The sequence below is a fragment of the Mauremys reevesii genome, linkage group 6 (genome assembly GCF_016161935.1).
Source record: "Mauremys reevesii isolate NIE-2019 linkage group 6, ASM1616193v1, whole genome shotgun sequence".
Classification (NCBI taxonomy): domain Eukaryota; kingdom Metazoa; phylum Chordata; order Testudines; family Geoemydidae; genus Mauremys; species Mauremys reevesii.
Genome location: NC_052628.1, coordinates 41067048 through 41211226, shown reverse-complemented (window position 1 = coordinate 41211226; position 144179 = coordinate 41067048). Strand labels below are relative to the sequence as shown.

The 144179-nt window shown below is 41.1% G+C and overlaps 1 protein-coding gene across 7 annotated transcripts; it reads right to left on the bottom strand.

The window, feature by feature from the left end:
• Window positions 1–44047: 44047 nt before the first annotated feature.
• Window positions 44048–120151, bottom strand: PIK3R1 (phosphoinositide-3-kinase regulatory subunit 1). Of its 7 annotated transcripts, none has more exons than XM_039544049.1 (16): window positions 120046–120151; window positions 114395–115287; window positions 72342–72434; window positions 70231–70305; window positions 66999–67130; window positions 65940–66141; window positions 65688–65767; window positions 54544–54646; window positions 53767–53865; window positions 53462–53642; window positions 52858–52983; window positions 51758–51900; window positions 51337–51513; window positions 51170–51238; window positions 48146–48316; window positions 44048–47632 (listed from the first exon to the last, which is right to left on the bottom strand). In XM_039544049.1, exons 2-16 carry the CDS (start codon window positions 114726–114728, stop codon window positions 47443–47445), a joined length of 2175 nt encoding a protein of 724 aa, XP_039399983.1. In that variant the 5' UTR covers window positions 114729–115287; window positions 120046–120151; the 3' UTR covers window positions 44048–47442. The 7 variants fall into 7 exon arrangements, with proteins under 7 accessions (XP_039399983.1, XP_039399984.1, XP_039399985.1 ...); XM_039544050.1 differs by lacking the exon at window positions 120046–120151 and adding an exon at window positions 115397–115475; XM_039544051.1 differs by lacking the exon at window positions 72342–72434.
• Window positions 120152–144179: the final 24028 nt, after the last annotated feature.

Genomic DNA, 144179 nt, shown 5'->3' with positions numbered 1-144179 from the left:
GTGACTCTAAGCCTTTTAAAAAGATAGTATTCTCCTATCTTTATCTTATTTTTGCTGAGCAGTAAGACAAATACTTTGCATTTCTATAGCTCCTTCCATAGGCAGATCTCAAAGTGCTTTACCAACCTGAATGAATTTAGCTTCAGAACATTCTTGTGAAGTAGGGTAAATATTTATTCCCATTTTACAGATGGGGAAATTAAGAGAGCAAAGTGACTGTCTTCATCCTAGAGCAAATCTATAGATCCCTTCAGGATGGGGATTGTCTCTGTTCTATGTTTGTACAGACATCAGCACAGCTCAATTCTAACTGGGGCCTTTGGGTGCTACCATAGTATAAATATTTAATAGTAGTATTAGAAACAGAATGTAAATCTCAACTCCTAATTGCCTCTCTTGACCAGAAGACCATCCCTCTTTCTGGGTGCAATATCTGTTTCCAGCTTTCCGTGGAACAGAAGCAGAATGAACACTACTATCTGAATTTAGAAAAAAAAATCAACTTCTGACTTCCATTTCTCACTTTCACTTTCCTGGAATGCATATCAGATGAGGAAAATAAATAAAGGCTTAAAATAATTACCTTTTAAAAATAATTACCCTTGCTATATATTTGCCCTTCTCACTCCCATTTCCATGGAAATAGATGGAGGGGAGGGAACTTACAGTAAGACGAGAGAGTGGGCAGCTGCAAATATGATGTACAATTCTCACTAGTAGAGTTCGCTTCAGGTTGTGTGGATTTTAAAAACCTCTTATTGAGATCAGGAGCAAAACCAAAAAGCTTAGGGAAAACAGGATAACTATATTTTCCCTACTATTTGTTCCTTTGGATGTGTACAATGAATTTCTAGAGGGCAGGCAAACTAACTAGCTAGTACTGACCTGTATGTTTACACCAGATAGCTACCCAATCAGAACCTTCACAGCCAATCAGATCCCTCATTTTATAATGTCCATATTATAATAAAACTTTATTGAACTGACAGGCTTGTATAAGTATGTCCTTGGTGAAACCAAAATGGATCCAATTTTCTTGTCATCCTACATAACAAATACAGTGGAGCAAGTATATATGATCACCAAGGGCTCAGACAAATATAAAATCCAATGGCAAGATTAATATATATCTCCACAAAAATATCTGTGGAATTCTATCTTTTCAGTGGGTGAAATTTGATTAGCAAGCAGCTAGTTTTATGTGGTAGGGGAAATACCATGTTCTTTGTTTTTTCCATTGTACCACTGGCTTAATAAAAAAAAAGTGGCGCTCATTACTGGAGAAGCACCACAATGTTTTTCTACAGGCATTTGCTTTAGCCAGGTTCATGTCCTTGTTTGCTTTCAAATACAACCAAGTCTTATTCACACGAATGCTTGATGGAAGCGAATGCTGACATCACATGTTTTAAATTTATATATATATCAACATTCACACTCAAAATGGTATATCTCATCAGTGGTGCAACATTGGTTCACGTAGCAGAGAGGCAGGGCTCCCAACTTCTTTGCCCCTTCAGAACTTTAGCAAAGAAGTGATTAACTGAGCCAGCCAATGTTATGACCCTTTGCAGTGAGGGCTGTGCATGCACACCCATTTGTTTGTAGCCATGAGCATAGGCTCCAACTTTCCAGTGTGCTAGGGGGTACTTGACCCCTTCCTCCAAGGCCCCCTCCTGCCCTGCTCCATCCTCATCCTGCCTCCCTCCCCAGTGTGCCACACCCTCACTCTTCCCCCTCCCTCCCAAAGCCTCCTGCATACCACAAAACAGCTGATCATGGTGGGCAGGAGGCGTGGGGAGAGAGGGAGAGGTGCTGATCAGCAGGGTTGCTGATGGGTGACAAACACTGTGGGACGGGGGGAGCTGATAGGGGGGCTGCCGGTGGATGCTCAGCATGCACTGTTTTTCCTCTGTGGGTGCTCCAGCCCCAGAGCACCCATGGAATCAGTGCCTATGTCCATGACTGTGGTAATGACAGAAAATTACCAGTCAGTGAATAATTGGCAATTTGAATATTTTTATATGGGATGGGATTGTCTTTGGCACAGAAACAATTAAGGCCCTGATCCTGCATCCGTGGGGAACCTTACTGCAGCCAGTGGAGATCTGCAGGGATAAATGTGCATTATTTTGCAGGATTGGGGCCTTCATGAAACCATGAAGAATCTTCTCACTGCACCCTTTGCAGTTAGGACTGTAGTTCACAGGCAAGTTCTTTGGTGTACAGAGAATGAGAGAAAATTACATTTAAACTCTTCACACAGTGAAGGGGGAAGGGATAGCTCAGTGGTTTGAGCATTGGCCTGCTAAGCCCAGGGTTGTGAGTTCAATCCTTGAGGGGGCCACTTAGGGATCTAGGGCAAAAATTGGTCCTGCTAGTGAAGACAGGGGGCTGGACTCAATGACCTTTCAAGGTCCCTTCCAGTTCTAGGAGATTGGTATATCTCCAATTATTACCTAGCTAATAGATATCACTACATCTTAACTGTCCTTGGAATGAATCCTTAGCTGAGGGGGACTTTGTGGCCCACAAGGAAAAAAATGTCAAATTTCATAATCCTTTTTATCTACTACTGTTCCCTCCTTCCTGAGAAAGTCAAAGCTTCTATCAAACTCCCTCCTGATGATGATAATTATGGATTATGCTCATCCAATCAGGGAACAGAAATAGTAGCACACCACCAATTGCAACTAACCAGCATAGATCACATTTTGAATATCCAATGGAAGCACAGGCAAGGAGGCTGAGGGGTGGCAACGAATAAGATTATGTCCCTGAGAATGGGGGCGGGGGACTGTGAGGAGGTACATGGAGGGTGAAAGGGGAACAGACAAAGGGAGTGCTGTTCAGTGGGGAAGTGAGTCATAGAGGAAAATCAGACTTGCAAAATACTTGTTCAGTAAATTCAAATAAAGAATAAATGAGAGGGAATCATGGTCCACGTATGGGTATTCTGTAAACAGATGAATAGGCTAAATTAATTGGGTAAATTATTCACTGTGCATTATTCACTCAGCCCTAGGAATTAGCAGCATGGTTTATTCTGTTAGTCTATTTTGTATTTCTTTACAGAGCTGTCAGGTAGATGCAGGATATTGTGTTAGTTAGGTAAGCCTTTTCCATAAAAGCACGAGGTGAACTAGTCAGTTTGCTTACAATGGCTCCCTGCCCAAGGGCACTTTACAGAGATTACATTACACAAAGACACAATTCAGATATGGCTCTGCAACAACAGCATGGTTTAGAACTCAGCCTTTGCTACTTAGTATCCTTGTTAATTGTTTACCCATGTAAATAAAAAGCATGCATTTCATTTTGGCATGAAGAAAGCTGATGTATTCTCCTTGAACTGTTTGCAGAAGGCACAGCGTTTAAAACAAGTAAAAAAGTAACACCTGCATAGCCACAAAGTTTTGCCATTGTCTGTTTGAGTTGCAGTCACACATGCAGTGGCACTTTTATTGTACTGTCACTCTGGAGATGGACGGCATCTCCAGAGTGACATCTCCAGTGCCTCTCTCACTGGCTAAAAATATTTCATAAAGATATGGTGAGGAAAGAAAAGTGATGCTTCTGGACATCATTACAAATTGTGCAGTGCCTCTTTGGTGCTGGCCCTGACCTGGATTAAGGATAGGAATAACCCAGGCAAACTGGTTCAGGAAAAACAAGAACCAAAATTCAGTTTGAATCTCAAACTAAAATCCCAATTTGTTCTAGCTTTGAAAAGTTTAGAATTGTCACCTCTTTTCTTTCTGACCTTGTGTAGCCTCTTACCAACCCACCACTGAAAGCCAGCTTGGGGTCACAGTAAGGCTTCTCGTCTGGCTGTTCTCTTGTGTGGGAGCAATGCATTCTAGGCCCCCAGACCCAGGGAATTTAAGTAAATTAGCCAGCCACAGCCAGCAGAGAGAGTGCTAGATCTGACCTCTCACTCAACACACATGGAGACATATCCACAAAGAGAGGGAGCCATTTGGGGCATGGAAAGAGAGTTCAGTGAAGTGGGAGAGCCTGCTGGGGAAAGGGGAAAAGGGAATCATGATCAGGGAGAAGCTACAGGGTGATGGTGATGGGGTGCAATATCATGCAGAGGTAGCTGAGTCTCAGAAGAATCACTGAAAGCAGAAGCTGTGGGAGAAGGAAAGCTTGTTAGGAGTCAGGATGAAAGAGTTTAGGTGATTAGATAAAGAATAAACGAAGAAGAAAGAAAGATCTGGCTGGGCTGAGAGAAACGGGAGGAAAGGCAAACAGAGGCATCAGGAGGATCCGAAAAGCATCCCAATATTTTAAGTGTTTACCTGAAGCAAACCTCTTACATTTCATCAGTGTGTAGTTGATGAGCAACCTGTGCACTCCCACCTCCTCCTGAGACTTTCACTGGCATCTGACATGTGTTACATCAAATTCTAACTCCTCCTCCTTACAATGAAGGCTCTACACAGCTCAGCCCATTTACATTTCATCCCTCATCTTCTACCCTACAGCTGGCCAACTTCCTTCATGCTTCTTCTGTATCCTCCCACAAACGCCTTTGTCGATTTCTCCCATGCTGTCGTCTGCTCCTATGCATGGCAAGACCTCACTGATCCTGCATGCAATACAACATACTTCTTCTCCTTCAAATCCCTCCTTAAAACTCACTTCTTCTGACCATGTTCTCAATATTGATCCAAACTCCTGGTCCAGCTTGATGAAAGAAATGCACAAAACCAGGCCTACCCTCAAGTAAGGACACTGTACTCTTTTGCTATAGAATAAATTTCATAAGGTCTAATTCTTTCCCTAGAGAATCATCACTTCAGCTACTATTTCTTATTTCTAACTAACCTTTGAAGTCTTTGGAGGAAAGGATTTTTCTGAAAATTGGCAAGGAATTTGCACTCCCCTTCCAGATTACTGTACAGCCAGATTCCTTCTGGAATTGTGTGTTTCTTCCTATGCTGAAGGTACTTTAGGCAATACCTCACACACAAACTGTTGTCCAGCAGTCCAGGACTATCAGTGCTCATTCCCATCCTGGGCATTTCTCATTTGTCCTCCCTCCACCATAACAACTACTATTGGTTAGTATACTAGTCTTATTTTCCTGGTCCCCAGTCACATTTCTTCAGTTCCCTGGCTTTTTTGGCATGTATCAGTCTCAGTCCCAGTAAGATCTCTTATCTGGTTATCAAACTATTTAGCACCATACCAAAGGTACATGACATATGAAGGATGAAGATGACTGCCAATAACGTCTCTATTCTCTAAACTCCTGCCTCCTTGCTTCTCTATCTTTGTTTCCATTATACTTACATCCCTGGTTCTTTATGATCGTTATTATTTATTACCATGGCACCCAGAGTCCCACCCATCAGGATCAGGGCCCTGTTGTGCTAGGTACCGTATGAAAAAAGAGGTAGACATAGTCTTTGCCCTGAAGACCTCTTGAATCCCTTTCTTACTCACAGGTGAAATATTTTCCTTCAGACTTGAACTCTGGTGACTATTCTGATTTAGTATTACTGGAATGTGAGGGGTTTGCTACATACTACTCAGAAGCGACAGAAAGGCTTAAACTCTGAAGGGGGGTTTCCAGTGAGACTCCTGTTCCTAAGAATGAAGCTGGTACTTTCCCATGAAGTCAGACTGTAGTTATGCTTTACATACACTCTTGGAATCTAGAAAGACGCAGAACCCTTTACTAGTGGAGTCTCTACCCTAAAGCTCCGGCTTTCTTTCATGGCCTGTAACTAATATATTTAAGCTCATTGTTGGTAAAGAAGTGGCACTAAGCAATGATGTACTGTAGATCAGGAAGACAGTTTTTTTTCCCATGCATAGTTTGTTGGAATCAGTTTGATTTTTGGGACAATGAATTAGAAAGATTCCTTTCATGTGCCATACCAGGACACTGAATAAACCAAAGCTAAAAAAATTCTGAAGCTTCAAGAAATCCTTCCCACATTTCACAGAAGACCTAGTGCATGCTGGGACCAGACTTCAGGAACTGTAGTTACTGTTGTATATGTGAACCCAAATGGGTTCTAGTCATGGACCAGTCTCTAGTCATGGACCAGGACCATTGTGTTTGGTGCTGTACAAAAACAGAACAAAAAAAGACGATCCAAATTTACTTCCTCTCATTTACAGAATTAGTAACTTAATCCAAGGTTCCCAGAAATCTGAAACATACAATCCTGCAGCTCTAATTCTCCTTGGCTTACAAGGAAGCAGTTGTATATTGTGCCATTAAATATTTGGGGCATTGCAGTACAGGGAATTAGGTGCTACAGGTGGCAGGCACCAGTTGGCACAATGGAGTTTCTAGACAAAAACTGAGTTTTGGGCATGCCCTCAAGCTCTAAATCAAATTGTTGCTATTAGAGGTTTAAGAGTTTATGGGTGTGGAGCTGTCTGTCATCTTAAAACAAAATTACTACCAACTTATTGCACTGACTTTCCTACTGATGATTGTTAAGAACGTAGCCTTGAAAACAAATTAACTTTCTGTAAATGTCACTTTTTGCTCCCAAACATTCTTTAACCATCTTATCAGCAACACTGAATTATTTTTGCATTGAACTAAGACACAGAAGCTTATCTGAAAAGGGTGTTTAGATGGTTGTGGTGGGTCAGATGCCTGAGACTCAGAAGATCAGGTCAGTTTCCAGATCTGTTACAGACTTCTTGGGTGACTGTGAGCAAGTCCCTCAGAAAAATCTGCAGCACCAAGTCTCGGAGCCTAACTGGGTTTTGGAGCCTGGGCTCCAACTCAAGTGGGAACATCTACACTTCTATTTTTAGCCCTGCAAGACCAAATAAATTGATTTGGGCTCTGAGACTTATCACCAAGGGTTTTCCTTTGCAGTACAGACATACCCCAGTCTCTTTGTGTCCCATTTCCCCATCTGTAAAATATGAAACAAGGCTGTTGTGAGGATAAATTAATTCATATTTAAGTTGCTCAGATACAATGGTGATGGGAGTCATATGTATCTGAAGGTGGAAGGGAGCCTGTGGAAAACTCTGACCAGGTCTGCACACCTGTAGACTAATTAGTAGAGCTGTTAATTAATTGCAGTTAACTCACAGGATTAACTCAAAAAATTAATGGCAATTAAAAAAATTAATTGCCATTAATCACACTTTTAATTGCACTGTTAAACAATTGAAATTTATTAATTTTTTATGTTTTTCTACATTTTCAAATATATTGATTTCGATTACAACAGAATACAAAGTGCACAGTGCTCACTTTATATTTTTATTACAAATATTTGCACTGCAAAAATAAGCAAAAGAAATAGTATTTTTCAATTCACTTCATACAAATATTGTAGTTCAATCTTTTTATCATGAAAGTGCAACTTACAAATGTAGATTTTTTGTTTGTTACATAAATCTACTAAAAAACAAAACGATGTAAAACTGTAGAGCCTACATGTCCACTCAGTCCTACTTCAGCCAATCGCTCAGACAAACAAGTTTGTTTACATTTACGGGAGATAATACTGCACGCTTCTTATTTACACTATCACCTGAAAGTGAGAACATGCATTTGCATGCCACTTTTTTAGCTGACACTGCAAGGTATTTACATGCCAAGTATGCTAAACATTCGTATGTCCCTTCATGCTTCAGCTACCATTCCAGAGGACATGCTTCCATGCTGATGATACTTTTAAAAAAAAAAAAAATAATTAAATTTGTGACCAAATTCCTCGGGGGAGAATTGCATGTCTCCTGCTCTGTTTTACCCGCATTCTGCCATATATTTCATGTTATAGCAGTCTCGGATGATGACCCAGCACATGTTGTTCATTTTAAGAACATTTCCACTGCAGATTTGACAAAACACAAAGAAGGTACCAATGTGAGATTTCTAAACAGAGCTACAGGACTTGACCCAGGGTTTAAGAAACTGAAGTGCCTTCCAAAATCTGAGAGGGATGAGGTGTGGAACATGCTTTCCGAAGAGTTAAAAGAGCAACACTCCAATGCAGAAACTACAGAACCCAAACCACCAAAAAAGAAAATCAACCTTCTGCTGGTGGCATCTGATTCAGATAATGAAAATGAATGTACATCAGTCCATCCCACTTTGGATCATTATCGAGCAGAACCCATCATCAGCATGGATGCATGTCCTCTGGAATGAAGGTTGAAGCCTGAAGGGACATACGAACGTTTAGCATACCTGGCATATAAATACCTTGCAATGCCAGCTACAAAAGTGCCACGTGAATGCCTGTTCTTACTTTCAGATGACATTGTAAACAAGAAGCAGGCAGTATTATCTCCTGAAAATATAAACAAACTTGTTTGTCTGAGTGATTGGCTGAACAAGAAGTAGGACTGAGTGGACTTGTAGCCTCTACAGTTTTAGGTTTTATTTTTGAGTGCAGGTTTGTTTTGGACATAATTCTACATTTGTAAGTTCAGCTTTCATGATAAAGAGATTGCATTACAGTACTTGTATTAGGTACATTGAAAAATACTATTTATTTTGGTGTTTTACAGTGTAAATATTAGTAAAAAAAATAATATAAAGTGTGCAGTGTAGACATTGTATTCTGTGTTGTAATTGAAATTATATAGTTGAAAATGTAGAAAATATCCAAAAATATTAACATACATTGTATTATATTATTAACAGTGCGATTTATCACGATTAATTTTTTTAATCACTTGACAGCCCTACTAATTAGAAACATGTTGGTATTTCCTCGACAAATGGGGTGGGGGAGGGGAGGTTTAGTGTCTCTGGAAACATTTTGGCATTTATCAGTCCAGAACCCTTTTAACACTCATTTTGTTATTAATTTACGCAATATCTATATCTATCTACCTACCTAACACATATATGTAAACTTTTGTCAGGTGGTTAAAAAGCAGCAATAAGAACTAATAAGGGCTCAATAGGTCTAAAGTCCCTCTTGAAAACAAACAAAACCATCTTAATGCCCACCCAGAATTCTGGGAAGCATAAATCAATCCTTCTCTGTTTGCCCTTAGCAGGCAGGCTGCCCATTGTCACACCCCCATCTCCCCAAACACACCCAAATAGAGGGAATCTGTATTTTGAGAAACAGAGACATAGAAGCTGGGAAAACTCAGTGTGACAGATTTTCAGCTGCCTTGTCATAATTGATTGATACTGTATGTTGATTTGGATGTTGGGATTGTTTACTGTATGAATATATTGCTTTAGTTCAATGCAAGCTGTCTGAAAAAACAGGCAGGAAGGAAAAGAATGGCTCAAGATAGCCATCTCTCAGCAAACACTTGAGAGATGTTAAGGGACAATTCCAGAACTATTAGCTTTGATGGTTTTGCCTGTATCTTCAGTTAACCTACAAAACTGGTTTCAACCAGGCAAGGGACACAGTAGAATAAAATAATTCTGGTACGATTCTGAAGGAACCTTCTCTCAAGAGACAGGCAGTAGTTCTTCAGGGGAACCACACTAAGACACAGGGACCTATTGCAGTAGTTAGAGTAACTAGGCCTGTCTACGTTACCATAATGGGGCTTTAGATAAGACAGGCATGTTTTATTTGTTTGTTTTTTTTAAATACTTTCCCCCTAAATGCTTTGTTCCTACTGTTAAACAAACAACACTGTGGTTTTAAGAAGGTTGTGTGACAGACTCCTGAAGGGAAGAACCACAGGTGCATGAACTCAGTTGGACCAGCAGCATAAGAATGGTTGTTACACGGGGTACTGTAGCCCAGGGACTAAGAGTGGGAGAATTGTTATATGCTGCCCTGTGAAAGGTAAAGACATGAGGCCTAAGACCTGAAGAGGTGCGCTCAGAGAGACCAGCGGTATAGGTAGCCCTGTAACTTGTGACACTCCAAAATATCAGATTCAAGGAAAGATTAGAACAGTCAGTCAGTCTGCAGCGGTCCATGCACTTTCCTTCCAACCAGCCTCTGAATCCCTAGCAGGGACCATTCCTCAGCTACTTCACACCATCCACTACAAAGCCCACTGACAGTGCAGGTCAGTATGTTCTAGTGTTCTGGGCACCTAAAAGCAGTGCTCTCTGCAGACCTGCCTTTGTTGAAGCTGGGTACCTCACCTTGAGGTGCCACCACCTGAACCAGCTTCGTGATTCAGCTCAGTTTCAGTGTGGGGTAGTAGGGTCCTCACTGAAATCTCAGATTTGTTACTGCCCTGCTGGTCTCCTCTCCCTCAATAAAGGGAAGCCAAATACATTTAGGACCCTGGAGCAGAGTCCTTGCTACTTAGAGATGAGCTTCTCACCATAAGAAGAGAGTCCTTTGCCCTTTTTTCACAGAATTCAAACTTCATCTCCCTACCAGATTCTAAGTATGGGTCAGTTAGGGAGATTTCCAAGTGTAACTGGAATTGTGGGTATGTAACATATGTAAATGAGGCTCTCTACAGCTGTTCTTTTACATTTCCACCAACAGCGTGAGCAGAGAGCTCCTCCTACTCTGGGATCTTCTGACTATAGGCCTACTTCCAACATTAACAAGCTCAGTCTATTGTGTTAATGTGTCCTGTTATACAAGCAATGACAAGCGGGGAAATTGTGAGAGGCTCCCTCTTCCCCAAGCTCTGCACTCATATAGTTATTTCATTCTCTAGGAATGTCTGTTGGACCCAATCACCATGGTATCTAATGACATTTAAATGAAATCTATAGTCCTAATGCCTCCTATCCTTCAGGCAACAGCCAATTCCATAATAATACAAAAATAAACATAAGAACGTCCATACTGGGTCAGACAAAAAGTCCATCTAGCCCAGTGTCCTGTCTTCCGACAGCGGCCAGTGCCAGGTATTTCAGAGGGAATGAACAGAACAGGTAATCATCATGTGATCCATCCCCTATTGCCCATTCCCAGCTTCTGGCAAACAGAGGCTAGGGACACTCAGAGCATGGTTTTGCATCTTTGCCCATCCTGGCTAATAGCCATTTATGGACCTATCCTCCATAAACTTATCTAGTTCTTTTTTGAACCCTGTTATAGTCTTGCCCTTCACAACATCCTTTGGCAAGGAGTTCCACAGGTTGACTGTGCATTGTGTGAGGAAATACTTCCTTTTGTTTGTTTTTAAACCTGCTGCCTATTAATTTCATTTGGTGGCCCCTATTTCTTTCTTATTTACTTTCTCCACACCAGTTATGATTTTATAGACCTCTATCATATCCCCCCTTAGTCATCTCTTTTCCAAGCTGAAACTCCTGTCTTATTAATTTCTCCTCATATGGAAGTTGTTCCATACCCCTAATCATTTTTGTTGCCCTTTTCTGTACCTTTTCCACTTCTAATATATCTTTCTTGAGATGGGGCGACCAAATCTGCATGCAGTATTCAAAATATGGATATACCATGGATTTATATAGAAGTAATGAGATAATAAGACAGAAAATATCTATCACTTTCTTAATGATTCCCAACATTCTGTTAGCATTTTTGATGGCCGCTGCACATCCACAATGACTCCAAGATCTCTTTCTTGAGCGGTAACAGCTAATTTAGACCCCATCATTTTATATGTATAGTTGGGATTATGTTTTCCAATGTGCATTACTTTGCATTAATCAACATTAAATTTAATCTGCCATTTTGTTGCCCAGTCCCTCAGTTTTGTGAGATCCCTTTGTAACTCTTTGCAGTCTGCCTGGGACTTAACTATCTTGAGTAGTTTTGTATCATCTGCAAATTTTGCCACCTCACTTTTACCCCTTTTTCCAGATCATCTATGAACATGTTGAATAGTAGTGGTCTCAGTACAGATCCTTGGGGGCAGGGGCGGCTCTACAAAGTAGGCTGCCCCAAGCAGCGCGGAGCGCTGCGCCGCCCTTCCCCAGTCCCGCGGCGGGTCCCCTCTTCCCGCGGCTCCGGCTTCCTGGGGAGGGCGGCATTTGGCTCCGGTGGAGCTCCCGCCGGCATGCCTGCGGCAGGTCCACCGGAGCCCGGGACGAGCGGACCTGCCGCAGTCATGCCTGCGGGAGCTCAACCGGAGCCGCGGGAAGACGGGACCCGCCGCAGGCATGACTGCGGCAAGTCCGCTCGTCCCGGGCTCCGGTGGACCTGCCGCAGGCATGCCGGCGGGAGCTCCACCGGAGCCAAATGCCGCCCTCCCCAGGAGGCCGCCCCAAGCGGGCGCTTGGGCCGCTGGTGCCTAGAGCCGCCCCTGCTTGGGGGACATGCCCATTCACTTCTTTCAGTTCTGAAAACTGACCACTTATTCCTACCCTTTGTTTCCTATCTTTTAACCAGTTACTGATTCATGAGAGGACCTTCCCTTTCTCCCATGAAAGCCTTTGGTGAGGGACCTTGTCACAGGCTTTCCAAAATCTAGGTATAGTATATCCACTGGATCCCCTTGTTCACGTGTTTGTTGACCCCCTCCCCACACAAAGAATTCTAGTAGATTGGTGAGGCATGATTTCCTTTTACAAAACCATGTTGGCTCTTCCTCCAACAAATTGTGTTCATCTATGTATCTGATAATTTTGTTCTTTACTATAGTTTCAACCAATTTACCTGATACTGAGTTAGGCTTACTGGCCTGTAATTGACAGGATTGCCTCTGGAGCATTTTTTAAAAATTGGCATCGCATTAGTTATCCTCATATCATCTGGTACAGAAGCTGATTTAAATGATAGGTTATATACCACGATTAGTAGTTTTGCAATTTCACATTTGAGTTCCTTCAGAACTCTTGGGTGAATACCACCTGGTTCTGGTGACTTATTACTGTTTAATTTATCAATTTGTTCCAAAACCTTGTCTTTTGACACCTCAATCTGGGACAGCTTTTCAGATTTGTCACCTAAAAAGAATGGCTCAGGTTTGGGAATCTCCCTCACATCCTCAACCATGAAGACTGATACAAAGAATTCACTTAGTTTCTCCACAATGGCCTTATCATCCTTGAGTGCTCCTTTAGCATCTCCATCGTCTAGTGGCCCTACTGGTTGCTTAGCGGGATTCCTGCTTCTGATGTACTTAATTGTTTTGCTGTTCCTTTTTGAGTCTTTGGTTAGTTGTTCTTCAAACTCTTTTTTGGCCTTCCTAATTATATTTTTACACTTCACTTGCAGAGTTTATGTTCCTTTCTATTTTCCTCACTAGGATTGAACTTCCACTTTTTAAAGGGTGCCTTTTTGCAACTAACTGCTTCTTTTACTTTGTTTATCCACAGTGACACTTTTTTGGGTCCTCTTACTATGTTTTTTAATTTGGGGTATACATTTAAATTGAGTCTTTATTATGATGTCTTTAAAAAGTTTCCATGCAGCATGCAGGGATTTCACTTTTGGCCCTGTACCTTTTAATTTCTGTTTAAATAACTTTCTCATTTTTGTGTAGTTCCCCTTTCTGAAATTAAATGCTACCATGGTGGGCTGTTTTGATGTCATCCTCCCTCCATTGGGATGTTAAATTTTATTATGTTATGGTCAGTATTACCAAGCGGTTCAGCTATATTCACCTCTTGGACAAGATCCTGTGCTTCACTTAGGACTAAGTTAATAATTGTCTTTCCTCTTGTGGGTTACAGGGCTGACTGTTCCAAGAAGCAGTCATTTAAGGTGTCAAGAAACTTTATCTCTGCATCCTGTCCTGAGGTGACATGTATAAAGTCAATATGGTGATAGTTGAAACCCCCATTATTACTGAGTTTTTTATTTTTATAACCTCCCTAATATCCCTTCACAGTCACTATCACCTTCCTGGTCAGATGGTTGGTAGTATATCCCTACTGCTACATTCTTATTATTCAAGCATGAATATCTATAGAGATTCTATTGTACAGTTTGGTTCCTTTAAGATTTTTACTTCATTTGACTCTGCGCTTTCTTTCAGAAGTGTTATAAGAACATTCCCAAATACCCACTGATACATTGCACTATTTACTGAAATGGACTGCAGTGCAATGGATTGTTAAATGAGCTTTTTCTTGCAGGCAACACCATTCAAGATCAGAGTACAATAAAAGTCAAACCTGGAGTTTTTTAAGAAATTGCCTCCACTCCCCTTTTATTTATGCCACTTTAATAAATATTCATTTTTTTCAGCCACCCTCATCAGGCCATTATTGATCGGTTTATTTGCTGTTCTACTGGCTAATATGTACTAATTTCCCCAGATTATTTACTGTGTTTTTAAGACTCACATCCCATTTGCTGCACCATTTTTTTCAATACCTGTTGGCAACATTTTGTACAAGAGCTGTGCAGGATATCACAGTCCCAAAGCCAGGGTACTGATGTCTGTGATCAATTTTTCCTTACTTTCATCTTGGTGCTCAGTGAATGCTTTAAGTGATGCTGCACTTGCTGCATAAGGCTAAGGTCAGGTGACCTGGAATGGGGAGTGCAAATTGATAGTTGAGTGATGAGTGGGGATGGAGGGAGGGCGAGAGGTTGTTTTGTTACTAACTCCAAATAAACACTTTCTCAGCCTGTACACTGAGACAGCCCTGTATTTGAACTTTTCCTTAACAAACTTTCCCTTCCATCCATCTTCCCAGACCTACAGCTGTTGTGGGGAAAGATTATTATGCTGAAAACTTCAAATACTGCCGTAGCTTTCCCCAGATGCTCGCTATTGAACTGAGAGTTCACAGATTGATCAAGGTAAATTAGAGAGGTTAGAAACATTAAGGGTAAGGAAGAGAGACTAGAAACACAGAAAGAGAGAGAGAAAGGGAAACCTATCAAGCTGCTTTTACTTCCACTAATTCTGCAGAGGCTTTGGAACATTATGTACCTCCCTTCTCAATAAACACAGTGGCTGGAGTGTTCTTTGAATTATCATCTACATGTAAATGGAGGGAGTAGGGGCTAAGGGTGCACATTCCTAAAAAAAGAACTACGGAACATATTGCTAGGCATCACAGAATATAAAGTATTAAAATATATTGAAGGTAGATGTAGAGGGCATTGGCCTACAGGGGATGATTTTAATGTACATTATAGTGTCTTTGAAAATAGGTTTGAACAGGTGCACAAGAAGTACAGCAGTTGCCTTAATTATTTCCCCCTCAGAAGTCCTGCTTCATAATCCCTGAAAAATAAGTGAAAAAAAGTTTTCCCAAATGCTTCCAATCACACACCAGAAGAAACTCTTGTCCAGGCATCCTCAGCAGTGGCAATTGAGTTGAAAGGACATCCAAGCAACACTGTTACTAGCAATAATTCCAGCAGCATTGATTCTCCATCCATAGGTAAAGCAGATCCTATGGTCAGGGCTTTGACATGTGGCCAGTAACCCAGTGTCACACTCCTAGAATCCTAAAAGATTTCAGGTGTCAAGATCATAGAATCATAGAATCATAGAATTCAAGATCAGAAGGGACCATTATGATCATCTAGTCTGACCTCCTGCAAGATGCAGGCCACATAAGCCGATCCACCCACTCCTTAGCAAGCGACCCCTGCCCCATGCTTCGGAGGAAGGCGAAAAACCTCCAGGGCCATTGCCAATCTTCCCTGGAGGAAAATTCCTTCCCGACCCCAAATATGGCGGTCAGCTGAACCCCGAGCATGCGGGCAAGACTCTCCAGCCAAACCCTCTGGAAAAGATTATATCATACCATTGACCCATTGTACTATTTACCAGTGTGGCACTTAATTGACCTATTGACTAAGCCCGTTATCCTATCATACCATCTCCTCCATAAACTTATCTAGCTTAATCTTAAAGTCATGGAGGTCCTTCGCCTCCACTGTTTCCCTCGGTAGGCTGTTCCAGTATTGCACTCCCCTGATGGTTAGAAACCCTGAGCACAATCCTTCGATGGACTGTGCACCTCCTGTATGTTTCTCGGTGCCCTGGCTTTGAGTGAAATGGCTGAGAGCCAAAGGCAATCTTCATATAATAGGAAATGGCCTTAAGAAAGCCCTCATTACTAATGATATCTACAACCTATTGGCAAGACAAGTTAATTTGGATTGCATCTGTGGGATTAAAGGCTGTCCTCTAAATGTCATGCTAAAGATAATGCATTGAGTGGAGCAAAGAGTGATAAACCTAGCCAACACAGCCTGTCAAATTGTTGTGAAGTAAAAATATTTCATTGAAAAAATGGCCTATTATAAAGATGAAAATGGTCATTTAAATTCACCAGTTTTGGACAACATTAGTTGTTGATTGGGATTTGGTAGTATTCATTGCCATTTCCAATAGATTATCTTAGTCACATGGTGGAAATTCCCTGACCTTGGGGGCTCCCTACCAAAAGTACTATGGACGCAAGGATAAGGTACTTTCAGCCTCCTGCACCATTCACAGTAGAATTTGTCCAGGGCACTTGCCCAGCAGCATCTGATCTCACCAGCAGGAGCAGCTGGCAGGAGTCTTCACAGCCTTCTAACATCATGATTCACTAAACTCTGGACCTTGGACTCTGGATGTTCTTTTTTTTTAGTTGCTCTGCAGCCATTAGTTGTTGGTTCTGCCTATCTTTTACTGCAGATGCCCATCTTAGAATCCCTGCCAAAATGTGCTCCCTGCCCTGCTTATTTCCCTCCTGCCTGCTCTCCTTTCTACCTTCCTCTTCCTTCCACTATCTCATTTCTATTCCAGTGAGTGCCCCTTGAAACATTCTTAAAATATAAATATACCCAGTGTATAGATACACAAAGAGCACATCTTATCATAGAACTAACATGATGTGTTCACTGGAAACCCTAACTGCTTATTTTATATATATATATACACACACACTGTCATAGGTTTATTCCCCACTTTGAACTTTAGCGTTCACAAGATGGGGACCTGCATGGACTCCTCTAAACTAAAATCCTAGTTTAGATCTGGTTCTCGCTGCCACCAGTCAAGTTTTAAGTGTCTGACACACTCCCTGTTCCCCCAAAAACTTCCCCTGGGGAACACAGATCCAAACACCTTGAATCTCAACACAAAGGGAAATAATCCATTTCCCTCCTCCCCTCTCCTAGTACTTAGGAGAGATACCTGGATTCAAATTCCTTGAATCAAACAAAGAGGGATTCACTTTTCCCCCTCCCCTTCTTCCTCTGAAAATCCAAACAAGGGAAGAAATCAATCAAGTTCTAAAAAAGAAAAGATTTTATTAAAGAAAGAAAGTACACTATCTCTGTAATACCAGGATGGAAAATATCACAGGGTCTGACTTATAAACCTGGAGAGACTTCCCCCTCCCTCCTCCTCAAAATAATCAAAGTAACAGCAAACAGGAATAAAGAATTTATCCAGCAAACACACAATTGCAAATACAGAAAGTAACTCAAAAGACTAATCCGCCTTTTTAACTAATACTCACTATATTAAATAGAAGAGGCTATTTTAGGAAACTTGGAGAACTTGAAGGATATGACTGGCCTCTCAAATCCAAAAAGAGACTAACTCCAAACAAAGAAACACAGACAAAGGCTTCCCTCCACAGAGATTTGAAATTATCCTGTCCCTTGATTGGTCCTCTGGTCAGGTGTTCATCAGGTTACTGAGCTTGTTAACCCTTTACAGGTAAAAGAGACTTTAACCCTTAACTATCTGTTTATGACATACACACACACACATACACCATTCCTCTGCCCTCCGCCCTTGTCTTTTTAGCCAGAACTGTATGTCCTTTTAGGTTTGCACAGTGTCTAATAGACTGTTGGCACTACTGTAAGAATAGTAATAATGAACAGTAATGATAATGACCGTGGTTTTGGATCTAACATGTCACAAGAAAATCAAGTCACGCTGCCATGAACAAAACAAACTGTCATGATTTTGGAACTCTCTGGTAGTTTTGTATCCAAGTCGTTAGTTGATTACAACAACTACAATGACTGAATTATCACAGTCTGTATGCTTTTCAGTGCCTCAGCTGTGGTCATTTCAATGGAGCAAATCAATTTTTGCCAGAAGTAGTATAAGTACATAAATGACCTGCCAGGCTTGGTTGGCACACAAATGTCTAGTGACTGTTTGAGAACATGCCTATTGCCCACTGCCACTAATGCAAGCCCCGAAAACACATGTTCCCGTGTTCATAAGAGAAGAAGAGAACAAGAATATTTTTGTATCCCCTTTATGAAATATTGTGATGTGCTTTCTCTAAAATCCAATGTCCCCTGTACAGCATTAAGGATGCCAGCTATTCAGTTTGTGCTTATGATCAGTAATAAAAATAAAAATTAGAAAAAAAAGCTCTTGAGATTTGATTCTGGCCCATTTTACCTCTCTCTTCTCATAGGAATCATTAGCTTTTACATTCTAACAATGAGGTAGGAAACATGGCCTTCTTGCCTCTAAATAGGAAGACTAAGAGGTGAAGGTGCAGGGGACCATCAGGAAAATTACCTTTGAAAGTCAGGTTGCTATCAAGTAGATTTAGGTCCAATAAGTAGGTTTTATAAAATCAAGAGATGAGATTAGACTGCTAGATATAGTATGGAGAAGGGTTGGTAACCATGTTAACAGTGTGAGACACCTTGAAAGATTTCAATCGCTGGGGGGAATATCATCAGTGTGCTCAGCGTGGTTTTGAAGGTTATTTTTTCAGTACAATCTTAACCTAAATATACTCTCCCTGCTGTTGTAATCTGTATTTGTTGGCCACAGATTCTTCAGTGAAAGAAGATGGAACACTGTTCTCACCTGCATTTCACATTTATTAAAATATTTCATCTTCTCCTGTGTAATGTTTGCATCACAACACAAATCATCAGCTTGCTTTGACCCTGACACCATTTTATAGGCTTAATAATAATAAATCTATGTCCTGAAATAGTTTCTGCAGATTACAGCAATCAATCAAAATTCAGGGAGCCTTAAACCATTAATGTCATCGGCAATGATCCAGCACCCTGGGAATCCATCTAAATCAGCCATTATTACTGAAAATGCTCCTTAAGATAAAGATAGTATTTGGGAGCATAAATTGCAGTTCTGTATTTATCAGCCATTAAGGGATGATTTTCACAGTTATTTTTTTGTATCTGTTTAGAACAAGATGTTGCTGAAACAATACCTTTTCTTGCTACATGCTGCTATTAATATTGTAAGAGAAAACCACCTTGACTATATGTTGATGCTTGGAATACTTATACTAAAATGAGATTAAGTATTTTGTATCTAGAATAGTCTGTAGAACTGTTGAAGGAAATGGGTAAGGGCCATGAATCCAAGTCCCCCAACTCCAGATCTGATATACAACAATAACATTTTGAGTTCAAGGCCATGCTCCAAGGAGCTGCTGTGCTACTGATGTTTACAGTTTAGAACAGTTTCATGGTTAGGAGGTGTGGATTTGGACAATCATCATACAGGTACAGGGCCTAGAGTAAATAAAACTTTCACAACTTTTTGCTGAGTGACAAGTTTATAGGGGACCATATCCAACATTTCTCTAATCCATAGAGGTCTCTATCTATTTTAAAGGTTTATACTGCCACTCATTACGAGCGTATCTGAGTGCCTTCCAGATTAAAAAAAAGAGTCAATACAAATAGCACAGTCCCCTATGGATGTAAAGTCTCTTGCATGTCTCCCGCAAGCAAAGCTTAACCCTGAAAAGGGAGGATTTGTTGATTTGATTTTTTTTTTTAGGTTTTATTAATTTACTTTGGTTGGGTTTTGGTTGATTTGTTTCAGGGGATTTCTGGTTAGTTGTGTCTTTTCGGACAGAACAGGTGTAAGAGTTGTGAGTGTTGTTTGTATGGTGGAAAGTCCTTTTTCAAAGAGAGGATTTGGAGTTTCCTAAAGATGCTCAGACTGAATTCACCTGATCTCCTCTGGAAGATTGTTGCATGGCTCCTTGATGGAGAGTGCTTTGAACCTAGCTGTCACATGCATTGTCTCAGAGGAGCACATCTGTCATGGTGGTTCAAAGTGCTATCTTTAATGTAACTAGGGCTTGATCCAGTAATTGCTTTGAAGATTAGAACCAAATACTTAAATGGCTTTGGAAGCTGTCTGAGAGCAGGTGGAAGTATTTGAGAAAGGGCTGAGGTGCTCGAGACAGCACAAACCATGGAGAAGACAGACAGCTGCATTCTGTACTAGCTGGAGCCTGTACATCACCATCAGGTATAGTGAATTACAGTAATCCAGGCTGGAGGTGACCAATGCATGCTAGCAAGCTGGAGGTGACATAAGGCAATTTTAGATACCGATGCCACCATGATCCTGATGTCCAGTAGGAAATGTAAACAATTTAATTAATCTGTGCACTTCTAATGCATTCACCATTGCATGGAAATTAGCAAAGAAGTTCAACATGAAAAATTGCATTGCTTATCCACAGATGCAATTACAGTTTGCTATTTCTGGTCATGTGTTTTCATAGACAGAGCAAACTTAATTACTGTCTGGATAAGTTGTGTCAGATGAAAGGAATCAAAGAAAAGAATACATGCAAAGCTTGCATGAGAGAGCACTGCATGTGAGAACCCTTGCATAGCAGCAGCTGTCTTGAACTAACTCACTGGCAGACAGGCTATTTTACAAATGAGGGTGGACTACATCGGAAAAGAACCGTATGATTCCATAGTAGCATTCTTGTCTTACCTGGTGTTACTATATTTTTGAAGTTATGAAAAGTCTGGCTGGTGTTCTCTGAGCATTTTTACAAGTAAGGCTTGCATAAAAATTGTCTCTTGCTTTGTGCTGTGAAGATGACCAGGTTCAGGGTAGCTGTACACTGCAAAAAGGTGCTTTATTACTTGGGCTAAGTAAAATAGCAGTGAAGAGACAGCAACTTGGCCTTTACCAAAGGTAAACTGCTCAAGTTCAAACCCAGGTTCCCCTATAGGTTTTAACTAGAGCTACTAATGCAAAGAATTTCCACAGCTGAGTACCCCCAGAGCTTAGGGCTTTCTCACTGCTTCCAGAAGTTTCTTCCTGGGTTCTATCCACATTGATTCATATGTTCACCACCTGAAGATCAGTTTATTGAAACTCACTTAGCATGGGAATGACTGTGAAGACCATACAGAAACTGCATCTGATATAGCATGCAGCATCTCACCTCTTGGACAAGGAAGACCCAAGACAAGTCACCATTCTTTGATTAAATGAAAAAGCAATACCATTTATGGCTGAGAAATGAGCAGGTGCCCCTTTTCTCATTAGTAATGTGAATTAATACCAGGATAACATATGTAAAATCATAATCAAAGAAACATGCATCTAAATCATTACCGCTTCTCCTCCCCCTCCTGTCTGGCCATTTTCTAAACTGGCACACCTGACCCTTCCTGCCTTTTATATTTGACAGCTAGATTGATATCTTTCAAAAAGAGACACGGAGTTGTGACCTCGGCAATGTCAAATCCTTTTATATACCATGAGAAGCACTGTCCTACTACTTCTCTAGCTGAACAATGTGGCTGTTAATGGGGTCTACCGCTGTGATCGGTAGTGCAATAAGCTGTAAATGTACTCTTTTATTTGAGTTTTTACTACGTAAGTAAAACCAGTTACTGTAAAAGCTTAGAGCTGTTTGAGAAAATGGGTGACAAAACCATCTGTGAATGATGTGGGCCTTATTGTGGCTGCAATCTTGCTATCAAAATGACATTTAAAGAATTGCTCAGTTAAGGGGGGTGGAGGGGAAAGCAAACCCAGTACTTAGGAGCTTGGTATGGATAACTAGCTCATGTACCGTATGGAGTGGAACGGCAAGGACTAGCAGCAACATTTCTATTAAGCTGTCTTTGTGGAAAGTCTTCCAGACTTGCTGAAGGTGAATTGAATTGAAGAGAGAGTGCACACAAGCAAGGGACTCTCTTGCCATCCACATCTGGTCTGGTTTCATTCTCAAATAACAACAACAGTATTTTCATTTGGGGAGGTAGCATGGTCCAGTGGGTAGGGCACTGGACCAGGAGACCTGGATTCTGTTCTGGCCTCTGCTGCTGATGTGCTGTGTGACCTTGAGCAAGTCACCTGGCCTCTCTGCTTCTTAAACAACACAAAACAATCCTCAGCTTATTCCTGGCTGTGTGTAGAGATTTTCCCTGCAGCACCCCTCTGTCCCTGACCCTCGTTACCTCTGACTCAGAGGCCCTGTCTTAACAGACAAAGGGGGTGTGTTTCAGTAATGTTAGCTCAAGTGAATTAGCTTAGCATGACTGAAAAGCCCCCAATCAAGATGCAGGCAAGCTAACATGTTCAAAGGGGTGTTAGCTGGCTGGCTGTATTTTCACCTAGTGAGGAGTCTAGGTTTCAGCACCACCAGCTAACACTCCTTGAAAAGTCTTTGCTCTCTACACAACGTTAACATATGAGGAAACCACACAGATGTAGCTGGGGTCCAAAGAAGCATGTTCACAAGCTATATATAAATATACAAGGCCTAGCTCAATATAGACGTGGCTGCTCTAGCAGGGTCTGGTGCCTTCTGAAGACTAGGAAGCCCACTAGAGGTCTCAGCTCTTCTATCACAAGATGCAAGGTGCTAAGTACTGGTCCAGATCTACTTCAGATTTTCAGTGGATAGGGTCCACATATAGAAACTTTCTAATTCAGATCCAGGCTTCCTTGAAGTACAAGTGTACTGTATTTAGATATTGATTGTGATGCCGGTCCATTTTTATTCCCTTTGACAGTCTCTCAGGCAGGGGAGAGGATTCCGTGCTCTCCCCCTCCCCCTGGCTTGTGGTTCAATTTCCATCTGCAGCAAACTGCAATGTACATCAGTGACAATGGGGCTTTTACATTAATTCAAATAATGTCTTATGGAAACAGGAGAGATCCCAGTTCCACTCAGTGATGTCCCCTTTCCAGCTAGAGATGTTACCATTTGTTGACACTCACTGCTTCCTACTTTTGAGCCTGTTGTCTGTCCCTACCTATTATACCCCTGTACCATGTGTTGCTACCACTGGCAATGAAGAATCTTAGCAAATGCTGTATGAAAATTTAGCTACTAATCATCCTCTACACTCCCCATTTCTCACATAGCACTAATTTTTTAAAAAAGCCAAACAATTTATTTCAAGCCAGTCCATCTCATAATTCCAGGTCTTAATCAAATTATGCTTCTGCTGGCTTTCTTTCAGTAATCCTTACAAAACTGTTTCTTAGCTAAGCTGATTTGTAACAAATTCTCCTCCATGGGATCAGTTCTGAGCCCAGAGCTCTCAGTCCCTCCCTTCCAGTTCTGAGCTTTTGAGGGTCTCAACCGTACCTCTTAACAGGGCAGGGGATTGCTTCGACTCAAATTAGATAGGCATAAGTTGTGCTATATTGCTAAGTGATTCCACATGTGAAACCTGCTTCACATAGCTTCATTGTCAGCTTTACAACAGTACTTGGTTTTCATTTGATTCCAGAGCTCATCAGTAAGGTAACTACTGAGGGAAAGGCAGGCATCCCCTGTCTTGGACTGATTGTGTTGTTGCCACATATTCTCAGTTCACAGTAGCCCAGGAAATGAGGGACTGGGACTAGGATTCAAACCCAGGTCTCCACATGGTACTACAGTACACTATCATTAGGCCATGGGGATAGTCTTTGCTCTATGTCTTTTAATGTCAAGACAAAGCAAGGGATCATCATCCCTGGTTGCGATGGGGTTTGGTAGTATCATGGGTTTGCTGAGCTTTGCAGCAAGTGCTGCAGTGCTTGGCATGCCCCTCCTGACACCGGGGACCCCTCTAGCTGTAGCTGATATTTTAGAAGCACCAGAGTCGGTGGGAGCTGCTCCTATTAACTCTCATTTGTAATTTCCCATTATGTACAGACTGAGCATTTCCCTCCTCAAATCAGCCTGTGGCAGTGAGCTGAGGAGATAAGACTTTGCTGAGACAGCGAAAAAGAAGGCATGTGACCAATTGCAGTGACAAGCTTGCATTGGGTAACTTATCAAGTAGTCAGCTGAATTCCCTGCCCACAGCACTAGTCAGCTATTGCAGCCAGATGCCGTACTTGAACCCACAGAAAAATTCCAGGGACAGAAAAACCTTTTAATATTTTGAAGTTTTCACACAACAAACAAAACTAGGCCAAACTCGCCACTCCTGTAAGCAGGGATAACTGCATTCTTCAACTGAATTGCGTCCAATTATGCCAGTAGTGAATCTGTTCCAAGATTTGTGCCGATGCGAGTTATAGGTACTAGGTCCCTTTTTACCAGTCTGGGAGTGACTATTCTAATGATTATATTAAACACCTGAGCATGCCCAATGTAAACAGTGTTTTCTAGAAATACATGAAGAGTGTTCTGATCTCAGTTCTCACATAGTTAACAAAACGGCTGTGCCTTCTCATTAATAATCGCCCTTTAGTCATTACAAAACATTACCTCTACTGTTTTCTCTCTCTTTCACACACGCACACAGAGCAAAATGGTTTGAGGCTGTCAAATAAAATTCAGGTAACAGAGCGGAACCCAGGGCCACCCGGGGGGAGAGGGAGAGCAAGTGGGGCAATTTGCCCCAGGCCCTGCCGGGGCCCCCACGAGAATATAGTATTCTATAGTATTGCAACTTTTTTTATGGAAGGGGCGCCCGAAATTGCTTTGCCCCAGGCCCCCTGAATCCTCTGGGTGGTCCTGGTGGAACCTGGAGCGTATCAAATGAAATTAAGTTGAAACACTCCCCTTTGTGATAGATCCTCAATGAGTAGCTTGAATTAGTTGCCAGGGCTCTCCCCATTCACCATTAAGTGGGCACTGAAATATTTGACTTAGGCCTTGTCCACACACATATTTAATTGGCAGCCACCCTGCTTTGAAATGGGACTAGATCAAAGCAAACTAACAAACTATTAATGATGTCAGCAGGGTGCATCTGGACAGATGGCCCATAGCAGGCTAGTGCAAGGTAGAGTCACACCTCAGCTTGTAGCCTAGCCCATAGAAACGACCCAGAACAGTTTTGATTGGATCTGAATCTGATCTTTCTCTCAAAGTCTCATATTCAGTTCATGCCCAACTCGAGTCTGAAATAAATGGCCAGGCCCCAAAGAGCTTAAAATCTAAACAGACAAGATAGAAGAAGGATGGTAGAAAATAAGCTCCTATAGTTTGCAGATGAGGAAATGAGGTACAGGGAGATTAAGCAATTTGTCCCCTAAACTCAGACAGAAAATTTGTGACAGAACTGAGCTCTGTCTGCATCCAGTGTTCTAGCCACAAGATTAAACTTCCTTCAATGCTAGTCATTTTGCAAGAGGAACACCACCCTCTCTTCTGTCCCCTCCAGATAGTAATTTGGGCTCTTTCTGAAATTAAGGGAAAAATCCTCTTGAAGTCACTGGAGTTTTAAGGACTGCAGGCTCAGGCCCATAATAATTTTAATAGAGAATGTTATTTCCTGTCAGTTTGAGCCTTGCATACATGGGTAGGCAATTACTCATCTATTATAGGCTTCCACAGACTGGATGACAGCTACTGAACTCTTGGCTTCAGATTGTTTAGATAAAGCAATACCTTAATTCTTCTCCCCCATTCTGTTAATGGGAAGAACAGCAGCTGGGAGGAACATTTGCTGTGGGTGGTGTGTAGGCTGCAGTAGGGATCAAGCATTTAAGCACACCATTTCAACATTTATGCAGAACCCATTTAGATTTCAGCTGTGAACATGTTTAATCTTGTTTAAAACCAAGCCTCTTAGAATGTAGCTGCAAAAGCTGAGAAATACTAGAAATTAAGCTTGCATTTACCTTTGAAGCAAAAGGTCACTGCAACTCAGTAAAAACACACCCATATCTGTTTGTGTTGACAAATAGTGCAGTCCTAGCACTTGTAGCTATGGTTGAGCTAGTACTTTTATTGTCTGCCCTTGCAGTCAAAAACTTGTATCTTTCAGGAAAAAGTTATGTATGAGATTGAAATTCCTGATGAGCCAAAGATGGAATTTTGCCAAATAGAAAAAAAGTGTGTAATTTTATTTATTTACTTACTTGTTTAGCGATGAGTTTGAATCAAAATCCTAAAAAAAACCCAGAACTATAAACTTCGGAGGATTCAAAGTCTAAACAAGGATGTGGATCTGAATTTTGCAGTTGTCCCTAGATGCACAATAGACTGAACCAAAATCCCCTGGACTCAGGAGAAGTTCAGAATCCAGATGTGAATTTAGTAGCTTAGACTCATCTCTAGTTTGCCAGAAGCTAGAAGTAGACAGTAGGGGATGGATCACTCAATTTCCTGTTTATTCCCTCTGAAGCACTTGGCATTGGCCACTGTTGGAAGACAGGATACTGGAGTAGATGGATCAATGGTCCGACCCAATATGGCCATTCTTATGTTCTTTTTTGTCACCAGTTTTATTTTAAAATTTTTAAATTAGCCATGGAGTTAGTTCTTAATGAGCACAAGTACCTTAGCTATATTTGAAGATGTTTGAAACACCTGGAAAATCTTCAATTTCTGAACCAATGTGTGTAGTACCTATATGCACACAATCTGGGGCTTCCCACAAGGTTTATGTACCATAAGACGACACACTCGTCTGAAGCTCCAGAACCAGTGGGCCTGCTTTACAGGTCCTTGAACACTGTGAAGCAGTGTGTGCACAATTTTTAGATATTTCCATGTACAAAATAGGTGTGCAGCTGCATGAATTTCAGTTATGTATTGAATTATAAAATACACCTTATCTACATGTAAGAATCTACAATTTGTTCCTTTTTACTAGAGGAAATGGGAGACCTCCCTCTGCCTCAACCATCAACAAACCACTTCCTCCACCCACCAAGCTCTGCAAGCAGACTCTTGAGAAAGAGAGAACCTTCAGCTGTAAGAAATGTCAACCAACCTTGACTCAGTTGGGGAAAATGTAATTTGGTCACATGGTACTAAGGCACATAAGTTAAAAACATATGTTACACTAATACAGAATTGTGCATGTGAGCAAGAAGCACTAGTAACATTTGAATGAGACCCATAACTTAGGTTTCCTTACTTTCATTCATGTAAAACTTCAAACATATAGTATCAATACATTAACCAGAGCTAGCTGAAGTACAGAAACACTTGAAAGCTTGTCTCTCTCACCAACAGAAGTTGGTCCAATAAAAGATATTACCTCACCCACCTTGGCTCTATAATACAGAAAACATGTCAGTAGAATTAATATTATTGTTACTTGGGAAATACTCTGTTGGTTGAATAGTGTTTGAACAGCTGTTGTTCAAATATACCAAAAAGAGTATTAATTGAATAAAGTATTAATCAAAAAATTAATCCATCAAGCACTTTATCCAATGAATACTCTTCAAAACAATTCTACCACCAACATAGGTTTCTGCATTTAGAGCTCCCATTCAAACAAATGGGAGTCAGATTGAGCCTTTAACACATTGCATATTTCTTTAAGCCTAGAAGAAAAATCAGTGGTTTCTGTTACTTAACAATTAAAAATTGCAAATGCCAAGCAAAAAACCAGAAACTGTAAATATATTTACCCAGCAAGTAGACAGGTAGATAAATCACTTTAATTTAACAATAATAAAAAACCTTTCGAAACCTGGCTGACATCCAGCCCTGACTATAGGGACTGAAAATAATTCTTATTAGATTGTAGTACAGGGATTTAGGTGGATGCAGTAATCCCAGAGAAATTCCTGGCTCTCTCTCTCTCAGCCCCCCCCCCCCCTTATAATGCATATTAATCCATTTCCAGAGCATGTGTTCATACCAGAGCATATATGATAGGACCATAGGAGTCTGGCATTTTGAGTACTGTATTCCAACTAACATCATTAAGGACCTTTGTTTTCAGATCTGGCATCTTTAAATCAGTTTACCAAAACCAGTGTTCCACACCACAAAATCCACAATTCCTGGAGCCACTGAGAAAGGCAGGATGGTCCAGAGCCTGGGACTTGTGAAGCCTAGGTTCAGCTGCCTGCTTTTGTACAAATTTTCCATGTGACCTAGGGCAAGTCTCTTAAGCATTCTGTGCTTCAGTTCCCCATTTGTACAATGAGATAATAGCACTGCCCTATCTCACAGGGTTGTTTGGAGGATAAATTCATTAAGGGTTGTGAGTTGCTCAGGTAGTAGAGAGAGAAGGGCCATATAAGAGGACCATGCATTCAGTGGCATGTTTGTTACCGCTGAATTCACCTGCTTTTTATTTCTGATCCAAGAGCTCTAGATATTCAGCTGCTACTTTTTGGTAAATATAAGCCAAACCCAGAACCTTGAATTTTGGTTGGGTCAAGATTCAAAGCCCCAAGTATAAGTACTCCCTTCTAGTTTTGGGTTCTGAGTTCGATTCCAGTCTGGAAGGGCTTATTTTCCTGTTCTGGGTTGGATGCAGCTGAATTCTCCTGTGAAATCTCATGATTTCTGCCATCTTATGTCAATCTCATGAGAGAAACTCACAAGGTTATGGTACTTTAGAATTCAAACCTGAACTCAAAACTGAGCCCTAATTAAATTAGATTCAGAGATGCCAGAGCCAGAAGGGACCATTGCAATAATCTAGTCTGATCTCCTGTATAAAACAGGCCACAGAAGTTCCCCCAAATAATTCCTTTGAACTAGACCATATCATTTAGAAAGACATCCAGTTTTGATTTAAACATTTCCAATGATGGAGAATCCCACACAACTCTTGATAAATTGTTCCAATGATTAATTAAACTCACTGTTAAAAAATTACACCTTATTTCAAGTCTGTTTGTCCAGCTTCAACTTCTAGCCATTGGATCATGTTATATGTTTGCCTACTAGACTGAAGAGCCCATTATCAAATATTTGTTCACCATGTAGGTGCTGTAGACTGAACAAGTCACCCCTTAACCTTCTTTGTGTTGAACTAGATAGATTGAGCTCCTGGAGTCTATCACTATAAGGCATGTTTTCTAATCCTTTAATCATTCTCGTGGCTCTTCCCTGAACCCTCTCTAATTTAACAACATCCTTGTTGAATTGAAGAGTTGCAACACTTTTATTAGATGCATAAACATACATCTCAGACTGTCTCCTTAGGTTTTGCAATCAGTAGGCCCACCCAGGGCACACTGGGTAACAGAGGTACTAGCATTGTCACCCCCAGATTAATAATAGGTAAGGCTAAAATTTTGTCACGGGTATTTTTAGTAAAAGGCACAGACAGGTCATGGGCAATAAACAATAAATCATGGATGCATGAACCTGGGGCTGACAGCCTGAATCCAGCCGCCTGGACCTGATGTTGTGGAAGTCACATAAAATCACGGAATCCATGACCTCCGTGACCAACTCATAGCCTTAGTAATAGGATATGTAACTTTACATAATTTCTGTTTATCTCATCTCTGTTATCCAGTGCCCATGATTAGAGCTGAAGTGTATTACTACAAAAGCAACCACAAGTCACTGATTATGCCAAATATCTGACTACAGGAATGTCTAATGTACAGATTCACCTATAACTGTAAACTGATTAAAGATGCTAGTTTGTAAAACGGATTCTTAACAGAGTGTGTGTAATGCCTGAGATAACTAAAAAAAATCCAAACTTAGTCGTTGTAAGACGATGTGAGCAGAAAAGTAGCAGCCTGGCCTGTGGAGTTTCCATTCTTTGTACCTCATTCAAGCAGCTCTCACAGTACTTTGAGGTGTAGAAACAGGAGACTTGAACAAAAATTGAAAGTGGAGTGCATTCCAACTGCTCATATTTCAGTGGGGGAGAACCTTCTCAAGACTTTAGAACCTAGAAAGGTGGCAGCTGGTGGAAAGCTGGTAGGGTTGAAAAATCTATAAGGTACTTACAATCTTTCCTCTGCTGGGGAGCCTACAAATGGCCAGTTTAGTCGCAAAAGTAGATGGCCAAGGGATATGCTGATTCAGCAACTTCCAGTGACCAGCGATTAGGGCTGGAATTTTCAGAGGAGCCTGGGGAAGCTAGGTGCTCAACTCCCAATGAAATTCAATGGGCGTTGGTGCCTAGCTCCCTTAGCATTCTTTGAAAACTCAGCCTGAATCTGCCCATCACTGGTGGAAAGATGATGTGGTTGGATAGGGGGAACAGAGGGCACAATGTGGCCTGCAGAACATTACTGATGATGAGGCATGAGTCAAAGAGAATAGTTTGACTTTTAGATCCCAGACTGAATTTGTGTGGCTGGCAGTAAACTGAGAAGAATCTGAAGTGGAAGTCATACGCATGCCATACACACCGAATCCAGACATGCTGTTTCAGACTGGAACTGTACTTTAAAGTCACTCCAACTAAAATGGCCACAAGTGCATAGATGCACTGTGCTGCTGAACAGGCCTGCGATTGCCTATTTTGCACATGTAGCTTAATCACTCCTTTGTTTACGTGCCCTGCATTTCTTAGGATTAGAAGGCTCTGGGGTCATCAGTTGTCTTCATTAATGTTCAGCCACTTAAAGAGATAAAGTAATTTAAAAAGAAGTGGTGGAAGAAATTTAAAACTTGTTATGGGGCATATTCATCTGGGGAACATAATGCCAGGTCTACCTTTGTGTGCCCAGACCCAAGCTCCTGATTCAGGCAACACTCCCCTTCACTTCAAATGCAATGTTTCCAGCTTAGAAAGTGCTGGATCATTCCTAAAGTTGCACTCCTGAAATGAGCTCAGCATGAGCATCAATGCCAATGTGGTTCTTCAGAGTTACAGGAGTCGTCCACTTATAATGGAGCCCACTACAAGAAGCAGAACCTACATTTGTTCTTTACTCTGGGGTATACAGTGTGAATGTGATCATGCTGGAGAATAATCAACTCTCAAGCCAACCTGAAAAGTGCAAGGGACATCTGGAATACACTTGTACTATCTCTTGACCCTATTAGTTTTGACAAGATGGGTCTTCTTTCTTCTTGTATATAACATCTGATATTGATACCTGGCTTATAAAGGGAAATTGTTTTTGAAGTCACGAAGTTGTGGGAGGTCCAAAGGAGTGAAGAATAAATTATAGGCAAATTTGTTATTTGCAAACTTCACCTGGAAAATTGTCCTCTATAGCTATCAGAGATTTTAGATCATAAGTATTTTAATATTATTTGCTCTTATACAAACGCTCTTATGAGTTTTCCCCACAGGACAGGACAAGAAGTAATGAGCTTAAATTGCAGAAAGGGAAATTTAGGGTAGGCATTAGGAAAAATCTTCTTAATGGTAGGGTTAGTTAAGCACTGGAACAAATTAACTAGGGAGGTTGTGGAAGCTCTGTCGATGGAGGTTTTAGGACTAGGTTGGACAAAAAAAATGTCAGTGATGGTCTAAATAATACTTAGTCCTGCCTCAGTTCAAGAGACTAGAGTAGATGACTTACTGCCGTCCCTTCCAGTCCTACATTTCTATGATTCTATGAAAATAGAAAGTACCAGACAAGCAGTGGAAAGTAAACTAGATTGTTAAAGTATTTTCAGTTTTAATAACTTAAGGTGTTATTAATAACGTAGCTCTGGACATTTAAAACACCGACACAATATAGCATTCCACTTATTAAGCCAATCTGGATTCCTTTTCTGTTTACCCTGGCTTCCTCTAACACTTCCCCCTCCATGACCTGCCCCCGCAAAGAGTTTTTTGGGTTATCCACCTGTTGTGTTATAATATAGAGAGAGTGTAAACTTCTAGCACAACAGACTGGTAGCTCTAGGCATTACTGTAATACAAATAATAAAACCTGACTTTTAACATCAATTTTTAAAAAAAGCCATTCCCCTTTTAATTTTTTTTTGAAAACCATAGTCAATTCTTTTTTCAAAGTTCAAGTATGAGAAGCCCACTCGCTTTAGGGATTGTTTTTATTTCAAAATTTACATGTTGCCTAGCACAAAACAATGGCAAACAACACATTCCAAGGATCTTCCACCAATAATTAAAGGACTCCTGGGACTCAAAGGTTATTAGATTTCAAGGAGCTTCAGAAAGTTCAAATTTTTCCTGTGTACACTATCCCTTATCAGTATAAGCAACAGCTGCTTGCAAAATAGCTTTGGCCTGTTTGTCTCAAGCCCTCCTAAGGATTGCCATAGATTTTTCACAGTTACTACCCCAATCCTGCAATTCACTCTACCTGCACAGCACCCTGTTGAAGTCAATGGGGTTCTAAATGGGCACAACAGTTAATTTCAGGACTAGGAACTTGGCTTTCATTTTACTAGCGGTGTCTTGCAAAGTGACACTCTTGCCTAATGCAATTTAAAGAGTTTCCTCTACTACAAAGTAGAGTCCTGCAGCAGGACTGGGATCCCGGGGGCACTGCAGGACCCACTGCCATAATAGCAGGAGCGGGATTAACAAAATAGTTCCGCGCAGGGCTCTACTACAAAGTTCACTGTAATTGTAGGATGTGTGTAGTACTATATTAAGAAAATGCTACAGGACCTGCTGTTTTCTTGCATTATCTGGGTAATGGGTGCATGGGGAATCTTACACTGCCAGGCTGCCTAAGGTAGAGAACAGTCAGGCTGATAGGGGGTTTGACTGCAGAGATTTTCAACGTAGTTTTATCTTCATTATTTCCCCACCCTCTATGCCTGGCCATGGACCCTCTTGACAACAAAGAAAAGCTGGAAAAGAAAGCACCTTAAGTTCCTTTTGGCAAAGGAGGGAAACAGATATGGTGAGTAGCAAACTGATCTCACTAGAGAAACTCAGCAGTGTGTCTTCTCATTCAGTCATCTTTCCTCAGCTGACCAGGATCACATGATTTGGCAAGAGGCTGTATTATTACTTACAGATAGGCTTGGAAGGGTTAGCTTTTTAATTAGTAAATGTTGGTTAAAAGTTGATTTCATTGCACACACACACACAAACACACAACATATTTCCACTGATAATCATTGAAATTTACAGATACGCAAAGCAAGAAAGATGTTGCTTGAGAACGTAGAGTTTGATTTAAGGCTACTTCCTCTGGATATTTTGACATGTGATGTTGACAATTTGTGTTTTAGCAGTTATAAATCTTTAACTTTTTGAATCTCAGGGTCTACTGTTATAAATAATTGTTGAACTCCCCACATTATCTCATCCCACCATAATATCCCACAACTATGAAAATTTAAAACAATAAAAATAAAAAATGCTTAAAAATAAACAGATGTTATCTGTCAGTTATAAAAATACAATTGAATTCTGCCAGGCCTACTTATAGAGCACCACAGATGTGCATGTACATTACACAACAGACAATGATAGAATCCCTGCCCCTAAAAATGTACAGTCCAAAGCCCTGATCAGACATGCCCATGATCATTCCATGGCTTGTTTTGGAATCAAGAATAGAAACAGAGCAGCAAATTCTCCCCTTACATTATTTATCTCCATTAACTTTAATGGAATCACAGTGATATAACTATGAGGAAAATATGGTCCTGAAAGTTTCAAACAAACTCCTTCATCAGTGAAAAATGAACTACAAGAAACACTATGACATGAAACGGGTTGACCTTCATGTCACAAACTAATCATGTCTTATGCTATATTCTTCATTATGATGATATCACACAACATTTGACAGGGTTAAAGAGAAGTTAGTTTCCTATCCACCGCCACATGTCCCTGAAGTTATCCAAATGTACTGTCTTATCGAAACGAGAGGAGGAGAAATTTGTAGAAGATCAAATGAACAGGATTGGATTAAATTCAGACCTTATGTAAGCAGGTGCAACTCCATTTGGCATTAAGAAGAAACCATTACTAAACTATCTTACTTTGCATTTCCAGAATATCTTTCCTCTGAGGATCTACAAGTTCTTTACAATCATTAAGTCTCACAACATGCTAGTGAAGTATGTGAGTGTTGCTATAGGCGTTCTCTAGCTGGATAATAGCTAGGCCTTATCCACCTCTGATAAGTGACATGTCCAAGATCACACAGCAACTCAGTATTAGTCAGGCACAGACTCTCAGAAGGCCTGATTTCTCATCCCCTACTTTGACTGCTAAATGACACTCTGTTCAGGCATGTCACTGAAACATATGATACTTAGATGATTGAACTGCACTATTTCCATGTGACCACATCTGCAAAAGATATTGGGGGACTTGTAATGCAAAACTATCTTGATAGATGTGATGAACACAAAGTTTACTGTTGTCAGGATCATGACAAGGGTCGTCAAGACTAAGGGTCAGAGCAGGGTCAAACATGAGGCTAAGCGTAGCAGAGGATTTCACAGTCAAGCTCCAGGCTAGGGTTGATACCAAGGATCCGGGGCCAGAATAGGAGATGAGGTCCAAATTAAGGCAAGGTCAAAGCCAGGCATTCAAGAGCAGAAATGAATATGGCAGCTACAGAAGATCCGTACTGCTGACTAGACACTTCCTGGATCACCCTTTGGATTTATAAAGGGCAGGGAGCCAATCAGAAGCCATGAGGCTGCTGCCTGGCAAACCCCTTGAGGAGGGACATTCTGTGATTTGTGTTTGCAGCAGGTCATGGAAAGTGGAGCAAAAGCTAATTACAGCTACCCTTGGGTAGCAGCACTCAGCTGTTTGCTGCCTAGTTGCTCTACAGGCCCATGTTTGAGACCCCCTGGCCCTTATGATTACTCTCCTTCCCTGAGCACCAGTTGCTGGCCTGGGCTGTCATGAGGTCAAGGCCATAGACTTGGAACTGTGGCTCCCAGTATCACTGTCCTGGCCCACAGCCCTCCTCACCTACAAGGTACCAGAGGGAGCTACATTTGATTTTTGAGTCCAGCATCTTGTGGACCTCATAATTGTCATGTCCTTGGACCCACATTGGAGGGGCAGTGGTTGGGCCCAGTGAGTGAAAGGTTTCTCAATGTAGGGTTTTAACAAGGATATGTGGAACACTAGGTGGATTTTGAGGGATCTGGGTCATTGAAGTCTCATGGTCAGTGTGTGGATTACTTGGCTGATGGAATATGGCCTGAGATATTGGTAATCCAGTTTACAACACAGCCAGTTGATGCAGAGGTGTTTGTCTGAGAGCCCCACTTTGCCCGATGGTGAATGCCAGGCCTTCCCAGCATCGGCAGTCAATGTGCTGCTTGTAATCTTCCTTGGTCTGTCCAGATGTGCCTTGAGTTCTTCTTGGATCTCGTGGATCAGGAGCACCCAGTCGGAGGCTGCAGGATTGGTGGAGTTCACAGGTACAGCCAGCTGGAGATGGGGGTGGATGTCACAGTTTGCATAGAACAGACTCTGCTTGGTGGAGACATTGTAATAAGCAAACTTTGCATGGGGTAGGAGGCTTGACCAGTTGTCCTGATGGAAATTCATGAAGCAGTGCAAATATTTTCTAACATTCAATTCGCTCATTTGGATTGACAATCAGTTTGTGGGTAAGCATGGACCCTGAGCAATCATAGGGTTTCACACCAACACTGCGACACAAACTGCAGACCCCAATCAGTTGTGACTAGCTTCCGGAGTCCATGGAAACAAATGAGATGAGTCACCAGGGGCTGAGCCATTTCTTCTGAGGAAGGTAGGTGCACACTGTGGACAAAGTGGGCCATTTTTGTCAACTGGTTCACCACAGTGAAGGCTACAGTGTACCTATTAGACACATGGAGCTTTACTATGAAGTCCTGGGTAATGGTTGCCCAGGGGTTCAGAGGGGCTCTCGGAAGGCATTAGGGTGCTGAGGGGTTTTTATTGCAGCATATTGGTGCAGGCACATATCTCACAGGAATCAACATACAAGTGGATTGTTGTGCTCATTCAGGGCCACCAGCAGGAGCAGGTGGTCACACAGAGGGTCTTGAGGTGACCCAGGTGTCCTACTAATGGCGAGGCACAACAGAGCCATGGTACCGCTAACTGCGAGATTCCTGGCAGAACATACAAGCAGCCCTGGACATAAAGAAAACCATCTTGGATCTGGTGTTGCCCTTGGCTTGCTGCCTCAAGTTCCTTGGGAAGCTGCTCCTTCCCTGCAGCTGAGCAGATCAGTGACACAAGGTCTTGGGTAATCGTGGCATCCAGGAAGTTCCTGGGCTTAAGAATGCCTGGGGACTCAGCATGTATTGGCTGGTGAGGTATTCCCCTTTTCAGGACAAGGCACTGGTAGTCTTGTTCTGGGACCCTGCAGGGTATGTGATGGTGAAATTGAAGCCTGTGAAGAACAGGGCCAAGCATAGCTGCCTCTGGTTCAGTGCCTTGGCTCAGTGGAGGCATTACATTTTTAGGATCCATGTAAAACTGTATTGGGTACCAAGCACCCTGTAAATAGTTGTACCAGTGGTGCCACTCTTTGAAGGCTACTTGGATAGCTAGAATGTGAGGCATTGAAGGGGTGTTATCTTCAGTCCAGACTATTGCCAATTTTGGTAGGACATATTCCTGGAGGTTTTATCACATGACATAATCTTTAATTAAAAATGAATTTTTAATTCCTGGAGACTCCAGGACAATCCTGGAGGGTTGGCAACCCTATCAGGCCAACCCCCTCTACCAGTCTTGAGTTTGTTTTTTCCTGAATTGAGTCATGCTGGAGCTCATGATGGGCAGTTGGTGAGAGTGTGGCCAGATCCGCCACAATAGAAACACAGTCTGTGGCAACAACATTGCTCTTTTCCCCCGGGGTCACATGGCAATGGGTAGTATCCAGGTGCATCAGTTCAAGGTCCAGGTCAGAGATGGGAACCAAGGGGCACCAATTGGGGATGGCCTGGACCCACTCCTCTCCTCACGTCACTCATGGAGCCTATTGTCAATGTATAGGACAAGGTCAACCAAGGCATCTAGGTTGGTCAGAGCCTCCATGTGAGTTAGCTCATCCTTAATCTCCTTGTGTAGTCCCCACCAGAACTTGTTGAGTAGGGCTGCTTCATTCTAATCAGTGTCAGAGACTAGTTGCTGAAAGTGGGCAGCTTAGAGGGAGGATGGTCCCTGCCTGGCTAGAATTTGCTCAGGGACGTCTCTGCTGAATGGGCACAGGGGAGGAAATCATCAAACATGGCACGAAAATGCCTGGAGAAAGCCATCCCAGTCAGACAGAGCCAGGCTCGCTCATTCAAGCAGGGACAAGACTCAGTCCAATACATAGCCTATTAGGAGGCTAACACTGAGTACTACTTTTGCTTGGTCAGTGGGGTAGGACCAGCAGGAGGCATTGGTTGTTAACTCCCCCTGAATTTTTGGCAGTCCCTGTTAAAGCCTTCTTGGAGGTGGTCTGGGGGCCTGGATCCAGATAGGCAGCAGCAGTGTGTGCCCATATGCAGTGTTCTCATCCTGCCGAGGGGCCGCCTGCTCTCTCAGCATCAGGTTATCTACCACATGCTGTGCTAGTCGGGCCTGCAGTCCCACATTTTCATCATGGATTGCCAGGGAAGCGCCTGGTTCTTTGTTGTGAGTTGCAATAATTGGGTTTGAAGCGTGGGGAAATCTTCCTGGGAGTGGTCAGTCCATTCACTTAGCTCCAGTACCCTCTGGGGTTTGCTGGGCAGGGAGTGGCCCACTGCCTGCCTGGTGCCCCAACTGTCAGGATCCCGCCAAGGGCAGTCAGGACCAAAGAGCAGAGTCAAACAGAGGCTGAGAAGTTCATAGTCAGGTTCCAGGCTGGAGCTGATACCCTAGATTAGGGTTTAAAGCAGGTTTCAGATCAGGATGCAAAGTCCAAGTGAGGGGTTTAAGTACAAGAATAGTCACAGCAGGGATAGGAGAGCCACAGTATTGCCTGGACACTTAGAAATCATAGAATAGCAGGCTTGGAAGGGACCTCAGGAAGTCATTCTAGTCCAACCCCCAGACAGATTTTTGCCCCAGATCCCTAAATGGCCCCCTCAGGGATTGAATTCACAACCCTGGGTTGAGGTAGCTAATGCTCAAACCACTGAGCTACCCCTCCCCCTAAACACCCTTTAGATTCATATAGGATGAGAAGCCATAAGGCTGCTGCCTGTCAGACCCCTTGAGATGGGCCTTCCTGTGGTCTGTGTGTGCAGTAGGTCAGTGAGTAGTAGAGAGGGAGCTGGTTAGAGTTGCCAGAGAGAGAGTAGTGTGCAGGTGTTTACTGCCTGCTTGCTTTGTAAACCTGGGTTTGAGACCCACTGGGTCTTGGAACTGCCCCCCGAAGTAGCCGCTGAGCTAGAGCATAGCTTTTATAGTGAGAACAGAGTGATGAGGAAAAGGAAAGTGTCTGGATAAAACAGGGTGATCACCAGGCTAGTATCTGACCATCCTGGACAGTTTTTTTTAATGGATTTGCCAGTTGCCAGAAAAATAATTTAATCCGCCGGGTTTTTTTTTATGTGGGTCTAAAATTTTTCATTATTATCACAATACACTGGGATATCTATTGTGAAAAGTTTCTGTGTTCAGTGAAAGATGCTGCAGTGTTCCCGCGTCCACAGTTTAAGTGATAACAGATCAAAATAGTTGAAAATACAGCAGCTGTCTGCCCACCAACACCCAAGTGCACCGGGCATGTGTGTGTAAGAGAGTTTGTCATGTGAGAGTGAGGAGTTCTTTGATGTTACCAATCTTATCTGTACGTGTTATCTCACTAGATATGATAAGTGGCTGTTGAAGTGGGGGAGTTGCAGAGTTGCCTTGTGGTTGGGGGTTGGGGTTATGGCAGGTTTGCCTTGTGTGGGGCGGGGATGCCAGTGTTTTTGCATTTCAAAGGATAAAACAATAAGCATTTTGCCAGTCGTGAACATATTACCTGTTTTTTCCATGATCCTGCAGCTTCAGCCTAAAATTAATGATTAGGATAAGATACATATTCTAATTAAACCTATCATTTTAATTAGCTGAATTTATGTCCAGTATTATTGTCACTGGCCAGTTACTATGTGTTCAAATGGCGACGGGTGGGAGGTTTTAGTGTGCTGCTGTGCGTTAGCCATCACGTCTTTCTTCTGTAACTATTTGCATGTGCTTAAATTAGTGGCCTAAATTCCATCTTTAATAATAGGACAAATGTCATCTCTCCGAAATATAAGGAATGAGTGGTAAGAAGTGGAAGGTTCTCATAATATTGTTCTGGCAATAGACATGGCTGGGCATGCGCATGTTTAATAATCCTAATTTTTCTAGGAAACCTCAGTTCCTTTCTGATCAGCGGGTTGACGACATCAGTATCCAGTAGGAGGTTAAAGTGCTAGTCTCCACAAAGGTCATCCAAAGTTTGAATAGTGGCTGATCAATCAGTACAGCTGTTTACATACTGTAAGAAGTGCCTTTGCACAGCTTCTATTTTTGGCAGTCCATGTATCTAAGGGCTTAGGTCCTTTGAACAATCAAGATTCAGGACTGTTCTGTACAAGAATTTTGTCCTCATCAGGACTCAATTAATGAACATTTTTTGTTATGTCAATATCATTAATACAGACCTTCTGTTGCTGGTGTGATTAAAGTCTGATTGGGGCCATGGTTAAGTCCACTCTCCTTGACCAGAGAGAAGGGACGAATATTTATTATCCTACTTTTAGCCAGACAGCACCTTCCTGTATTTACTGATTTCCTTTTCTAGTATCTTAGCTTCTATATAAGCCTCATATTTGGATGGGCTGGTGGCTACAACACAGCACTGAGAGTCAGGCCATGGGGTTCTAGTCCTGGCTGTGACACTGACATCCCCTCTGGCATTGGGCAAGGCATCCAGCCGCAGAGACTTCAGAGACTTTAATTCCCTCTGTTCAGTAAAGCCGTCGGAGGGCTCTAAATGTAAAGTTTTGGAGTAGGATGTACTTGCGTACTGTACTATACTATCATAATGGTCCCTTCTAGCCAGAACATCTATGAATCCTTTAAAAGGAACCTCTGCAGTACTCCAAAAGCATCCCTCATCCTCACAAGGTAGAGGATCCAGGGCAGAAGAGCAAAAGTAAAGCAGTGCCTCCAGCTGAGGCACCTATCAGACGGCTGCAGTTGTATGGTAGGGCCCACAAGTAGGAGCTGTAGTAGAGCTTCCTCAGGGTTGGACAGCTTAGAATCAGGCAGCTCAGGCTGTGGGCCCCCAAACAGGTTTAATTTACCAGCCATGACTCGAAGAACCAAACAATCAGGGAGCTAGAAGGAAGGGTGCAGATTGGCCACAAAGAGAATGAAGCTGCTGCTGGACTTGGAGGAGAGGAATCTTCTAACGGGCAAGGAGGATGCTGGGATGGAGGCCTCATTCCACCTCATTTTAGTGAACTGTGGCTTGACAAGTGTTTAAAACCGCTCAAAAAGTAGAGCAATAGCATGAAACACAAGCTGCCACTGCTGCTATCTTTTATTGCTTCCTAGCCATTGATTTCACAACACCAATTGGCAGCAGCATGAGGATGAGTCATATGTACTTTCAGTCCAGTGGCTGGCTGACTGCACGTCAAAGGTCAGATTGACTAGCGATTACTGTACTTGAAATGTGTTTGGGGAAAAGGAAAGGTGGTTAAGGTCTAACTTTGCTATTGTGAGCATGCAGTATACCCCTCCCCCCATACTTTCTCACATAGTCTCTACCTGTTCTTTAGTCATTTGGCTCCTATTGTTTAGTATGGAATGTTGCTGTTTATCTGCTCCTTGCCTAGTTGGCATAAATTGCGCTATGCTTACCAGTGGCATTGCTGCTTAATGCCCAGTTGATTAATGTTGGCACTTGAGTTGCTGGGTCTCTGATTTATTGATTTAGAGCAATGCACTGTAGTCCCCTGGTTTTATGAACATCGATCTTATGACGACTAGTTACATGAGCCATTTTCCTGCCACCAAAATCATCTTTCTTCCCCTGAATGTGACTTCAATCCTTCAGCCAATGTTCAAGCAGTTGTACAGGTTTGAAAAGAGAGCTTTGATAGCAAAGAAAAGATGCAGTTCTCTCAAAGAAAAATCAGGCAGACTGTAGACCTTTGTTACCATTCTTTATGTACACTTCCACTGAACAATAAATTAATGGATGCATCGATCTACTGTAATTTTGAGCTGTTCAATTTTATCAACTTTTTGATTTTATGAAGTCCTCAATCCCCAAGTAGTTCCTATATAGGGGTTCTACTGTATAGGAAAGAAAATTCACTTAATTGCATCAGTGTTTGAACCAGGGGCATACGCAGGTTAGCTTTAGGGAAGGAAAAATGGCCAGGAAGAAGGGGGGACTAGTCCCACAGTATCATCCTTCAGGGTGCTTTATTGAGCATGTGCAACTTCCAGAAATCACACTATGTATAATCTTTTAATCTGAAGGCGGCAACAAATGAAGGGTTTACCATTTCTTCCTTTTCTGGGTTCATAAACTCAGGCAAAGGGACTAGTGTGAAGGGCTCGCTCATGTACCTTATTTTGCACAAATTAGACTTATTTTGTAGGGGAGGGGAGGTTGGCATTCCGCAAGAGAGAGAGATCAAAATGGAACAGCAACATTTTTGCAAATTTCCATTTGTCTGCCAAGGACCACATCTACACTGTCCAGAAATATGCTTAGCCAAAATCATTCCAATAGCTGACAATAAAATAGTCCGTGGTTCAGAATAACACCATATAAGTTTACATCCTGAAGTTGGATCTTGTGGGAGTTTATTGTTTAGAAGAGAAGCTTGTGTTAACGTGTTCTGGTAGAAGAAATGAGAGAAGTTTGCTATGCTTTCAGTTTTAGCAGAAGGGAACTGCAGTGTGTGTGATCAGTTTAAAAACCCAACCAGACTTGATATTGAGAGGAATAAAAATTTAACAGTAGCCCATAGTAAATATTTTAAATAATAATCTCCAATACATGTTTGCGATGATTTGGGGAATCTATCTATATACAGCCTCTGAATTCTGGTTGACTATGATATTGCTGCATCACTGACTACTTCAAAGAAAATCCCCGAATGGGAATAAAAGGAAAGAGGTGACAAAGCAGAGGTTTAAAAAGAATAAGGAGGCTTGGGGCAAGGGAGACTAATAGAGGAGCATGCTTTTGTCCTTTTTGATGGTAAGATCAGCTGAGGAAGAAGGAAGTAGGACAATGAGAGACTCCCTGATTCAGAGGAGAAACAATGTGCAGGATGTGGGATCTGAATACTCTATAGGACTCTGATCAAATCCCAAACAACCTTCAAAAGTGGGGAGATAATTGGGTCAGGGAACGACATACAGGTGCTTTTATCTAGATCTGTATATTGATTGTGCTAACGTAGTGTGTGTTAGAAACCCTTTACAAAGCCTGTTATGTGCTTCAACTATCACGTGTCTCTGGCGAGAGAAGCTGCAAACCAGAGTGCCCACAAGGTTGGAGTTCTGCTTAAGCTACTGGAGTGTTTTGGGGGATCACCACAAGTCACCTACGTGCCATGGGCAACCGGATTGCGAGGTATGACTTTTGCAGAGGAATAAGAGTCAGTGTTTATGCCCAGGCAGTAGTCCAGAGAGGCCCAAGAGATTATTTGGATAGGCTCCAGGATTAAGGGAAGGTTATGAGTACATGGGTCCAGCATCATGGGACCCTGGTGAGTGTCCAGTAATGGGAGCTCTACTAGGGCTGTGAAAACATTAATAACTATTATTATTTGCATGCTGTGATTTCTGGAGGCCCCAGTATGCAATTATAATTTGAACTATTTGTGCAACTTCTAGAATGGAACATTTGCTATGGATAGAACTGTCACCTGACCTCCCCAGATAAGGTTATAAGCCTTCAGATGTCTGGATTTTTTGTTGTTAGGGGAGATGGAAAGGGAAATCTTGATTGTTTTTCCCAAGTCCACCCTCTTTTACAACGTGGAGACAATTAGACATTTCCCACTAGCAAAGTCTGGAAGAAAACAACATTGAGTGACATTTTTCTTCTGTTTTTTTTGTAGATGATTGTGTTCATGCTGCTAGGTTAAATTTGGATACAGGGGATGAAATACTGGCCTCACTGAAGTCAATGGCAAAACCCTCATTGACGTCAGTGGAGCCAGGATTACCCCTAGAGTCTGAAGGTATAGGGAACAGGCGCATTAACCTTACATTGATTTTGCAGTGTCACTGATCTAAGATAAGTACAATTTTTGGTGTCATTATATGCACGAGACTACTTCAGAGCTCTTCAGTGGCTATTGTCACTTCACTAAGTTAGAAGAACTAAGAATGAGTATAAATCATAAGCTAATTAGCTCCCTTCACCAATATGCACCTTCAATTCTCCTCTATAAAGTGGGGAACAAGCACACCGTAGGAGTCAGTGATGTAACTTGTTGAACTAACTTCTCAAAAAGTCCTTAGTGAGGTCTCAACAAGTAAAATGCATTTTCAAAACAATCTTTATTCTGTTTGAAGACCTAGTACAATTTTTAAAGCAACTTAAAAACAAGACACAGCTCCATCAAATCTATAGCTTGAACAAAATTTCAAGGAGGCACATTTTTATTATTGCCTTGTAAAGGCAATTTACAACCCATCCTACCTTCCATCTCCTCCAAGACCATTTTTTTTTAAACAAAGTCATTTTAATGTTTTAAAGACATTTAACAGAACAGAGCTTTATTTTTTTAAAACAAGAATACAAAAAATAGCAGCATCATGGGCAGCTAATGCAGTCTCATAGGGACAAGTGCAATGTAACTATCAACTCACACACCAGTCCAGTTTGGCCTTCGATGATAGTAATAGTTCATTTTTTTTTTTTTTTTTTGTACAGAATGTTGCATTTTGGAACCTTGTCCCATGGGAGGCATTGTGCGTTGAGCTGCCCATTTGTAAAGTGACCCCGAAGAAAAATAATATCAGGATTCACTTTCCCAACTGAATACCATGCATAGCAAAAGCACTGTGTTATAACCGGCAGAAGTTTTCCCAATTAGAAGCATCAGAAGGATTTCCCAAGCATTATAGTTCATTGCCAATTACAAGACAAAGCCACTCCTTTTCTACAGAACAGCTGGCGTTAAACAGAAGATTTGGCTTTACAGATTTTTTGTTAGATAAGTGAACCATCCAGATGAGTTGTTTTTAAAAACAGAACTACACAATCTTCTCACTTTATTTGGAAACAACTTTCACCTAAAAAGGTTTGTGTGTGTGTATTTATTTTTAAACAAAGAAATGAGTGACAGCATGTGCTTGATTGAGCAAAATGACACTGTTTGGTGAAAGGTGCACCTAGCTTATGATCCATTCACACCCACACACAAAATCCAAGCTTCAGTTTAAAGAAACAATAATTTGCTTTCTCTCACTTTTCTTGTGGTCACATGTACATCTACCTTTCAGCAGCCTTGTAAAAAGTAGTGCGGCAACTCAGAGACTTAAGTATTCAAAAACTTTAATCATATTAGATGGAAAAAATTCCGCTAAATTACATTAAAAGCACCATGTTTCTTCAGTTACATCAACATATCTTTGTTTCATGTTCATATGAAGTTTGAGTTTCCAGGTATATTAAAGCTGGTTTAGTTCAACCAAAGTGAGTGGATCATACAATATATTAAAGACATAAACCTCAGCAATCAAAAAGGGTGTTTGGCAAAGCTGCAGTACTATACAACTCACTTTGCAGAGTCCACACATGGACTAGGCACCGCATCAGACCAACTAAAGCCCTATTTTGAGGGTTTAAATGATCCTTAAGTAGTGCATAGACCTTGTGCAGGCTAAATTTCACCTTAAGATGCCTTAATGAAAAAATCTTCTTAGCTTTGTGCTTGTTTGTCCTTGTTTGTGCAAGAGAAGACAGGGGCCTGATTCTCACATATACTAGTTTTTCTCCACCATAAGCACAGATCCTCAGGTAGTGTAAATCAGCCTAGCACCACTGAAGGCAATGGAGCAACCCAATGGATCCCAGCTGAGAACTAGGCCCACTGACTTCTGTGGACATGAGAGGAAAGTCAGGTCCCAAATGTCTAATCCAGGGGTTCTCAAACTGGGGGTCGCAAGCTGTCAGCCTCCACCCCAAGCCCCACTTTGCCTCCAGCATTTATAATGGTGTTAAATATATAAAAAAGTGTTTTTAATGTATAAGGGGGGGTCGCACTCAGAGGCTTGCTGTGTGAAAGGGGTCACCACTAAAAATGTCTGAGAACCCCTGGTCTAACCACTACATCCTTTCCTGAAAAGTGTTTTAAGTGATACATCAATCCAGGCTATATACATTTTGCCTAAAGAAAATAATTGTAATACTTTTCCTCCAACATGTTTAACATTTTTAATTTTTGTTTATCCTTACAAGGATATTTTGACATAGTATGAAGGTTGCTTAACTGCTGTGTACTGGATGGATTTGAATTTCGAGCTCTGTTGAATGACATTTAAAGCAGAATTATTGGTGAAGTAAAGGAAAGGCATTACAAAAAACAAATTTAGATTGTTTCACTCTGAGAAGTCTGCCTGGGAAGGAGAGATGAACTTGTAGGCTTGTATAACTGGAAAAAAGTTCAGCATGATTTTGAAATTGTAATTGTCCTGAGACATTAATGATGGTTGAGCTTTGCTCCCTGATATGTGAAAGATTAGGTTCTGGTAAGATAAAATACATTCCACAGAAAAGCAAAGTCAACAGGCTAAAAAACCAAAAACAAAATAAAAACAAACCTCACAGCATCAGAAATGAAGAGGTAATGTAGAAATAAACCACAGGTGACAAACTAATTGCCTAACAGTATTTCTAAAAGGTAAAGATTTCTAAATAAGTACTTAATACTTCATTTTAAGAGATGTACATTTTTTTAAAGAGGGGCAATAGTCGGAGAACTCAATGGGATTTATTCCTGCCATTGTGCATGCAACTAGCTCCCTTTAACAATAAAGGCTGTTCCACTTGTAGTTCAAGGAAAAACCAATTCATATCTCACCTGGACTAAAAAATCTTTAAGATTCCTCTTAGACATCATTGCCCTATTAATCCGCAAAACGTGAAGTAGCAGCATGAATTTATCCAATGTTGTGAGTGGATAACCATGTCAGAAACCCACAGTGAATAATCCTTTACAATTTTGGTAAATGGGACACTGACATCCTTTGTTTCTTTAACTAATAGAAATCCTGTAACTCTTTGGTACCTGGAATTTTAAATTTGTTCTTTTAGATGACATTACCTTTCAGTAAATAAGTTTGTGAAAATAACAAAAGTGTGTTATGGAAATTGTAATGTTAAAAAAGCAAGGTTTTCCCATCTGAATTTACTCTATCTTGTACTCTATTGTTCAGAACAAACTTGGGGGTCTTTTTCTAGTAATACAAAAACCAAACATTTTAGAGAATCTTCCTTCATATGAAATGAAAGGTATCTTGACGTGCTGACAAAAAGTCTACCATGGTAGGTCAAGATGCTGGATTTACTTTTTACGACGGATTTACTATGTGGATTGAACTTGAAATCCAAACTGACTACTATAGTATCCAGTTTTTCATTTGTTCTTCCACAGTAACATTCAGAAGAGGATGCACATTTTTTTTTCCTTCCAAATACAAAGACAATCGGGACAGAAGTTCAAAAGGCTTTAAGAAGCAAATATAGCGTGGTACCATATTCTAAAGATATCCTTGAAACAATATTGTTAGACTCAGTGATACTTTGTAATGCTCATATATTTTTATTGAATAAAGCAGCTTTGAAGCTTATCAGGCACTGCCCAACAAAATATTTAGTAAAAAAAAAAAACCAAAAAAACCCACAAAAACTTTTTAAACCTTCTATACAAGGAAAACTGTAAAATATTCATAGTTTTAATTCTGAAGCCAACTTTTACTGGCATCCTGTACATTTCTTAAAAAAACAAAAAACAAAACAAAAAACTCCGAACAACAAAATGAATATTAACAAAAAATAATACTCAGGAAAAACATTTTCAGGCAACAAAAAACAGAAAAAAGCTTATCCTGTAGGTATACTTGAAAAAGAAATACAACCAAAAGAAAATTCAGTATTGCATAGCACTGTCTAAGGATTCAGCTTTCAGCAAACAGAAAAGAGAAAATAGAAGCAGTTTGGTATTGATAGTTTCCATTGATGATCGTTAGTCATCCACTATGTACATTTTTATATACCGTATGCCATTGAAAGTCCCATTCTCTTCAGTCTTAAATATGTTCTTAACACGGGATTTTAAACGTCTAAACAAAACACTTCCTGGCACTTTGCTACTACATCATTTCCTCTGAACAACATACTGTAACCGAAGTCTTTTTAAAGTGTCCCTTATAAGTGAAAGTGCCATTCTGCTACATATCATTCACCAGGAAACGAAAATCCACAATGCTCTGTGCCTGGATCCACTGAGTACAGCAACACCAAATCTGAACCTCGCCATGACTGAGAAATTCCATTAACAGAATTACACAGACCTGTTGCCCCTTGGGTCTGCAGAATCCCACATTCTAGCTGGTAAAGCTTCAAAGAGATCGTAAACAAGCACCATGGTTAAAGGCCTCTATGTTCCTGCAGGGAGATAGGTATAGCATTTCCCTCTCTTGTTGTGTTTTTCTTTTCTCAATAAAAAGCACTTTAGATTAGAAACATACATTCACAGCTTAATACTGTGATCTCTCCCACTGCAATTGTCAAGAAAGCTCTAGTCCCATCTGAAGACAGACAGCTTTGATACTGCAGCTGAAATTCACAAATCAGGCTGAAAGGAACCTTCTCTCTCCAGAGGCCTCAGTGTTGTTGATTTTTTTGTTTTAAAACAGAGTATTAAGGTCTTCATCGCCTCTGCTGTGCATATACTGGGTAGGCTAGTGTGACATTGAGAGAGTCATTGTGCTGCACGAGTGATGTGTGTTGGTAATGTAGCACCAGTTCTTTAAGAGAGCTGTACAAGTTATATGGCTCTGCAAATCCATACCCAGTAGGAGTTTTGTTTATGACACAGTGCTTTACTTCTCCATCCACCCTAAAAGGAAAAAAATAGAAAGGTTTTTAATTTGTCAAGAAAGCAAAGTTTACATGTTAAAAAGCAGGCTAGAGAATAGTGAATTGACAGTGAACAAATAAATGTTGGTAAATATATAAAATGACAGCATTCTACATTGGAATAATTCCATTCATCTTAAATCTAACCAGAATTCTCAGTGTGTCATGCTGTACACACTGTTTTTGGTAGGCAGAAGGTACAAAGAACTTAGTGGATTGACAGCCAGTAGTTCTATGCTGTCATTCTCCCCCTTCGCTATAAGGTCCATCTGTGGGAACTTCCCAGGGCTGAACTTTGCAGGAGGGAGAGGAGCAGCAATGAGGGTAGATGATCCTATGCCTGACAGCCCAGACCCAAGCTGCTGAAGTCAATGGGATCAGGCCCTAACAGGATATCTGCTCATCACCCAGGTAAACTTACTAGCAACAATTTTTTTTAACCTCATTGTCATCCCTATGCTTTACAAACAATGCAAAAAATCAAGATACATACACAACAGAGCAGGCATAGCAGCCCGGTTTGCTGCTCTCCCGAACAAGGAACGTTCCATCCCGTTTTCCCCGCAGCAGATTTTCAGCTTGGCTTCTGTTGATATTTCCCACATTCCATGTTCGCTCGTCATGATGGGGCAAATCCTCATCATCTTCCACCATAGAGTATTGGCTGTACAAATATGAAAAGGATAATCAGAGAAATGTAGTGCTCATTGGGACCTCGAGAATTCGAGTCCAGCCCTCAAACACAGCCTTTGCAAGGGCTTGTCCAAGATTTTTTGAACCCAGGATCTCTCACACCCAAAGCAAGAATCATTTGCCTACACCAGCAAGCCACATTCAGTAGTGCTACAGTGTTACATCCCAGCCACATGGGATGGAATTTCATAGTTATTCAGACTACTGTAGCTAGATGAAGCCTCCAACCAGGGTCAAAAGACCTTGACAGAAAACAAGCAGCAGGAGACTGTGGAGAAATGAAATAGCGCTCCCCCTGCACACCACGGTATGGCTGCCAGCCTGCACTGGTAGGACCCTCCAAATTTGTCCATCAGTATACTTTTGGCTAGTAGATTTAGACCTCTGGCTAGTAGGTATCTGGTCAGTTTTTCAAGCACTGATTAAATACAGCTTCTCATTCATCCCCGATTCCTTGATTCTAGTTAGCCTCAATCTGTGCTACAAACACCCAATGTCTACTGTTGGAATTCAGTTTCTTTGGAAGATTCTGGTTTCTCTCACTAATGAACACCATCTACCTTCCTTATCCTGCCACACCCCATTTTCCTTATTTGTATTTCTACCACTCTAACTCCAGCCATCTCCTAGACAGGGATCCCAGTTGTCTGTTTATGCTCATTTTCAGTGTTTATGTTGGCTATATTATAACTTCAGAAAACAATCTGAATGGTGTCAGCATAAATTTGAGCAGAAATCAGATGGCTCATTAGCAAGGAAAGACACAAAATAAAAAAAAGCTATTTTTTCAACGTTTCATTTCATATTTGGATCCTATGTTCCCAAACTGTGGCCTTGTCTGTGCTAGCTTTATTTTGGAGAAATCTCCAATTAGTTCTAGCATTAAGAATAAAATAATAGAACCAAAGGATTAGAAGGGACTGCAAGGGTCATCTCATCTAACCCCCCTGTCGAGATGCAGGACTAGTTGTGTCTAAATCATCTAAGACAGATAGCTATCCAGCCTGTCCTTGAAAACCAGTGATGGAGCTTCCACGACTTCCCTAGGCAGCTTGTTCCATTGTCCTGCTCTTCTTATAGTTAAGAAGTATTTACTGAGATTTAATCTAAATCTGCTATGCTGTAGTTTGAGCCCATTGCCTCTTGTCCTCCCCTCTGTGGCAAGAGAGCAAAATTTTCTCAAATTTTTTTTATGGCAGCCTTTCAAGTATTTGAAGACCTCTAATATGTCCCCCACTTAATCTCCTCTTTTCCAAACTGAACATAACCAGTTCCTTCAGCCTTTGCTCATATGGCTTGCATTCCATCCCTTTGATCATCTTTGTTGCTTGCCTCTGGATCCTTTCCAGTTTCGCTACATTCCTTCTATACAGCAGTGACCAAAATTGGACAAGGTACTCCAACTGAGCCTAACCAGCGCTAAGTAGAGTGGTACTATCGCCTCCAGTGATTTGTAGCACCTTATTGGCTTTGTTGAATTTCATTTTGCTCTCTATTCCTCCATCCAGGTCATTAATAAAGATGTTAACTAACACCCAGAACAGATCCCTGTGGAAACCCACTTGAGATCTCCTTTCAATCTGACATCATTCCATTCATAGTTAAAATTCTTTGTTTGTGGTTATGTATCTGCACTTTGGTGCAGAATTCTTGTCATAACAATGATGGGAGGGCTAATGGGGACTGGCTGCCTACATTTTTACCACCTTATCTTCTACCTGTGCTCTGAAAGGTTAAACAACATGATTGTAAAAATGCCTGTGCCCTGTTCGTCCAATACTTCCATGATTGCCAATCCTAGTGGAGCTGCACCAGTTCTATAGCAATAGAAGACAACTAAGAAAAGACAAACCACTATTTTGGACAAAGCTAGAGTGGAACCATAGAAAAACACACCTCTGACCATGCTGCTGCTACCTTTGACCAAGAAAGGCCGTGTAGAAGGCAAGGACAGGAAGCAACACAAGGTGATAATGTTAACAGGATATGTATTCCACTGACATCCCTTCTCACATTCAGGTTTTATTTTTTTTAAACTATTGATTCATGAAGTTACTCTTTGCATTCTTCTGTTGGTTAGATTTGGTTTTAAAGGGAAACTAAAATCCATCACTATAGCCACTTCACATAGCCTGTAATATTCAACAGTTTCATGATCAGCACTTTTCACCCATGAGCTATGTGTGGTGATGATCCAGTGGCCAAAGCAAGTTAAAAACCTGTACCCAACTCATTTGCTTTAATGACAGAACAATACCTGCCTCCACTCAGAAAAGTCGTAAACTGGAATATAAAGGCAGAGCAGATCCATGCTCTGGATGAGCTATTCCATTCTGTCCATTTCTGGTGATGGTTGATACTATACCACCACCAATACTTTGCACTTGTAAAGAGTCTGTCATCAGAATTTCTCATAGTGTTTTATAAATATTAATTCAGCTACATGATACCCCTCTGAGGTATTTATATCATATGATCCCCTTTTTACCGACAGGAGCAGCAAGGTTAGAGTTTAAGTTCAAGTCTCTTAAGAGGTCAGTGATGGAGTCAAGAGCCAAACCCAGAATCCTAGATTCCAATTCCTCATTATAGTCACCTGACCATACACCTCTCTTAGGTATCTATAGAAGAGCAAAGGATAAGACTGGTGCCCTAGCTCATATTCTCAGTAAAACAGATTCAGGTCCAAACCAGTATCAGATATGCTCAGATACACTGTGCTGTGCCCGAGAGTCTTCCTACAGTCATTGAACTAAACATGCTTAAACTCATTACTGTGTAGAATTATTTGATTTCAGGAATATTCAATTCCTTAAATACTCACTCTTCTGTATTTTCATTGCCCAGCCATTCATTTAACTTCTTTTGCCGAACACCTTTTTGAGTCAACCACCTGGAAAATAATTAAAAACAGGTTTATACATTTTTTAATTGGCAAAATTTGGACATTATGGAAAAACTAAATTCTTCGTAATTCATACATGTACTTACATCAAGTACTGGTCTCTTGTCTTTCTCAGCTGTATAAGGTCTGGTTTAATACTGTTCATACGTTTATCAATCTCTCTATATTCAGCTGCTTGCTTCTTTAAATCCTCTTCTAGTCTACGTCTGCTGTCCACAATTTCACTTATTCGAGACTTCAACTTCTCATAGTTGTGCATTATTCTGAAGAGAAGAATTGGGTTTGTTATACTTTGTTAGATCCTGGTACATAATCCAGGTTTCCTATTTTCACTTGTAAACATCTAAGACAAGATTTATTTTTCAAGATTCAGTTGCAAAATTTGCAAGTTGTCACTCACAGCACTTCAGATTTATTCTGCTGACGTTCCATCTCACGTATGGACTTTGTATATTTTTACTTTGTCTAAACAACACACATTTTAAACATATAAGCACTGGTACCAACCTTTGAATTTCTTTTTCATTTCCTTCCCGTTTAAACTTTTCAATATACTCTTTGCTGTATCTTTCTTGTGTCTGGCACTGCTCTTCAAATATTTTTATTGTTTCATTAAATGCTTCAATAGCTGTTCTTTTCATTTGAATTTCCTGAAAATAAAGTAATCATCATTATAGTCCCTAAAAAACTGAAGGGATGATTTATTGGCCTATATCTCTGGAAAGGTTTAAGTTATCTTGTAGCAAAATGATTGTACTTTAATATCCCTGAAGCAACATATGTGTTGTCTGTGGACTCTTCCAATATATGAAAAGCAAGCCTTGTACAACTTGCTACAGTGATGCTGCTTTCCAAGAAAGGCAATGACCACACGCAGAATTATCTACTATATTTGTTTTATATATTAGTTTTGTTTTTCCAATGGGAGCCTTTCAACACTGCCCTCACTTTACCCTTTGTACCCTTACAGGTATAGTTGGGACTCTTGAAATACTAAGCTGATCTGAGTGATTACCTGGGGTTTCACCCACACTTCTAGTATGCTATAAAATTCCCATCTTTTAGGTAGTTTTTTGCAGGTTCCAGAAGGCACAGTATTCATTCTGCAACTATAAAACAGTGCCACTTCCCTGGCATTTCCAGGCTCTGCTAATTATTGCTAAATATGAGGGAGGTGGGTTGCTATTCATTCCTGCACTGTGTCTAGTTGTCACATCCATGCTCCATACATTTTGCACATGATACTTTTCTCTCGAAAGAAATTCTAAGGTATTGTGGTCGTTTTAATTCGTGCCTTCAAGGCATGGGGATCAAGACCCTACAAATGGTCAGTATGCAGAGCTGCTGCCAAACCAATAGGAGTTCTGCATATTGTGTGTTTGCAAGAGTGGGTACCAACCTATGGTTATATTGTGCAGAGGGTAACGGCTCAGACATGAGTAAACGATTCCAACTTACTGAACTATCACATCAAGTAACTTTTGTCTTTTAAAAGAAGAAAAGAAAAAAAGTATCTCAAAGTTAACATTAGCAATTTATATCAGTGTCCTTCTAAAACCAAATAAGAAGTCCTGCACTCTACAAGTCCTGCTTCAAAGATAACTCACCTGAGATGTTCTGGTATAATCTTCATAGAGTCTGTCATATTCTCGACTCTTTTCTTGGAATTGAGTGTTATATTCATGTAATTTCTTTCCCACTGCTTCAATACTGTCCTCTTTCACAACTTGATCCTGAGAGGATAAGCAGAAGGAAATATATCCAGTAAAGAAACAGTTACACAGTACAAATTTTCATAATAAAATTGGTTAAGAAAAAAGTGACCATTGAAAAGAAATACAATATAACTTGACATTTCTCTTACAATATGGAGAAGAGATGTACTGAATGCATATAATATGCACATGTGAAATTAAATTAAGCACAAAAGACAATTTTGCACTGCCAGCATGCAACATTATGCTGAAAATGATATATTTCATCATTAAAATTGTCATATTTAACCTGGTATGTTTATTTCTTAATGAGCTATCTACAGTATTTAAAGTTTGTATTATTTGATGTACAATTTGTAAAGTTGCTTTTTTTTTTTTAAGTCTTAGATCCAGTTTATTCTTATCTCAAATATTAATTGAAGTGAGTTTCTCCATATTGAATGGCTAATAACTTTTCTGTACATAAGCAGAATAAAAAGAGAATAAAAAATGTTACCTGCTGGTACTTGGATACTGGATAAAGTAATTTTACATCCAGTTTAGGATTATACTGGGCTAGAGACTCATTCCGGTAGTGGTTTATTAGCTCAACCACAGAGTTGAAAGTTAATGGGTCGGAAAAGCCGTATTTCCCATCTCGGTGAAATATTTTGATTAATTTGTTATTTCCCCCTTTCCTGTAAATAAAGTTTGGAAAACAGTCAGCCATACTTCAGATGCTCATGCTAAAAGAAAGTAGCATTTTTAAATGCAGCTCTGTAAAAATATATTCCAATATCAGAATCTAGCTGAATATTTTACCTTAATGTAAGTGTGTAGTCTCCATGCATTTTGGTAGAAGCATCTCGTACCAAAAAGGTACCATCAGCAGTGTCACGAAGCTTCTCATTTACTTCTTCCCTAAAATGAAAGCAAAAGTAACCTATGACTACCTCTTACTCATTTCCTCACTGTAATCTGTCATTTCTCCCTCTATCTTTCTTAAAAGAAATACATCTTTGCCTTTTTCATCAGCCTTCTTTATCTCCTTAAGAACATTACATTCATTTCATAGTTCTACTGGTGAACAAATGGAATATAAAAATGCTGTACCTAATACCCTCCCACTGCTGGAACAGATTTACATTTATGCAAAGTTCTTCCTACTTGTTCATACAAGTCTGCACAATTGGAGCATCCAGTGACACCCTACTGTACCTATATATAGTAAGGTTAAAAATGTTGCTTATATACAACATTTTTTAGTCTGGTTTATTAGCACAACAGTATTGTGCCTCAGAGTTCTTGGATACAAGAAGGGGGAAAAATGATGGTTCTCAGGGTTGTCCTTTCATGCTAGTGTTTCATATAGAGGTCTTAAAATAATAGAACAACTCACAAAGAATTATATTTTTGGACATACTGCATTCTAACTGACTGTCAGTCACTTTTTAGTCATCTTTGCAACAAAACCATCTATGTTGTGTTTGTGTTGGAAAATGTTCTGAAAATGGTTCTTAATATTACAATCATTCTTCTGTAGTTAAGTAGAATACAAAGATAATATAGCAAATACATACATGCTTTTTTCTGTCTTACCTGGAGATATCTCCCCAATACCATTCAGCATCTTGTAAAGACATGTTGTTATTCATACCGTTGTTAATTACAGCATTAGGTTTTGGTGGTTTAGGAGGCAGTGCTGCAGAGGAGGGAGGAAAAAAAAAGTTGTTTGTAGCCCAGCTGCAAATTAAATAGTACATGCCTCAAAATTCTAATCTGTGCTATGATTTACAACAATCATTATGTCAACAGAAAGCTAAAATGATTGCAAAACACACTGTTTCTGTTACTGGCAATCTTTGAAAGATACCGAATAAATCAAGATATTTTACTGGCAACAAACAATTACACCATAAGGATGTACTATACCAAAAGATGTAGGTTACTGAAGAATACATTTCAAGCAAAACACAACAAAAAAAAAAAAATTTGGGGGCAAAAATATTTAAACTGAAGTTTGTTTTCACCTTAGTCCACCTCCTACAACAAATGTATATCTTGAGATCATTACAAATAACAAAACATGTCAAGTTTCATTTTTATTTTTCCTCCTATTTAATTATCCAAGAGGAATTTTGCTCCTTTCTTGTACAAGAGCTGCTGTGGGTAATAAAAACAGCAACACCACAGCAATACTATATGTTTTAGGAGGAGGAATTGAGTTTCTCTGATCCTCACTATTTTATACAATGATCTGCTAAAAACCACTTTCAGGAACCCATCTGTGACCCAAATATCCCTAGTGTTAATCTTAGTATTTGACAGGATAAATTGTGTTCCAAATGCCAAGTCTGATTAAAAACCACATCCCCTTTTCTCAATGTCAAAGCTGCATACGTACACCACTGGGTGCCAAAAAAGATACTGCAGCATTTCTGTCTTACTAGCTAGGAGGACAACATTGGAATCAGCATTAAAAATGAAACAAGGTTTTGAGTTCTATAGTAAATTTTACATTATTTATGTATATGATTGTTTGTATAATATGCTTGACTGCAAAAGACAATGTTTTTATAATAATAAAGAGAGTGTGTCAGGATAGTATAACAATTCCAATATCAAATGACTAAATGATACAAACTGAGGATTTAAGTTATTGTTAGATTTTAAAATGTTTCCGCCAAGACAATCCTGCATACTGATGTGTAATCACTGTATCAGGAAATACAAGTGTATTTATAGGAGCTCTTGTCAGTCATAATATAGAGCAGAAATAGCAAAAATAAAAATAAAAATGATGCAACATTTTTAGTATATAAACAGAACTAAGACTACATCTGAGAGAATACAATCAAAACTGAAACACCTGAATTCAATTCAATTCTTACTAAAGAAGAAAAAAGGTATTTACTACAGGCTATGATTCTAATTGCTACTTCTATGCATTAAAACCACAATTTAATTCCAATTTATGAAAAAAATAATTTGCATCAATGACAAAGTAAGTAAATCCTAAACATCTAATCAGGATTTTGCAGCAGCTATCATAAAGACCAAAATGAACTAGGTTTTTACAATAAGACTGCAGTATTACCTGGTGGATCCATTTCTATGTAAAACATCAAGTCTGTGCCACAATTTATATCTGTCTTGGGATATTCTAGATCCAGTTCTTCCATATTCCAAACAGTGTTGTACATTTGTATGGGTTTCACTGAGTAAAGCTCAGTTATAAGAAAAAAGAATCAGGCTCTCTTTGTAATGGTGTCTTGGAATTCATTTTAAAACCTATAAGGGGCTGCACTGTAACCTATTACATCATAATCCTCAGCCAATCATGTCAAAATAATGTCACCAGACCACTCCTGTTTCATCATTTTGTTCTACACTAATCTTAAAACAATTTCAGTTTCAGAAAGAACCTACATTTAAACAGAATTTCAATATATGAATGATGTTATACACAAACAGACTGAGTATGTTCTCCTTATGCTGACTTTTCCATTTTATTTTTCTGACTCTTTGCAGCATGGTACATTCCACTGCTGGCAGGTTGACAAAGGCTGATATGCTGCAGCACGTAGATTTTTTTTTTTTTTTTAAATACATATAGTGGATCTGTGTTTACAGATAGGCAGGAAACTTCTCAGTTTCAATAGCCCACTAAGTTACCTAAAGATGACCATTCAAGATCCTTTTAAAGCCTTTTGTATCTACTTCACATATGAAAAAAAAGGGGGGGGGCAGAAATCATGCACTCCAAATATGTAACAAAAATTGCACTTCTAAACAGTGCTGAGTTTTCAACTTTGAAATGGTCACAATGCCCTGATTTTATATAATATCAAGTGTCTTGTTTCCTTATCATTCTGGAGTGCAATACAATCGTTAAACATTTTCACTTTAATTTTGAAAGCTAGAAATAAAATATTGCAATCTCATACTAAAGATGTTAATGAGTTGTTTTTTTAAAGCAGGGCAGTGAACCAAACTAAGCAAAATCTTGAAAAATGACTCTTCAGAACATACAGAGCCTGACAGTCACAATACATGATTTAGTCTGCCTTTTCCTATTGTTTCTCTGCCCCACTCATCATTTACCATGCTAGTTATTTTCTGAAAGCAGCAGCCATTGTCATTTTCTTATTTATACATCTGACTTTATATCAGCAGAAGCCTCCTTCTCTATTGAAAAATATTTCTTCTCAACCATACTGAATATGAAAAAAGATTTTTTGACTATTACTCTCTGAGCCTCCTCTAAAGAATGTGGGCTACTATGCACAGCACTTATGAATACTTCAATATTCACTATCCTCTATCTAGGCAGAAAACTAGATATCAAAAATACAAGTAACTGAAGCAATTCAGTCATCTTAAGAAATCCTTTTGACCGGGGTATAGCTAAAATCTGCACATATTACACAAATACTTTAAAATGAACAAAATGATTTGCATCTCCTCAATATTGCACCCACATCCCAACCCCAACTATCCCGTTGTAGTTTTATCCTTTTAGACAAGTACTAGCATGCAAGAAGATGGCTACAGTACCAACATCTTCAATACTTGTACATGCTGGTTTGCCTACACAGGATCATGCTTAAGCTCCTCTTGAAGTAGCTTCCCTCTCTTCCCCATTTAGGTAGACAAGCACCAAAGATTCGTTCTATTTGCAGAGGGTAACAGGATACGCAAGATGCTCCCAGACACAAGTCCAAACATTGAACTTGAGGGTTTAGCCAGCCCACCTACTCCTCAAACAGTTCAGTTGCCACAGTACATTACTTAAAGTAGGTTATGAGAGATTTCCTACAAAGAATATATTGCTACATTTAGTCTAATAGGAGGTTAGTATGGATTTTTATTTAAACTTTCATCAAAAATTGCTATCAGGAAAAAAAATTCTTCCCATTTTTTTTTAATCCATTGGTCAAATTTTAGAGAGCCAGACTTGTAAAATCAGGTTACTGCTCAGCCCAAACTAGTCTAGCTTGCTGTGACTCCATATGGCAAACCAGAACAGGCAGGACACAGACAGGTGATTTTCCACTGCCCCAGCTTAACCTGGCACATTATGACTGGTGATCAATTATAATAAAGTACTGAAAATATAAACAACCTTATTTCTATAAAGACTTGGGGGGGGGGAAGCATACACATTCAAAACCACTTACTTTGTAAATTATGCATCGCAAATGCTCGCCCCTGTAATACTTGTATCCAACAACCTGAAAAGTTCAGATAGCAATTCTTTCACATAGAAAAGTCTTTTCAAAAGATTCCTTTGTTAGGACACTTCTCTGAATGAATTAGGTGAACAGTTCTGAAAAGACGCTCTGTGCTTTCCAATTAACACTCCATAAAATCCACTCGAAAGAGCTGTAACATGAAGTCAGAAAATCCAAGACCCCTCTTCTATTCTAAACAAATTAAACTTCTGTGCTGTGCAACGGGTATCCACACATTTCTGGTTCGTCATTAAAAAGTGAACAGGATTTTAGTACTGTAGAAAAAACCTCAGTAGCTTGCCCAGCTCTCTCAGATAAAGATCTCAGTTTCATGATTAACTTGGGCAGGTTCAAATATTTGCTGAGCCAGGGATTTCAGATGGGGGAGGGGGGAGCTAGAGTCAAAGTAAAAGTTGTCATCAGCTAACAAATGGCCAATGCAGGAGTAACTTTCTCATTTCGCCAAGTAAATGAGAAGACCATTGTAAGTGGATTTAAAATAGTCTCTGTAACAGGCTGCTCAATGCAGTATTAAAGTAACCGAGTGTCAAGAAAAGCACTATGAGCAGCCAGATACAGGAAGTGGCTGAGTTAGTTCAGAAAAAAATAGAATCAAAGGCTTCCTTGTAAAGTTCTGTACCTCTCAGAACAGCCCAGTGCAAAAGTAGCTTGTTTGCATGCCCTGCACCACCTCCCACATACTTACAGGACCAACTACAGGTGTTGATTGAAGACCCTTAGAATGAAGTTCTAAACTGTTTAGTCAGAATAACAGAAAGACAAGGTGTGGGAGGTAATATCTTTTATTCGACCCAATTCTGTTGGTGAGAGAGACAAGCTTTCGAGCTTACACAGACCTGAAGAAGAGTTCTGTGTAAGCTCGAAAGCTTCACTCTCTCACCAACAGAAGACATTACCTCAGCCACCTTATCTCTAATATCCTGGGATCAACATTGCTACAACAACACTGCACAGTCAGATTAATATCAATTTAACCATTAGACACATGCCTATGTCCTGGGTGGTTTCCAATACCAGATACATGTTCTCTCTTTATTACTTGGTGAGACAAAGATGGCTTCATGGGCATGTGGTGCAGGAAGGTGATTGGGACAAATCAATCTTCCAAATTTTAGTGTCAGGTAGAGTATGCATGTTTGATGAGGGAAGGGAGAGGGAATTAATGGGTCAGTTTCCCCCTTCACTTACATGGCTTCACTCCTTTACCCTCAGTAGTGAAGACAGTTAAGTAACCACTTCAACTGTTACACTTAAGGAGATCAGGAGCAAGTGAAAGGAGAAACAGGCTTCCTGGGATGGGGCTTAAGACTTCCTGTTTCCTTTACCACACCATAACTAGTATTTCTCCTAATTCGCTGTATTCCTTGGGATCAATTTGTAAAAAATGCTAATGCAACGCCAACTCCTGGCCCCCAAAACAAAAATACAGACATACACCCAAACTACACAGAAAAAAACCCTATACATCAATCTTAGTTAATTTTCCAATTAAGTGGTTTCCCCTACAACAGTTCCTTGCTTTGCCTACTAAAGGACAGCCATTTTTACTTGCCCTTTGAAGCAGTATTGTCTGAAAATAACATGGCATATTTCACTTGGATGGTAATCGGTCTTTCTGTACTAATGATCAAACTATGAGAGAACAGAAAAACCTAGCTTTTGGTAGTAATTAATATGCACTCTACTATAGGATTTAAAAAAAAAAAACTATCTAGCCAGTATGATGTATTAAACAGTGCTCTGGAAGGCTCAGAGTTTTGGAGCCATCAGAGAAGTCCTGATCTTAGAGCTTGCACAGACTGTTCACCTGCTGGAGATGCCACTTTCCCTTTTCAGGGGGGAGGGAGTACAGCATGCATCACACAACCTCCATCAACCAGCCACAGTACACTATGGTATTCCCACAGGAGATCTGAGGGGGAGGCACAACCACCACACCAGCACTGTAATTAGCACACAAACAAGGCATACTGTGGAAATTTCACTGTGGAAAAGCGGTACAAGTCCAATTTTTGTTTAGGCTCCAATGACCCATGGAAAAATGAATTTTTATTCATCCCCACACATGCGATTCAGGTGTGTGTGTCCACATGAATATATGAACACACATGCATTTGCGCACTACAGCTGCATCTGAGACTTTACTTATCTTTACAAGTCACATCACCTCAACTGGTGTGCAGTTTATAGCTTTTACAACTCCTGAAAGATCAGATTTCATACTAATTCTTACTACACGATTGTTGCTGCTACTTAAAGTGGTTTGCATGCAAGACATACAGCGTAAGAAGCAGGACTGATTGTTGGGCATGGCTGAGTGGTGTACAGTTATTGGTGTATACTTGTTATAATACAGTACATGTGGTTTTACCAGTAATTACAAGGCATTGAGAAACCTAAGCTCTACACATTGTCAAAATTTAAACAGAACAACCTTGTGTTGCCAAGGCTGGAGATTAGTTAACAACGTATTTTGACTTTGTTAAATTAGGTGTAAACCGCATGATTTTTATTAGTTTAGGAGGGGAGCCCTCTGCTGGATGAAAAAGAAAATGTACAACAGCTTAATAGTGAAAAGTCAAAACATTCGTAGCATGGGCCACAATACTCACAGGATTATTAACATTTACAAAATGATGTTGAATTATGAGAAACATATAGACTAAATCTATGACATTGCATGTAAAGTACTGACAACTGATAACAGTCTTACTTTCTTTTTGTTTGTTTGTTTGATACCACAACACACTACAATACAGTTATGAAGTCAGTGGGAGCTTTGATACTGATTTCAATGGGAACAGGAATGAGCCATATATTTTCCTGCTCTGTTTATAACTGTACTAAACTCACTTGAAACAACTAGCACGAGTTACACCTTCTGTGTATTTCATAACATTTAAGCTGGAAATCTCTCTAACGCATTTACAGCTATAAAAGCAGAGAATTTGTCTTTCAGCTTTGCCATTAACATTCATGACCACACCACCAACTAACATTTCAGCAAGTGACAGTTTTTACTTTTGACCCTATAAAAGCAGTAAAATCTGACATTTCACATCAAAGTTTGTAACATTTGTCACAGGAGGCATCTTTCACAAATGTTCTTTGCAAGCCTGGAATAAACTGGGATAATAGCCTAGACAGAAAAGCCAATGTCTTGATGGGGGACATGGTGGGCGAGATAATATCTTTTATTGGACCAACTTCAGAGGCAAAATTTCCAGTTTACCCAGAGCTCTTCCACTGTGTAGCTTGAAAGCTTGTCTCTCTCTCTCCAACAGAAGTTGGTCCATAATAATTATTACCTCATCCACCTTGTCTTTCTAATATCCTGGGACCAACATGGCCACAACTACACTGCCAACATCATTCATGACCTGAAAAATCAGCTGGCTTCTTATACCTGTAGGAATTTATAGCCCCAACTCCCAAATACTCTTTTTAAATATGTACATGTAAAAGGCCATGCTCCTTGATATTTTTTAAACTGCACTATAGTTAAAATACTTTTCTCCTAGCACTGTTGTTTCATATGGCACATAAAGGAATGCACACCTTTTTCCTGATGCTATAACCATCAATTCAATGTCAAAATTCCCAGTGCCTTAATCAGGAGTAGAAGCAATCTCTCCCTCTCCCTCCACCACCTTTATATTTTTGTTTAGCTGATCAAGTTTGGATATATATATATTGAAAAAATCTGGTAATTCTAGTCAAAAGACTGAATAGCTGCACAGAACTAGAAAGGGACAATGTAATACAGAAAATGGAACTGGTTAATAATAATTTCAGCTACCAGACATTTTTTTCTACTCTCTCTAGTCCTGTAACATTACTTTTTCTTCATAGGATTACACAGATATTGACAAAATATATTTCATTGTGGCATATTTTTGTGTGGGATTAAACTGTGTCCTCAGTTCATGAACAAAAAGTTGTAGGTTTTGGGCTGGACATATTGGCAGGGTAAGGTTATGTGATTGTGTTAAAAATATAAAAAATGGGCCTAGGGAGAAATCCTGTTTTTGCCTTAGGATACTCATCATCATAACTACAGATGAAAAGCTACACATGGCTCAATTTAACATACAAGTCCTATTTTTCTTACTTCCTATGGATGCATGGAGAGAAAGAAAGTTTGCATTTAAAAAAACCCAAGCAGTTAAAACGGAGGTGGACAAACTACGGTCTGTGGGCCACATCCGGCCTGCAGGACCATCCTGCCCAGCCCTTGAGCTCCTAGCCAGAGAGGCTGGCCCCCGGCCCCTCCCCTGCTGTTCCCTCTTCCCCACAGCTATGCCACCGTGCGGGCAGCGCTCTGGGTGGCGGAGCGGTGCATTCCTGTGGAGAAGAGCAGCAGCGTGTCTAGCTCCAGCCGGGCGGCACAGCTGCCAGACATGCTGCTCTGAGCGGGATGGTAAGGGGGCTAGGAGGTTGGATAAGGGGTAGGGGGTCTCAGAGGGCAGTCAGGGGAGTAGGGGACTGTTCGATGGGGCAGAGGTTCGGGTGGGGGGGTAGTATAAGCGTGGGAGTCCTGGGGGGGCCTGTCAGGGGGAGGGGGTGTGGATAGGGGACTGGGAGCAGGGGGCTTGGATAAGGGGTGGGGTCCCGGGGGGCGGTTAGGGGAGGGGGTGGTTAGGGGACAAGCAGCAGGGGGGGTTGGATGGGTGAGGTTCTGAGGGGGGGAGTCAGGAGGCAGGAAGTGGGAGGGGGCGGATAGGGGGCAGTGTCCAGGCTGTCTGGGGGAGGCACAACCTTCCCTATCTGGCCCTCCATACAGTTTTGCAACCCCAATGTGTCCATCGGGCCAAAAACTTTGCCCAACCCTGAATTAAAACATCTGCATCCTGTATATGTCATGACTAAAATTCACACACAACTCATTTTAGACGGACGTATATGCCAGGTTAAAGGGCAACAAGAAAGACAGACAAACAGAAAGGCAAAACCAAATCACTTTATGAAGAAGTATTAATCTTTTTTTAAAAGTAAGATTTTTTTTAAAGTCCTTCCATTTCTCATCTTTGAAATTCTTTTCACTAGGTGTTGTCACAAACTGCTCAAGACCAGGAAAAAGATTGCTGAAAGTTGCCTTTCACTTTTTTAGGAATCTTCCTTTATTTTAATGTCTTGCAACATCCTGGTTGAAGCTCAAGCTAGAGATGTTAAAAGGCTTGATTCATAACTATACTACACATGAATATTCTGCAACATACCAGATATTAGAAATGAACTTTGACAGTGAGTTTTGCATCTTTTTACATACGCTTAAGGTGTTCAATTTTTAAGACTTCAGTTATGACGCAATGCATCACAACTATCTAGAAATGACAGCTTTTCCATCCAGGAGGAAAAATGTCCAGCAAATTAAAGATATACAAGAGAAGGAGATACTTTCTTAGAGACAGTCAGAAGCACGTGTATGCATTTTTGTAAGTGTCATTTCAAAATATAACACATATAAACCCGTTTATTGTACTTTTGTCAGGTAGAACATTTACATTGTTTAGGGTTTATAGGGCATTGGGAGCCAGCCTTGTCAAAATAAAGATGTCAACAGTAAACCCCTGCCTCGGTAAATTGCAAATTCCCCATCCCCACTTATAACCATTACAAATCAGTTAGTGTCAAGATGTTTGTAAAGCAATTCAAGTCAAAATTCTCTAGTTTAGCTGCCTAAATTATATGAAGGGCCAAATTGAAAATCTGTCCCTAAATCTTCAATATGAGCTGTGGGGACTCTGCACTTCAAAATAGATGACTCGATTTTTCAGGAGCCCAAGCAGAGATTTGGATCCTAGACCTGCAAAGATTTACTCACATGCTTCTGAAAAATATTCAGGCATGCAAAGTTAAACAAGAGAGAGTTTTTTCAGGAGCAGGATTGAAAGGAACTAACTAGAGGCTGCCAAGTTTGAAAATTTTGGCCTAAACCTTTTGGCTACGTATTAATGGATGGGCAGATATTATATTTAACTGAAGAATAATGTACAGTATGGCAATTACTACAGAGATTGTCCTTTTGCCAAGTATGGACTTTGAAATATACAGATAAGAATGGAAGCTGTTATAACAAATCCTATCAAAATGCAGAGTTCAAACCTAGTAGGCAGGGCTGATTAACAGAGAGGCCAATTAGGCATGTGCCTAGGGCCCATATTCATGGGGAGACCAAAAATCATAGGCCATAATCCTTCACCTGCTTCTCTTTGCCCTAACAAGGGGACACAGACCACCTGCAGAGCACCCTTTGCCCTGGCACTGCAACCCTAATCCTGGCCCAGTGTTGAGGAGAGGCACAGGGAGGAAGTTGGAAAGCAAGCCCACCGTGCATTCACCCTGCAGCTTGGGGCTGGTCCTGGCTCCTCGCTCTTGTCACACCGCGGGTCTGGTTTGGCCTAGGTGCCCCTGCAGCATAAAGGTGCTGCAACCCTGCATGTCAGGTTGCAACATCACTTGCTCAAATCAATGTACAGTGGGTTTGGAAGATACCTTGTTCCAACACTCTGAGAAGTCCTGTACCCGCTCTTCCAGTTCTTACCCAATCCTGCAAAACCTCTTGAACCTTACTGCTGTGATCTCTTTACTGTACTTTGGAAGCAGAGAGGGAGGAACACTAAAACAGTGTTCTGTTCCTGGTGGTAATTTCTTTGTTAAAGTACCCTTTGCTAATATTACAGTAAGCCAAGGCTTGCAGCTTCTCTATATCAACACGTGCTTGCTTTGCTTAACTGAGAAAGTCGCGCTGCACAGCAGCACAATTTCCTTTGCACAAGTCTAGCAACACTGCCTCACTCATACTAAGAAAAGGAGCAATGCTTGATTTCAAATACAATCTGTTGCATAAAGTTTGCTAACCTTTGCTCTGGGTTGTATAAACTGAGTACTAGCACAGACAGTAAAAACGTGTCAACTAGCTATCCTGAACCAGTTTTGATTCTGCCTGCACTAATAAGAATGTGGATTTTGACAGACAAATCTTTCCACATACCTGGCTGAAAAATGCACAAAGCTAAACAGAGGTCCAAATTTGAGGTCTTTAACCAGTCCTCATTGGGCACAGTTCTTTTGAGGAAATATGCTTAGAAAGGCTTGAGTGAGAGCTGAGAAAGGACTTCAGAATTTGTCCGCTTTAATAGTAAGGAATGCAAAAGTAAATATATACTGCTTCACAAGTATCTCACATTCTTGATTTTTCATACAGTGGTCAGTAAGAGGTAATACAAATTCTAAGGCTATGAAAAAATCTGCACAAATTATTCAATGCAAAAATTTCAGAGTAAAGGATAGTTCCTTAAAAACAAAAATTAACTTCTGCTGCATATCTACTTACTTCCATAATTTTATTACTTTAATACATTTGTTCAATGAACTTACTTAATTTGAAAAAAATAATAATGCACATTTAACTGCCACCAAGCTGGTTTTGAACTATTTAAAACTCATCCATAACCAATTACATTTTAAAATCCAAACTGTTTTTACCTGGTACTGGCTGTCTCTCATTCCATTCACTTGTGATTAAAACTTCTAGGATTTTTACGAGGTGTTCAGCATTATCAGAACTGTAAAATGTAATGGAAAAAAATGTAAAGGCTTACATAAATGCCTTTAGAAAAGTAATGCAAAGATAACAGCATAAGCACAAGTCCTATCCATTAATTTATTAACTATTTTGTATAACAAAGCTACATATCATGGTTACAATATACTAGATAATTAAGATGTCTCACATACCTTCCTAACTGGAATTTGAAAAGCAGAGGGCTGAAAATTTCAGCTAAGGATCTTGCATTCAAGAGATTTTTGCTGGAGGTTTGACAAAGTTTGAAGAAATGTCTGAGCAAATATTGGAGAGTGAGCCAATACTGGTGAGGTATATTTGGAGACCTGATGAGTTTCTTCAGCAACTGAGCATGTTCGTCCGAGCTCTGCACTTCTGCAAGCAAATAGAAAGGAAAATGAAACCATTACACGGTTCCCTGGTAAGTATCAATTTTATAGAAAAAATATTTTGTCCTTTAATAGAACCCAGACTTGTTTCTTCTTTTTCAAACGTGAAAAACTCAAGTGACAGAAGAAAACAACTGAATAAAAGTAAAATGGAAACAGAACATTCGTTTGGTAAAAACCACAATATGTGCAGTGCGTACTGGTAGAAGTCTGTCTTGTGTTTAGCGTCACATATGATTGGGTAATTCTGAGATGCAGTAGATAAGAATCACAGGTGCTTTTCTAACTTTGAAGGTTACCAGCCACAATGTCCTGCCCGAAGAACATGCAACAGTACTAGGCCTACAGACTGAAAGTTGTCAACTGTACTGTCTGAAATGACCACTGCCAAAGATATACCTTATATTCATGTATTTATTGCTTTGTAGTTCATAACTGCCAATGGACCTCAGAACACTGTGTTCTCTAATACATTTACTTTATCAGCACTGATAAAAGGTTAACAATTAGCTCTTTCTGCACACAGATAAGTCCTTGATTTTTTTTTAACAGTACATGCACAGTTATTCTTACTTACTAAATGCATCAAGCTGTGTAATATCTTGCAATTTTCATTATATTTATATTTTTAGGTAATTTCAGCAGCTTTTAATCAAAACTAGCTAATATATGATAAGTGAGGAAAAGACTTATTTTTGTTTTATGAGCACCACTTGTTGTGGTGTGCAAAAATCCTCCACACTGTATGTATGCTGAGACAGTATCAGCCCCTTCATGCTGGGTACTGACAATCCTAATAAACCTTCCCACCCCCGGTGAGTGGAAATACTTTCACATTCATACCTTGAGCTCCTGAAATCATTTCACTGTAAACAGATGCTGGAATGACAGAATTTGGCAGGTCCAGAAGATACCTCTTGAGAGCATCTGATAAGATCTGCACATCAATTGGCTCAAAATCCATTGATGAGGCATCTGAAGAAAAAACCCAGACATATGCAATTAAAAAATTTCTGAGGACCTTAAAATTGTCATTTCATACCAAACCAGAACAGATAACCCAAATCTGATTTATGAAGAACAATTTGTAAGAAATCTCTGAAGACATCTAAAGGAGTCTTTGCTAAAAATGTATTATTTACAATGTGCAGTGAATTCCCACAGGAGATACCAAAATTGTTCAGCAATACACTGTAAAGTTAGGGGGTCAGAGCCTTCTTCAATCATTAAGAGATTCTGACTAATAAATGATAAGATGTAAATTACGCATGGGAGTCAATAGCCAATCCAGGAAAATATTTATGTGAAAATGTTACAAGTAACACAAATTCTATTACTCAAGAAATAGCTTTATAACATGCTTGGAAATTGTCTCATGTCCCTTCTAGTGGCTAATCTACATAGAGACTAACAGCATACTATAGCTGCCACTTGATAGAATTACTAGTGTAGCTAAAGTAGTGGTGGTTTATATATATTGGTGACGAAGGTCCTTGGTTCAACCTCTGTAGATGGCCATAGTGAAGGTTGTTATACCTTCACTGGTATTATTTTTGAAGTGACCAGAGTGTTTAAAAACACCTTGCTTTCTTTATATACCAACCTTGTAAATTATATAAGGAAGACCCTGGATTCTGCATACTTTTCAAATGTTACTATAAAGTTACAAATTATGCTTGTGGCAATATTTGTAATATTGTTATAGGGCTGCAAGGTTACGAGACACCTGGATATTTTTAACAGGTTTATGTTTTACTTGTAAATATTTTGTGTAAACACTACTATAGTAAGGAGCAATCCATAGTTAGGGCTGGGTGCAAATGCAGTATTTCTATCGGTAGCTGATTCCAGGTTCAGGGCCTGAATCGCTAAACATTTATGTGAATAAACTGAAGCACGTGTAGATATATTTGCAGAATTAGGTCCTTGGTTTCTTAAATAGCAGTTAGAATTTACACACTTGTAATGACCCATGGCCTGCTAGTGTAATTACGACTTGGGATAGAATATTCTATTGAACTTTATCACTTATAGAACTGTCTGTTAACATTGGCGTAGTGAATGCAAGAAGTCAAAATAAAAAACAAAATTTTAGAAGTGTTTATTACAAGCCAGACAGGTTTCCTGTCAGATATGAAGCTCTCACAAAAGTTCCCAAATGCTCCCAAATCTTGGAAGTTCCAAAGGGCCCAATAATTGGGGTGGGGAATAGGGGAAGGAAGGAAAATAATTCTTTACAAAGCCCAGTCTATCGGACCAAGAAATCAAAACTACATTAGTTACTGTGGCTTTTATTCTCTATGCTGGATCAAGTCCAGGTTCCACTGGTCCAGTGTCTGTAAGAAACATCCCAAATTACTGGAACAAGAGAGCTTTAGTGAGAGCTGGACCTATTTGATGTACAGCAAGCTATTTGTTGCTGCTGCTGCTGTGATCTTTCTATTTTTGATCACCTTTACCGGCTTGATCCTGGAAGATTGTGAGCTCTGCTCAACAGGAATGAAAGACAGTCAGTTCCTCAAAGGCTTAAGCCTTATCTTCCTGTTTTCCAACCAAATTAAGTTTTGAAGAAGAATACAGGCAAACCCCAGTTTTACAATGGTCTCAGGATACAGGTAGATCTTGCATAAAACTACATTTCAGATGTGAGATTCTATATGGATTTTGAATACATTAAGAAATTCAGGTATTTGTGGTTTGGAAAGTCTGTGTTGAAAACAAAAATATTAAGACTAAAGCTTCTGTTGCTAACCCCACAATTCCATACCTTTCTCTACCATCATTCGAGATCATGATGCCAGCTAGATTTAAAACATAGTGAACTCAAAAATCATTTCCTCCTCAATTTTAATCTTTAATTACTTTTAATTACTAAAATTGAAAGAGTAGAGAAATTACTTCCTTTTTTAGAGTTTGCATATTTTGTGCCTTTGACAACACGGTGTGTAATCAGTTTCACTTCCGAGCCTCACGCAGTGGTATGATGCCCTTGTACCCTCATGCACTGCTCTGAAAGGGGAAGTTGATACACATACTCTCCCCCACAGCTTGCAGAAGCTTGGGTAATGCTGCCACCACAACAGTAGAGCTCCTGCTCTTCCACAGTTCAACTGGCTGTTGCGCTGGAACTATTTCTCATTTAGATGGTTAGGTTTTATTAAATTTTTAAGAATCACAATTTATCTGTGCTAAAAGGAGACTGGAGGCAGGGGTGCTGAGACAATTAGTATAGTGGGGGTGCTGAGAGCCATTGAACCAAACTGTAAACCATGTATATAATGGAAACCACTTCAAGCCAGGGGGTGCTGCTGCACCCCTACTTCCAGCACCTATAACTTCAGGCAAGAGGACAAGTAGCCAGGTGGGTATCTCCCCACCCCACTAGGCCTACTGCAGGGGCCAGAGAAGGGAGAAGCCAGATGAGTGTCCGAAACCCCAGGACTCTGGTACAGGGGGGGGGGAAAGAGAGAGATAGGAGTTGGGGAAGCATGTTGTATATGGGGGGGGGGGGTGGAGGAATTCTACTGCCCTGATACCTAGATCCCTGCACAGAGTAGCATTATCAGGTAGGTTCTCTTCCCTTACTCTCCAGTATCACCACGGAACCAGGCAGGTAACCTGCAGCAGAGCCAGTAGGCTTCCCTCCAACCCTCTCCGCTGGGCCAAAAGAAGCAGAAGGCTGAATGTATTAATGTATGCACAAAATTGTGTGCAGCTGTACATGCATAAATAAAATTTAGCCCACAGCATTATTGGGACAGTGCATCTTTATCTTGCTTCTGAATGAGACTCCTTTCCTCTCCTAGAGCCCTGCTGTTTTTTGTCCTCAAACAGTTAAGTTACTAATAAACATTAAACTGATTATTCTTGGACAAAATACCAGTATAATGGGGACCTGGAGAAAAATATTTATTCCATGAAAGTGGAAAGGTTAATATTACGGCAAATGCAATGGAATAAAAACTATATCAACTAAACATCAAATTATATAGTTTGAATAGGGGGCATAGAAAAAAAAACATTCAATCTTAATACAAAAACTATTTAGTACTTTAAGAAGAACAGCTGTACCTACCACACTCAAGGATTTGTCTTACTTCTGCAATACTGCTTGACCCTTGTGTTCTGTACAAAGTTGAACATTCCAGACCTTAAAAACACAATAGATTGGACACATGAACTTAATATCCCTTATGGCTTTATGTAGGACACAACATATTTCTATTGTCCTCAAATAACCTGCAGCAGAGCCAGTAGGCTTCCCTCCAACCCTCTCCGCTGGGCCAAAAGAAGCAGAAGGCTGAATGTATTAATGTATGCACAAAATTGTGTGCAGCTGTACATGCACTGTAAATAACCATTTACAGTATAAGTTAGTATAATTCTTATACACCATGACAAAATACTGTATGCTATTGATTTTATAGGGCAACAATATACCGCACAGGAAAATATACCATGCCTGCAAACTGCTGGGCCAGCAGAAGCTGCCACCCAAGAAACAGTAGAAATCCAGTCAACCCTCATTCCCCTACCCCCACAAACAAATCGCCAGGTGCTGGCTTTAGGAGGCCAACACCAGCAGAAGGAGAAGTGTGTACTAGCCAAGGTAAAGGTTTGCCTGCAGTGGAGCAGAGTGTAGTTCAGTAGGAAACACCCAGCCCTTCCCTGTCACTCTATGCACCTTTCCAGCTAAGGAACAGCTGGCCCTAAACCCTCCCTTGTGCATGTTCTATTGCCTCATCTCTCCCAAGTGCCTTCATAAGGCGAGAAGAGATGGGATGCAGGGAGGAGACAGAGAAAATGAAGTGGAGTTGTCCTACCAAAAGCGGAGAGAGACGCTCAGGGCCTGCCACCCCAGGAATACAACTTGAGCAGAGACAACAAACACAGTCTGCCTCAAGGGGAAAAGAACAGTTGAAAAACTGCTCGAGAATAAATAATTCCTTAGACTGTGATAGTGTATGTAACTCAAAGCCGAAGGGGCAATTTTTCATTTTGGGGGAATACTTTACTGTTCTTACCCTAAAGCCAATCACTATCTGGTTTTCTGCATATTTATTTTATTGAGTTCAGACATACAGAGCACACAGTACGTAAGCTCTCAGTACTGGGCAGTGTTGCTGCAGATATGTTAAACAGTTGCCTTGTATTAGCACCATTTCAGTGATCCCTAGGTATACTCTGTAAAGCGCAGACATCCTTCCAAATAAAAGACACCAGAATAAATGTACAATTTTTTGCTCTATATTTTACATTAAAGAGCATGCCCAGGGATACAGGTCACGTATGATTTCATAACATTCCGTATGGTCTCCTATAAACAGTGGCTGACTATGCTGGTTGCCATTAAACTCTGGCTCTCAGTACTGGCATCAGCAGCCCCTGATCCACCCATTAAACCTTTGTGTCTTCCCAACCCTCGAAGTGTTGACACTGATAGTAACCAGGCCACAAATCCTGTCTTGCCCTCCCACTCCCAGCTAAATGGCCATTAGGAGAGCAGGGTACAGGGGGCATCTCCTGGCCACATAAGGTTGATGAAGGTGACATCAGCATCAGAAGCTGGGGAAAGAAACAAGGGGATTAGGAGGCAAGAGATGGACAGAGAAGGGTTATTTAAACAGAAGGGAAGAGAAACAAAAGACTGAGAAGGCCAGTAGGGGGAGGGGGGAATGGTATGGGGAGGAGGGGAACAGGACGGAGGGGGACAGCTGGGAATATGGGAAGGGAGAAAAGTCAAAGGGCAACAAATACAGGCCGATTGAACAGACAGTAGCAATAAATGACTGCCTCTGGGAGGGCAAAAAATACCTCCCAAAACTTAGCATTCTGAGATATTTTCCCTTGCTATCTCATGGCAATGCATTTCTGTGCTTACTCTTGCTGCCAGTTGATGTTTGTATTATATTATTCAAAACCTGAAATTAAAATCTCTCTTTTTGCTCTGTAGCAGGTTACCAGGTGTCAAGTGGTATAAGCTATGTTATTACCTCTATAACCCAAGTAACCTCTGTTGAGCACATACCAACAAGATTAGGCTCCGACTAGATCTGCTTGAATACCAATTGAGTAATGCGAAACATTACAAACCCTTGGTAGGGAAATGTACAAACTCTGGGCCTGATCCTGCAGTCCCCATTCACAAACATAACTAAAACACTGGCAGACTGTTCATCAGCATACCTTTCTTTTCAATAGCCTCCACTATCTTGATAAGAATTGGTGGAGCGACGTCAGGAGGCAAAAATTGCTCTGTAAGATCTGGAAGTGTAAAAGCTGTTAAAAAAAATCAGTTAAGCTACAGTTAGATGCAATTTCAGTTTATGAAAGTCATGAGATATACTGCAACTGGTTAATATTTAAACACTGAACAAATTCATTTTATCAGCTGTGAAAGTCCATGTAGACATTTTGCTCGTCTGTTCTGCATGCAAATTTGAACACCACACAATTACTTACCGGTAATTAAAAAAAACCCAACCCTCACATGCTAAATATCACTGCTATATTTAAACTAAAGATAAACAACCAATACATAATTAGCAAAGTCCTAGTAACTATTCCCCTCATTTATCTTTTTTTTTTCCTTTTTTAAATCAAGCAAAGACATTCCACTTCATGACATTTTGTTCCTCCAATATTCCAACCCCTCACCTTTTGTATTTACACAGACTGATTCTCCAAGACTGAATAGTGATGATAAATAACAATAAGGAAAATGCATTTTTATGGCACCTTCATTCAGAGAATATCAAAAATGCTTTATTAATCACTAATAAATATTCAATACTGCTGTGAGGAAGGTAAATAAAATAAAGTAAAAAGTGTAGAATCCACACAGAAGCCATATAGAATCCATATAAAATTCTTAAAAGGACAGTTTTTTGGACCTGAAACATTTTCTCCTATGGTGCACCAGATGAGGGAGCTATATACATATTTCCTTGGAACTGCTAATCTACTGAATGCAACACATTTCTATTGGTATGAACTCTCTGCAGGAACAACCAACGTGTCATATTAATGCGAAAGCTCAATAACAATTGCAGTTTGTTTTAATTTTTATAGGTTCACAATATTGACAATATATGCCCCGTGATGCAGAGAGAGCCTCCTGCTTTGTACAATGATCAAGAAATAAAGAATAAAAATAGGATATTCTAAAATGAATCTTTTGCAAACTGAAAAAGCTGCATACTGATTTTATCCAAAGTCAGTTCACACACAATGCAGTTTCTTTACTGAAAGAACAAACTGAATAAAAGAACGTTCTCGCTCTGTGATAAATGTGAAGTTTAAAAGTTTAAAAACAAGTCGTGTTTAATTTTTGTAAAGCTAGGATGTTGACAGAAATGTATTCTTACTAAACAGCTGCCAGCAACATCTGACATGATTGACAGATCATGATGGATAAAGATGAATTAATCACTGGATTGGAAATTAGTGGTTGCCTAGGGACCAGTGATCATGACCTGATTACATTCAACGTGGGCAACCAGAGGACAGTCCCAAGCATTAATATACATACCTTATGCTTCAAAAGGGATAATTTCACAATGCTGAAAAATGTTATGAACAAAATTTATCCGGAAGAAAACTTTAGACAGAAAAATGTAAATGAAAATTGAGAATTCTTTCAGAAGAGTTTATTAGATGGCTAAAAAGCCACGATTCCACAATTTACAGAAAGGACTATTTTGGCTAAAAGCCCATCCTGGTTCAGTGGTGAAGTGAAGACAGAAATTAGAAATAAATGAGTAATATATAACAAATGCGGAAAAAAAAGGGAAAACAGATACCAATTGATAGAATTTAGATGTTATGAAGCAGGGCTGCCCAGAGGGGGGGGCAAGTGGGGCAATTTGCCCCAGGCCCCGAGCCCCACAGGGGCCCCCACCAGAGTTTTTCGGGGCCCCTGGAGCAGGGTCCTTCACTCGCTCCGGGGGGCCCGGAAAACTCTTGCGGGGCCTGGGCGCAGGAGCTTCTTCTGCTCCCGGTCTTCGCCGGCGGGGGATCCTTCCGCTCCGGGGCGGAAGGACCCCCCGCTGGCGAATTACCGCCGAAGACGGAGCGGGACCCGCCGCCGAGTTCAGCTCGGTCTTCGGCGGTAATGGCGTGGGGCTCGTTTCGGGGACCCGCCGAAGTGCCCCAAGACCCGCGGGGGGCCCTCCGCCGAATTACCGCCGAAGACCGGGCTGCACTTCGGCGGCGGGTCCGGCTTCGGCGGTAATTCGGCGGCAGGGGGGGGCCCCTGCTGCGGGTCTTCGGGGCACTTCGGCGGCAGGTCCCGGAACGGAAGCGCCCCCCCGCCGCCGCCGAAGACCCCGGGCCCCCGGAATCCTCTGGGCGGCCCTGTTATGAAGTGTAGAAAATTGATAAGAGAAGCACACATTAAATGGATTAAGAACTGGCTGACAGATCCCAAAAAATAGAAGGGTGGTGGAACAATTTGTACCATAGGGGTGCTGAGAGCCACTGAACCAAACTGTAAACCCTGTATATAATGGAAGCCACTTCAAGCCAGAGGGTGCGGCAATACCCTCCACACTCCTAGTTCTAGCACCTATGAAAAGTAGTTGTCAATGGGAAATCATTATCAAACGGGAGTGTTTCTAATGCAGTTCCACAGGGACCAGCACGAGGCCTGATGCTATTCAACATTTTCATCAGTGACCTGGAAGTAAATATAAAATCACTGTTGATAAAAATTTGCAGCTGACACATTGGCTGCTTTATCCTTGTTATTATTTACCCCTTGGCCAGTCTAACAGTGATCTGGTTCACTTGGCAAGCTGGGCCCATTCAAGCAAAATGCATTTTAAAGTTTTATATCTAGCAACAAAGAATGCAGATCATATTTACAGAATGGGGGACTGGATCTTTGAAAGCAGTGACTCAGAAAAAGATTTAGGGCTCATAGTAGACAAGCAACTGAACATGAGCGCTGTAGCGGGGTGACCACCCTCTCCAGCCTGGAAGGGGTTGGAAAAGCCCTGCAGAGGGCTGGGGCTGGGCAAGGTAAAACTCTGGCTAATTGGGGGAAGTGGCTGCAGCAGGGGCCACGCCCCAAACTGAGCAACAGGGCCTTATAAGAAGGCCAGGGAAGCCAAAAGGAGGAGGTGCCCTCTGCCTGTAGAGGGAGAAGGGCCTGGCTGCAGGGAGCTAGACATAGGGTACCTGAGAGTGGAGCAGGGCTGGGGAGCTGCAGAGGAGCTGGGGAGCTTCTGCCTGGAGAGCCCCAGGCTGCACAGCCTAGCATATGGCCAAGAGGTACTGGGGGTTGCAGAGGGCAGCCCAGGAGTAGGCCAAGGCAGCAGGTCCAAACCCAACCTTGCCAGTGATGAGTAGGCTGATACTGCAGTCTGCCCCAGGGCATGGGGCTAGACGATGACTGGTAGTAGCTATTTACTCAGGTGAGGTGGGAATAGTGGGTGGGGGTTCCCCTGGGAGGGGGAGACCCAAAGAGAAAGGGGTTACTGCTTGGGGGCAGCACCCCAGCTAATAGGGTCCTGAGAGGGACACGGGGGCCAGAGGACAGACAGATCACTGGCTTGCAGAGAGCACTCTGGAGCTGGAAGAGCTAATTCCCGGAAGTCACCAGTAGGAGGTGCCACAGGGGTGAGTCAGCCCGTTTATACGCTCCCATTGTGATGCTGTGGCATAAAGGGCCAACACAGTCCTTGGATATAGAAACAGGGGAGTGGTGAGTACAAGGGAGATGATTTACCTCTGTATACAGCATTGGTTAGACCAATACTGGAATACTGCATACAGTTCTAGTGTCCACATTTTAAAAAGGATGTTGAAAAATTGGAAAGTGCAAAAAAGAACTCCAGAAATTGAAGACTGGCAAAAATGACTTACAGTGAGACTTAAAGAGCTTCCTCTGATTAGCTTATCAAAAAGAAGATTGACAGGTGGTTTGATCGCAGTGTGTAAGTACCTTCACGGGGAGAAAATACCAGGTACTAAAATGCTGTTTGGAAAATGTGGAAAAAGGCATATGAAGAACCAAATTAGAAACTAGGCACAACTTTTAACAGTGGAGGGTATTTAATCATTGGAACAAACTACCAAAGGAAGTGGTGGATTCTCTATTTCTTGATGCCTTCAAATCAAGGCTGTGCCTTTTTGGAATATATGATTTAGCCAGACAACTCACTGGGCTCAGCGCAGGAGTAAGTGGGTGAAATGTAATGGTCCGTATATCGCAGAGGTCAGACTAGATGATCTAACAGTCACTTCTGGCCTTAGAATTTATGAATCTGCTATAATAAATGTACATTTATTCAAAGAATATGACAGTGTCAAATCAAAGGCTCTGCCAAGAAAATCCTCAAATTACAAAATACCAATTGCAAGATATAATCTAACACTAGTACAAGTATTAATAAATCTCATTCTGATGTTTGGAAAGTCAAAGGCATAAAATCCCTCCCAATATCAAGGTGAGAATATGTTTTAAAAATAGAGATTACATTTTTTCCATGATGAAAATAACCTTTTGCTCCCTCAGGCAGTTAGTTGCATTAATTACTACTCTTCCACCTCCCTTCTGCCAAGTCATGAAATGGCATGAGCTCAGAGCAGAGATGCTCACTTCGTTCTTCTAACTGAAGGCAGGATGCAGAGCTGTTACACAAAACTGAAAGGAAGGGGAGAGGAAAAAGTGGATGGTAGGGGTAAATGACATCCAGGATGAAAGGCTTGAGGAGATAGCAGGGCAGGGAGGGCCCAGTTACAGATCTTAACCCACAATTTACTCTTTTCTTCATACAACAGAAGGAACTAGAGAGCTACACTACATCAAATTAAGCGAGCAGTGCCTAGAGACTATGATAATAGGCACATTACAAATGCCTACTTAGAAAAATTAAGTTGTCTTTAGGAAAAGGAACACCCTTTCAACTAATTTCTAACTTGATTTTTGTTTCTGAAAGTTAAAGGTGTAGTCCAGGCAGACCAAAAATGAAAACCTATGCATCTAGTGTCCCCTGAAAGCTTCATGTCATTGGAGGAAGCCACTGGGAAGGCAGAGAAGAATCTCAGAAAACATGCCCTCAGAAAAGGGCAAAGATGGAGGGACACAAACAGCCACCAACTTACTCCAAAACTGAAAGCTTCTCCATTCCCTATCTCACTTCCTTTGCTTCTGATTTACATTTTAAGCAGGTGACTTATGGCAACATTTGTAAGCATTCATGAGGTGAGAGCAAAATGTAAACAGAGTCCTCTGTCATGTCATTCTTCTAGAACAGAAGCAGACATTAGGTCTACTACCCATTTTCAAAAATACCCTGAAATGCTAAAGACTCTATATCAATGATGTAAAAACCTGTCTGACACACAAAACCATTCTCTTCCAAAATAAAAGAAACTCACCCGTCTTTTGACCTTGAAATCTGCCCTGCTACAACACAGCTGGTTTTTCAGTGGGACTTGTGCTCCCAATTCATTTAGACACTTCTGAAAATTCCACCCAAAATCTTGGTCACCTACATCCATCTTTAGGCACTTAAGTAGCCTATTTTTTCCCCACAGAACTTGGCTATTGGTGGTGTTCTCAATCAGTGGGAAGTGCTGGCACTTACCACCTCTGAAAATCAGGCCATGGATTTTCCAGTGCACATGTAAAAGTGCTGACGATGGCCTTTCAAAACACACGCAGTATCTGAAGCACATGCCAAATTTACAAGCTATTTAACCTGTGCTCAAATCCTCTTTTGATATATCAGTATTGGATTATAAAGACTTCAATGAAGTGGACACACCGTACATATAATATATACATTTAGAGCAAACTTAATTTTAAAAAAGATTAAACACCTCTCCCCCATAGTCTCTCAAAAGAAAAGTTTGTTTTAAAAGGGGAAAAAACATAATATCTTAAAATATAGAGAGCTTGGAGGATTTTGGTTTCATTTTTTCCCACAGCTACAGATAATTACGTCGGAGAAATTGATAATTTTGCAAGTACTTAGAATATTTTTGAAACCACAATAATACTGTTTCATAACTATAAGTGATCAAATATTTTTGAATTCATGACTATTTGGGCTACAAATCCCCATTTCAATAATAATACACAACAGAAATAAGGAGTTTATAACAAAAGGCTATAAATATAAAGGAAGTTTTTTAAAACGTAAAGTTGTCTTTTAATATGCTGATAAAAGGCAATGCAACTGAACAACAGATGCACAAGTCATCAAAATTGACAAAATGTCACAATATAAAAGTTTGAGATACCATTTTTAAAAAAAATCAAATTTATTTTTTAAACAGTTCTACAATTTTCTATTATCTGCTGCTACTTATGCTATTCAATGTATTTCCTTTATAAAATTCCCATAGCATTATATTGTCACTGGTAATTTAGTCTTTCCACGTTTGGCATAAGACAGAAAATTATAGTCATTTCAAGATGAAAGACCTCAGAAAACATATGTCTGCCAGAATAGAGATTTTACACCGCTCTCAGAACTAAATGCCAGTTCATAACATTTACACAGAAGAAAGCCAAATGTATGCACAGTGCCCTTCGCTTTTAAAATAGTGAAAGGAAATGGCAGTCATTGAATTGGAAAAAATATGACCAACTCTGGAAAAAGTCTCTGTTTCAACTTCTGAAGCCGTAAAACAAGTTATAACATGGATTAGATGTTCTAAAGCAAAACACAGCACACATCAGGAGATTGACTGTGGGAGGAAAAAACCCTTTTACACATGCTATTTTCAGTGAAAGCACAAAGAATCAAACCCTCATGCAACCTGCATTTAGTACCTGATTTTAAAATTATCTTTTGTTTTGAAGCATGATGTAGCACAGCACAGAGGCTTGGAGAACCAAATCCACTCTTAAGAATCTGAGCAACTTTGTAGATTCCTTTGCTACAATCCAATATCAGTTTTTCACTTAAAGTAATCATTTTGCTTTTCACAAAACAAATTCCTTAACTTTTTTTTAAAAAATCCCACTGTCTCCAAAATATCAAGACTCTCACGAGTTGTTATACACTATACTGCCTTCTTTGCCAGCCATTAAGTCTGGGGAGTAGTATGTATCTCAGATAGTAGTAAGCCTTCTGATGACACATCATAAATGCTGAATTTTCCACTAGTTCTATTTTTACCTTGCCACAGTGATAACCAATCAGATGAAACAGAAGTCAGGATTCCCTCCAATCTGAGAGCTCTTCTCTCTCTCACCAATACAGGCAGGCCTGAACAGCTCTAAGGCAACAGCAATGGGTGAGAGACGATAGCATACCTTACATTTAAGTGCTGCCAACATAGCAACGAAGTGCAAGATGAAACCAGCACACAGCTGCACCTTTTGGAGGAGTTCTCAGTAAAAAGAGATATTTTAGAGTTAGTACCTGGCAAAGCCAAATGGAAATTTAAAGGTGGAATATTGGATCCACAGGTCTCTGAGCAAATCTTTCATTATTGCTGGAAGAAGCATGAAAGTGTATAGAAAAAATTAAAGCCTGCCCTTTAAAATGTAATAAGATACACTATGGAAAAAAGGTTAATTTACAAGTCTTTTACAGAGGAGACCGTACATAAACAATTGAATTTGGATCTGAACCAAAATGATTCCACACAATTTTTTGAGATTTTTAGACATGGGTATGTGCAATTGTGAACACTTAAACTGCACATGCAAATATCAGAGTGGTGCATGCAAGTCTGGTATAGGAAAGTGTATAGGTCCTATTATATTCATAGCTGGTTGTGTGAGCAAAGATGCTCATTTTATCCACTCAGCTGTATCATTCTCATACACACATCAGCTTTGAAAATCACACTCTTCACATCTGAGCAAGAAAAAGTTTGCCTAGTTAGAAGGAGATCCTGATGAACACTAAACTTATATATATATATATATATATATATATATATAAAAACAGTAAATGGAGTTATCAAGCAAATTGGGTAATGCTTTCAACATGATTAGCTAGACAAATGATTAGGAAACAGTGGATGTCAGGAGCCACTCAACACATTATTTTCAAACAATATCCTCAAATTAAATTGATGCCCTCAGTATAATTTAGGACATTAGAAAAACCTCCAGATAATTTAACAGCTATATTAAGTATTTCAAGTATTGAAAATTGATGGGAAATAAATAATCTTCCTTAGCTGCTTCACATATAATTAAATCCAGGAAATAAGCAGGTATGTACAATACCTGGTAGGGGGAAAAATGAAAAAAAAAAAGTTTCATTTTACCATCCATATTCCCCAAGTAGCTTCTAAATTTAAATTTAGAATTCATAATGATTGAGTGCAAATGCTTGTGCAGGATATTTTTAAAAAGTTAAATGAAGGTATAAATTAGAGATGAGGCAATCTTTGCACACCTGACTGTCAAAGGCAGCAAAATAGACTGCTTGACAGTTTACAAAAAAAACACCACAACCAGGGGCGGCTCTACAAATTTGGCCGCCCCAAGCAATCATGCCCGGGAGGCGCCCCCAAGCTGCGGGAGCAGCGGACCTGCCGCAGGCATGACTGCGGAGGGTCCGCTGGTCGCGCGGCTCAGCTGAACCTCCTGCAGCTGCGGACGGTTCGCTGGTCCGGCGGCTCCGGTTGAGCTGCCGCAGTCATGCCTGCGGGAGGTCCAGCTGAGCCGCGGGACCAGCGAACCGTCCGCAGTCATGCCTGCGGCAGGTCCGCTGCTCCCGAGGCTCCGGTGGACCTCCCGCAGGCATGACTGCGGCAGGTCCACCGGCCCAGCCTGCCGCCCCCCTGGGAAAGGGCCGCCCCAGGCGGGTGCTTGCCCCGCTGGGCTCTAGAGCCGCCCCTGACCACAACCCAACCACAGACAAACAAAAACAACCCCACCACCACATTACTTTGTGTGGACTTGTTTATTTCCATACTTGTACACAAATCGAGACTCCAAAATACAGAGAAAGAAGGATTCAAGAAGGCAAAAGCACTATACTTTCTCTACTGATACAAAGGTACAGTTCTACAAAGCCTGGTGGGGAAACGCAGAGTAGCTCTTAGTCTTATCATGAAGGCTTCCCTTCTCTCTGACCATCGGTTGGCAGTTGCCATTAAAGAGAGAGCCTGTATCCTAGTTGCTACCTTAATACTGGCTTTCACCAATTTTGGGCAAATACCCTTGGAGGCTTTAAAACTCTTCATTAGTGCAAATGACTGTATCAATACAAAATATGGAGGTTACCTGTAACTGGGGGTTCTTCAAGATGTGTGGTCCCTATCTGTATTACATATGTGGGTATATATGTGCACCATGCACAGGAGTCTAGAAATGTTTACTAAACAATGTCCATTGGTGTGCACATGCACAATAGATCTCATTGTGCTCTGAACCAACTGTATAAAGGGCAGTGCAGACAGACACCTCTCCAGTTCCTATTCTTACCATGAATGTGGTCATGATCCACAGTAGAGGGGACAGAGGTTGGGTAGTGGAATACGTATAGGGACCATACATTTAGAAGACCCTCCAGTTACAAATAAGTACATTCAAAGAAGAAATGAAGTATGTTCCCTTATGTTCATTCAATATGTGGGAGATTAGTAAAACAGGAGGCAGGTGCAAGGATGCAGATAGTATAGCTATCCATATTACTGCTGTGTCCATAGCTGCATCTGTGGTAGAAGTCTGGACCAATGAGTAATGTCTCGCAAATATGTGTGTGGAGCTCCAGGTCACTGCCCTACATATATCTAGTGAAGGTATGTCTCACAGAGATGCCACAGAGGCTGCTTGAGCTCTGGTGGAATGGGCTCTCTTGGTAACAAAGGAGGATGCAGCTTGAAATCCACTTAGAGAGTCTCTGCACAGATAGAACGTGACCATTTGATTGCTCCATTATTGTGATCAAAAGTTTGGGTGTTTTTCTAATTGCTTTTGTTCTCTGTCGATAAAAGACCAGTGCCCATCAGACATCTAGAAAATGAAGCCTTCTCTCTTCATCAGAGGCAAGTGATTTTGGAAAAAATACCAGAAAGTAGATGGTTTAATTCATGTGAAATTCCAAAATTACTTTAGAGATGAATTTCAGGTGAGGGCAAAGAGACCTTCTTTTTATGACAGATGGTATATGATGGATCTGCCATGAGTGCTCCCAACTTGCTCATGATCCTAGCTGACGTGATGGCAACTAGCAAGGCAACTTTTATTGAGAGATGGGCTAATGGTTCAAAAGGAGGTTTGGAGAGAACTGAAAGTACAAGGTTGATGTCCCACTGAGGTGCTGGCTTCGCCATTGGTGGAAAACTTCTAATAAGCCCCATCAGGAATCTAGTAATTGTCGGATGAGTAAGGATGGTATGGTTATTAATTGGGGGAACTGTTGCAAGATGGACCTGTGGGGAACTGATGAGAGGCCTGATGTCTTAGGGGTATGTAGGTATTCTAGAACAATAGGGATCCTAGTGGATTCTGGAGATAGGTGGCATTCTTGTGGCCAAGAGGAGAAGCACTTCCAAACAGCATCTCCTGCTTTGGTTGAGAATGGACTGAACACCCACTGAACATGATGGCTCTACATCTGATGCGTATCCAGTTACCAGGCCTTGAGTTGTAGCTGTCCTTAGTTGGCATGCCTCACTGTACCATTGTGTTGTATCAGCAGATCCGGAAATGGTCAGATGGGTTCAAATCCTCAGGAGTTCTGAGATTCAGAACTGTGTCAGTCAGTTGGGCATGAGGATGTCCCAAGCCCTGTCATGGCAGATTTTTTGCAAGACTTGTGGTATTAGTGAGATTGGAGGGAAGGCATACCTGAGGTGGTCCGTCCAGGGTAGCAGCAAGGTATTGTCCTTTGAGCCATGGCTCAGAGTTTCCCTGGAGCAGTATTGGGGTAGTTTCTTGTTTCCTTGTGAGGCAAAGAGATCCCAGGATAATGTTTCCCACTGGTTGAAGATTTGGTTCAGAAAAGAATCATAAATTTTGCATTTGTGGTCTGTGGACAAATGTCTGCTGAGACTGTCTGCTAGGGAGTTCTGCACCCCTGGTAGTTATACTGCTAAGAGGGTTATGTGGTTTCTGATACACCAATTCCAGAAGTTGATTGCCTCTACTCACAGGGGAAGGGTTCTCCTCATATGATGATAATAATAGTATTTCCATTCCACTAGTGTCTCTAGAGGATGTTACACAGAAAATACTAAAAAGTTAGATTTTTTTAGATCAGTACGTCTAGATAACTTTCATCCAAGAGTTTTAAAAGAACTGGCTGAGGAGCTTCCTGGACGGTTCATGTTGATTTTCAATAAGCATTGGAGCACTGGGGAATTTTGAGAAGACATGAAGAAAGCTAATGTGACAATTTTTAAAATGGGTAAATGGGATGACCTAGGTAATTATAGTCCTTTCAGCATGACATTGATCCCAGGGAAGATAATGGAGTAGCTGATACAGGATTTGATTAATAAAGAACTAAAATGAGGGTAATCAACATGGGTTTATGGAAACTAGATTCTGTCAAATGAACTTCCTTTTTTTTATGAGATTACATGTTTGGTTGATAAAGGTAATAGTGTTGATGTACTATAGACTTCTCTATGGCATTTGACTTGGTTATTGCATAACATTTAGATTAAAAACTAGAATGATATAAAATTAACATGGCAACCATAAAATGGGTTAAAAACTGTCTAACTGATAGGTCTCAAAATGCATCTGTAAATGGGGAATCATCAACGAGTGGGTCTGTTTCCAGTGGGGTCCCACAAGGATCGGTTCTTGGCTGTATGCTATTTAACATTTTTATCAGTGACGTGAAAGAAAACATAAAATCATCAGTGATAATGTTTGTAGATATCACAAAAATTGGGAGAATGGTAAATAATGAAGACAGGTAATTGATTCAGAGTGATCTGGATCACTTGGTAAATTGGGTGGAAGAAAACAATATACATTTTAATATGGATAAATGAAAATATATACAACTAGGATCAAAGACTGTAGGCCATACTTGCATGTTGGGGGACTTTCTCCTGAGAAGTAGTGATTCACAGAGATTTGGGGTTGTGGTGAATAATCAGCTGAACACGAGTTCCCACTGTGACGCTATGGCCAAAACAGCTAATGGAATCTCAGGATTGCGTATAAGTAGGAAGGTTATTTTACCTCTGTATTTTGCACTGGTGAGACTGCTGCTGGAATACTGTATCCAGTTCTGGCGCCCACAATTCAAGGATGCTGATCAACTGGAGAGGGTTCAGAGAAGAGCCATGAGAATGACTAAAGGATTAGAAAACATGCCTTATAGCGATAGACTCAGGAGCTCAATTATTTATTTTAACAAAGAGAAGGTTAAGGGGTGACTTGATAAGACAGTAAGAATCTACGTGGAGAACAAATATTTAATAATGGACTCTTCAATCTAGCAGAGAAAGTTATAATATGATCCAATTGCTGGAAGTTGAAGCTAGACTAATGCAGACTAGAAATAAGAGGTAAATTTTTAACTGAGAGAATAATTAATCACTGGAACAATTTAACCAAGGATTCTGGTAGATTCTCCATTGCTGACACTTTTTAAATCAAGATTGGATGGTTTTCTAAAACTTATGTTCTAGTAATTATTTTGTGGATGTTCTATGCCCTTTGTTATATGTGAAGTCAGACTACATGATCATAAGGGTCCCTTCTGGCCTTGGAACCTATGACCACAATTTAGCTTTGGGATTAGTAATGATAAAGAGTTTAATGGTATTAGCCAAAGGGGCAAGCAAGCCAGGTTCTGTTAACCAAGGCTTTAACTGCATTATGTATATCAAGAAGGAAGTTGTGGGTAGAGAAAGATGTTAAGTAACAACGCACAGTCTGTCATAAATTAGTCAAGTACTGTAATTGAGAGTAGAAAGTCAAGCTGTTAGGAGGGAAGAAGCAGGCTCTTTCTTGAGGCCCTCATTAACCAAGGAGGCTGGATTGGCTATATGAAGAATGAAAGTGCCACTCGGCATGGGGGAGAGATCTGTTCAGGGTTCTGGAGAATATTAGAACAGAGCTATCCAGCACCTCATTAAGAAAATATTTTAAAAGTCAACATAGTTCCTGGGAAAAAGAGAGGGCTCAAACATCTTTAATACTGACTTGTGTGATTACTGGTGGCTTAATAGGCCTGTTTACTAAATTTGGTTTTTTATTTTTATCTGATGTTGTCAACCTGGCAGATGGTGCAGATTCAGGTCACCAGGAAAGCCTTGGCAGTAAGGGAGAAATGCAGAATGTCGCTGAGTTAGATACAGAAGCAATTTGGCCTACCTGGGCTAAAAGTGTTTTGGACTAACAACCCCTTTTCGTCTGAGCAGAGAGAGGTTTGCAAGTCAAGATTTATTGGGCTGTGAACGATACCAAAGGCACGAACAATTCTGACAGGAAAAGGAGTGTGAGGAAGAACCACTGCCATTCACCTGGTGTGAAGCAAAGTACAACTGGAAAACTTGGGGAGCAATGGAGTTGTGCCTAAAGCCACATCAGAAATGTCTTCACAATATGCTGCAAATGAAAGCTTGTCCCCCTACTGCAACCAAAACAGTAGGCTGTGATAAGATTTGGAGGATGAGAATGACAACTCCATTTAGATGTTCCTTTTTAATGCTACTGCAGAATATTTTAGCCACAATCAGAGAGAGGATTTTTATTGACAGGAGACTTTACCACAGCAGCCTATGTCAGTCCTCTCCTTCTCCAGTTGGCATGGAGAGAGCTGAATGACCCAGCAGTACCTTTCCTCTGACATCTCTCTCAACAATGCCAATGACCTCTCATGGATACAGAGCACTCTGTTAAGTGCCTTTTTGTTTTTTAAGAAAAAGGTAAAACAAAAACACACTTTCGGTCCTATACCAGGGCATAGAATAATGGTAAGAATGCTTTCAAGGGAAAAATAATGCTCTTTCCTAAAAGGGACTGTGAAGTCAAGGGGAGGGGCACCCTTATTAACTTGGACTTCTGAACTTCAATCAATCCATAATATTGCTCAGAATGCTTAGTGAACATCTGTAGAATCCTGTAAATGAGGTAGGTACTTATAACAAAAATGTTCAAGGGAAGGTGCAAAAATATTTTTGTATAGTTGTGAAGAGAAAACAACACACAATATTTCACAGAATAAACCAACAGCAATACAGCTGATTTTCAAGTGGGCAAATAAAAGTACAATCCAATTGGACCATCCATCTGATCAACACAATATATAAAGGACATAGTGAAAACTGAATCTACCCTCTTTTTTACCCTGCCTACTCATTATAAAGCGAAATAAGTTTACTACAAGTCATACAGTCACTTCTAGAAATTAATGCTATAAGTGAGCTGAGTCAAATACTTTGCCTGGATATTTTCAGGACATGCCAGTATAGCTATACAAGCAAAGATCTGGTTAAGCAAGTGTCAAGCTTCATGTGATGGGGTGGAGGGCATGGGGTGAGATGGAGAGAAAAGCAGAAAAAAATCCCAGCCCCAGTCAGCAGGTACAACACTGAACAAGACTTGGGGCAATTTGGGGAGGGGAGGGGAAGGCGGTAGCAAGAGGTCGTTGCAGAAGTCAGGGGAGCATGCTTGGAGGAAAATTAGCTTGCTATAAAAACTAATGTAGTAGTCACTCCTAGATGATAGACAGGTTGCAGAACCAGACAGACCAATGTTCTGATCTGGTATGGCAAGTCATACATTACTATATATTGATCTTCTGCCCCACCAAACGAGGGGGACTATTTATCTGTCTTCTTCCCACAAACAAATTTTTGTCACTGACACAACAGAGCATGCTAGAGCTCCAGCATTAATAATGGAAAAATCCCTCCACAACAAACTTTAAAAAAAAAGCATCTGACTAGAAAAGCTTGGTGTGATGTGCAAACAAAATAAATCTTAGTGACACTTAAAGCCAACAGGTGATATTTTGGGATACTATTTTTCTTCATTAAGATGTAATACTTAACTGCTGCAAGTTAGGTCTTGCATCTATTAATTTATGTTTCATAAAGCCTTGTTTCTATCTTCTGTTGAAAAGGAAGTGATATTGTCTATGGTGGGGAAGAGTCATGTACATAATGTTCTATCAGATTAGGCCTCAGTAACTTTATGAATTATGAGCTGTCATCCACTTTTTTCATCTGCTATATAATATACACTTCTTAGAAATAGGAGCTATAAATAATCCAACAGATGTTTTTTGTTGGCTTCAATTGGAGCATAGATAATTTTAAAAAAGCATCAGCCTGAAGTTAAGAACATGTTGTGAAGATTGTATTTTGCTTCCCCCTATGGGTCAGTTTTTGCAGTATCCCTTAAAAGGTCTAATTGCATTGACGTAAGCAGTGTTTTAGCTGCGTAGATCTCTCACCAACAGAAGTTGGTCCAATAAAAGATATTGCCTCATCCACCTCGTCTCTCTAATTGCATTTAGTTATTGAAATCACTGCATTATATTACTAACCAGCACTTTCTACAGAAATATATGCACACGATATAATTAAAGAAGAGAGATAATAAGTCGCACTCTGGAGGAAAAAAAAACCCACCATGGAAGACTAACAAGAAAGTTACCAGATCTATACAACTTATATTCCATCACAAAACTACATGCCTTGTTTGTATGAATTTTAATCTGTTGTAAAAAGCATCAAAATGAGCAGAGGAGGTAGAAAGAAAATAAATAGTTGTCAAGCAAAAGGTGTGACAAGTAGAAACACTAAAATAAAAAGTAATTCCTGCTTTTACTTCATTCGGGTTTTCAAGCTACCTGTCTGCTCCAAGGATGGGAATGCACCCAGCAGGAAGAGCTGGGGAGAACAGGCGCACCCTCTAACAGGACATTTTCAACCCTGCAATGGGAGCAGAATTGGGCTCCGGATTTGTACTATTGCCTGTCTGGATCAAAAGTGGGTCTCATTCTTTCATTCCCAATTGTTAGTAGTATGTATGTATGTATGTATAGTTCAGTAGTTCCCATGCTTTTCTAACCGATATGCCAGTATGAGCCAATACATAGTTCCATCTAGGTTTGTATACCATGCCCCTCACCTTAAATATCTGAGTGACTACAGGAGCACAGTATATACCAAGGCTTACCCAAGTCAATAATTTATTTAAATGACTAATTGGGAAAACTGCTCTCTGAGCTGAAGCAGCCTATGTGATCATCAGGGTGAAAATTTATGACACATTTAGTGGAGGAATGTTTCCTGACCACCCCGCTCCTTTGGTTTTGTTGTTTTTTATGCAGAAGATGCACTCTTCATTTCCTTTTGTCATGCGCATGTTCTGAGGCACATTCTCCCCTTCTCTTTCTTGTTCAGGATGGCAGCTCCAGAATTACAGCAGTGCCATGCTCCTAAGTGTGAATCCTGTCCAACTTCCTTCACAGCAAACACTGTGGCACTCTGTTCTTAACCACAGAGTGGCTATAACTTAATATTCCAGCTTGTGGCAGTGGTTTTATAGCTAAAAGAAAGTGGGAGGGGAGGGGGTGAGAGAGAAGGTGCTCCACTGAATATTAGAGCGTATCCTGGATAGGCTGTGAGCACTACCAGTGTGTTGTATTGAGGACAACGTCTGGTGACCTACTTACCAGATCCTTGCATAACTTTATATTGCCGAAATCCCTAGTCAAAGCACCGTTGTAGAAGGCACAGTCCAAACACAGTCCCTGCCCCAATGACCTTTCAGTTAAGCATGTGACTTGTCAGAATGTTAACGTTCCTTAAATTTAAAACCATGCAGTTATTTCTAACACTACTTCTGCATTCCGTAGTCCCATTTAAAAAATACACTATCCAACTTCAATAAGAACACACATTATTTAAAACATACCAGGTGTAGGGAGAGAATATCATTTTAGCCATTTACATAGGATTTCACTTACTGTGAACATATTGAGGGGAGTGTTAGGAGGAGCAGGGCTCCCTCCGGCTGACATGTGGTACACTACAAGGGATACAATAAATACAAATTACTCTCACACACAAAAATACCCTACCTAAAAGAATATTAAGGTTTCCAAGCCAAAGCACTCAGAAATTAGGAAATGCTAGAATTAAGGTTGCCTGTGAAATCTTAATTTGCCCCCCTTGTGCATATGCATTATGGTAAATCTTTAATTACATGGATTATTTTCCCCCCACGGGATCCCTGACTCCTTCAGTGCACAGAAAGGTCAGTGCTCTAGGGATTACTTGGGGTTAAGAAGCAGAAGAGGCTGTTTTCTTGGGTTCCATTCAGGGTCTGGAACGGGAGTATCCTTTAGTGGGCACAGACCCTTCTGCCCGTTCCCCTTCAAGCTTGTCCCTATGCCAGTCCTGACTTTCTTCCACCCAGCTCCTCACCCTGGAAGTGTTGGGAGAACTTGGTCATACAACTTGTGTTTTGGATCCATATTCTTAGCCATATCCTGACGAGTGGGGAAGCACTGGATCACTTGTTTGCAGAGACTGCAGATGCCTTTCTGAGAGGGGGCAGGCTGCTTACTGTTCAGAAGGAAGCAATAGTGGAGCCTTTGTCCAAAAAAGCATTACTTGGAGTTGACAAACTTGCTAATTACTGACCAGTATATCACCTTCCCTGCTTGGGTAAGATTGTGAAGAAGGTGATTAGTTATGTGAAATTTGACCTGAGACCTTCAGTCTCCTTGACCCTTCTCAGTCTGGGTATAGACCTGGCTATGGCATAGAAACCACACTGGTTGACAATCTCCTCCTAGCAGTGGATGAAGACCAGGTGTCCAGGCTGGTATTATTAGATCTATCAGCAACCTTCAATACCACTGACCACAAGACATTGCTGACTCACCTGTGGGCCCTCACAGGAGTGAATGGGGCTGCTCTGCAGGCTGTCCTCAGCAAGATAACCATCTTATCTTTACCCTCTGAAAATGACAATGCCCCAGCAAAGAGGATTACCACCATCTCCTATTGTTTCCAGTGGGGCTGAAGTCAGGCTGCTATTAGGGACAATGGTGGCCCCTGAGTCCCAAACTGTGAACAAGGGGTTCTAAATTTGTGTGTGCGCGCATTTTGTCCCTGAGATGATCACACAAGCAAGTTTGGGGTACCATCATTCTCAAAATGTGCAGAAAAACCCAAAAGCAGACAAAAATGATTTTTAAGCTAATTTTGGGGCGGGGGAGGGTGACTCATGATTTTTCAATGTTTGGAGTTGGTATTGCTGATAGTCTAATAAATATTTTGCATCTTTAACTTCTTAGGCTATGCTAACACTACAACTTAGCGGTGTGAATCCCAGCTCACGCAGACATACTTGTGCTACCTCTCATTTGAGTTTGCGCACTAAAAATAGTAGTGCAGCCACAGTAGCACAGGCAGTGGCACGAGGGGCTAGCTGACCCCAGTACAAACCCACCCGGACCCCTGAGGGTACATACTTGGGCAGCTGGCCTGGGCCATCCCTGGTGCTGCCTGTGCTATCGTGGCTAGACTACCTATTTTTAGCATGCTAGCTCAGAGGAGAGCTACCATGAGTGTGTCTACACAAGCTGGGAATCAGTCCTAGCTCATAGTGTAGCCATAGTTTTTGATTAACAATTTAAGGCCCCAATTCAGCAACGCACCTATCATATGCAAAGAGTTTAATCACATGCTTAATTTAAACACACTGAATTCCTAGTCACCTAAGTGGGACTTAAGTTCATGCTGAAGTGCTTTGCTGAATCAGACACAAGGTCATAGTAAGTATCTCTTAGGCTATGATGTGCTGCTGAAGGGCAAACAGGCTCACATGAGTTGGAGAGAAAGGGTTCAAATCTCAGAGAACCTTAACAAAATTAAACTAGAGAAAAATATAAATAATTTTATATAGTAGAGAAATAGCAGCCACAGCTTCTTTCCTACTGTTTCTTTATTGCTACTATGTGCTATTTTTCATAGTAGAAGTATAGATCACATAAAAATTCCTCCATAATTATTTTTGCTGGGGGAAAAAAATTAAAAGGGAATATTACTTTAACACCACAAACCTCAATTTGTCTCACACTCACCCCAGGATTTGCACAACACTCCTACGAAAGCATATGCTAATTTGGCTTGTTTCTGTATTGTATCAAACTGAATATGCAACTAATATTGCTGGCGAGCTAATCATTAGTTAGTAGGTCCTCATCAGAGTCACTGAGTTTAAGGCCAGGAAGGACCACCAACTTGTGCTAGTGTTCTGCTCTAGAGACGTCTTTTAAAGGATTCTGTTTATTCAATAATTTGAGTGAAAATATGCAACTTTGAGGTAATAAGATCTTTCTGCACAAAACAATGAAATTCTGTTTTATCAAGTGACTGTGCATGAATGTGGAAGTGAAGGAAAAATCAAGTCACTCTCACAGTATCCAGCCAGGCGATTTAGACAAGTAGAACAAAATCTTCGCCTTTGCAATAGAAAAATACTGTGTGCAATTGCGTTTGAGAAGTTAAATTGTTTAGATTTGGAAGATTTACATAAAAATCCTGGCAGAAGCTGATGACAGACAAAAACCAAAACAACTACTTCATCTTGGGAATGATGGCAAGCATTTATAAGTATCCTTCCAGAGAAATGAGAAAGTTAAAAATAATGAGTATACAGCAGTCACCCATCAAAAAAGTCCCAGCATTAGGATGGCTGTTTTCATTCTGCAAGTCAACATGTTTAAACTCAGGTTTCTTTCTCTTTCTTACCCTGAAAGAGAAGGGGAATTGCATCTCTTATTCTAGGAATTTGAAAGAAGTATGATGACAAATCGGTTAAATGTGAAATAAATTCTTATTAATTCATGCTGTGGTGAACTCACCATAAACTAAATATGGGCTAATTATACCTTAGAGCCATTAAACTACAGCCTGACCTCACATGACTATATTACTGGTAAGGAACAAAAAAAAAGTCAGTATCAGGAGACTTCCAAAAATCAGGTTGCCTCTTAATTCACAAACTTGTCCGGTAGAACAGCAATGGCAAATCTAATAATGATAATCATAATATTTTATTTAAGATACAGAAGATGATAATTCTTAGTCCGGATATAAGAAGATCCTTGAACCCTGCCACCTAGATTCCTTTATGCACCAGTATCAGTATACACTGGAATCAAGAACCTGTGGCTGGCCTGTACCAGCTGACTCAGGCTTGCGGGGCTTGGGCTAAGGGGCTGTTTAATTGACATTTAGACTCAAGCCGCAAGTTGTTAGGGTCCCAGAGCTAAGAGCTAGAACGTCTACACTACAATTAAACAGCCCCTTAGTCTGAGCCAGAATCAGCTGGCACAGGCCAGCCATGGGTTTTTAATTGCAGTGTAGATATGTGTTTGATTTCTCATTTTAATGTGCTTCACATTCCTCACATACCATACAGGGTGCTGTCCAAAGGTCCTTCTGAAGAATATGAAGTACTGGCACGTATTGCATAGGAGTTCACAGTAATCTACTCTAGCGCCTTCATAATCCATTGTAAATTTGTTCAAACTTTACTGTCTGAATGATTGCTAGGAGCTTGACTTATTTTATTCAGGCTTATTTGCCAAGTTAGCAATTGGACTAATTCAAAGCAGTAAGTCTCTGAATTGTACTGTCCATTTAATCTAAACTGGGACAACAACTTGTCTTTCTCTGTATATTGTGGAGCAGTGCTCAGTTTAGACACAAACACCACAAAGTTTATTTTTGGTAAGAAAGAAAAGATGGACAACTGGAAAGAATAGCTAGGTTGGGAGCTACTGAGAAGCTAGAAGTTGCACTAATATCTGCTAAAGTATGAACGTCTGTGCCCATCGGTGAAATCCTGACCCTACTGAATTTTCCAATTGACTTTAATGGGGCCAGGATTTCACCTTGTATGTTTTGGTGCAGTTAAGTTGAAGTGACAATGGGAATAACATGAAGATGCTTTCTCTTTAAGGAAATCCAAATTTTAAACAATTGAGCTTCTGGGACAAGGCTTGACTTCCACTCCATGCAACCCTGATGGGCTCAATGGACTTGCCTGGGATATAAATTGAGATAGAATTTGTGCCTCTATAAGTAATGTAATATTTTTAAAGGTCAGGTTATAGATCAAACATCACATGTTAAACAAAAGCAGCAAGTTCAATTGGGGGCACAGAATATTTCATTTTCCTTTCAACCACTTATCACATGAAGTAACCAAAGATCACATGAAGGACCCTGGTGGTGCTGAACTGGAATGCTTGAGGGTGGTTGTGCTTAAAAACAAACAAACAAAACACCACCACGTGTATTTGATTAGGAACTGAAGAGGTGTTCCTTGCTAAGTTGATTTCAAGTGTTTGAATCACCCTCATTGCTACAGGGAGGAGGTAGGGGGCACTGCTTCTCACTGCTACTCCTGCATTGCCAGGACAGGTGTTACTGGGATATGGGAGCACTCTGAGCATCTGCTGTCCTTTCCCTGCTGCAGCTGATCAGCAGCTCCCCTGCTAGCCACCCCATATTGCAGGGGAGGGTAGAGGGAGTAGCTGTGGTGGCTCTGGTGCTTCCCTAGTAGACTGTGAGAAGCACAGAGGAGCAGGATAGGAGCTTGAGTCAACTGGCTCCATCTGAGCCTACAGGAGCACTAAGCATGCAACTTAGTATGCCAAAAAAATACAGATCTGCCATACATTTGTTTAAAGTGTTGCAAGCATAAGGCAGATTCCTTCCCCATCTCCACAGATCATGCTGGAAAATCTGACAGCTGCCTCCCCCCTTATGTTCACTATCTTGACCAGCCCACTCGCCTCTTCAAACATAATTAAAAATACTCTATAATTAATAAATAGAGGAAGGGCAAAATATTCTAGCTGCTTCTTCGAGTATATGATTAATGACTAGTAAAATATCCACAGTTGCACAAGCTAGGATAAAAATGTACACAAAAAGGTCTTCCAGCTATGACTCAACAAGATGCAGCCATAAAACAGGTGGAAGTTTGCTGAGTTGAGAGGCTTCTGGCTGGAGAGAGCTTGCCTTCTTCCATGCTGACTAGTGAGGACTTGGCTCTGGCTGTCCTTATGTTAAGAGGCCAGACACTTTCTACTTGTTTTTTGCTACCCTGTGAAAAACGGAACTTTGTTTTTGCTTTTGTGCCCAAGAGGAAATCCCTTGGCTTTCTTCTTGCCAAAAGACAGAACCAAAGTTGACTTTCTTTGACCCTGCTAAAAGGGGACCTCTCTCCCCTTTTATTTTCCCTACTTACAAGGAGGAATAAAGGGAGCTGCTTATTTGGACCCTGCTGAGGCAGGAACAGAACTTCCGTCCTGCTTGCCAAAATTAATTCATTGCAAAAAACTGTTCCCTGCCCAAAGAAGAGGAAGAACCTGTCTTTTAAGTAGACTTCATTTTTCTTTAATGGGCTAATGATCCCTTATTCCTGAGGATATTGCAGATGTCCCCATGCAGCTCCAGAGCACTCTGTGATCTTTGTATCCATAATCCATTTAGTTTTACCTTATTGAACGTGAACATGCAGCTGGAACCAACTTGTATCCTTTCATTTTTAGAAGTTTCTATAAAGTTGTATGAAGTTGCGCTACTTTAAAAACTGTCGATACTACAGATGCTTATATAAACTACCTTATGCACATACCACCACCACCAGAATTGTGGTTCTTTCAGTATTCAGGCACTTTTTGTAACATAGTACAAAAATGGGGTTTTTGTTGTTGTCGTATTTCATACTAAACTATTGACTGTCTCAATGAGGAGACACTAAAAGGAACTCACTTAAGACTACAGCCTTGTTTTAAACAGAAACACTGGACTTCTTAACCCAAGAATTAGATTGTTTCTCAGAGGAGTCATCCAGTTCTTCTGCTTCTTTTCCTTGCACTTTAGTCAGCTTTGCACTTCATCTCCACCAATGCTTAAATCAGAGGACACTTGGGAGACAAAGCCTAAGGCAGGTATGCAGGACTGTCTGTTAAGGTTGCACGTTTATACAACATCACACTCTAGGGTTTGTACTTGGTCCAATGCACAGAAGTGGGTAAATGATGGCTGTGTTGATGGCATCCAGTTAAGAGAAAATAGTGAAAGGGAATATAGTAATCCTTACCTATGCTGCCTGAAGTTGCTGTGCAAAGTTTTCCAGCAATAGACCAGAATGAGAAAATGTGGTAAAAAGTAGAGATGTAAAAATTCAATCTGTTTGGCTTCTGTCTCCAAGTCAGCTTTAAAGGGGACCAATCCTGTTCTAACCTGGTGTGACTGAATAGGGTACCAATTTACCTATATAACTTTAAGATATTGGGAGCTGCTATCATCCCCTCTTACAAACCAGTAAAATAGAATCAGAACAAAAACTTAAGGGACTGTTCCAAAGTCCATTTAAGTCAATGACAGCCTTTCCACTGACTGCAGTGGGTCTGGATCAGGCCCAAAGTGAGTTTCCTACTCTTATTTGAGAGAGGACAACACAGGCTTCTTTGCAGCCTCAAACGAGAAGTCAAATCCCACTAACAGTTAGTAGAATAGAGAGTTCTAGATTTTCCAGTATATTAACTTGATCTTGAAATAAGGAAGTTTCATCGTTTATTGCTGAACTGCTATCATCCTGAACACAGTAGAACAGGCTGGAACCACATTTAATTATACTTTTTCCTGTTCACTTTATAGCTTCCCCATGCTTTAAACACACTACATACTCTCCCTCCTTCCTTGGCATTTGGTCCATTTATTTTTCTTTTGGCATTCTGTAATTTTGCCAGCAGACAAGCTTTGCTTTTAATAAGTAGATCTGCCAATTTAAACACTAGTCTCCTTCGGCAATCAAATAATGAAACACACATGTATGTACTCGCACGTAATCTGTCAGATGCCTTAACAGCCTAAAACAACGATTCCTGTAATTTGGATTTCTCATAAGGACGTACATTCATACACCCTTGGTTTTCAAAAGTGGAAATATTGTGGTTCTTTGTGAGTCCTGTGCCCGCGCTGCTCCTCCCCACAGACATTTTCATTTGCACGCACTCTTTCTTTACGTGCCAAAGATCCAGCAAGACATGAGACGTCAAAGGAATGACAACTAGGAGGATTGTGCAAACAATCTCAGAAAGAGAACATGCACACAGTACTTACCTGATCCCTGCAAGCACAAGGTGCAGGGATCAGGTGTCACCAGCCCCACTCACTCACTCGACCGCCAGGAGTGTGGGAGCCATCCCCAGGCAGGAACATGACCTCCCCCGCAGCCAGAGACTTGTCCTCCCACTTTCAATTCTGGCAGGGAAGTGGGGGCAGGAGGGGGTCTTTGCTCTGCCAGGCCAGCCCGACTGAAGCCTCCCCACACCTGAATGGGTGTCACCAGTCCTTTGGCTCTGAGGGAGCCTTCTGCAGCTCCGCTGTCACAGCCCTGCTCCCACACTCCTGCTACATTGGGGCTGCAGAACAGGGCTTGGTGCACAGCCATACTGTCAGCATAAAGTGCAGGGACAGTTGTATTCCTAATGGGGCAGAGCAGAGACCCCTACCACTTTCATGTAGTGAGTGAGAGAGGGTCTGTGACAGCAGGGTTGCAAAGAGCTCACTGCACCTACACCACAGGCAGTGGGGTGGCCTCCCCCGCGTGGCCAAAGGCTTGTTCTCCTCCTCCTCCTTGCAGTCCTGGCCAGTGGTCTTTGCTCTGCCCTGCGAGAACCACAGCTTTCCTCCCTCCATCCCACACCTTGCGTCCACAGAGGTTGGGTGTCTCGGACCCGGAAGCAGTTCATGGAGCCCTCTGCAGCTCCACTGTGACAGACCTGCTCCCTCACTCCTGTGACAGCAGGGCTGCAGAAGGCTCCCTGCACTACCACAGGCATGGTGACACCCAGTCTCTGCAGGCACGTCAACTGTCACCAACTAATATTTTTTTCCCATTGATTTTAGTGTCAGCTGAAATCGATGTTTACCAACAGCTATCAACTAATACCGAATCCTACCAAGCCCAATCGCAATGCATACACTCAACAGGGTGAAATTAAGATTGCACATGCAACCTTAGTTCTGGCATTTCTTGACTTTTCAGCCTTAATGTTCTTTTAAGCATAGTTGTATGTGTGTAATACATTCTATGTACAGTATGCACCCACATCAAAATTGTAAAACTCCATGTTTACCCTAGTACAGTAATGTTATTGCTACAGAGTATTAAATTTAAACTGTGGCCATTTCATTTCCTCACTTATGAGAAACCATAGTTACTGCCATACTAGTTACTCAATTGTAACCTAAGAAACCAAGTGTGCTTGCCAGATTATCTAGTTTTATGGATCTCTCTTATTTACATTGGTTAGTGAAGATATTGGAATACAAAGAGAGCAATTTGGCTAAACAGAATCTACTTATAAAGTGCCATGTTTTAAGCACCAGCTGCAATTAAGTCTGTGAACCATAATTGGTGGCAACAGTACCATGACTCCAGTAAATCTTTATTTGTACAGGAGATATGCATGGTGAAAAAGTTAAACCAACTTCATTACATGTGTACCAGCAAGAGGGGACAGAGGTGACTAAGCATATGTGGACACTGCAAATAAAAACCTATGCCAGCTGATTTGGGCTCACAGGGCATGGGCTAAGGGCTGTTTCACTGCAGTGTAGAATTCCAGCGTGGCCTGGAGTCCAGGCTCCAGGACCCTGCAAGGTGGGAGGAACCAGAGCTCAGGCTGAGGTCCGAGTCCAAACATCTACACCACAATTAAACAGCCTCTTAGCCTGAGCCCAAATCAGCTGGCACAGGCCAGGCACGGGTGTTTAATTGCAATGTACACATACCCTGAGAGAGAGACACTCCCATAAGTTATGGGCTTGATACAGGAATTAGTGGGTGAAATTCCATGCCCTCTGCTATGATCATAATGGTCCCTTCTGGTTTTAAAGTCTCAGAAAGGACAAAGAATAATTGTTTTCCTTTAAATCACGGATATAGTGCATTATTCACTAATTTGGTGTGCTGCCATATGGTGGCGCTACACCACAGAACTGGCATAATTATGTCTTTGGTGGTCCAAATCCCATAGTGCTTCTCAAGCAAAATGTCCATTGACCAAATTAAAGGACTGCAGGATGTGTCCCAGTGCTGCTAATCCTTGACTATATATTGGGTCCTAGTCCCAATGAAATGAAAGGGGGTTTTGCCGCTGACCTAGGCAGGAGTAGGATCAGGGCTTGCTCTATCTTATATTACTATTCTTTTAAACAAGCAAAGAACCCCAACCCCAACTCATGTGCAACGTTTACAAGCACTTCAGTACTAAAAAGAACTTCTCATTGCATCTGATAGGCTTTTGAATACAATATTTTATTTCTTCATTTAGAAGAGAACTGCTCACATCTTTTTAACAAGCACATGTATGTTCCATCTGAACGTTTTGACATACTTTGTTTACCAGTGTGTTTGACTGACTGGATATTTAGAACAGTAAGATAAGAATCTTCTTTGCTTTCCATTATTTGGTTGGTGTGCCCTTACCGTGTCATAATAAAACCCTAGATATTTGTCTTGGAGGAAACATCTGGAGAAAAACCATACCAGCCTATAACTGTCTTCCCCTTTTCACTAAGCTATAAAAGCTAGTCAAAGTTTCTTATCTTCAGTCATCATCGAGATATCAATTTGTTTTTCACTGTGAGATTTAACATAAGTTTGAAAAACACATCTGGTATTTGCAGATCTGATTGTTAAACTAGCATAGTCCAGGACAATAATTAATATTCTATACAACAGATGGGTGCAAAATGTTCCTTTAGCTCTGCAGAGCAACAGAATTCTATAGTCAGCCAATAACCAGCTCAAAAGAAGCCGGGGATCTTAAAACGTTCTGTGGTAAACGCTATTAACCCAGTGATTTACTATACCAAAAAGAAAGTATCCTGCTAAGAATAAAATTAGGAAAATGTAGCAGTTTAAATTTGGGACTGCAAGTTACACAGATTAAACAATGACGGGGTTAGTAGATGTAAGCCCTAAATTTGAACCCAAGAGGAAGTTAGAAACACATAAAAGCAGTAGGGAATGCAGGCTAATCCTTCAACTAATGGTAATAAATTACAAATACAGCGGAGCAAAAAGAATTCAACACAACTCCCAGTGCCCTCGAGGACCCCTTACTAAATGAACAGAGGTCCTTTATTTCCAGATATTTGATACAAAGCAAGCTTTTGCTACTTACCATTATGTAACTGAATATGTATCCCTCAACACTTTCTCTTGCTAACAGGCCAGAAAGTGAAGACCACAAAAAGAATTTAAGTTTCAGAACAGGCTTATACTGGAAAAAACCCTCGCTAAGGCTTGCTTTTCATAAGAAAATTGCTTATGTAGGCTAATGAGTAACTATGTTATTCTGGCTTTAGAACAATTGACTAGATTTGGATTGGCAGGAACATAGTTTAAATTCAATTCAAACCATTGTACAGAATCCACTCCAAACTACTCAAAATAACTTGCCTCAAAAATGTCAAGAGATGACATTTTCTGAAGTTTCTCTCCAGGGAAAAAGTACACTGCAAACAAGTAAAATAAACATGAAGTGAAAAAGGAATGGCCAGATCTTGCCTGTACTGCTGTGAGAGGCACAACGGGGCTGGAAGGCAATCACATCTGGCTAGCTAAGAATTCCCCCACTGTGGTGGAGCTCTCAATTGCTGCAAAGTCAACATAGCTGACCCTTGCATCACCCCCTATATCTGGCTTGCATATGGGGCTGGTTGGGGCACAGAGAGGACATGACTGCAGCACAGTGCACTCTGCCCCTCCCCAGACAGTTTACAGTCCTGGGAGACCTCCAACCCGCATCAGCTGGCACTGAAGCCTGTAGGGCGAGCACCAACCAGCTCAGAAAATCAGGGAAAGATAATGCACTCCCCGACAGCCTCTCTCAAGCTGGAGGCAATCTGGGCCTAACTCTTTAAATAATGTAGACATTTTTACTCCTCCATCTAACACCATCAGGTAGCAACAGAAACCAAAACCTAGCAATGGAGCATTGGGATGCACTATTGACAGTAGGCAATAGGAAGGTGGAAAAGTCTGCAAGAATCTTTCACCTTCAGTTCTTATTTCAGAGAGTTTTTAAGGTTTTGGGGGTATTGTCATGTGATGCAACCTTAACTGTCACTATATGTAGTTTTTCTTTGTTAATTTACTAGTATTTTTATACAAGTTTGGTAAACCTCCAGGGGACAGCTCCCTAGTGTGAGGGAGTAGAGCTCTGTGTTCACTGGCCTAACCAAAAACCCAGTGACAGAAGATATCAGAAAGGCTGTGACATGCTGCAGTAAATTCTGTGTGTCTATAACATTTTATCCCTGTTTAAAAGTTACTGGAAGTAAGTGCACCAAGAGCAACCTTCCCTATTTAGTACCAATGACATAACCTGTTAGCTGAGGGGAACCTCTGAAGAAGTTCATATCATCACTAGAACTAGTTAAAAAAAAAAAAGTCCATTTCCCCCTGAAATTTTTGATTTTTTACTAAAATATATTTTAAAAAACTACGTATTTCGCCTGAAAGTGGTTCAAAGGTGTCTCATGGCGTGGGTGGTGTAGTTTGGGGGCATTTTTCTTCCATTTTCCTCTATGGGCCATGCTCTCCAGCTGAACTATAAATCCTGTGATTTACCACCTTCTCCCTTCGTGGTAAGCTGTGTCTCATAGGAGTCCCTGGTTGTGCTGCATCATGGCAGATGTAGTCTGTCCAGAAAAGCTGGCCAATAGAGGAGAAAGGACTTGTAATTTTGATGCCTTATGCGCCCTATGAAGCACTGCATGCCATTTTCAATTGAAATATTTTGGTTGTCAGCCACAAGTTTTATGACAAAGTATTAGAATTTTCCTTGGAGAGCAAAAACTTTCCATGATAATTTTTTTAGTTCAAAAACCCAATTTGATGTCAAAATACATTTGACAGAAATTTGTCAACCATCCCAAGTCATCACTCCATAGCCAATCACACTTCTGAATCCCAGATGCAGCCAGAAGCAGCTGCATCCCAGAGTGCATACCTGCATCCCAGCAGCAGCTCTAACCACTGCAGGAAGGCTCCTATCCCTGCCCCTATGAAGCATACCTCTCAACACGTCACGTGTGACAGCCACCGTCAGCGACTGAACCAGGGAGCCCCAGAGCTAAAAGGATAAGTTTTTACCACTTCTGCTGAAGAGCCCTGCTCTCACATTAAGGAGCTGCCACAAACTCGTATCCTCTGTGGATTGAATGGGACCAATAAAAGGAGGCATAACACACAGTGACAGTCAATTACACAAGTAGAATGCCTGACAAATTACTAAAATGTGAAACACATTTTGGTGAGTCGCACCATAGTTTACAGATTAGTTTTTAATGTACCAAATATGTTTTAGACAGGTTCCCCCACTGTGTGAATCACATGAAGTCAAATCATCCCCCACAGTAGGTCAGCAATAGGTTTTGAACACCCTTATCTTTAGCTCTCTAGTTTAGACCCTTGATACTTGAGCTACAGTATTCATTATCAGCCCTCAGATCTGGACTTCACACACACTTTCCAGGGGGTTACACAACTATTTACTAGTCAGCAGTAGAATATTGGTGATCAAGAATCCTGGATTCCACCCTTGTTTCTGAGAGAGGACTGTGCTTAGAGATAGGATGTCCAAAATTGGTATAATCACACTGACAGCTAATATGGTGCAGCGAATAAGACTGAGGTTTATCACATTAGACTCCTGCCTAGGTTCTATTCCTACTCCATGAAGTGACTTAGCATAAGCTCTTTGCTAACATTTCAAAAATGGAGGTAGAGATTCAGCAGCTTTTTGCCATCAATTTCCAGGGTTGGAATTCATGGCCTTAGTCAACAGTAAGGGAACTAAAGTGCACGGAAATATAGACAGTAGCTAGAAGAGATGAGATTTGAACCCCAGGACTCACCATTCCTAGCACAGGAACTTTCTCCTAGGCTACAGAGATAGGAATTTTGTTTTTTTCCCTCCTGCTAAAGTGAGTCAGTGATGGTACCCACATCAGATAAATGGGAGCACTAAGACAGACTCAGTGTGTCCTTATTAACCCCCCACCCTCCCAAAAAATAGATATAATAAATATAGCACTTGTCCATACGGTGTAACTGATATTGGCATAATCGGAAACAGAAGGAGCAACAATGGAGACAAACGATAGATCCCAGAGTGTTTTAGATTTCTTGTAAAAGGGATAAAGAACAATCCAATAAAAGACTGCCAAAGGGGGGGATTTTTAAACTCATTCTCCCTCAATCAGTTCATTTTTCATCAAGCTTCCGTTCATTCAAATTTCACTCAAAGTTTACATTTCTAAGTCTTGTTTTTTGCCATTTCAGATTTTTAAAAAAACAAAATAAAAGGTTTAAAGCTCCAGTCAAGGTTGCATTTCAGTTTATCTATTCAAGAGTTTAAATACTTATATCAAGCCTGGACTCCTACTTATATTAAACACTTATTACCATCATAATTAATAACTTCTGATACCATCCAATTGTAAATGATTTTGTAATAATGGTCAAAACTATGATTTTGTAATACGGTCAAACTGCAGACTAACACATAGGTGTTATTACTCCAGACTGCACTATGGAATCCAAACATCAGTTGTGACAAAGGGAAGTTAAGTTGGTACAAGCAGTTGTACCTCCTTGCAATTCATCATAAGACTTCAGGTGATAAGTTATAGACATAGCACCTTTCCTTGACTATGCCAATTAAAGTGAAAAAAGTATTTTAACTTTGAAAACAAACAGCAAGATATAAGAAGGCAAATGTAATAAATACATGCGAAGGGGGGAGGGATAGCTCAGCAGTCTGAGCATTGGCCTGCTAAACCCAAGGTTGTGAGTTCAATCCTTGAGGGGGCCACTTAAAGTTCTGGGGCAAAATCAGTACTTGGTCCTGCTAGTGAAGGCAGGGGGCTGGCCTTGATGATCTTCCAATTCTATGAGATAGGTATAGCTCCATATGTTAAAGTTACAAAATGCTCTTTTAACTATAAGTTATGACAGTTTTAATAGTTCTTTTTAAATTAAAATGTGCAAACAGAAATCAGTCTTAGGGTATGGCTACACTTGCAGTCGTACAGCACTGCCATGGGAGCGCTCCCACAGCAGCGCTTTGTAGTGCAAGTGTGGTCACGGCACCAGCGCAGAGCTCTCCCAGCGCTGCAGGTACTCCACCTCCCGGTGGGGATTATCTTACGGCACTAGGAGCCGCGCTCCCAGCGCTGGGACACTGTTTACACTGGTGCTTTGCAGCGCTGTAACTTGCTGCGCTCAGGGGAGTGTTTTTTCACACCCCTGAGCAAGAAAGTTGCAGCCCTGTAAAGCGCCAGTGTAGCCAAGGCCTTAATAACCAAACAGTAGGATATTAATTTCAATTACATTACTAAATAAAACTTAAGATTACATTTTTTTCTTCCCTTCAGTGTCAAAATAATGTAATTAAGTTCTCAAGCTTAGGGTGATTTCAATCTAATGACCAAAGTACATAAGGCCTCTCACTATTCTTAAGTACTTATCATGCAATTGTCCTTCTTGTTCCTAGCTATTAAAATAATGTAATTCGTCAGATTTCAGCCTGTAGGCTGATTTCATGGTAGTTTATCATGGAAACCAGCTTGGAAGAAAGATATACATGTGAAAGATTTGATGGCCAGCTGTATTGCTAACATCTGTGTTCTTTCACACAAGAAAATGTGGATGTGCAATTGGCACCATACAACTATTTAAGAGGGTATGGTCATTTGCTGGTGGTACAGAATTATTCTTTCTTGGCAAGTACTCAACAGCTGTAAAACACCATGTGTTGCTGAATCTCAAAGTTTTAATTTTCTCATGTACAACCTAAATGAAAAGCATTTACTAGTCTAGTGTCTGTTTCAGACAGCCATGAGTTATAGATGCTAGAACAGATTACGATGATCCTGATTAAGATGAGGAGGCCACTTGGTATTTGCCAAAGTTTAAATCTGCTGTGCGTGTGAGACATATGGAGCTATTAAAAGTAGTGAATGGGTAGTACAAAAGGCTGAAAGATTAGTCAAAATGATTGTTTTGTACTTTTAAAGCACAACCATAATGAGCTAAATAATAGTACAGATTTGACTAAAATAGCATCAAAATAACTGCAGAACCAAACTAACAGGTGAGTATTCCTTACAGCATAAAACATGTACTGTAGTTTCTTTGTCAACCTGGGTTTTTGCAATACTAGCATGTTTACTTCCCTCTACCAGCCAGTGGGGTCAGGCAACAATCATGTACCTCCCCATGTCTTAGTGTTTAACATACAATTTAAGCTCAATTTTACAAATATACCATTATACTTTGTGCAATGCAAATACAACTTGAAAACTAACCAATTCAGCATAAAATCTCTGATCACTGAACAATTACCAGCTGCACTAGCACGCACAAACATAAAAATGTATAGATTACTGGATTTAAGGAGTCATTTTTCTTGTTTTGAATAAAACAAGAACATTGTTAAGACAAAAAAATCCTACAAGTCTACTAAGGACACAATTTCCATATTCTTTTAAAAAAATATCTAAGCGGTTTGTGAAAAATTAAGCATGATTACTCTTTGAGCTAATTAAAAAGGGCACTTGAAGACAATGTCCTTTGACAACTATCTGTTCAGCATTTCACATTAACTGCAAGAATGGGTCACAGACAGACTAGCTTCCCTCATGCTAGACATTTGTCTTTATGATTTTTATTACATTACAGAGCTCATGGCATGTGAAATGGAGGGCAATTATTCAACAGTATCCACAAAGAAAATCAAGAAGAAAAATCTGCCCTGACTGTAGTGACTTGCACACAGAGTGTAAGCCAAGGCAGAATTTGGCACAAGAGGCCATTTATATCATCATGTAGTAGGCCAACTGCCTTGATCCTATGGAGAAAAAGGCTCACAAAAATGCCTGACGATGGAAAAACTGACATTTTCCCCAGTATTTGTTGTATTAAAATATTTTGCATAGTAAGGCAACACATTTTTGAGGCACAAACAAACAAAATACACAAGAGCACTTCAGACTTGGAGGTGGGGGAAAAAAGCCACACACACACACACACTCTCCTGTGAAAAGCTTTTTTTGAGACCAGAAGCCAGCAATCCCATATGAAAAGTAGCTTTTCAGAAGTTGAACTTTGGTTCTTATCTTTTTCAATCTTTACCATAACAGCCAACTGCTTGGCCTTGTTGCTATGCTGCAAGGACCTGACAACTACACTAGCCTTTCTAACTTGCAGATGATCATGACGAAATACAAAGCACCTAAGAAGCCTCCAACAATTTTCAGAGTAGAACTGTTCTGCAAAATATACAGCTATTTTGTATACTCAGATTGCATTATTTTGTACACTTTGTTTTTAGCAACTCCATCTAAAATCAACAGCCCAACAAGTGTCTCTCACAACAGGTACCATCTGCAGATAGAGCTCCCCTCTTAATCATTTTATAAACTAACGGAGGGGATATTTTCACCTTTTTATTTTTAAATCGGAGGAAGAAGCAAAGAAAAGCAAGAAGATATAAAAGATTCATTGCTATGAAGTTTCAAGGGCCCATATAATTTAATAGTTAAGAAACTAGGCACTTGGCAAGGCAACTTTCTTCAACTATTAAATGCAGTTTTAGAAAACATTAAACTACAACTAACCAAATCTAATGTGGGTCAATAGTCAAGAGCCATGGTCAATAAAATGACACCTTCCTACTCCGGGCAAGCCATTTCCTCTTGTTTTAACTACAGTTAGCACTGTAGAGTCACTATAGCTGTGAAAGTAAGCCGTGTTCTGTTCTGCCTCTGCTAGGTGGCAGACTGGAGAACCTTCATTCCTGTTCATGATGTAACAGGTAGTAAACTTGATACATTGGCTGATCTGGCAGTTAGAAAATGTTTAGATTTGTAAACTAATGAAGTCACCGATGCACTACCACATTATCGTTTTACTGTCATGTTTCTGGTTACAGCAGCACGGTAAGTCAAACATTTAATCCTGGGGGAATTCTGAACCAAAAAATTAAAAAGTCTAGACACAATATTTTAAAGTTGTGAAAACTTTGTCAAAATAACACTATTTAATCACACCAGTTTCAATTATTTTGTAATTTATTTCAAAATACTTATCAGCAACTGTGTCTAACAATAGAGACAAAAAAAATCCCTCAGCAGTAGAGAGCTAAGGACACCTCTATGACAACCCAGCATCTGCTTCTCTGCCCCGCCCCCCAGCCCAGCAGGGGAGCCAGACACCCACACCCCCTCCCCCAGAACCCAGCTGTGCCTCCCCAGCCCAGACTCTCACACCCCTTCCCCACAGAACCCAGGATCCAGAAAGAGAAACAGCCTTTTTCTGTTATGTGCAGAAGAAAAGGAAATTCTGCACATAACATTAATTTCTGCACAAATTGTACATTGCACAGTGGTGCAGAATTCCCCCATAAGTAAACATTTCAAAAATGAAGCTCACAACTCTCAGGTTGTTATGACCAGTATTAAGGCACCAGGAGCAATCTTGACAACTTCCTAGAAGCCTTCATTTAACTGGCAAATACATTAACTGAATGAGATAAAGACTCTTCCCTTCTCCTGACAATTTCCTTCTTTTTCCACCGCATGGTAGGGTTGCTAGGTGTCACGTTTTCAACCAAACACCTGGTCGAAAAGGGTCCCTCTCTACCCTGGTGAAAATGAGCGAGTGAGTGAGGGTCGGGGAGAGCAAGCAACAAAGGGAGTGGGGATGGAGTGAGTGGGGTGGGGCCTCAGAGAAGGGGCGGGGCAGGGATGTTCAGTTTTGCTCAGTCAGAAAGTTGGCAACCCATGATCTATTTCCTCCACACCTTGCAGAGGAGGATGGACTCTCATCCTCAAAGAGGGTGTTTGTGTAGGGGAAAAGGAAGGAAGGAAATAATGAGCGTTTGGCATCTCCTCTCCCCACACCACTAGGGTTTATCTGCTCACTCTTTCCTCGGCTGCCAGCAGAAAGTGCTGAGGTCTTGTTCCCTTCAGCTTTCCAGTGCAGCAACGCAAGTGGAGCACCAGATCAACATTATTTCTGAATAGAGGAATCTTAGAACTTTGCAGTCTCACAGCTCATACAGCATCAAGATCTGTACAGCTGAGCTTGCATGTCATCAGATAGCCATCACTTCTCTAGGAAGTGATGCTCCAAGCATACTTCTCATATGCCCCTTACTTTGAAGGACATTACTCATTTTAGTCCCCAAGTTACCTATATTCCACACAAAATGTCTCCCTCGTTGCTATTATTGAACATTATTTACATTGGAAAGAAATAATTGCATTAAGGTTAATTAAAATAAAGGAATGAATCCTACAGCATTTTAATTTTAGGGCATAAATAAAGTTTTTAGTCTCCCTCCATTTTGGTCTTTGCCACGCACTGCATCCCACACTTGGTCATCGACAGGTTAAGCAGTATGGGGAAAGGGAGTCCCAACACTTTGTGCCATGGGCCATTGTGGTGGGGTGTGCACCCCACTCAGGCCCTGAAGGGGTTAATGTGGGCCTGAGAGGTCAATTATAGTGTCTGGCTGCACCTGGAGGGAACACCAGGCTTAATTGAACATGAAGCCCAGGTGGGCAGGAGCAGGCTGGTTAGCATAAAGCCAGGAAGTCGAGAGCAGAAGGCGGCTGCGAAGAGGGAGGGTGCCGTCACTCTCTGGGACCAGAGGGGGGGGGGAGAGGAGAATAAGCCCTGGGATCCTAGCCCTGGAAGAAGGGTCAATCCCAGAGGAATTGTGGGGAAAGAATGCCTGAGAGGGCTCAGTAGGAAGAGCCTAGGTAAACAACAGCAAGGAGTACAACTGGGCAGATCTGGGCTGCTCATTATTGGGTTCCAGCCCAGGGACCCTCTGTAGAGAGCTCTTAGGAAATAGCAAAGTATTGTTGGAGATGCCAGCTGGGCAGCTAGTCTGGAGGCATTTTGTTATCCTCAGAGGACTATATAATGTCCTGGCCGGATGACTGAGTCACAAAGAGGGAGCACCCTGAATCGAGGAGAGAGAGAGAGAGAGAGAGAGAAGGGTCACAGTGTGAGTAGCCAATGGAAGAGGGCACCACACCATGCATGAGCTGGTCTCCAGAGGAAGGCACCAGGAGGTTCCCCCTACAATGAGTATACCCCATCACAGCCATTGTGTTTGACCTGCTGATTTGTATCTATATAGCAGGACAGAGAATGAAGGGTTTAAAAATCTATGCTGAATTTCTGTGATGACGCTGAACGGCCTCTACTCGTGATTATTAATGCTTTGCATACCTTTTGAGCGAGTTCATTGTTAACAGATGTGACAGTTTCAATTGAACAGGAAGTAACCAAGCTTTTTAGAACAGTAAAACAAGTGAAACAAATGGCTACAGTGAAATTCTGGTCTGAGTTTGCAGAATGAGGTGGGCAATTTTTAAAAATGAGGACAATTTAGCATATAAAATTCAATCTGAAAACATTTCTGTAAATTAATGAAACTTCAGAGTCTAAGATCCACTTTCAGCAAACTGATTCAGATATGCATAAATTATATTCTATGAATACATTTGGTCAGATAAGAGCTGAGTCAAAAAAAAAAACAGGGAACTTAACAGGGCTACAAGTAACCTGTTAATTTTGGAATCAGAGAAGGATTTGTAGGGCAAAGGAAGGGAATCGCTCGCCTAAGCTGTAAACATGAACTTATTATGTCATGGATTCTCCAGCCTGCTAAGGCTATTTTGCAATGTGTAAACATCAAGAGGGCTACAGATGGCTAAGAGAAAATCCCCACTGTGCTGGGGAACATTCCCCTGGTGGAAGTGGCTCTGCTATCTACATCAAGAGGGCTACAGATGGCTAAGAGAAAATCCCCACTGTGCTGGGGAACATTCCCCTGGTGGAAGTGGCTCTGCTATCTACAGTGCATCCCTATGCCTCCCTTTTTCCTCCATACACCAGGTGCATGTCAGGGCAGGAACTCTGTACCAGTGGCATAAGGGAAGGCTGGCTCTGTGCAGCACAGCCCTGAGCGGCACTGAATCAGCTCCTCCTGCCACCCTTCCCCCAACCATGATCCCACCCAGATGCAGTAGAAAAAATCAACCCCATGCAAATCAAACATGTCCTGAATTCAGAGAAATTGGAAGGAGGAGGGAAGATATGCACAATGAAAAGTCCTAAAATTTCATGTAACTAACCAGAATTCCGGCCCTCCCCATTCTCCTATAAATAACTTAAATGGGACAGTCAGTTCAAATGGTGCCCAAATTATAGTTTAAGTTTAGTAAAAACTGCTTTTACAGAATGTAAAATTGACAAATATTCTAATATCTTTATTATTCAAAATTATAAGCTTTCTATGCAGTTTATAAACAAAAGGCTCTGATACTGCAAATGTTAGAAGTAATTTTAATTTTACTCACACTATTACATTTAATAGGACTACTAACATGTGCAGTTATTCATCTGGGCCAAAAACGGTGGCTATGGTCTAGTGCAGGTGTCAGCAGCCTTTCACAAAATGGTGGGCCGAGTCTTCATTTATTCACTCTAATTTAAGGTTTTGTGTGCCAGTAATATATTTTAACGTTTTTAGGTGGTCTCTATCTATAAGTCTGTAATATATAACTAAACTATTGTTTTATGCAAGGTAATAAAGGTTTTTAAAATGTTTAAGAAGTTTCATTTAAAATTCAATTAAAATGCAGTGGCCAGGACCCAGGCAGTGTGAGTGCCACGCATGCCATAGGTTGCCTCCCCCTGGTCTAGTGCATGGAAACCTGAAAGTGAAGTTGACTAGAAATTGAATAGAATGAGAAAAATACAAAAACAATAACAAAAAAATAAAATGTAAATAGCCAAACAGATTATTAAAAATTCTCTCAACTTTAGACACTGGCAGATTAAAAATTAATTTTAAGGAACTGGTATGGTACAAAAAACTGTCTTTCTGATAAGCTCACTAAAACTACTATCATTGTGTCAATATACATACACAGTTGGCTCAAATTACAGAACAAATAAAAAGCACAGACTATAGACAGACTGCTGCAGTAAAGAAAGATGCCATTATTTCCAATTCCCCCACCAGTCTGTCACTTTGATTTACAGCCGTTTCAAACTGTTAAGCAATGAAAATATAAACTTGACCAAATACAGTCAAGCAAGTTTCTCAGCAAGCATTAATATATTCAAAATGCATTCTAGGAGTGTGCAGAGCAATACTTTATCATCCTGGGAAGAATCTCATTGGCTTGCTGCCATGGTAGTTTGGATTGTAGACAATACTAACTATTCCATTCCCTGCAGCAAGTTTTAAACCAGAACAAGCCATCTGAAAATCAAATGCATTTTTAACTACTCTACTCTTATTTTCATCTCCCCTTTCACCTTCAGGTCTCATTCCAGTGACACCCTTTGCCTCCCCTCCCCCTTTTTTTGTCCAAATGACTTTTTTCTTGTGTTTATATTGAACATTAGTTTCTATCCCCTCCTTTCAGTTTGATTTCCCCCTTCCCCTCAACCCATTCTCTTTTGTCTCCAGTATTTGGTGCACATACTCAGACCTTACTTTTTTAAGAAGTTTGTATGGTGTGTTTTATTTAACAAAAAAAAAAATCCCTTTTCAATCTTTACTTTTTTCAAATTTGTCTCAAGTGAACATACAAACTTAACTCTTCACACTGCCACTTGACGTTCAAAGTTGTGTTTCCCTCACAACTGTGCAGAGAACGCCATTCAATGATCGTTACATGCTAACTGTATAGTCAACTATTACAAGATACACAGAAACCCCTGAATTCAAAGAAGTCTTGGGGAAGTAAAGAATTTTTACCAGGAAGTTACAGGTCTAGGACTGCAAAAATGATTTTTAAAAGTTTCTGCAAAACCTCACTCTGGCTGTTGGCCAATCTCCTTTCAAATTATTAAATTCTCTGTTAAAATTTGGCACGTTTTGCAGTTCTAAGTCACCAGAGCTCCAAGGTAATCAAAGAATTCTAATCTTGCATTTAATTAATACTCCGGCTTGAGGCAAGAGCTAGGGGAGATTCTGCCACTGGAGCTCTGGGCACTGTCCCACTCAAAAGGGAGATACTTATTTTCGTCTGGGATTTTTCCCAGCACAGTGCACTCATACAACAAACCAACAATGGGCTCTAAGGCAAAGGCAGATTTTCACTGAACAGCCGGAGTCATAGCTTGCAGAAGTGTCCATAATGAGCACATTCCATAAGGGGCTCCAAAGCATCAACATTAGCTGTGTGACTTCTCTGAAAAGTTTGACAGCCACTACACAGCTCTGAGGGTAACTTTCTAAATTGCCCTAACATAAGTGTGGACGAGACCTGTGGAGCTCAGGCAAGTTACTGCACACCCCCTACATTTCTGACTCAGCAATCACTGCCCGTTAATGGTGACTGCCTCAGCACGTAATGCAATAAATGTATTCTACTCCTAGCCTGATGCATTTTCAAATGAACACTGCCTGCTACCTGTGTTCAGAGTGCTGACTTCTTGTTTTTACTGCCCATCCGAGTAAGTTATTCTGCAGGCAACACGTTTAGAGCAGAAATAACCAATCTTGACTAGACTTGTAGTCACATCAAAATCAGCATGGTCCAGTTGCCAAAAAAACAATGAAAGGTTGGGACTTTGAAAAGTACCTACTTGAGTCAGGAACTTAAAGCTCATTTGCAAAAGTAAGTTAGGCTCTTCCGATCTTAAATCCCATTGAAAGCCAATGGGATTTAGAAGGCTGGAGCAGATTAAATATTTAGATGCCTAAAGATACAGATAGGATGCCTAATGGGATTTTCAAAAGTGTTTAGACACCCAACGCCCACTGAAATCAATGGGAGTTAGGGCCCAAATCCTTAAAGATACGTTGGCATTTATCTGCCTCTTAGGTGCCCACATTCACCATTTAGGCACCACTGACATTTTCATAGGCACCAGCATCTAAGTTCCCAAGGCACCTAAGTCAACCTCTGTAAAGCCACCTGAGCGCTGATGCTGTTCCACAGCCAAAGAGGGGCTTGGAGCCATGGCTTAAGTCTAAGCCCCGGAGACACCAAAATAGGATTCTTAAAGTAGGCAGGGGAACACTTATCTCACCAGTGGGGCCCAATCCTGTAGGCATGCTCAGAGCCTAATACCTGTTACCTGTCAACCCCTGCATCAGGAAGGTCAGAGGCAGACTACCAATAGGCACAGGGGCAGCAAAGCACATGCAGAAAAGGCAACGAGGGCACACAGCAAGCATAAGACAGGTTTCAAGCACAAGCAGGAGATACAGCTCTGGATGCTAGGGCATGGGCTACCTAAAAGCTGACCCGGCTTAGGTGCCTAACTCCAGAAGATTCACAGCTGATGATCTTGAGTGGAGAGGTGGTGATCTCTGGCCCATCAGCCATGTGCCCCAGGTCAGCCACTTAGATGCCTAAGCCCTTCTTCCCACCACTTCACTTCTGAATGGCTTAGGAAAGTTCATGCCCAGGTGGTCAGCTTCTGAAAATCCCTTTCTAGGTGCCTAAACTCTCTTCATGTATTGTATGGGAAGCTGGGTGCCTAGCCTGGGGCAGGTCACCTAGGGATTAGGCATTACAACAATGAGCAGAGCAAAGCATAAGTAGTTTTAAAGACTTGGGCCTGGGTGCTTTTGAAAATCCCACTAGGTGACTAAATACTTTGAGTGATTTAGGCACTTTGGGCCAGAATTTAAAAATGGGATATAGACGCTTTTAAAAATTTTACCCAGGGTCTAAGTCCCTATGATCAAAACACTAAGTTACAAGTAATTCATAAATATTTGAGGATGAGTTACTGTGAAGAATAAGTCATGCGAGTTCTTTATTAAGCCTCCACCACATTTCAGAAGTGTGTCTTAGAAATTCCCATTTAGTTATATACAATTTTCTGAATTCCCTTTCTGGTCATTGTAGATTATCAAAGCAGCTACGTATAAACAGAGCCTCATAACCAGTTTTCATCCCACTCCATCCGATTAACTGATGTCACGATTCTGAACACCACCACCTCCATGGTAGCACAATGTGATGTCATTGTATATGATGATTGTGCCACCATACAAATCAGGGTGATCTAAACAAAAATGCTACTACATGTAGTTAATTACTGGTAAAAACAAACAAAACAGAATAAAAAGGAAACTGTTGCAGAAATGCTTTAAAACAAAAAAAATCACTAAGTAATTGTTCTGTATCTGAAATAAGAACTAATGCAAAAAAAATGTCCTTTAATTTAAATATCAAAATACTGTCTGCTGGGCTTACCTGGTTTCTTTTGGTTTAAGGCAAATATCTAAGACTATGTCTACAGTGACCTTATAGTGGCACAGCTATACCGCTGCAGCTGCGCCACTGTAATATCTCCCGTGTAGCTGCTCGATACCGGCAGGAGAGAGCTCTCCTGCCTGCATAATTAAGCCACCCCCAATGAGCAGTGGTTGCTATGTAGGCAAGAAACACTCTCCCACCAACATAGTACGGCTGACAACAACGCTTTTGTGGGCGAGACTTTTGTTCATCAGGGGTGTGGTTTTTTTCACATCCCTGACCAACAAAAAGGTTTTGCTGACAAAAGTGTTAGTGTCAACATAGCCTAAAAGTCTGAATCTTAGTAGGTAGATTAGACAAATCACCTTGACAGAGGTATTTACTTACAATTTTCAATTAAAACTCCTTCCAATGTCAGCTACGGACCACAGGCCAAATCCTACCTTCATTCTGACCACCACGTTGCAGAAGTTAAGGAAGAATGTGCTTAAACGTAAGAAGTTCTTTCTCCTTTATACAGAACTAAACTTGACACTTTCTGGACAGGGGACACAGTAAAATAACTGGAGTGTCTTCTATGATCAAGCTATTACTTATTTTATAAATATCTGATCTTACAATAAGAGAAAATGTTAGATATAACCCTGGGTGAAAATATTTCTATATTTGAAGACATTAACAAAATAATTTTACAGTGGGAATGCAATATTTGCAGAGAACTCCTGCTAGTGAATTGGATGCACCAAAAATGGAAAAACTGCCTTCAGCTTTTTAAAACTTAACAAAACAGCAATATCTGCTCATTCTCCATATGAAATCTTTATAGGATTTCTATAAATTGCTGACTACAGTACATTCGCCAGGTAGTCCTATACACAAACATATTTAAATGAAAACTGTGGAACAGAGAAATCTGATGAGAAAAAAGTCACAAGAAAAACAATTATTGAGCTAACAGCACTAACCTTGCTGCTCACTGTCTGCTTCAACTTTTGCAGAACTTGGTGCTACAGGAAGGGGTCGAGGAGGACGAGGCTTCGGAGTCGGGGGAGATATTTTTTTTCTTCCAATATATTCTACGTAAGTTCCTGGAAAATCCCCCCTCTCCCCTGTGGTTTCATTACAGCCGTTCAACCAACCAATTTCCTCAGGCTTCGCTTCTTCCCCTTCACTAAATCCAAGTGCTACTAAGGTACCTTTATTCACAGTTAATATATCCCCTAAGTGCAAGTCAATGTCTTCTTCTCGCTCTTTTTTGTAGTCATATAAAGCTCTGTACTGGTATCCTTCTGCACTCATCTTGGCAAATATTTTAACATTCAATAATGTAATTAAACAATAACAAAACTCAAGTTGTCCAGATTAATCTTTATGTACAAACAGATTAAAAATGTACTAAATGGGATAGTTAAAATGTCAATAGGAATTCCTAAAGAATACAATCCTCCAAAGATTCAAAAAGCACCAGGATCTGGTATTATGTTGCTGATGTGTTCCACTTCTTCAAGTCTAGATCAATATTCTTCCAATTAATTCCTTTTCTGAGTTTCCTGGCACTCCTGAGACCAAGAATTCAAGCTGAATTTTACAGCCTGTTACACCTTCTTCTGATGTACTTGCCATAGAACACGAGGGAGGGATAGCTCAGTGGTTTGGGTTTAGCAGGCCAATGCTCAAAGTTGTGAGCTCAATCCTTGAGAGGGCCATTTAGGGATCTAGGACAAAATCAATACTTTGTCCTGCTAGTGAAGGCAGGGGACTGGACTTGATGACCTTTCAAGGTTCCTTCCAGTTCTATGAGATTGGTATATCTCCATATATTTAACATCCGTTAGTGAGCTCTGCACACATGCTGTACCTAGAAATAGAAGAAAAACAAAAACACAAAGATTCATGACATTGTTTCAGACTTCATTAAGCTTGCAAGACTTCAACGATGTTGCATTTAAGTTATATGCAAGACATACTTCTCAAAACATCGGACAGGTCCTACATTCCCACGGAAAGGCCGAAAAGAGGGTCAAAGTCACACCAAAACTATGGCCATTTAACATGCTAATTTTCTAAAGTCTTATCTGGTCAGAAGAGATCAATTTAGTCCTTCAGTCAAATAGGAGGTATGTCCTTCTGAACCTCCATGTCTCAAGACACACGGCATACACTATGGATACTGGGGGACATGTAGAGGCTCCACACTTCTTCCCTCAGCACACTGTCTAACCTGGCAGCAGGACTCCATCTAATGCCTTTCTGCTAGCACATCACAGGAGATATGCCAGGACAGAATAGGAACCCACTAGAATTAGTGATGACATGGTCAGAATTCATGTCCAGGGTATTCCCCTGAGGTTTTAGCAGAAAATGAGGATGTGCAGAATTGTTTTCCTGTAACCCCAGGGACCTCCATACATGCTTGCATAGAACAGCTTACTTGCTGTTTGAGAAACAGCCGAGGGAGGAAGGAGGGTGACGAATGATGCTACTTTGACTAAGATTCCCTTCCTCCAACAAATTGTTTGGGCCCTTTTAGCACAGCTTCCTTTAATTTTCATGCTCTGTGCAATAGAAGTCAGAAGTAATCCTTCCCTCTCTCAATTTTTCTTAAGTTATGCTACTTTGTGGTTTTGGTTAGGTGAGGGTCTTCCCTCTCAATTTTTAATTTGTTTTTCCAGTGGTAAAGGATGTTACTCAGCAACTGAAAATGACACACACAGACCACCTAAGAAGGAGCAGTTGAGCAGCGTTGCAAGGGTGGGTACTTAAATTACTTAATACAAGAAACTATTGGTCTGAAAGTTCAATCAAGTCTAACTAGAAAGCAATGAGTAAAAAACACTGTTGAAAAATAACCTTTTAATATACACTAACAAGATAGACAGAACAACAGAATCCTTTAAAACTTTATTATTTCAACTGTTATTCCTTTGCATCTACTTGCGTCCAATCATAACTTGAACGGCTGTGTTGGGATACCAAAGAGCGCAAACTATTCAGTGTTGCACTGAAAAACTTTTAAAACGCAGCACAATAGAAGTCTTAAGAATTATATAATATGAGTAGGCAATAATGTTAGTGTATTGAAGTGCTGTGCAAGTGTAAGAAATGGTTATAAACTAGTTTAATGTAGTAGAAAAAAATCAAGACTGAATAGTCCTATAACGGAAAGAAGAATGTGAGAACAAAGGGCCAGATTCACTAGTATGTTAGAAAAATTTTGCCCTGCTCAGGTAGCATGAAGTTGCCCTAAGCCCAATTTAACTGGGCACTGCTGGATTCATCCCACATAGTAGAATTCTCAAGAGACATAGTGGCTGCTGCATCACCCTCCATCCCAGCTACCAAGGGAGGGGGAACATAAAATCCTTGCTCCTGGTAATTTCTGGCTGCTATAATGGCACCTGGAGACTAGCACACCATTGCAGTTGGACCGGGAAGGAGTTATTGAAGCCACACTTGCACATAACTAGTGGCCCAAACAATGACAGAGAAGTTGCAGTTAGCATGCCGGAGTAGAGGTGGTGTCTGCCAGGAATAACAGCTTCCACAAGGCTAGACCACAACATCAGTCAATTTTGGGTGGAGGGACAGCAGCCATTTTGTCCCGCTACCAAAGTTCCTCACATAAAGCCCAGTCAGTCTTTATACACTGATGTGCAAACCTGGTTAAAGAGTTTAAAAAAACAGCAATAAATGAGTCTTCGATATTAGTTTGGCTGTACAGCAACACTCTCTTTAGAAAAATCAACGGTGTCACCAGTTCTTTATTTTGTCCAGTTCAGATGTTACATAAATAAATATTCCAAATGGAGTTATATTGTCTCTATCTTCAGACATCTGAGTTAAAAATAAACAGCTAAGAGACTGCCTTAATTATTATTCAGCTAGGGGAGTTTAAAAGGAGAAAAAAAAAAAAGACATACCATTGGCAAGAAACAATGTTATATTTAGGGAGGAAATATGAATGAATAGCCAGGTGGCAGACGAGGTGGAGTAGGGCGCGATGGGGTAGAAGGAGGATTATAAACATACCAAATGCTAATTTGTTCTATTTGCAGCCTAAGGGCTTGATCCTGAGGAGACAGGAGTACTTGTAACCCTTATCAATCCCAAATTCTCGGCAGAATTCCACTCATTCTATGATGTGCCTTGTGTTGTGCTAACAACACTTACTTAAAATTCAACTCTAGATTGCTAGAGGTTCCTACACATCATCCTCCACTCAGATTTTTAGCTATTTTTCCCCACATCCAAAAAATAATGTTCTGGCACCCACACCTGTGGTACCAAAGCATTTCCTCCCACAGCAGCATTCCTCTGTTGACTAACTAAAAAGGAAAATGTATCTGCCTTCCACCCCCGTGAATAAATGCTGCTTTCAATCTTTGCCAGGCTGGAGGGAGACTTGCTTCAATTTGCTCATGTTCACATATATCCACAAAATACTTCTATATCATCAGGGTAACAAAAATCCATTCCCTCCCTGCCCTCAATAGACTACACACAAGATACAACTGTTCCTATCATACATGCATTCATCTGACATTTCTTTCCAAAGATTCCCTAATCCACTGTGGGGAAAAAAAAAATTCCTAGAAAAAATGTGCCCAGCATAAAAACTTTCCTTCTTTAATTATCACATGAGCTTTGTCAGCAGACCAGATCAAAAAATTTAGAGATGCAGTGCAATGCACTGAAAGAACTGAAATAGAAGTTTATCAATGGATATTTGCTTGACTAACTTCTCCCCACTAGGTGTCTACAAGGTGCAATTCAAATTTCAGTTATCTCTACAATGAAAGTGTGATGCTACTATTCGCTAAATAAAAATAAGCAAGATAAGTAGTTTGTTTGGATGTTATTTTGCTAAAGAAAAGAAAGTTAATATAATAAACCAATGAAGTATCATAAAATGTATTGTGTATGATTTATCACACCATTTATAATGCTTTATCCTTAGATGAAGCAGTTTAAGAATCTGTGGTTTCCTGCACTGAATTAATTCAAATATTTCTACACAGACAAACTATGTTGATCAATCCCAGATTCCAGCAAGGAATGTCATTCTGAAATTTAAGCAGACATTCCATCAAGTATTATATATACAATGACCGCAAGGCCATGCTGGAGATAAATGACAGCATCTTGGATTTTTTAATTTAATTTTGGGGGGGGGGGTATTTTTACCAACTTATATTGCAGTCAGACCTAAGTGTCTTTCCATCCTATTAAGAGGAAGGATAAGTAATCCCCTCTGGAATCCTCCTCTGACAGGCAGTTAAGAGGTCACCCATAGACTGAAATCACTTCTGCAAGGAAATCAGCGTTCCATCAGTGTAGGATTGGGGGACAGACTAATAATTGTCAGCACAACATACTACAAGTACAGCCACTGCGTGGAGGCAGGGATTTGGCAACCAAGTGTACTTTTTCCTCCCACTTATGGACCAGAATCCTTGAACCATTAGATTGTTTCTACAAAACCAGACAGGAAAGTCACAATACACTTAACAAAAGCTATTCTTTCTTCAAATACCATCATTAAGATTCAGAAAGCAATACAGTTTCTCAAAGCAGTATAAAATATTCCCATACCAAGCTGCTAAATGTCTCCAGTGAAAAAAGTTTGGTGTAGAAATCTGTATATAAACTTGCTAAATTGAGGATATTAGTTATATTACTAAGTAACTCTGAAAGGGTTTTTTAAATATAAGGGGAAAGTTTTGAGAGATCACAGGGAAAGAAAGGCAAAGCATAGTTCTTACCATAAATCTCCTAACATAATGCAAGTAAATATTAATTTATTTTTAAAGTTTCTAAACACAGTCCGTTTAAAAAAATAAGGAATAAATGCATTATGTACATATCCCCCAGAGTTCTAATGAAAATAAAGAAATGGGGCAGTATTTCATGTGAAGTTGTACAGATTGCTCATATTGGCCACGAATAAGAGATTGAATACTGACATTTAAATCTAAAATTGTAATGTTATGAAAGCTTTTCAACAATATAAAAATTTAACATCTTGCTATGCTCAGACACCACACACTGTAACAGTATCACTGAAGTAGGAAGTGCCGTCCACTTTTTAGTTTGCTAAATCAGCCAATTCCTTTATTAAAAAACGAATCACTAGTACGGTGTGGGGACATCATGCCTGCTTTGGTTCCAAGTTAATAAACTCGGAAGTTTAAAAGTTGGGAGCGTCCTGCGATCCCCTCTCCCTTCCCCAAGCGCCGGTGCAAGTCGCGGCACGGTCGAACAGGGGAGCAGGCTGCACAAGCCGCTGCACACAAAGAGCCAGGCTGGCTGCACAGGGCAAACTCCGGTCGCTCTCTCGCTATCTCGGCCACGGGCAGGACTAACTAAGGGCTAAGCTAGGGTTTAACAGCCCGCCGCGAGGGCACAGGCCGCCTGCGGCACAGTCCCACCGCGCTGCACTGGGCAGCGCTTCCTGCCCTGCCTGACACCACCCCCGGGTCGCGGGGCTCAGAGCCTGCCCTGCTGCGAGAGGCCCCGGCCGTGCAGGAAGGAGCCCAGCGCCCGGCTCGCTCGGGCAGCTCTTCCCCGGGGCTGGGGCTGCGGCTGGCAGGCGGGGCCGGGCGCGTACAGCCCTTACCGTCCGCAGCGGCTCCGCGCCGTCCCCCGCTCCCTGCGGCCGGGAGCCCGCTCCAGCCCCGGCACCGCCGTTGCGTCCCGCTCGGCTCCAGAAGCTCCACTCGCCGCCCCAGCGCCCCTCCGCTCGGTGCCCCCGCCCGGCCCGGCGTGCGCCCCGCCTCCCCACGCCCGGCCAACCCGCTCCGGCTGCGAGGGCCGGGCACCGCCCACCCGCCCGCGCTGTCATGCGGCGGGCAGCCTCTGCGCTGGCCGCCGACCCGGGCGCCTGCTGGGTCCGGCACAGGTCCCGCCGCCGCCGCGCTTCCACCCGGGGGCTTCTCCCGGCCGGCCGGGCGCCCCCCGGAGCCGCTCGCCCCGCCTGCCCAGAGACCCCCAGCAGCCCCGAGAGGGCGCAGAAGGAAATCAAGGCCCGCAGCTGCCACTCGGTTACCTTACCCCGCAGGGACCCCGGGGCCCGTTGGCTTTTCCTGGCCCTAGGGACAAAGCCGGTTAGGATGCGGGGGGCTGCCGGGGCAGCCTAGTTGTGACTGTTGTGCCTGCCCCGCAGTGTGCGCGGCGCTGTACACACAGCCGCAGCCCCCAAGGCAGGCCAGTGGCAGTGTGAATCCAACTCAGTGCAGCAAAGGACGCCAAGGCACAAAGGAGCACGAAGGGTAATGGGAGATGAGAGTTGGGACAGTGAGAGATCACCGTCCTCTCGGCATCCTGATCCTCTTTGGGTGTGTTTTTTATAATAATGTAATATATGAGGGTCGGGTTGAGTGTCCAGAAGACAGGCCTGGCTGTACCCGTGTGTGTATTATGGGTACCCACTGCAATGCAGTGCTGTCGTCATTGGTGGCTGCACCAACAGCATGGTGTTGTGTCAAAACATCATCCTGTCACAACGTGATGACAGTTCCCAGGTTCTCAAACTTGACTGTGGGACAGTCCTATTTAAAAAAACAGGGCTAGCCTGCAAAATCTGGGACAGATAATAATGAATCCTTGTGTACTCGTGGTACATGTTCTAAGCTGCCATGAACCCAGAGCTGTGAAGGACCTAAGTGTCACTACTATGAACAGCCCTGGCACGGGGTGAGGGGAGGATAAAGGAAGAAGCACAATAAAATGGGAGGCAGTGGGAGCCAAGATACTAGGCAAGTATAATTAATTATAATTTTACAGTGCCAAGGTATGCTAGGCTTCACACAGTACAGATTAAACAGACATAGTCCCTGCGCTGTGACAACAACGGGTGTAACAAAAGCACATGGGTTGCGGCAACAGGATCATGCAGTTAAGGCATGCACATATCATGCTAGAATAGGTATTTGATTGTAAATAACAAATATGTATACAAATGTTATTATGATTCACTCGTGGGTGTCAGTGTGAAAGTGGGTCTTGAGAGATTTCAGTGAGAGAGTGGCTTGGCAGGTCAGTTCTGGGAGGACGTGTAATGCATAGAGGCCAGCAGCATAGAAAATCATACAGAGACAGCCATGCAAGAAGCAAACAGGTAATCAAGGCCATGTCATGGGGGGAGGGAGGAAGGTATGAGTGGACACAGTCACAAGATAAGGGACAAGGCTGGATGTGTAGGCATGGGTGGAGTTATGCAGAATCTTGAAAGCAAGGACAAGAAATGTAAGCTTGATGTGGTGGAACAGGGAGAGCCAGTGGAGGGATTCAGAAGGGCGGGATATTGTCAGATTGACTAGTCAAGAAGATGATTTTAGCAGCTGTGCTTTGTATGGATTGGAGAAAGGTGGTGAGTGTGGAGGAGGTCAGAGAAAAAGCGGTTGCAGTAATCAAGACAGGACATAAGGGCATGGATAAGAGTTTTGCCTATCTGGACAGAGGGAAAAGGTCAGATCTTTGAAATGTGGTAGAAGAAACAGCAAGACTTAGATTGATGAAGTAATGCAGATGCCCAAAAAGGTATATGGTGTGGAGCCTGATGATTAAGACAAAAGCACATTTTTATAGGAAACTGCCTTGTTTTTAGTGGTTCATTCCTGAAAAAAATAAATCTGTTCATCGACTGATTGTAGCCATTTTTGGTAGGGAGCAAAACAGATTCACTCCAGTACAATCTAATTAGTTTTCACTCTTTCTAAAAGGCTGGTGGACATGGAGGAAACTAAATATTTTTTGAGTTCTGGCTTACTGTTGACCCTATATTTTTCTTTTTAATCAAGGAATTTTTAATCACAAAACTCTGGAAAATCCTGAACTCTATTATTAAATGTTACATCTCTCTTTGGTATGTTAAATTAGTTACTGCTGTTATGTAGGCCCAGTATTAAACAAATGAGTTTTTTGTAGCAGGAGCATTAGTATTTTGTAGCAGGAGCATTTTTTCACTGATCTGACGCCACACGTTTTTAATTAGAACTTAAAATCAAACTATTTTTTTTCAAATATGTTCTCCTGAGGCAAGTTTTCCCATGATTTCCTTCTAGGGTTCTGTGGACTATTTAAATTGTTTTCCTCCTCTCTGAATCCCCAGCCTCATTGTAACCTCTGCGTTTGCATCCAAGGATAACTGAATGGACTCCCTTTGAACACCATTAGCACCACTTCTTCATCAGTTCTTTAGGCTGACTTATCTCAGCACTGGTGCTTTCTGCTTCTGTGTACATCAACAAGCACAACAGGGCTCCAGTCATGATGGGGACCTGCCTGAACATTACTGTAATTTATATATTAAATACAGTAAATTGAGGGATGTTGAGGGAACTGCCAGGCCTATCCATCATACACTTGTTGAGGGCTTAAAAAATGCAGGATTAAAGGCAAAGGTAGAGTAAAGAACAAAAAGAAAGGTACACCTCTTCTGTCCAGACTGCTACCTCTGGCATTTTCTGTAGCCGAGGGCAGAAACCACATGAATTTTGAAGGGGGTTAGAAGGCTGGTCAGAAAGCCAGTTCCAGGTATTGGTCAGTTAATTAAGAATTTAAAGAGACCTCAAAAGCCTCTGCAGTTTGAGGCCTTGAAATGTGAGCGCAGAGGTGGGGAAAATTCTATTGTGGGTGCTTCTTCTCTCAACAGCTTCTTGGAAAGAAATACATGACCCAGTCCTGCAAGCCCTCTGCATGTAAAGCTTGCATGAATTTCAATGGGAGTTACATTTGAGGTTGATAAGGCCCAAAGTATCTCCTGAAAAATTTCATTAACCAACTGAAAGGCAAAGCCACAATGTAACATAACAAGCAAAGAAAATTGTCAAACCAGGTGATTGGGGAAAAGAAGTAAAGACAAGAAGTGGGGGAAGGGTGAAATAAAAAAGAACTCAATTCGCCAAAACTGGATTAGCAAGGTGCAAGACACATTCACAGGAGGTGTCTGCTGTGAAGGACATCTTTAATGTTCATTCATCAGGGGCTCCACAGAAAGACTGCTGGCAAAGGCTGCCTAAGGGGGTGCAATAAATCAGCAGAATTTCCATCTACGGTAAGCATACCATTCTCTGGAGCTGGTGCTGATCCCTTTGAGGTTTGTGCTTGCTGTCTGTTAGCAACTAGCTGAGTTGAGCCATTACACCTTTGGGTAGACTTTCTGCTTACAAAGGCCCTGCCTATGCAGTACTTGAGAGTGAAATTAGCCCAGGGAGCATATTTCCTTGTAGCAAAGAGGTTCCGCCTGATCTCAAGTTGGAAATTCAAAAAACCAAAAACTGAGGTGAGAGAAAGGAAACCAGAGTTGTATTTGTTTAAAAGATCTGAGATGAGGGGAGTAGCATCTACCAAACAGGATCCCTGGGGAAGCCAGAGCTCCCACAACATCAAGTCCCTCACTTCAGTTTCCCCTGACAAATCCCTTTTGTGCATTCACAAGTGCAGGGAAGTTTCAAAATTCTTCTGTTGCTTTTAAAATCTTTTAAAATTTAAGTCAGATTCATCTCTGGGTAATTCCATTGACTTCAGTGGATTTACAGTGGGGATGAATTTGGCCCCTGGGGGAAGATTGTAAGGGGTGTCTGTGTGTAGGGAATTCTGTTGGAAAGTGCTTTGAGAGGAGTGAAGCATCTGCATCACTTGTCATCAACTGACTGAGTCCTGTAGACACTTGAGATGATATCATATTATTCTGGAATAGACAGATTTCAACCAGCAGATTTAAATGCAATTGAGAAGTGCTGGTTGAAAGCGAGTCACTGTATGAACTGTAAAAGAGACTCGTGTGTGTGTGTGTGTGTGTGTGTGTGTGTAGAGTTCACATATGTTGTGTTGTGTGTGTGTGTGTGTAGAGTTCACATATGTAAAACCCCAAAGGATTAAGCAGAAATATGTGGAGTCAGGATAAACACAGAAAACCAAGCCAAGTTCATTGCAAACATGAAAGAAGGGACAAAAAATCACAATGAAGAGAAAGAATTAAAGGCTGCGAACTGTGATGTATTCCTGTCATAGCTTGGACAAAGGGCATATAGTATTCCAAAGAATCAAGCTTAATGGACAACCTTTGGAAGGCAAAACAGTAACATGAAAAGCAAGCTGCTTCTTTGCTTAAAAGTGTTTTTAACATCAGTACATTGCCACTCACGACCTACAGAGATGGAGGGGATGCTAAAAATTGCACAGGAACGTATAAAAGAAAAAGCCCAAGCTTGCTATCATATTGAGATGCATGGAAGCAAACCCATCCAAATACATGTTATACCAATATAATAAAAACCAGCAGGATCTTATTAAGAGGGATAAGGCAAAGATGCCACATTTATTGTAAATACCATAACAAAACAAAAGACAATGTTTTCCTACTTGTTTCTATTACTACTTATTCCTTACACACACACACACACACACACACACACTCTCTCTCTCTCTCTCTCTCTCTCTTTCTCTCTCTCATTCATTCAGGTTCTGTATAGATGTTATAGTTACCAGCCTAGATGTTGCTCATGCCAAGTTACTGGCCAGGTATCTTGGTCCTGAGGATGGAGCCGAGTCTGTGTCAGATGCATCTGATGCTCCTGGAGGTTGGTATCAGAACCATAGACTCAAAGTCCTTATTCTTTAGAGTCCAGTTTTATAGGGATTTTTCCCTATGTTAGTTCATAGGAGTTGCTTCATTCTGCTGTTGCTAAATCAATCAGCAGATGGCTGGCTCCATTCTGTCAGATGCTTGTTTTTTCTTCCTTTGAGGTGGTGGGGGTCATCTGGTTGATCCCACTTGACACCTTCTTCAGCCAACACTGAATTCTTCAGACTGGTAACTCCCTAACCATTCATTTATTGTTTAAACTAGGCATGCATTCACATACATTCTCTATCTTAATCACATCTATTTCACTGTCTCATTACCTTTTGGGGTGTTATCAATTTAGGTGAGACTCCCTGTCTTTTAACAAGCAAAGATAAAGTGAGATGAAAACTTACAGAGGGTGGGGGGTCTCTATCTATACACTATAACAGCTACTGTTTTGGCTTACTTAGAGTTAATTAATGTTTAGCAAGTTTTATACAAAGTATTTCTTTGAGCAGGCTTCACACAGACACAGCTGGTGGCTTGCAGGTTAGAGGCTAAATGTTGGGAATCACAAATTTACTTCTAACATAAACCTTAAGTTATAAAGTATCAATTAACAATAAATCAATAAATCATTTTTCATATAAACCATGTTTAATATAAACCTTCTTTAATATCCCTACATACATACTAAATAGACTGTAAAGAAGCTGAACTGGCACATGAGTAACAGTCATGCTGCAAGTAAAAGAGGTGAAGAATGGACTAGTTTTATGACTCATACTGATATTAAAGAGAGCAAAGGCTAGCTGCTAATTGTATATTGTACAATTCCATGTAAGATAACAAAGTCATATGTACTTATAGTCCCTTCATATTGCAAATGGAGAGCTTTGGCAGTACCTACTAGCTTTGTTTGATTAAAAGCAAGAATGTTTAGAGAGGTAAGTATGAGACTTTTGTTCTGCAGTTGACAGAATATGGCTGTGATAACAATATCTCCGAAGCTCCCAAGATTTTTCCTCATTCCACCAAGATCACCCCCAACCTGACCAGGCACATAGAAAAAGCACATGAATATCACTCATCTGAAGGAGCCAAAAATCCTGACCAGTCATACTACTAGACCTTCCTCTTTGGTTAAACTTTTCCACAATAATTAGAATAATTCAGAATGACTCTTAGAGCAATTACCCAAGTTCAATACACCCAAAAAAACCCTTATCCCATGAGCAGTTTTTTACAATCAGTAAAAGGAGAAAAGCCAAAGAATTTTTTACATTCACTAGGGACCTTGATATGCTAATCTATTGACTAGAAGGTGCTCCAATATTATGGTGCTGAGCAAACTTACAAAACACTAGAATGGGCTGGGAAACTATTTTGTTCCTGCAAAAAATGTCAATTGAAATGAATTCTTTTGTTTTTATCAACAAAATTCTTTGACATTTTTTAGGTTTTATGTCAAAACCCAAACACTGTGGGTTTTTTTTCATTTCTCAGCCACTGAATACTGAATTTTTTATTTTTTCTACAAAACACCAGAAATTTTCAACAAAAACATTTTTCGCAAAAATTTCATTTTGTCAAAAAGCTATTTTGTTAAAAACAAAACATCAGTGGAATGTTTTTGACCAGCACTACAATGCACTGAGAGAGATATTTAATGGTTCTCTTAGCTGCGACATCGCAGAAAGTGGTAAAATAATGTATTACAAACAACATATCTGCAACTGTGACATCTGTGTTTATTTTTCAGCCAAGTAAAATGATATAAACATAGATTCTGCCTCTTATTAAATATGAGTAATTCTTTTTCTGTTGCTGAAGTTCCATTACAACACCTCCCACTGCTCCGTACAGATTATTTAATGTTCATGAAAGGTATAGGTTAGATAGCTCTGCAGACTAAAGTCTTCTGTGTAGACAACACATCAAGAGTAAGAGTCTTACGAGTTTTTACAACTACCATATCACTGATGCACCCAATGTAAGTCAACACTGCCTTAGAGGGACCCCCTAGGAATTAGAAAATGTAATTAAATTTCTATAGCCATCAAATTTATATCTTTTCTTTTGAGACTGTTAATAGAGGTGACAGTTGTGAGATGGGTTTTAATATGGACATCTGACCTTGGGGGGATTCAGATTCCATGATGATGGGCACTATGCAAGAAACAGATAGATTTGCATAACAGGGTGGTGTGTCCCCTTTAAGGAGTAGTGGGGGAGAAAGACAGCCAACCCCAGTTCCATGACGTGTCCCCTTTAAGGAAACAGGTGTTCAAGGGAGCAACAGACAAGATGGGGGATGGTCTTAATCAGGTAGCCATCTCCTAAATATGATAAAACCCAGCTGCTAAGTGACTCTTAGAAGGGGAGAGAAGGCAGACAGCCTGGAGAAGAGAATTGCAGGAGCATATTGAGTCAGGAGAGAGGTTCCCTGGGATGGGAACCAGAAGAGAGACTGGTGACCTGGAGAAGTCATCTTGAATCACAGTACAGCCCCAAGAAGAAGAGCTGTGGGGCTCCTGAATCAATGGGAAGGACCAACAGAGATCAGGGCAGGAGGAGATCTGTGGAAAAGACTCTCTAGAGAGGCCAGAAGCTGCAGTGAGATTGGCAGAGCCCCCTGATTCAGAATGAACTGTATCAAAACTGGGATCTTGAAGCCTTGGAATAAGGGTGATATGGAAGCACCAAGAGGGAAGGGTTGGGCCTGAAAGGGCCAAAGGAGACTGACTTTTGTAAAGACATAATAACCCCAAAAGGGGTTACTTGAAGTACTCAGGACTATGAATAAGTTACTCGGAGAACCAGGAGGGAAAAGAGGACAGGTGCCTGCAGGACCACATTGGTCCATGAGAGGTTGTGCTCTGGGATGCCACCCTGCCAGTTAGATTTAAATGAACTACAACTCATTTTGTGTAAACTCTCATATGGTAAAGGCTCTCCAGTTTATTCCATGGACTCCAGTCATCTGAGACACCCAGTTCCCCGTAAAACAATTATTCATAGCAGTCAGTGATCACTTTAAATAGTGATACACCTAGCAGATAGGCAGCGCCTTCATGTCTTCAAAGCATGCAAGGCACAAAGCCCTGCCATGCAATATTTTCAACTTGATGGTGAAAGTTTTGGAGTAGATGGATCTTCCAATTTAACAGAATTATTTTTGGAGTGGGGGGAAATATTTCAATATAAATATGAATGATCCTGATTCTGCATGACAGTAATATGTACATAAAATATTCATGCATAAAATGCCTCCTTGAGAGATATCAGTAGCTTGAAACTAACAAGAAATTAGGGCCCCATCCTGTGAAATCAGTGGGAGTTTAAGGTTCATGAGGAATGCAGGATCTAATCAGTTTCATTCTGCTGCTTGGGCTGGGGAAATATCCTGTGCTGAAGCACCAGACAAGAATGATTCTTTGCTGCTACCCTGGACTAGAGTTGTTAGTTTTAAATCTTAATCCTTTGGGATAAAGTTGTCAAATGATGAATTTGTGCCAACTTGACACTGTTGAAATCAAGCTACATAACTCGACAAGTGACAAAACTTCATAATGTCATGTTGGAATATCATCTCAACACAACGTAAAAGATATTGTTCTATCAGGCCCCAAATGATAGCATTGACAAAATCAGGGTTGTTTCATAAAACTGAGATAGTAATGGATGTAAGGGAGTCGAAGAGTGTTTCTCACCTTCACATATGATACTAAACTACAAAAGCAGTGCCTCTATTGTTCCTCCACATAACATTTTTCTGACAGGAGTAGCAGAGTGAAACTTACAATGGTTGTGTTAGTTCCACCCCACTGTTGCAGCCAGAGCCATTGGACAAGTGCCCTAACCAGAAGAATCCTCACTTTTGTTTTGTTTTTTGACACAAATGAAAATAGCAAAACATTTCCTCTGACATAAGCATTTTCATGTCTAAAGTTGCACACCTACATCTGAGACATCATTAGAGGATACTTTTGAAAATTGGGACCATAATGTAAACATATATACCATTGTTCTCACTGCAATTGTCCTTTTGTATAGTGTGTTTCTGCTGTTTACAGCTGCTATAAAAGTTCTATATTATGAAATAATATGCATTACAATAAAATGTTTTTAAGAAAAAAATTAATAAATGTCAGTGTAAAAGAAACATAAAATGAGTGGTTGCTGTTTGATATACAACCCTTTTGGGGAAAAATTCATTTCAGTTGGCATTGGCAACTTTAAAAAAAATGTTTGGCAGATATAATAAATTGTTACAGAAAGATTTTTTGTAGTTCTGATGTGATTAATCACCAAAAAAGTGATCAAATACATTTTAGTTAGTATTTTTAAATATAAACAGAATTGTTGTCTACAAGTTATTTTCTTACAAAAGTGAAAAAGAGAAGGTGTCAGCTGTCCAACCTAAAGGAATACTGCAGAGAAGTGTTGTTTTGATATGTTGTTCTTAAACAGCTACCCATAACTGTTTCTTCAAAACAAGTATGCCCAGGACTTTGCTAAATTGGAAATAAAATCCATCTGTTACTAATAGAATGAGGGCAATACTATCCACATGCTTCAGTTGTCATTTCCCTATTATCAGTGAGCCTCAGAATAACAGAATAACAGAATAATTTAATGTTTTTACTTGCAGCTGAAGTGGTGCAACTCCCTCCCAATTCTCTTTTTAACTGTTAAACCACAAGAAAAAAAAAACCCCTATACTAAAATGAAGTTGAGAGTTCTGAGGAAAGCATGTACGTTCAAAGATAAGGCTGCTGATATGCAGCCCCTTAGTGTTAGAATTGTTCCTTGTTATTGCACATCTCATGTGAGATGATGATCCTGGGCTTTTGTACAACTCCCACAATTCCAGAACTTTATTTTAAATGTTGTTTGGAATATAGGCTATCGCCCTGTAATGGGTAGGGAAAGAATGCCTGGAATAGAGTTAGTTAATCTATTCAAGTAATATTTGTTACAAATTTAGTAATTTTTTTATAACAAAGGAGGGAGGGGGGTTGGCTAATAGATATCTACAGAATCAGCCCCTCAAAGCCATGTGGAAAATACAAAAGTGAGTTAATGCAGCCTGGAACTGCATTAGCTTTTTAGCAGCCAGTGTCAGCAGCAGACAGCCTGAAACAAAAGCACCAAAAGTTGTGAATTGTCTCATCCAACTTAATTCTGCAATCCGCGGCTCGGGGAAAGCCTTCACCACTATCATCCCAGCAAGGAACTCTATGGGGGTGCAGGTACTAGTGTGGCTTAGTTTCATCTCATCATATTTCTTCTAGGGAAGCCAACCCCTTTAAGAGAAGGTGTCCCCAGACGGCCTGATATTGAGGCATCACTCGCTAAGGAAAAAGGAATTCTGGGAATTGTAGTTCCTCTGGAAGAGTCATGTGTCTCAGGGATCCCATGACTGCCTGTGGAGGAGCCATATAAGAAGTAGCCTGTGCTCAACACAGAGAGGCGAGGGTTGGGAAGGGACCTTACTGGGGCTGTGCTACACTGGCACTGTGGAAAGCCTGGGATGAGAGACCCCCTGGGATGAGAAGGGGTTGTGATTCTCTAGAAAGAGCAGCAGCTGATGGAGCCTGGTCGTCTTCTTTTGCATGGCATAAAAACATCAATGTTAGATGTCCAAGTCTAGACTAGTGACTCAATTGATTGCCTCAGGTGATGCAGATTGGATGGGAGAGATACCACCAGGATATGATTGTGCGAGACATTGGTTGATGAGGAGTTCCAACGTTTGAAGTCACAAATAGGATTGTGTCTCAGTCCCCATTTATGAAGGAGGTAGGTGCATCTGCCTTGTAATGTGGAGCGGTGGTTCAAAGTGGACCATATTTTCTATGGGAGTGAAAAGCCAGTGGGTTCTTTGGTTGGGTCCTTAATCAGGTGTTTGTTTGGGATGGTGGCATCCTTACATCTTGCTCACCATTGATCTTCAGGACAAAACCCTGAGTCTTCAAGCTCTTGAACTGAAAGCTAAAGGTTTTCTGGATTTGTGTCAGAATCTCAATGTTATTTAGGTCTTCACATATTGGAAGACCCTTGTTCCCTTGAATATGATGGGATTCTCAAAGGATTTTCACATTGTGATGAATGTGGGATGGGTGGATGTGTGCTAATATAAGAGCCACGGTTGTGGCATTAATTTTACTGTGAGTTGTGCCTAGAGCTCTAGACTTCTTAATCCAGTTGTGTTTATAACTAGTTCTCTGGCTGCCATTGGTTCCCCAAAAGAGAGAACACTTAGGAATGGCATTTCAGACACTGGACTGTTGAGCTGTGACTTGAAAAACATGCTTTTTTAAGGAACAGACTATATTAAAAAAGGATGTATACTTTGTGAAGATTCTGCACTACAGACTAAAACTCCTACACAATTGTCATCTAGAGAGGACCATCTATGCGGCACCTTTTAATAAAAGATGATGTCTCATTTTAATCCTTAACAGAAGTCCTGTACTGCAGTCCATTGAAAAGTGACTGTTTTCAATGATTTGTTGTGGGAACAGGATCAGAAGGGCACCATTTATTCTCAGGTTGGATGGATGCCCACTCTATGTAGGTAGGCAGGGCTCAGGTGGGATTTTAGTGAGGCATTGGCTTACTGCTGGTTCCCTGCACAGAGGTAAATTTTACCTTGTATCTTTAGGGTGTCATTGTAAGCTTTGAAAACAAACAGCTGGTTTTTATTTTGGGGTGTATAAACAAATACTTTATTTTGCACATAAATCTCCTTTATGAGACTTTAATATGTACTGAAAATTCCTTCCCCCTCTCAACGAAGACAGCAGAATTGGGAGCTTAGGCAACACCTAGTGGGTAGATCACTAGAGTAGTACTCAGGAGACCTTAGCTCTAGTCCTGACACTACTACTGGTGGGCCTTGGGCAAATCACTTCCTCTCACTGTGCCTGTTTCCCCAGCTGTAAAACAGGGATAATGTTTACCTCCCTTTGTAAAGCACTTTGAGATCTACTGATGGAAAATGATATATAACAGCTAAGTGCTAGGTGGGTTTCTCTCTTCCTCACCACCCCAACCATGAGCACCTGTTTTGAAGAGCAAAAGGGTAGAATTCTTAGTCAGATAAGGCCTTCATTTCCCCAGATGGAAACCTATTTAAGTTACATCACTTTTTTTATATTGCCCTTTTAAAATCTATTTCCTGTCTGATTCTTTCAGCCACTCAAAGAAGAAGCCACCCCAATGTTAAGACCTCATAGGGATGCATTTGTATGGCATTCGGCAGGCCAAGGTGATTCCAAGGAAGGGGCAGGTTTACTTCTGTTATCTAGTTGCTTCTGAGAGAGAAGCATCCCCTCAGTTGCTGAGCAGAATTGGTTGCCTTGAAAAATGTAGTTGCAGATGTGGCCCACTGCTCTCACCCTTCACAGTCTTTTGCCCAGAGGATCTGTGTTGTGCATGGACCCGTATGCCACAGTCTTGTTTCCTCTCAACATAGGCATGGTAACAGGGTCACTATGGAGATCTGTTTGCTATGAAGCATAGACATTATGTGGGCCTGATACTTCTCTTGTGTATGCTGGTATGTAACTCCATTGATTTCAACAGATACTCTTGGTTACTCTGTCTTAAATAAGAGGAAAATCAGGTTCCTTTTGTGAGCCTTCACACTACTCATTCTCTGGCCTCCTGGAAATATGGCTTTGCTGTTGCATCTGAGACCTTATGCTCCCATGTAAGTGTCAATGGATTTGCAACAACAAATTTGATGTACCCTCACTGATGCAGGCAGTTGCAGTTTGTGACTGTAGAGGAGCGCAGCAGCCCTCACAGGGCTGGACTGCTGCCAGAGGTGCAAATGGCAGCTTGTGTAGTCTACCTAGCTCACTAAAAATAGCAGTGAGGATGTGGTGGCATGGGCTTTGGTTTGGGCCAGTGGTTTTCAACCTTTTTTCATTTGCGGACCACTAAAATATTTCAAATGGAGGTGCATTCCCTTTGGAAATCTTAGACATAGTTTACTAGTCTGTGGACCACAGGTTGAAAACCACTGGGTTTGAGCTTTACAAGCAAGTATGCACCCAGGGAGCTAGATGGGCCACTGTGTCCTCACTTCTATTTTTAATGAGCTAGCTAGAATACCTCTACAAGAGCTGCCATTCGCATGCCCAGCTGCACTGTAGACATACTCTAAGAGACGACAGGCAATATTTGTATGATGGTAGCCAAGATGGTGGTCCTACTGAGGGGGGACCTCCAAAGCTAAAAGTGAGTCTCAACAGCTTGAGCTAAAAAGTCAGGCTTTAGGTAGGGACTGTAACAGATGCATCCTCTGCATGTGACACAGAGGGAGACAAGTAACCCATTAGTCAGTATGGTTACATGTACACCCTGGCTGTCCTCCAGAAGTTTTACTGTGAGAAAGCACCTGCAAGGTTAGTGGCCTCACTGAACCTACTTCAGCAAAGGCTGCAGGCCACCAAGTAGATCAAAATATTGCACAAACATGGTTGTACATATGCTCACTCTTTGTATGCTGTCCCCATCCTCCACCTGCTGACAATCAGGCCTATGATAACATCAGTGCAGGGTTACTTCATTGAAGCTCTGCCCCCTCCCATACATGCCCATGGGGGATGGACCTTGGCTGTTGGATTCACAATAGTTGCAACTCCAACAGCCCTGCCTCCACCCCACCCTTTGTTTCACCCATTGTTCTGGGTGGTAGGAACCATTGTAGGGCGGATTCCATGCATGTGCTCCCTGCATTCTTGCCCACCTCTTGCCCACCGGAAGTCCATGGGTTCTGCTGCCCATCAGGGTTTTATACCTACAAAGATTCTGATGCAATGCTGTGATGGCTCTATTACTCCATCAGTTGGTGTTATTTTCATGTAGAAGGAAAATACATGAGGGAGGGTGTACAGTTTTTTTTTCTGTTTAATGTCTTGCTGCAGAGTTGCCTAGTAATATTTCGCTGAAATTCTTAGACTAGTTTTGTTCATAACATTAGATATGATATTCCACTAAACTTTCCTTATGGCACACACTATTTGAGTCCTCAGCGGATGTAAATTGGCATATATCTATTTATACCAGCTGAAGATCTGGGTTCAGTGCAGGTACAAAGGTCTGCACTGGCCAATCTCTTTTGCAGAACTGGGCCTTAACTTTGTCCTCTCCTGTCTAAGTATTAATTATTCATGTAATAGATAAGATTTGATTGAACTTTGCCATCAGAGTACCAAGCAGGATTGTTAAACACTTGCAAAATTATATAATTATACTCCCTCATGTCAGCTGTCAAGTCCCCAAATATAGGAAAAAAGAAAATATACTTTTAGCTGGTGGGCCATGTACAGTGCCAAAATATTATTAAATATCTCTGTCTCTCTCTTTATCACAATATTTGGTGAAATTCTTTATTTGACCACTCTGTGTGAAGAGTTGCACAGTGTAAATCTCCGTACCAAGTGCTAATTTTATGCTTGCTGGAATCCACTTTTGGTTTCAATATGACCAAAATGTACACTACACTTTCGTTTGTTTTTAAGTCATGCTCAAACTAGCAACTAACTAAAATAGTTGCTTTTGTAAGGAATATAAGAATAGTAAATAATTTATGTTCTTCTGATTCTGAAGTGCAACAATGTGAAAACGAATGAGTAATTTGTTGGTATGGAATGGAATTTTAATCTTTTATGAGAACATCTTGGCTGTGTGTATGTTTATCTCTGAAGAAAGGAGCTGTAATTCTGCACAGGACAATGGATGAATGTTATCTAATGCAATGTGAGAAGGTGAAAATAATTAAGCAAGAAGCCAGTTACAAACTTCTCTCCTAGATCAAGGATTTCGATCATTAGCTTTCCAAGAGAATAGTTTCCCCGTAAGGGACAGAAGTATCATGTCAGATGCTTGGCTGTTCATTTCATAATCTGTCATTGTTATAAGATTCAAAATGGCATTGATATGAAGAAAGGAAAAATGGGAATTTGGCTTATCCCTTTTTAACTACTTAGTGAATTTAGTCTCTACAAGGACTAAGGAAGAGCTTTCATAATCAACAAACAGTCCCACTCTCTCACCAGTATTAAGAGCTTGTATAAGAATTTTAAAGGATACAGCTCCCAACTTAGGGTTTAAAATGGGCCAAACATGCTTTCCCATTCTAGGGAACAAACTTTCTAAACAGTAACCTCAACTTGCACCTGCTTTTGACTTTATGCTCCCATTTAAAGGTCAGCAGGATGATTAGGGGTGCAAATCTGGTAGCTGATGGTATGAGTACTCTAATTTACACTTACAGTTCATTTTGAAAGAGCTAATATGCCAGTTCCAAGGAGATGGATAAATAAATAAATCTATCTTCCCTTTTTGTCATGTGCCATTCGTACATGTAACACTGGAAGTGTAATGCTTCAGATGACTTGTGTCTTCATTAGTCAGCAGTGCATCCCAGAGCACATCCTATCACATGCCTCGATCAGTTTTACAGACAAACAAGAACAAGCCATCTTGATATGGGATCTACAGACAAACTTGTCAGCTAGATCTCATCCCGAGGCTGTAAACTAAGACTCTGTGTTGAACCTGCTGAGTCTGCACTTACATGTTACCCACAAAGCCTTGAGATAGTATCTCTGATAAACTGCTGATCAGTACAGATGTTTAATGGTTAGCGAGGGCCCCCTCCCAACACACCAAAGTACTAGTTCTTTTTTCTTGGCAGGTGGACGGGCCCTTTGGCTGTGCCCACGCAGATTGTTTTAATGTCTGAGTTACATATTCATTAATGCATTACATTTTAATTTGTCAGGTGCAGCACTGACATAAGACTTTAATTAATGCTTCATAATAAAAACAAGATCAACACTACCATAAAAATATAAAACAAACTTCCCCCAAAATGTGAAATGTAGCTTCTTAGTCAGACATCTCAAGCCTCTGTTCCGATGTTAGCTCTTCTGATATGTGAGAGGTCTAGTCAGCTTCTCATTTGATTCTGGAGTTTTGCAATCCAGATTATCTCCTGCTCATATGTCACTTTTTTGGCCAAGCAAGGAGGTGAAATGACTAAAGCTATTATCTAACTAAGCAGGTGGCCAATATCGATTACTGTTATGAAATATTCCATATTCGTTTAAATCTTAAATAAAAAAGGACTTGAAACCTGCTAATTCTGTAGTTGTCTAGTCTATGTAACATGTATTTCTATTGCTCATCCTCTTTCCCTGAGCCCTCCCAGTTGTCAGTTACTAGATCCTCAGCACCTTCCTCTTGTCTTAGGGTATGTCTCTGTAACCCCCACGCCTCCTGGATGTGGTGTTGTGTCACATCTAGTGGCATCGAGACCACTTAGAGAAATAAAATGAGTCTGCTCTACAGCCTTAGCTAAGAGCCAGTTGGCTTTTCGCTCATGCGGTAGAGGCTCATGCACTAAGCTCCAGAGGTCCCCAGTTTGATCCTGCCCGCCGACAACTGGGGTCTGTCAGTGTTGCCTCTCCACTGCAATCAGAGGTGTGACAGCAGCATGGGAAGTCATACCTGTGCCAGCTTTGATCTAGCTAGCTCAAATAACAGCAGTGAAGCTGTGGCAGCACAGAGTAGGCGCTGAAGTACATACGTGTGGTTCCAAGCAGACTTGTACAGCCCATGCTGCTGGTATTGTTATTTGAGCTAGATACATCAAAGCTAGTTTGCGTATGTCAAGACATGCCGCAGTCACACCTCTGATTGCAGTGGAGACATACCTTTGGACTGTAAACTCTTTAGAAGAGGGGTCGGCAACTTCAGCACATGGCCCATCAGGGTAGTCCGCTGGCGGGCCACGAGATATTTTGTTTACATTGACCATCCGCAGTCACGGCCCTCTGCAGCTTCCAGTGGCCGCCGTTCACCATTCCCGGCCAATGGGAGCTACAGGAATGGCAAACTGTGGCCACTGGGAGCTGGGGGGGTGGGCATGCCTGCGGATGGTCAACGTAAACAAAATCTCTCGCAGCCCACCAGCAGATTACCCTGATGGGCTGTGTGCCAAAGGTTGCCGACTTCTGCTTTAGAACATGGGTTGTATGTTACTATGGGTTTTTTAAGTACTCAGGACAATAGGGCTTCAGTCCAGATTGGGGCCTTTCAGTGCTATTGTGATACAAATAATCAATTACTGCTACCTTGTTTAGTCATTGGATTTACTCCAATAGATGAGAGGGCTTCTTCTTTGTCCGCTCTGCATTCCTGCTACAGTGACAAAACCAAGCCTAGATTATTAATCCCTGGCTTTCTTATGTGATTCTAACATTGGATCTCCCTGCCTACAGTAACTATGAAAAGTCTTTTTGGCTCTGGTCTTCATAGTTTTATCCTTTCTCTCAGAAGGTGAGAAGTGTCTGAGATTCTTCTTGGATTGCTTGGCCCTCTCATAGCAAGGTTATTCTCAGATCCAGGTGTGGTGCTCTTCCTATTTGTAACTAGCCCCCTTTCATCTTAGTCCATGAGCTCTTGTCATTCTTACATGACTGCTATATGAAACAACCCTGAGATCTGGAGATAAGAACCATTTTAGAGACAGAAAATCAGGGGCCTAAGGATCTGCAAGGTAAAGGGTGATTCCCATACCCATGTAACCCTTCAAAGGTGACCCATGTTTCCCCTCTTCCAGCAATGTAACATCCTTCTTTCTATATTTGCTTGCATTGGCATAACTGTTCACAGCCAGGAGATCCAAGTGAGACAGATTGGACCCCCCTTTCTGGGATGCCACCTGATGTGCTGGGGTTTAACTAACCCCCCACCCCCGCTCAATCAGCCTGGGTTCCCTCTTACTGGATTAGGCTCTCCAGCCTTTTGCAGCACACACACACAGGTAGGGCCCCGCCCCGCTGCAGACACAGACTGAAGTCAGCTCTGTGTGAGAAGGCTCCCCCAGCACTCACGTGCCCACTCCCTTTAAGGGGTACAAACCCAAAGGTTTTATGGAATTCGCCCTCTCCCTCAATGTGGAGGGAGATATGCACAACTTCTTGCACCCCCAGTTAGAAATTACATACATTGGGTTATATTATAAACAAACAATAAGTTTATTAACTACAAAAGGTGAATTTTAAGTGAATATAAGTGATAACAGACAGAACAAAGCAGATTACTGACCAAATAAAGCAAAATATGCAAGCTAAGCTCAATATACTTGAGAAACAGGTTACAAAATGTAAATTCTTACTTTAAATGTTATTTTAGGCAGGTTGCAAAGTTTCTGTGATTCAGAGTTTCAGTTATATTTCTTTTCAGACTGGACCCCTGTCTCAGTCTGGACTTCCCCCTTGCCTTCCCTTCAGGAGGCTTAAGCAGTCTTTCTTCTTGAGCAGACAGGCCATGGAGAGGAAGAGCCATGTTTGCCTTTCTCTCCACCCTTAAATAGGGTTTACATAAGGCGGGGCTCTTTTGTTTCCCAAATTTGACACCTCCCCCGCTTCCCTTCCAGTGTAAAGTTACAAGAAGTCCCAGGTAATGTTTAGTATCAGGTGACAAGACCACCTGATCTAGTAGTGTCACAGTTATGTCCTGGGATGCCTCCCAGGAGGGAGCAAGATTAGTATTTTCATGGTTTTGCTGTTCCTTCCTGATGGCTTATCAAATTTGATGACCTGTCGTGTGGTGGGTGTCTTCCCAATACACACCCAGTTGTAATTGTTACATAGTCCATATTTCTAACTTTAGATACAGAAATGGTACGTGCATACAAATTGGAAAATCACATTAAGTAAATCATAACTTTTCCAATGATACCTTACAAGACCCATCTTGCATAAAGTATATCTCAGTTATGTCATATCCATTTTATAAGCATATTTCCATAAAGAGTATGGAGTGCAACCTCACACCAAGAACCTGGTTTCTTTTGGTGCTTAGTTAGTGCTGCTCCTTAACTGGCCAGCAGGGATTTTACAGCACTTCCCTTCCTGCATGAAAGCTAAGAGCACCACCCCTGAAGCCTTCTGAGCCATTACCAAAGGCTACTCTTCAATCTCGGTTTCCCACTTGGTACCAAGAAACATTACCAGCACCTCTAGGCCACCAGGCTGGCTCATCATAAAGGTCTCATTGTACTTAACTTCTGTTTTTTCCCCTCTCTTCTCCTGGGGGAAGGTTTATGGCCTTTACTAGAACATCCTTCTTTGGCTTTGACAAAAGCAATCTTGTCCCATGCATATTCATTCTCAATGCTGCTGCAAAGATTGTTTCCCTAGCCTGTCATTTTGACCACATTGGCCATCTCTTTGCATCCCTCTGCTGGCTCCCCCTTCTCTTTAACATCAAACGCAAGCTGCTTGTCTTCATTTTCAGGCCCCCCCTTAATGGTCTAGCCTCACTCTACCTATCAGCTTTCACTCACTATCAGAATGTCAACTGTTGCCTTCAAGAAGCCATGATGCCAGCCTCTATTGCCCACTTGTTAAATTTGCAAACAGGCACCTCTATGCTTTCTCCCTTGCTGCCCACACACTTGGGAGGCACTCCCTGTAAACATCCACAAAGCTGCCTCATTATCCTCCTTAAAACTGTCCTTTTCCATGATGCCTACAAAAAAACCTGACAATGGTTAGGCTGCTGGGGTGCTGAGAGCACTACTTAGTGCTGTTCACAAGTATATCATTGTTTCTTTGTACTCCCGCATCTGTCTGTCAGTGTCCATCTGTTGTCTCTTGTCTTATACCTATGTTGTAAGCTCCTGTTTGTCTGTACAGTGCCTAGCACAGTAGGGTCCTGGTCCATGACTAGGGCTCCTAGGTGCTACAATAAGACAAATAATAACAGATTTCGGAGTTAGGTGCTCTATTGGTATTGAAATTCAATGGGGTTTGGGTGCCTAACTCCCATAGGATCCTTTGAATATTCCAGCAAACCTGTATTTAATCTATGTGTCAATGCAAGTGCCGTAAAACCAGAAAACGGTTGGATAGTTGACTGGTTGCTTAAGTCCTTCTTGCAGTTTTCATAGTAATTCTGCTTCAATGAGTTTAAAATAATAAAAATCTGAGATGGAAAGGGCTTATTAAGTTTTCTTGTTCATGCATACACATCTCCAATGCAGATTTGTTCCATACAAGCTATTCTCAAATGCTTTGACCAATTTCTATATAAGTGACTGACACTTTTGATCTTTCACCATTCCCCTTGGGATATTATTTCACATTCTGATAGTCTGTGCTATTAGAAAATGTTTCCTGATATTCAGCTTTAATTTTCCCTTCTCCGGCTTTAGTCAGAACTAGTCACATCCCTTTTTGATCACACAGTAAACAATTTCTCTCACTCCTTGGGGTTAAAAGAAAACATTCTTGTGATTAGCTTAGCTGGTACATAATATTGTGCCAAACTAATGCATACAGGTAGCTGTCAATTCAACAGCTGTGATCTGAAGCAAACCTGAATTCAGACATTAAAAAATTGCTGGAAAACCAAAAGAAGTGGTTACATCAGTTGTGGCAGAATAACCAGCTATTTCTGAATATTCATTCAGCAACATGAAGTCTGCCTACTGACTTCAGAGGTCACTGAAGAGTTTTTGTAGGACCTGATCTTTGTAATTTCTTTTGCTTCATAATCTCTTCCCAGCTGGACTTCCAGAATAAGAAAGAAAAAAAATAAGGGGGAAGATGAGACACAAGTGGAGGGGAGAAAAGATCAAAGGGAAGAGAAGGCCCATTAAGAAAAAAATGATGGTGAATTATAATTGTTTCCGCCTCTTCTTTCCCTTCCTCTCCTGCTCCTTAATTCCATCCTCATATGAGGCTGTTTCAGGGTATTAAAGGGCTCCTCCCTGAGGCATGGAAAGGGGCTTTACACTTTATTTTTTTCTATTGTACTGTGGTGGCCATTCCATTGGAAATCTCCAAAGTGTTCAATTTCTCTTGTCACCTTGTTTCTCTTGGTACCTGAGAAGCAGCTGTGTACTTGTACTGTATCAATTTTCTTGGGCTTGTAGCGTATATGTTAATATCGTCACTTCCCTTGCTCGTTTCGCATTTCTTGAGCGTGTGCTATTGTTGGCTACGTATTCAAATGCCATCTGGGTTTGGAGTCTTCCAGTTTATGATGTCATCTCTGCAAAGACTGAATTACAGAAGTCTGTTTATACTCTCTGTAAACTGAAATGCTCAGTCTAAAATATTTTCAGATGCTAAATTATAATCAAAACATCATATGGTTGAATTATGCAGGATTCTACGGTTCTGAACAAATCCTATTTAGGCTAAGAATATTAACATTTGATTTAATATACATCTGAAGTTTACTTTCTTCCTGGACCCAGACTAGCGAACCACATTCAGGGACCAGAGAATAATAATAGTGAAGATACACACACTATTTTTTCTGGAAAAAGAGAAACAAAATTCCACTATTGGCCATTGCCATTTCCCTGATAGGCTTGAATTGGGGGAATTGTTAGTTACTTGTTAATTCTATTGCCATCTACATTTTTGTAAATCCCTTGAGAGGTAATGTGATGGAGGACTTTATAAATCCCCAAAGAAGTGAGTGCCATTGTTCACGATTACACTATAGTAGGGATCAGCCACCTATTGAAGTGTGTCAATGGAAGCAACAGGTGACATGGTGAAACGGCTCTGCCCTGTTAGGGACCGATCCAACTCCTACTGAAGTGAATGGAAAGACCTCAATTGACTTAACTGGGAACTGGATTGGGCTCTAGCTTTCAATAAAATCAAAGACATCTCTCAGTGCATCAGCCCATTTGGCACACTTTGAAAAAAACGATTGTAAATTTTGAAAATGAGTCCTCTCGCAAAGTAGGCCAATTGGTCAGCTGCAAACTTGGCACAGCTGTGAAGAATGTGTCTTGGGCAGTCCACAGGAACATGATGTTCTTTTTCACTTCTGAGAGCTGTGGTGACTGAATTAAGGGCTTAACCCAAGACAGAGACGGCTCAGCGCTGAAATAAAGGAGCTAAATAAAAAACAAAGAAATAAACAAATACTATTCAAAAGTGAAGCTCAGCTTGGAAGAAAAAAAAGTAAGAAAAACACCACAATCTAAAAAGTTAAACATTTTTAGAACAAATGTTCTGGTTTATTGTGTGTCTTGGAACAAAACCCAGCAAAATTCAGAGAATTCTCTGGCAGAAGCTTATGGAACTTGACCTTTATATCAATACAGTGCAGAATTGATGCATAATTCTTGAAAAAAATACTGTGAAGTATTTAATTTTTATGCTGTAGTCATGTCAAGGGTGTAAAACTAATCAGAAAAAGGGAGAACCTAGTAATCCCTTCATATTCAAAGTGCTACACAGAATTTTTGTTACATGACTCTCAACCCAGCTAGAAGTCTGTGCTGTGAATTTACTTCTACCCAAACGTATAAAGCCTGCTGCTGTGGATGCATCCACTAAACTGTAGGTCCAGTTTTAGCATCTGCATCAATAACACGCATTTGCAAAAATGAGAGTAACCTATTCAAATGGGTGTTGCGTGCAAACATAGAAAACGACACATGCGCACACTGGGGCAGATCCACATCTGGGGCCAACTGTCATGGCTCCATTTATTTCAATGGAGCTATGATATTTAGCTGAGGACACCAGCTGAGGATCTCACCCATTGTCTTTTTAGTGGCTTACATGTTTCACTGAGTTTTGAAAACTTGGTACTCAGTGATTTTGCACAGTAATTTATCTAGACAAGTCTAGCGGTATGTCTACACTAGAGCTGAAAGGTGTAAATTCCAGTTCCAGAAGACAATGCATTAGCTCTGATCAGTTAGAGTACTAAAAATGGAAGTGCAGCCACTGTGACATGAGTGGCAGGACAGAATAACTGCCCCACATGCATATTTAAGGTCTCGAATGGGATCACACTTAGGGTGGCTCGCCCCTTCTGCTGTTCCCCCCACCGCGGCTACTCTTTTATTTTTAGTGCAGTAGCTCAATCAGAATTAGTGCATGAATGTCTCCTCGAGATGCTAATTACAACTTCCAGCTCTAATGTAGACATAGTCTAGCTCTGCTCCCTCATTACGGCAAGTATGGTGACAAGAATATTGCCTCTGCTTTTTTCTTCTCTTCAGGGTGTGTTTCAAACATCCATAAAGTAAGAGAAACTGTATAATCAGCAAAGTAGTGTCAAAGGGATTCACTGTACATTTACAATATTTTGAAAAATATCTCAAAACTTGGCTTTCATTTCTATGGTTTCTTACAAAAGAAACTCCTCTCAGTTATAAAAATCAGGAGTAACATCATTAAAATCAATGGCGCTACACCAATGTACAAGTAACAGGAAGGGAGAAGGAGGCTATGTCTCTGCAACATATCTTAGCCAAAAATTCAGAGCCAATGCCCTTGAGTTCTCTTAACTCAATATTCTACAATAGGGGTGGGCAAAATATGGCCCGTGGGCCGGATCCAGCCAGCTGTTTTAATCTGGCCCTTGAGCTCTCACTGGGGAGTGGGGTCTGGGGCTTGCCCCGCTCCGACACTCCAGCTGGGGAGCAGGGTCAGAGGTCAGGGGCCACTTCACGCAGCTCCTGGAAGCAGCGGCATGGCCCTTCTCTGGTTCCTACACATAGGGGCAGCTAGGGGGCTCCGCTCTGTGCACTGCTCCAGCCCAAGTGCCACCCCCGCAGCTCCCATTGGCCAGGAACCGTAGCCAATGGGAGCTGCAGGGGTGATGGCTGCAGACGGGGCAGTATGCAGAGCTGCCTGGCTGCGCCTCCACGTAGGAGCTGGAGAAGGGACATGCCGCTGCTTCCAGGAGCCGCTTGAGGTGTGCGCTGCCCGGATCCTGCACCCCTGAGCTTCTCCCCACACCCTGAGCTTCTCCCCACACCCTAACCCTCTGCCCCAACCCTGATCTCCCTCCTGCCCTCCAAAACCCTCAATCCTGGCCCAGAGCACCCTCCTGTACTCCAAACCTCTCATCCCCAGCCCCACCCCAGAGCCTGCACCCCTAGCTGGAGCCCTCACCCCCCACGCCCCAAACCCCGGCCCCAGCCCTGATTCCCCCTCCCGCCCTCCAAACCCCTCAGTCCCAGCCCATTGCACCTTCCTACACCCCAAGATCCTCATTTCCAGCCCCACCCAGAGCCCACACCCCCAGCTGGAGCCCGCACCCCACCTCCTGCCCCAGCCCAGTGCCCCCTCCTGCATCCTGAACTTCTCATTTCTGGTCCTACC

Coding starts and splice junctions, on each gene's coding strand:
- PIK3R1 (XM_039544049.1), bottom strand. CDS start 114,728: ATGAGTGCAGAAGGATACCAGTACAGAGCTTTATATGACTACAAAAAA. Junction 72,435..114,394: donor AGCAGACAGTGAGCAGCAAG/GTTAGTGCTGTT, acceptor TTTTTTTAACAG/CTTTTACACTTCCAGATCTT. Junction 51,514..51,757: donor AATGAAAAAGAAATTCAAAG/GTTGGTACCAGT, acceptor TCTTCTCTTCAG/AATAATGCACAACTATGAGA.